The sequence below is a fragment of the Syngnathus acus genome, chromosome 2, assembly GCF_901709675.1.
Source record: "Syngnathus acus chromosome 2, fSynAcu1.2, whole genome shotgun sequence".
NCBI lineage: Eukaryota > Metazoa > Chordata > Actinopteri > Syngnathiformes > Syngnathidae > Syngnathus > Syngnathus acus.
This window is the reverse complement of record NC_051088.1, coordinates 24,392,403-24,519,730: the sequence shown is the minus strand read 5'-3', so window position 1 is coordinate 24,519,730 and position 127,328 is coordinate 24,392,403. Positions and strand designations below refer to the sequence as shown.

The 127,328-nt window shown below is 42.7% G+C and overlaps 8 protein-coding genes across 17 annotated transcripts; 3 read left to right on the top strand and 5 right to left on the bottom strand.

The window, feature by feature from the left end:
- Positions 1-8,498: 8,498 nt before the first annotated feature.
- On the bottom strand, positions 8,499-14,029 carry LOC119119466 (transcription factor PU.1). 2 transcript variants are annotated; one of them, XM_037245839.1, is made up of 5 exons: positions 13,904-14,029; positions 9,650-9,857; positions 9,480-9,592; positions 9,222-9,378; positions 8,499-9,115 (listed from the first exon to the last, which is right to left on the bottom strand). In XM_037245839.1, the coding sequence occupies exons 2-5, from the start codon at positions 9,855-9,857 to the stop codon at positions 8,808-8,810; spliced, it is 786 nt and encodes a 261-aa protein (XP_037101734.1). In that variant the 5' UTR covers positions 13,904-14,029; the 3' UTR covers positions 8,499-8,807. The 2 variants fall into 2 exon arrangements, with proteins under 2 accessions (XP_037101734.1, XP_037101735.1); XM_037245840.1 differs by lacking the exon at positions 13,904-14,029 and adding an exon at positions 10,644-10,744.
- A 3,397-nt stretch (positions 14,030-17,426) lies between these two features.
- On the top strand, positions 17,427-43,799 carry LOC119138416 (leucine-rich repeat-containing G-protein coupled receptor 6). The gene is made up of 18 exons (XM_037278428.1): positions 17,427-17,975; positions 27,631-27,702; positions 30,989-31,060; positions 32,526-32,597; positions 36,332-36,547; positions 36,988-37,059; positions 37,938-38,006; positions 38,456-38,527; positions 38,631-38,702; positions 39,049-39,117; positions 39,707-39,778; positions 39,888-39,953; positions 40,029-40,100; positions 40,421-40,492; positions 40,897-41,022; positions 41,143-41,282; positions 41,428-41,508; positions 41,602-43,799. The coding sequence occupies exons 1-18, from the start codon at positions 17,767-17,769 to the stop codon at positions 42,822-42,824; spliced, it is 2,847 nt and encodes a 948-aa protein (XP_037134323.1). The 5' UTR covers positions 17,427-17,766; the 3' UTR covers positions 42,825-43,799.
- Positions 43,800-43,845: 46 nt separating this feature from the next.
- On the bottom strand, positions 43,846-45,697 carry ube2t (ubiquitin-conjugating enzyme E2T (putative)). Its single transcript, XM_037278440.1, has 7 exons — positions 45,597-45,697; positions 45,249-45,358; positions 44,926-44,995; positions 44,748-44,853; positions 44,569-44,667; positions 44,306-44,386; positions 43,846-44,087 (listed from the first exon to the last, which is right to left on the bottom strand). Exons 2-7 carry the CDS (start codon positions 45,355-45,357, stop codon positions 43,974-43,976), a joined length of 579 nt encoding a protein of 192 aa, XP_037134335.1. The 5' UTR covers position 45,358; positions 45,597-45,697; the 3' UTR covers positions 43,846-43,973.
- Positions 45,698-46,219: 522 nt separating this feature from the next.
- On the bottom strand, positions 46,220-50,647 carry cdadc1 (cytidine and dCMP deaminase domain containing 1). Of its 4 annotated transcripts, none has more exons than XM_037277849.1 (12): positions 50,483-50,647; positions 49,778-50,034; positions 49,610-49,707; positions 49,365-49,542; positions 49,007-49,286; positions 48,716-48,922; positions 48,518-48,642; positions 47,990-48,039; positions 47,747-47,916; positions 47,491-47,680; positions 47,319-47,358; positions 46,220-47,248 (listed from the first exon to the last, which is right to left on the bottom strand). In XM_037277849.1, the coding sequence occupies exons 2-12, from the start codon at positions 49,869-49,871 to the stop codon at positions 47,154-47,156; spliced, it is 1,527 nt and encodes a 508-aa protein (XP_037133744.1). In that variant the 5' UTR covers positions 49,872-50,034; positions 50,483-50,647; the 3' UTR covers positions 46,220-47,153. The 4 variants fall into 4 exon arrangements, with proteins under 4 accessions (XP_037133744.1, XP_037133762.1, XP_037133754.1 ...); XM_037277867.1 differs by having other exon boundaries at positions 49,778-49,905; positions 50,483-50,645; XM_037277859.1 differs by having other exon boundaries at positions 50,461-50,641.
- Positions 50,648-51,855: 1,208 nt separating this feature from the next.
- On the bottom strand, positions 51,856-54,559 carry LOC119119415 (RCC1 and BTB domain-containing protein 1-like). The gene is made up of 8 exons (XM_037245742.1): positions 54,491-54,559; positions 53,795-53,945; positions 53,523-53,689; positions 53,295-53,453; positions 53,115-53,222; positions 52,901-53,043; positions 52,130-52,320; positions 51,856-52,055 (listed from the first exon to the last, which is right to left on the bottom strand). Exons 1-8 carry the CDS (start codon positions 54,557-54,559, stop codon positions 51,856-51,858), a joined length of 1,188 nt encoding a protein of 395 aa, XP_037101637.1.
- A 2,022-nt stretch (positions 54,560-56,581) lies between these two features.
- LOC119138115 (fibroblast growth factor 14-like) lies at positions 56,582-76,714 on the top strand. 2 transcript variants are annotated; one of them, XM_037277888.1, is made up of 5 exons: positions 56,582-57,425; positions 67,111-67,221; positions 68,574-68,677; positions 74,893-75,091; positions 75,853-76,714. In XM_037277888.1, exons 1-5 carry the CDS (start codon positions 56,756-56,758, stop codon positions 75,999-76,001), a joined length of 1,233 nt encoding a protein of 410 aa, XP_037133783.1. In that variant the 5' UTR covers positions 56,582-56,755; the 3' UTR covers positions 76,002-76,714. The 2 variants fall into 2 exon arrangements, with proteins under 2 accessions (XP_037133783.1, XP_037133791.1); XM_037277896.1 differs by lacking the exon at positions 56,582-57,425 and adding an exon at positions 63,458-64,306.
- An 8,311-nt stretch (positions 76,715-85,025) lies between these two features.
- On the bottom strand, positions 85,026-92,571 carry tubgcp3 (tubulin, gamma complex associated protein 3). The gene is made up of 22 exons (XM_037242317.1): positions 92,377-92,571; positions 91,739-91,846; positions 91,297-91,364; positions 91,151-91,228; positions 90,872-91,080; positions 90,379-90,548; positions 90,189-90,301; positions 89,693-89,818; positions 89,554-89,622; positions 89,350-89,473; positions 89,109-89,275; positions 88,924-89,034; positions 88,746-88,854; positions 87,685-87,874; positions 87,366-87,570; positions 87,166-87,301; positions 87,002-87,090; positions 86,773-86,904; positions 86,553-86,693; positions 86,367-86,483; positions 86,189-86,283; positions 85,026-86,032 (listed from the first exon to the last, which is right to left on the bottom strand). Exons 1-22 carry the CDS (start codon positions 92,450-92,452, stop codon positions 85,966-85,968), a joined length of 2,700 nt encoding a protein of 899 aa, XP_037098212.1. The 5' UTR covers positions 92,453-92,571; the 3' UTR covers positions 85,026-85,965.
- A 679-nt stretch (positions 92,572-93,250) lies between these two features.
- Positions 93,251-115,625, top strand: atp11a (ATPase phospholipid transporting 11A). Of its 5 annotated transcripts, none has more exons than XM_037279213.1 (32): positions 93,251-93,604; positions 101,770-101,892; positions 102,589-102,678; positions 103,212-103,292; positions 103,372-103,479; positions 103,547-103,675; positions 103,736-103,839; positions 104,280-104,327; positions 104,455-104,519; positions 104,601-104,682; positions 105,213-105,363; positions 105,436-105,633; positions 105,717-105,830; positions 105,964-106,023; positions 106,109-106,275; positions 106,359-106,430; positions 106,519-106,592; positions 106,664-106,767; positions 106,843-107,024; positions 108,057-108,305; positions 108,371-108,548; positions 108,617-108,719; positions 108,784-108,929; positions 109,008-109,067; positions 109,131-109,258; positions 109,419-109,554; positions 109,918-109,941; positions 111,424-111,489; positions 111,550-111,653; positions 111,746-111,911; positions 112,435-112,529; positions 113,660-113,784. In XM_037279213.1, exons 1-31 carry the CDS (start codon positions 93,560-93,562, stop codon positions 112,510-112,512), a joined length of 3,435 nt encoding a protein of 1,144 aa, XP_037135108.1. In that variant the 5' UTR covers positions 93,251-93,559; the 3' UTR covers positions 112,513-112,529; positions 113,660-113,784. The 5 variants fall into 5 exon arrangements, with proteins under 5 accessions (XP_037135108.1, XP_037135095.1, XP_037135106.1 ...); XM_037279211.1 differs by lacking the exon at positions 112,435-112,529 and adding an exon at positions 112,714-112,817 and having other exon boundaries at positions 93,252-93,604; positions 113,660-113,852; XM_037279200.1 differs by lacking the exon at positions 112,435-112,529 and having other exon boundaries at positions 113,660-115,625.
- Positions 115,626-127,328: the final 11,703 nt, after the last annotated feature.

Genomic DNA, 127,328 nt, shown 5'->3' with positions numbered 1-127,328 from the left:
CTAAGAGATGTTATGAATATGTCGGTCTAAAGGCATTCATGGAGATCAGGTTTTCAGAAAGGTTCGATTTTCCCTTTTTTGAGAAATTCGTTACATTATTTTTTTAGTGTCAAACGTGACTTTGTACGTCACTGTAATTTTCCACTCAAATCTGTCATGAATCAATGGTGAGGAAAAAGACTTTTGTTACAGGATTAAATTAGAGTCAATCATGTTCACTGTTGGGTTATTATGACGCCAAATCTATTATTACCAGCAGTGTTGTTTTCTTTCTCAAAATGGCATTTTTATGGCAAATAAAATTCATTTACAGTTGTGAACCGCGAAGGGTACATTTATTTTTACAAAAGGAAATCGAGTCCTTTCTTTCACATGTAAGCCAACACACAACGCCTCATTGTTGTTGAGTTGACATTTGCACATGTATGAAATGTCAACGCTGACTGTCTTCCGAGAGCAAGTCTTAAAACCAGTCCAGCTGTCACTTTAGCTGTCCTCCCTGGTCGGCCCGCTCGCCTTCTCTTTTCTTGCAGAGGGACAGAAGAGTCACAAGTTGGACAAGTGCCAAAAGAGGCCGGCTCGCCATGCAGCTGAAACTTTTACAAAGCCAGCAGGAAGAGACGCGAGGCGCTTGTCAAGAAAGAAAAGAGGGATTAAAAAAAAAAAAAGGCACATAGGAGTCTCTTCTCCCGCCTTTCGGCCTTTGCACTTCTGCCTTGTTCCCGCCATACTGTATGCGCCCTGCCTTCTTTGGCAGAGAGTAATTGTAGGACTGGCGGACAGGAGGGGAGGGGAGGAGCCGCTGGGTGGGTACTTTGGGTTCAGAGAGTTCAGCTGAGGAGAGAAATAAATTCATAAACAACAAAGGAGACGTGACGTCAGGTCGGAGGGGCTGTCCGAGCGCTCGGCTGAATGTGAGCCTCCATGGAACAACTGGATTGTGTTGGAGTACAGTACAGCACAGCTGTGTGTGTGTGTGTGTGTGTGTGTGTTTGTGTGTCCTGATCTGCAAGAAAAGACTCAAGTGGAGTTAAAGCTGACAAACTGGACCACTTTTTTTCTGTTATCTCCTGGGTGAGTGTTTCGAAGAAGCGGTGGAGGGCTTGGGTGGGGGGGGGGGTTGTAGTGCTGTCCTTCTAATCAAGTGCCTTCATCAGGTGCATGTGAAAAAAGAGTAAGTGGGAGGACAGACAAAAAGAGTTTTCGAGATTTTTTTTGAAATGATGTCAGCTCCGCCGTGAGCTCACATTGGTCGGGTGGTGCGCCTCGTGGCCCGTGATTGGTCACTTGAAGTCGTCGGCAGGCAGGGACTGAAATTGGGCATTTCTTTCAAATATCTGTCTGTCGTGAATAAGAAGGGATGAGCGCGAACGTCCATCTGTTTGTTGTTTCCCGCACAGAGCAGCATACGCATCTTGCAGTTAGCAAACATGGCGAGGGCGAGCAATATGGCGCCCGCCCGCCGGCTGGTTTCTCGCGCCATCTGCCGGTCGCCGCGGGGCGTTGGAAGGAGGCGAGCGGCGTGGCGCGGCGCTGCCGATGCGGCCCAGTTGCTACGTTTGTGTCACCGCGTCCGCTCACGACAATTCATGTGACTTGTGACTGGAAGGCTCTTTCTTTCCACGCTTCCCCTCGCCGACTCCTCCTCTGCGTTCGCCCTCTCTCGCGACAGACAGCATGTCCCTCCCTTCCTCTTTCTCTGTGTGTGTGTGTGCAGCCACCCTCCCTTCACTCTCTTTCCCTCTTGTCAGCGGTGCCAAAGTGGGCAGGCAGGCAGGCAGGCAGGCAGGCAGGCAGGCAGGCGGAGGCAAAAAACAGAGCAGGCCGAAGCAGAGGGCGAGCCAAAGGCTGGCAAATGGATCCCGCCGAGGTTTACAACTCGCGTCCGTCGCGCGGCCGTTTCCTTCGCCGCCGAGGCTTCGGAGTACGCCGGTGCTCATTTTCGGATGCGCTGTGTGTCACCCCGTGCGCGAACAGACGCACTCACGGCAGTAGGAGGGGATTGTGGGAAAAAAAAGGGGTGTCGCTCTCAGAGGGTGTGCTCTACTCCTCTCTCTTCCCTTCTTCCCTCCATCATGGCCCTCTTCTCCTCCGGTCCTCGGGCCCAGGCCGCCGCTCACGTACAGGCTGCAGGTATTTTTTCCTTTTGAAACACCTTTCGCCGTCTATTTCCCTGCCCCGTCACGTCGCTCTCCTACTTCCCGCGTCCTCGGGCTTGTAAACGCTTGGTTCGCCGTCGGCTGCCACGCCGCACGGCGCCATTTTGGCTCCATGGGCAAAGCAGGAGAAACTTTTGTGGTGCTCAGAGGGACTCCGGGACTCCCCGCAGTCCCTTCGCAACTCCCTCGGCTCTCCTCTCTCACGCCGGTCTTCCCCTCCCTCTGTGCTCTCGGACCGATTTTTCCGTGGTTTTCCGCAGGGAACAGGTGTCACGCCGTCTAATGGCGGGCGCAAGTAAGGGGTCCTCTCGGTTAACTTTTGAAAGCGTGGAGATTCTCGTCGCTTTAAGGTCCAGTTTACCTCGAACGTAAAAACGACAGAGGTGCTTGTTGGCTCTCTTATCAGTGAGAGCTGGCGTGATAAGTAACACAGCGTTTCTCATTCTGCTCATTGCAATATTTGCATTTTCTTCCCCCCCACGCTTCTGCTTTGTGCAATCGAGCCGCGTGACAAGTCTTTTGAAAAGAGCAAATGGAATGTTTGTCTTAACGTCCTCGTGTTGACGATTTGCATCATGCTGGAAGGCAGAAGAAGGAAAGTGTAGATGAGCAAAAGGGCCAATATTGAACAGCAAGTTTTCATAATGCGCATTTCTGAGACTTTGGGTCATATCTCGGTGACATTTGGTTCTAAGATGGCGCCGCGAGCGATGCCACGTGTTGAAGGGCGGCTGATAATGGGCAGGCGCCACGCTAGCTTGCTAGCTCGCTCGGCCTATTTGCTCCGATTGTCTCACATCAGCCCGACATGTTGGGTCGTGGGCATTGGGATGCAAATGAATCCATTTATCAGGCGGTCATTTTATCGCGTGAGAGTGATGAGAGAAAGATAGAGGAAAAGGAGAGACAACGCGGGGGCCTGAGATAGGAAGAGAGATGGGAGCGGCACAGCTCTCTCTCCCCGCCTCCCCGCATATCCTCAGATGAACTTTGTGTGCGTTTCGTCATGATGTTTCTCCTTGAGGCAAGTGGGCTGACTTCCTGCTCGAAGCTTATTGGCCCATATCTTGGCCGACCTGTCGCTGTTTGCAGCGAGGCGACGGGAAGTTTCTGGTGCCACACAGGAAGCTGCAGCTGTTTCTGACAAATCGTGCCAGATCTTTGTATCAAATTGCATATTTGTGAGCACAAACCCTGACCTGAATGTGCTCCGTGAGAAACATCACGTTTGTTGTTTTTGTTGTTATTTGCGATATATAATAATCGGTTTAAATTTTTTTTCAAATGTAAATGTTTGATTAGGTCACATTTTGGCAATGAAGAACTTGCGCCGGTTCCAAACCACCAGAATATTAAATTCATATTTTAAGATTAGCAGTGGTCGGAATAGCCGAATCTAGCGAGGCTATCTGCTATTTTCATCCACACTTTAAAAATACTCATGGGTTAAAAGTTGGAACAACTTCAACATATCATTTTGGAAATCGATCTCAACAATTAACACAAGTTGCTGAGTCGACATTTCATTGATTATGACCATGCGGCACGTGCAATATAAGTCCATCTCTCCTCTAAAAACTGGCCAGTCGGAAAACGAGATGACGCAAATCCGCGATTAACGGTCAATGTCGTTGACGGTCGTTCCAACCCCAATCAAACTTACGCTAAAGGAGCCTTTAGGAATACCAACCGGATATATATCTATGTTTGGAAAGACGGTGGAACAGTGCGATAAGAACACAATGCACGCTTTAAACGGGATTTCCATTCAATTAGCATGGAGTAAAAACAGGATCAGCTCAACTGACGCTTGGGGTGGACCGTGGGCTTGCATTTGTGTGCACTTGAATTCTTTTGTGTTGGACACTGGCTAATGAGGAGCTAAAAAACACGAAGTGCCGCGCGGGCATTAAGGGAGCTTGCTACCAGCAAACGGAAAAGATTGAGAGGAAGCAGAATACGTTGAGTGACTCTGACAAGATGAATCCTATTTTTTTTTTTGGGGTGATCTTAATTGTGGGAATTCTTCATTCACCCAATCATGTGGCTCTGCCAAGTCCGACCGGCCGCCTCCTTTGGCCCGTCATTGAAATTCTGCCAGGCACACAGACTTGGCGAGAAACTGCGAGACGCAAAGAGTGACAGAGACGCATTCTTTTGCAGTCGTCTGGTGACCGCTTTGTATTTGTGCCAAGCATTCTTCATGACTGGGGAGACTTGATTGGTATTTCCTTGACTCGACGTCCTTTGGGCAATGACTCCAAGCTGATTTACGAATTTTCGTGTTTGACTTCCAGTAAATGCGACACACCCAGAAGTGAAAACAATTGTTTGATTCATTGACTTTCGTCATCTTCTTGTATTTGATGTTGGCATGTTTACGACACCGTATTGGTTCTTCAATGATCTGAGGTGGTGAACCAGGCACCAGATTGTGGCTTCATGCATGAAGGTGGATGAGGTCAGGGCTCTCTCACCAAACTCATGATCTATAGATCTTGTTATGCCGAATAATTTAAATGACTACACAGTTGGAAGCATAGACCTCGAGTCATTCTAAATGACATATAAACTGTCATTGTCACTTCAATCTTATCAAAGAATGCTGAGCTGATTGGCGGAGTTATTGTTTTTTTTTTTTCAACTGTCCACAAGCTGTCATCTCAAAGCTTGCCAAGCTGGATTTACGAGAACATGCACTCATTCCCATGTTACTGAAAATGCGTGACAAGTCAATGTTACACTCAGAAGACCTCAAATGACTAGATTGATGGACTTTTGCTTCAAAACAGTTTGAAGTTGGGTCAATATCACTATGAAGTGCCTTTGGTGTCCTCAGTCATTATGAAACTGTAGCAGAATGAATAATAAGGAAATTTCGGTTTTATTATCAGCGGACAAACATTACCAGCATTTCCCCTTTTTTTTGCCATTTTTCTCATTGGATGCTATGTTAATGACATTATTATTATTATTATTATTATTATTATATGGCACTATAATATGGTTAGATGACAAAATATTTTTACATCATTTTATTATCTGCAACAAAGTATTTGATATATCAATTTAATCATGTATCATTCTATTTTCGTCATCATATTTGAAATTGTTGTTCACCCTGTCACTGTGAGTCTGGGACATTAGGAGAAGCATTTGATCATTTTTGTAAAATTGTGCGTCAAGCTGGATGTTATCAAGCATAATTGTCCATCTTGCTAACATGTTGCTAAGTGAGTATTTTAATGTTTGCAGGGATTTTATCAAGTGAGGTCAAATAAATGATGTGCATTTCCAACAGCAGAACATCTCCTTAATATAATATACTATATGAAGATTAAAGTGAAATGTAAATGTTCCGGCAGTGAAATAGGCCAAGTCTCGCAGGCAGCTTTTAGTGATATTGACTTAGTTGTTTGTGGGCTGTGATGGCCACATGCAGATGACCCAGAAGCGGAGCATTCAGCCATGTGACCTATATTTGCTCCTGTCACTGTGCCATTTCAATATTAGACAGTCCACTCTGTTTTCTTTCTGGCTAAACATAGCTTGGCACTAGTGCAGAGATGGGCATCATGCCAAGCACACACCCGCCCGATGCCGGCTTTTGGCCCGCAAATCAGACTAAAAGAGGATACGGGAGTTAATGATGGGCTGAGCTGGACCTGCATACTCATTTATGTGAGTCGTATACCTGCCAGACATTTGTTAAAATACTCATTAACACCGCCCCGCCACATTACGTTGTGTCGTCTGAATGAGTCGGCTTGGTGTCGCCGCTTGGCACAAGTTTGAGTCTCCGTCAGCATCGGGGAGGGGAAGCCACAATGCAATAAAGAAAACAAAAACAAAACGTTTGATAGGAGACCTTAAAATGGCCGGTCCGCATGTCGCCATTTTGTATTTCCTTGTTTTGTTTGGGAGGGCAGAATCGCAGCCCTGTCCTGTATCCAATCCGAGGCAGCTGGCGGCGGCGGCCATGTTTACAAGCGCGGCGGTGCGTGTGTGTGTGCGTGTACCTTTATTTGAGAAGCAGGACAGCGATAGCACGCTGGAATGAGTTCAGTTTTTGGCTAAACGAAACTCAGCTCCTGGCATCGAAGCGTTTCTTTTTTTCCCCTCCTCTTTCTTTCTTTCTTTCTTTCTTTCTTTCTTTCTTTCTTTCTTTCTTTCTCTTTCGATCACATGCTCCAGTCTCCGGAAGCCAGTGAGTGTGTACTTTTGTTTGCCTTCCAAATTCTCCTTCTGTGCATTTCTGTCTTTCAATTGAATCTCTCAATACTTCTCAGCACTTAACTCCAAGTCGTCATTTTGCCTCCTTTTTCTCGCTCTTATTCCCATTGGTCATTTGGAAAGAAGACATGTTCTGACCTGAATGCATTTAAGCGAAAATAACTCTCCCGTGTGTTTCCCTTCTAGCATCACAGGAGTGCGACCTTGACGGCGCCAGCGTGCAAGGCAACGTGAATGCTGCCCTTGGGCCTGAGGTAGTAGATTGAATAGTTGTGAGGGTTAGGTCGCCTCTTTTTCGAGATAACTATACAATCTACTGTCTTTCCCAAGAGACAGTTTACTCGCCCAGGTGACAACTGCACCGTCCGATCGGACCAAATGCAAACATCGAGCGTTGTGACCATTTCTGTGTTTGCTCCCGAGTGGTGTATTAGATGACTTGCCAGGTGGATGTGTGTTTGAACTGGGCTTTGTCAGGGTGAGGTAGTAGGTTGTATAGTTTGGTGGGTGGCTCGACACCCTTCTCAGGTGATAACTATACAGTCTATTGCCTTCCTTGAGAAGCTCACAAGCTGACGACCGACACCACTGTTTCCTGACCTGGGCCGCACATTTCACAGATGTTAATAATAATAATTCATTAAATTTGTATAGCGCTTTTCAAACACCCAAAGACGCTTAATATTTTGTCTCAATTTACTAAACCAACAAAGTTACTTGATGTGAAATCTGTGACTGTTGTTTAACACCAAGCTATTATTTTTGTTGTACTAATAGCAACATGTGGAACACAGGCCCTCTAGTGGCCGAGCACTCAATAGTTCTGCATGACACTACTTACTAGCAAAAAAGATGCCGGTACTTTATTCGTTGTAAATAAAAAATAATTTTCAGACCAATGTAGTGAAATTGGATCATTTCCAAAGACACACTGGTTGATCTCTCTCCGCATAGCAGATGACACTGGATTACATGTAATCCAGTATTGCACTATGTATGATTCAGTGTATCGTTGTAAGTATTAAGTGACTAGAATTCAGTTTGTATAGAAATGACAATAAAGTTGTTTCAAATGAGTCAACCTACCTTGCTTTCAACCTACCTTGCTTCTCTGTTAGTGTGGATATGCGGTATTTGCATACATATACATCATCATTAAATGGTACTTTCGGATTAATTTAAGTAAACGCAATACACTTATAGCACAAAGCTACAAAGTGCAGCAATGCATCTCACTCACACAAATCTCCTAATATTTTTGGGAATAGGCTCCAGGAAAAATTATTATAATTAATTGTCAATATTCAATCCGTGAAACAATGTAGCTGTGAAATGTGGGCTTGCTAAATAAATAGCGCTAAATAGCGCCAACATTTTCATTTAACTGATCTTCAGTAAACTTTTTGAGATTCAGTGATTTATCGATGAGACTACAAATAATGACAGCAATATTTGGAGAGGAGAAAAAGACTTACCTTCTGTCAGCTCTTTCACACAGCCCTTTCTTTTGTTAGGGGAACCTGCAAAGTATACGAACATTTAGGTAAACAACCAAAAACAATCAGACTTGTTACAAAATGAAACAGGAAAGTCAGTTTCATCAGAGCCTCGGAATGTTTGCCACAAAGTCAGCACATTCAATTACCAAAATGCCGCTGAACACAATTCCAAGTCATTATTCGGTTTTACCTGAGGAATGTGAACCTTGTGATATCTGGCTTGGAGGGGAAAGCTGCTAACAAGTGCGGCGGGCGGCGTCATCGACCGCTTCACTTTTCCACATCCAATATGGCGGCGACATCAACGTACGGTAAAGGTATCTATGTGATGTGGATGTGTCTGTGGTGGCTGGCGATTGTCCACTGAAGTCTTGGGCGCCCTCTGGCGGGGAAGCTGCGGAGGTCCCGTGGGGTCCAAGATAAAACTGTTGAGTGTATTTCTTTTGTCGATTTTTTAAGAACCTTGAGTTTGAAACACTTTCATAATTTTCTTAATGTAATTAAAGCGAATAACACCAGTAACCTTTCACAAATTAATGGATATAAATCAAGCATAGATACATTGCGAATTGACTAGTCTGATTTTGTTTTGAAATGCAGATTAGACCAGATTGATTAAATCGTGCCCAAGTTTAGAATCATGTGGCTGTTGAGTGTAAACATCTGCACAAATCAAAACACGTACAAGCAATTCCAAAAATATTTAATGTCATAAAAAGACAACACGCACAAATAAATGATTTTTTTTGGACATCTGTATTACAGAACCACAACAACCAAAACGTGTATTAGGTGATTAAGAGGTCCTACTTATAAAGTAGATATCTTGCAACAATCTATCAGATTATGTTTTACTGTGTTTTCCTTTTCTCTGCCTCTCAAATACTCAGTATTTGTATCTTGTCGACTTTTCCCTTCACACCATATCGGCATCTCCTTGGAGGCCTCTCAGCGTCTTCTCATCAAAGCGATATGTGAGTTTCCGCTTGACTTTTTGGATCTCGCCCGTGCGGGCATAATTCCTCAACGCCCGTGCCATTTTCTGGTACGTCATTGTCTTGCGGTTCCCTTTTCGGCGGCCCCATATCTCTGCCAGCCTCTCTTTATTTTGGGAAGAGAACTGAAATGTACCCGAAGAGGACTGGACCCACCAGATGCAGCTTCGCATCGACGGCGTTTGCAGCATCTCAAACAGGAACTGGAACAAGCGCTCCTTCCTCTTTCCTGTCAAAGAGGAAGAGGATGCTATTAAATCCCAAGTTTGAATCAATCAAAGCTTCTTATGAAAAAGGGGGCGGGGCATAGATTGACACAATGGGATCATTTGTACCTGAGAGTGGAGCAAGATGTAAAGGATCTTTGTTGGGTCTGCCTCCGCTATCGGAAGTCGGAGAAGGCGCATCGTGATATTCGTGGTACTGGGAGCAACTGGACTGAGAGTCTGAATCCATACAAACGATCGGTTTCTCTGAATATGCCACGTGATCCTAGAGCAAATGTGGACAATCATAAGTCACTGGTTGCTTTTCCTTCATCAGGAGATATTTGGCAGAATTCACTTTACTTTAAAGTTGTGAAAAGACCTCACCCATTGGTTCTGATGCGGACAGGGCCAGGCCGGAGGTGGTGCTTGCTCCTCGTATTCCTTATTGGGAGCACCGCAGTGCCACTCATAGGCATGCTGGCCTGACCAGTTATTCTCTGCGGAGAGGCAAGACCATGAAGCTCCACCGACACTTTGCTTGCTTTCTCACTCACCGATGATCCTGGCGCTGTGGTGAGAATGCACGTACTGCACCACATTGCTCAGAGGCGAAGCATGCGTGCAGGAAGGCTGGACCTCCAGCGAATGCTCCTGAAGATACTCCTCGATGACCTCCAGGTCCACCTCCGGGCAGGATGAGGGCGTGGCTCCGATCCAGGAACCCCGAGCCCCACCGAGCCTGAGCTCAGTCACGTAAGCCATCTGTCAAAAAAAAAAAAAGAACCAGAGGTGATGTTTTTCAAGGCGCTTTCTGGCAGCCATATTCGTTCCTATGCATTGTGCATCCTTAATATTCAATTTCAACTTCAATTTGAAGGCAGTGTGGAGCAACTTTAATGACTGTACTACACCAGCTACATGCAGTAAAGTACTGTAAAATAAAATAAAGTCAACAAATACTTTGTTACTGAGTTTGAGCCAGCTTGCTTTTTTCTCCAACTACCAGGTCTAGGAAAGTTTATGAGGGAGATATTTTCCCTGATTGTTCCTCGCGATGAAATGAAAAAGAAAAATATTTGTTGTACTTAATTAAGGAGTTGTACTTTTACTTGACAATACCCCCAACACACACACACACATATTTTTCTCACCTCAGTCCACATGCATTGAGCGTGCATCTCATCAACCTGGTTCAAAGTTTTGTTTGCTTAGTGGCTGCCATGTTGATTTTAATTTGACTATCAAATCCGCGTTTACGTATCGCCGCACCGACCAGGTAACATGAAGATAACTGTATTTGTAACTGACACTCTTAATACGCACATGCGAGTCAGTTACTGTACAGTCAATGAGATCATCACAACGGAGAACTTTTTTTTTTTCTCCTCGTCGTATCATAACTTGCCAAATTCACACATTAAAAAAAAATAACCCATCTATTACAGCCGACTAAATTCAAGGTGTGTCTGGGAAGAGGAAAAGGGAAGCGAAAACTGCTCCATGGATTTTGTGATGGCTCAACAGTGATATCGCATCAGGAAATCATACCTTTTGAAATGTCCTCCTCTGATGTGTTTTCCTCAAGCATAAAAAAAAAAAAGCCACCTGTTTGATGCGCCACCTGAGCAGCACCTATCTTATAGCCTTAGATCCTCCTTCACTTCACCCCACTGGCCAATCACATTTGGACAAAGGTGCACACACTAGGGGCGGCAGTGGTGGATTTGGGGCGGGGTCCACTAATTAAATTTCAATAAATTCACACTGAGGTCAAATGGTGTCTTATTTTCAACATTTTGTGTATAAACCCACGCCACTGAATCCAGTGGCTCTTTAATAATATGTCAATTAAATTAAAACCATTCTGTCAAAATAATGAACAATTAGTATTATGTTGGTAAAGATACATAGAATAGTATTATAATAAAATTATTTAAATTCATTAAATAAGATGGCTATTCTTAAAGGTGTTTTTTTTTTTTTAAAAACTAGTGGGCCCAATATTGATCCCAGTAATGTCGCATGTTAGCATCACTGTCGACAGGTCAACGTGATGCTTCATGTCTTGACGTGACAAATGAACAGTCCAGGGTATTTCCCGCTTCTTGCCCACATTGGAATGAAACCAATTTTTTAATATAGCATCCCCAGGCTCTCCAACCACACAAGTAAATAATCGAAATACTAATTGATAGTTACTCAGAGCTGTGAAAATAATGGAACCAAACTGACTAATGATAGACAATATCAAGTGAATTGGGATGGGCAGCTGATATTTACGCAGTGCTTTTTATACCCAGGCTATTCCCAAGCAATGAATGACATCACTAACTTTCCAATATGTTTATAGAAGTTTATAGAAGGTAAAGGGTATTACTGATCGTCTGGAAAAGCTTCAAAAAATACCGTGTGGGGAAACCCTGGGTGTTAAAGTGAATTGAATGACGGTTAGAGCTTCAATAGTTCAGATTGCACCTGGAAGTTTGAAAGAAGGAGATAAAGCCAAAGGTTATTGGACCTTTTGTTGCCTGAAATACACAAAGAAAAATAGATGTTGCATTCTTGTTTTTTTTTTTTTTCCCGAAAACAAACCAAACCAACAAAACAAACTCCCAGAAATTAAGGTATTCATTATTGTAGTAATCTAAATTAATAAACAAAAAATAATAATAAAAAAATATGCCAACAAAAATAATTATTTTTACATATTTCTCATGTCGCCGAGCATGCAATTTGATCAGTTCATCCAACATTTGCGACCCTTGGAGGTGAACGGCCTCTGTTTGCCAGGTGAAATGGACTCATATTATATTTTGTTGACCATTGGTGTGTCAGGTGTCGAGGCACCTGTACGGCTTGCGAGCGAGCGGGCGGGCTTATCAACATGAACATGAGTTGTCCAAGCACAAGTGGCTGTGTGTGTGTGTGTGTGTGTCCAGGTGTAGCGTGTTAACAGTTACACTCACACCCCCTAGATTAGTGAGCATAAGCAAATCACCTGTATGTGTGCAGCCCACTGGGAATTCCCCAGAAAGCCAGACAAAGCAGGGAGCTTACACATTGTTATTTGATGTTGTGTGTGCTTGTTTACATGTGTGCAAAGTGATAAAAGAGCAAATTGAGCCCCCTGTGGAGAAGCGGTCGCTAATATGCACGCGTGCGTGTGAGACATGCTGTGGAGTTTTTACTGTATCAGGGGGTGTATGCAAAACTTGAGGTTGGCGGCTGAATGTCAGCATCAGCTCTCTTGCCGCACGGTTCTTCGTCTCGTTTCATGGGCGCAAACCCCAAATAGACCACAGCAAACTACAACCACAGGGAATAAAATAGATCTTATTGTCATGATTGATTCAAGTGGCCTGATCTTTGCGGTGTGTAGAATTTAAGAGCAGTGGCGGACGTGATGTTGTACGGCAGGTCAGCAGACATAATTCATACGGGAAAGTTGGAGATAAGGAATGGGATTGGGAACTGGCGGGACTTTGCATTCCCACGGAAGATTGTTTGGGAGCATCAGTAGGCAGCTCTATAATCTGTGGTCTCAATAAACACTCATAAACTACACTGGCCCACACGCCTTATCGGAATAACACATAAATCATCGGTTTTCACAGTAAGATAAGAAAAAGATGGTCACTCGCAGCTTGGAAGTGACATCAAATTGAGCGAGAACACACTAGGTCAGTGTTTGCCAACCTTTGAGACCAGCCAGCGTTTTTCTATGGGAAAGTTACATCATTCGACTTCTCCGACTGCGACTAACAATAATAATTCCATTATTTTATAATAATAATAATAGTTCAGTTAATATTTAATAATAATCTTATACTAATAATAATAATTTTATATCATTATTAACATGAAATAATATAATTATATAATAAATCATATAATAATAGAAACATAATCATATATTATTATAAATAAAAAATGACAGTAATGATTTTATATGATTATTAACGATAATCATATCAAATTATTATTATTATTATGATTAGAAAAGGATCGTGACTTCTGGCCATCTTGTTCGGTGCTGCAGAAGTATTGCTAACAACACAAACGGTGATGAGCGATTTGTCGATGAACAGTCGATACATTATACGATGTACCTATTTTACAAATACCGTATTTATCACACATGAGAACACCGTGTGAGCCAAGCCGATTTAAACGATAGCTGCTAAATGCTGGAAAGTGACAACTCCATTTGATGTTCTTCTGCTCTTTTCCCATGACTTATTATTGGACTGCTTGGTTTGTACGTTGACAACAATCTCCGCTGTGCGTTTGACAGATAATGATGCTTTTCTGTATTTTGCCACAAGATGGCGACATTGTCATCTAATTCTAACCCAAACAAGCCGCTTCCAAGTTGATGTACGATTTGATTGTGATGAGGGGAATGTTGTCAGTCTCTTGTTCAGAGTCGCAAAACTGCTGCTGGGCATTAGTCAGATGATTGGAATTTTCTGTGGCTAATGTGAAGCCTTTGTGTTGCTTTTCCTTGAAGCACGTCTGCGTCCTGCATGGCTTGGATTGTAAGGAGACAAGACATTCCTCATCTGTCTTCCTCCATTCTGACATGGCTGATAGCATCACACTAAAGTGGGTCTGGCAACAAAAGCAGCGCACACGTTCTTTCCAAGCGTGCACAAACACACATGGACTTTGTGATAAGAACGAGCATGGTGCACGGATGATGCAGCCGCTCATCAGTCTACTCAATCTGGTTCAATCAAGGAGTTATACATCAGAATTACAGTTGGAGCATTCACAAACAACACAAAGAGTAAGAATGACATACATACCTAGAGCAAGGCCAAATTACACAGGACTTGACTGCGGTGCCGCTCCAAGAGCATCCAAGAGTGCAGAATCTCTTTGTTGTTTTGCAGACTTTTTCACCGGATTATAAAAGGAAAATATTGCTGTCTGTCACTACAGGGGGGGGGGAGAAAAAATAAAATCAACACAACAAACATTTCTGGGTACAGCTAATTGCTAAGGTACTTTCATCTTTGCATTGTATCGGCTAGTTGGAATCAAATCCTTCAAAAAGGTTTTCAACAATCCAGAAGGAAAACGGAAATAGAATTAATCATGGATGGACAACAATTAAATACACTTGTCATGGACTGTAGAAAAAAAAAAAAAAAAAAGTGAGTAGTAAACTCCAAATTTCAAGGCAATGAAGTTGGCACATTTAAATTTGGCACGTTCGGCAAAAGAAAATTGCGAAGTTGGAAATTGGCTTTTTCTCAATTTTAACAAAGAAATAAGAGTTTACGGAACTCATTTGACTTAGTATTGTCTTAAAGATAAATCAAAACAACTTGTTTGCTGTCATAAACGCCAATAATTGACATTTTGAAGTTGTTACAACTCAACTTATTGTTTCCATCCCAAAAACTACAAGTTGTGTTTCTCACGACAGTAGGTCGCTAATTAATAAACCTGCTCATCCGCTCAACATTACATTGAAATGTCAAATATGTGCCTGGACTGAATAAAGATTGCGAAACACACAAATGGGATGAAAGGCATATTGCGTAGATGCCCGCCGCTGACATTTACATAAGAAGTTGACAGCCGGCTGTACTGGAGTCATGGAAGAAATGACTTGAGCGTTCCAAAAGAAAGTCATTCAAATCCAAAAAGAATAATTCTGCTGTTTCACATCGCCAAACTTGACAGGCCTCCAGCTGAGGTGACGAGTTCAACACTTTGGCGTCTGATGGAGGGCTTGACTGAACTCCATGACTAATCACATCTCTGGAGGCCCACCATTGTCCCCCCCCCCCCCCGCCCCACTCTGTCCCCTTACCTCACCGCCACCTTTCTTTCATTCCTCCCTTCCCTTTTGTACTGTGAGATGCTGAGAGGAAGAGAAGATGGAGGTGGGGAGGAACCTTTTGTTGCCTTTCAAGGGCTTTCCCGTGAAAAGCCAAAGAACACACCTGACGCAGTGTCTCGCATTCCCCCCCCCCCCACACACAGTGACACAAACAAATCGATCGGGATATTTTAAATTACAAAGGAAATACGACAAGGGAGGCTTTCTGGGGTAGACGAAGGGTGAGGAGGTGAAGTGGCTCAGGCGGTGATTGAGTGGCAAGCTAGTGAATGGTGCGAGGAGCTCAGGTAGCAAGTCCACGGTGAGTGCTCTCAAGTTAGTGTCAGGTATCAGGTAGCTACTTGTCTGTGTCTTCAAGGCAGCCGCTGCTTGGATCATGTTTGCAGTGGAGACGAGAGAAGAGAGAGAAGAGAGAGAGAGCGCTGCCTTTGATGCAAAGCCGAATATTTGAGAGACAAGTTCAAAAATTGAAAAAAATCAGCACAAAGATGACATTTGTAATTTGGGGAACTATTTATAAATACAGTAAATTGCCTTTTTTTTTTAAACTACATATGCCCTGTGGACAAGCGCAAAAAAAAAAAAAAAAAGACATGATTGATGGATGAAGCAAACACTAATTATGCTTTCAATCAAACTTCGGAGTACCTTATTTTTCTTTGCTTATTGAAAACTTCATACAACTTCAAATGAAAGCATGGAACAACCTTGGAACAAGATGGAAGCTAATCTCATTTTAATCAATCTAGTTTGTGTTTGGTAAATTTAAGGTCAAGTTCTTCCCGCACCTACTTGATTTTAATTCTGGTCATTATCTTTCTTTTTTACTGTTGGACACTTGTAACTGGAGAGACAACTTTTATGGATCCGAGTCAGGTTTGAAAATTCTGGAAAAAAAAAAATGAGTGGCTAGCTGCTGCTTATCATACTAACGCTAACTCATATCACAGCATACATACACCCACTAAAATGTTGTCTGATGTCGCCTAACTTCTGATTTTTGATAACACTGTCATAAAAGATCACTGTCACACGACAAAGCATCACAGTAGACTTTATCACACCCGCAGCAAGTTTTGCTGCAGCTACGTTTTTTTTCAAGTTTGACCGAAACAACATCGACAAGTGGGAAAAGAAAGGAACAAAAATGAGACAGAAGCAAGACTTGAGACAGGTAGAAGACCAGACATGCCGGCTTTACAGTCTCTGTGTGTGTGTACAAGAAATCCCCTTGGGCCAGACAACTAAATAACATTTAAAAGATGACAGAGCTCCGCCAACAGGAAGGTGAAAGAAAGGTGGAGGGTGGATGCAGGTGGATGCAGTTGAAGTGTGTGTGTGCATGCCAGCCAGCGCTGTTTGCATGTGGATGCAAAGGCTCACTCCATCTCCTTTCAACTGTCGGAATATTTGTTCAAAGGGCTTGGCGGCAAAAAAAAAAAAAAAAAAAAAAAAAGCGCGTATAAAGCATGACTTGATAGCAACATATTTAAAATGACAATAGACACAAGGAGCGAAAACAGACATTCCATTGGAAAGTGGAAGAAAAGAGAGAGAGAGAGAGAGAGAGAGTGAGTGGGAGAGAGCGAGCATGAGAGAGAGACTATGTGAAGAGCAGCTCTGAAAGAGGTTTTGTGGGGCCATAACAAAGGCCCCTCAGAAAACACAGTGACATAGGAATGTTAATTAATTAATGAGAAACCATTGAGGCTCCGCAGAATGGGAGCGAAAGAAAGTGGTTGGAGGTATCCAAATACCAAGAACCGAATCTTTTTTACATTTGAGGTGCACTTAGTTCCTCTCTATAAATGTTTCTTTCAGTGAGTCTTACAGGTTAAAGTTCACTTTAATGGTGGGAAAAAAAAAAGAAAGTCCAGAACTGATATATCTTATCTCCTTTTTTCTTCAATACCACAAAAAAAACGTTTGTGGACCGTGTCGATTTTTTTCAAATGTATTTTTTAATCATCTCCTCTCTCCGCTCCACTGCTAATCTATTTTTTCTGTGTGTTTGCACACATGCTGTCACATGAGAGTCCAAAATCCCAAGCATCCAGCAGCAGAAACCTGAGAAGGTGCGACTTACGAGACCCCGCATTCTGATCTTTCTCGTGACGGAGGGACGCACAAGTGTGAGAATTGCAATTTCCTCCAATCAGATCCTTTTCATCTAACTTTTTGGCTGGCCAAAAAAACCCATCTTCATGCAAATGTTTTCTCCCTTTTCTTTTGCTATAAATGCTCTCTGGCTTCCATTCATAAGGTCCCCCTCGCCCCCCTTGCATGTCCCCTTCCCCAAACAGTCATTCTCTTCACATTGAGCCTCGAAGCGAAATAAAACAGGGCAAAGCAAGGGAGAAAGGGAGCGGAGAGGACTCAGCGGCCCCTCCCACCTCCTAGAGATGCTCCAGCCCATCCCTAAATTACGAGCCAATGAGAGGAGCTCACTCGCCGCTCGTGCGCTCCTTCTACAATAGGTAAGGAGTGGGAGGCAGAAAGCCTCGGATATATTTACAAGAGAGAAAAGGGGACGATAGTGTGCATTTTGTGGGGGGGGGATACATGATGAGAAACTAGAGGGCATATGGGAAGGACATCAAATTAGGACTTGAAGAGAAGAGATGTGACAGCGGCAAGTGCAGAGTTCCTGAAGAAATAAGTTTGTCTCAATCTTTGATTAGGATCCATCATTTAAAAAAAAAAAAAAAAAAAATTTGAGAAAGAGCAGGGAGCTGTTTTTTCTCCCCTCAGCTGCAACAAGAGACAAACCAGAAGAAAGTGAGACAGGTGTCGAGGCAGACAGGTGGACGCTCAGACATGCTGGCCGTGTTTTTTCTTCTCTGCGTGCTCGACGGGGTCGGGGCATCCGGGGCTAATGAGCGCGTTCAGGACAGGCAGGGAGCAGCCGCTTCGCAGTGCCCATTGGCATGCCAGTGCGAACAAGACACCATCTTCATCATGGTGGACTGCTCCGAGGCGGGACTATCGTCTGTGCCGAGCGACATCAGCCCTCTCACCACTTACTTGTGAGTAACAAGCGAGCAAGGAAAACGCTTCCTTTCCTGCTTCTGATATTGGCTGATATCGAATGGCTTGTTTTTTTTTAAGGCAACATGTTTGTTCACACTGGGGAAAAATGTCAGTGTGAGCAGGACAGCGACAATAGCAGTTTGTGGAGAAAAACGTTGAGTGTGTTTGTGTTGACCTCCTAGAAAGAATGAATGGACCACTTCATTTGGTTTCTGAGCACCAACTGGGGACTAGTTGAGAGGCAAGGTGTGTGTGTGATGGTTAATTTGCTGTGTATACGTTTATGATTATTGTGTATCTTATTTTGATGGTACTAAATAGTGAGAGTGTAAACCACAAGCTCGAGATGTGGCTCAGGAAGTTCAATTTCGTGAGCTGCACCTGAACCTTGGAAGCTATGAAGCGTTCTTTTTTGGGCTTTAGGTCATTTTTGGTACATGATCGAAATGTATTGTGGTTTATCATTTAGGGAGTAGAAAATCATGAGTTTTTTTTAAAAAGGTGTCAAATTCATTCGTTCAGACTAGAGGTGTTCCTCAAGGATTAACCTTGGGTACACTTCTTTTTTTACTAAGGACCTTCCCTGTCTTTTCTCACACTGTCCTGATCAATTATATATTGACGATAGAGTTATTTATTCTTCAAAGCCTTCTTTGTCACAAATTTAAGAATCTTTACAGCATGACTTTAACAATGTTGACCTTTGCTAAATTGGCTTGACCTTCAAATGAGTGCTTTCATGTCGAATATGAATGAGCTGCTGTCGTTATGAATACACAAAACTGTCTTTTGTTTCGTTCAAGAGATTATTGACTCATGAAGCAAAGTTTGTGGAAAAGTTCAGATTTAAAAAAAGAAATGCACGTTGCAACGGTCCAACATTTGTGGACATGATGTCTTCAGGCAAAGTAGCCGCTTCCCACCAGGAGTGTCAAAGTAAGAACAGAGACAATATACACAACGTGAACGACTTTCTGACAAAGCTGCCAAAACTTTCAAATGACTTTTCGACACGGGCCTCCGAGGACAGATTACAGGCATGTCTCGATAACTGATAGAGGTGACTGAAGTCAAATCCAGGAAACTGTGATGGAGCCGTTACTCACACATGTACAAGTTTTACAGTGGGATGGAATTCCAACGGGTCGGGAAAGATCAAAAGTTGATGTCATAAAAAAAAAGGCAGGATACAATGGATAACTCTCCATGAATGATGCCTGAGTCCACATCTGCGATACTCGCATCCAATTTCCACATTTCTTCTGTTCACCGGGAATCCTCAGGGTCACATCTATCCAAGAGTCTCTCGGTAAGGCACGCCCGCAAACGCAACGCACCAGCCATGACCTGGGACTCCTTCTGTGCACGACTCTTAATTTCCTTCCACGCCTGTAACAGATACACCCACCAACATTGGCTACAAACATGAGAGTAATTGTTCATTTCCCTTCATTACCTAACACTGGAACTGGAGCAATTAGTGAGTTTGAGGGGTGATTTAGAGCAAGAAAAAATAAACGCTGCGACCAACCGCACACGCCCACACACACAGTCGCACCAACGCACGAGGAGGAACGTGGGGACGGTTGTAGCGATACTAAAGTGATGACATCACACACCTACTTTGCCCCGAACTACAAAAGATGACATGAGCGACAAGTGAGCCGAGTGTAAAAGTGGAGTTGGGATCAGCCTTCCGGCACAGCGTGCAGGTTTGCAGAGATTTGCTTGGGAACAGTCCACATTACAAACCTGATCCACATGAGGTTGTGAAACTGCATGACATCATCCGGCCGTGTCATGAGAGAGCGCTTCGAACGTATTTAACGCTGGAGGCCAAGCCTTCTATTTCCTGCTGTTTATTTGCACACTCGGCCGAGCTCTGGGTAAACAGGTAGACGCACCATTTCATTGTAATCACTTCAGTATCCCTTTATGCAGGTCGAGGTATTTACTGTACCAAATTCATATCTGGGGGCCATGGATGAAATGAGCTGTCATGTGAGACGTGAAAAGATTCTTTGATATTAGATGAGAGGAGGGAGAGCGCTTTGGGCTCGGAGACAGCGTGTACTGTACAGTGTGCACATCAGACATTGGCTTCATGCTTAGATGAAAAAAGAAGCTCAAGATGTCACTTCGCTAAAAAATAGAATGTTTTCCCCATGAAGTGACCACGTCGGAGGCTGGAATCGAGCAGTGATTAGGTGATGCTTTTTTTTTTTTTACCGGTGGTGAACTTCTAATGGAAACTGCAGCTCGTACAGTACCAGACGGATGAAAACCATCGTGTGTGTGTGTGTGCGCGCACGCAAGACCACCCAGACTGCTGAGGGAGGGAATTATGCTTTCCAGCCAGCTGAAATGAAGCAGGACTATAAAATGAACAGGAGGATGAAGAGGAAAAACCTGAACATTTCAAAGCATCCAAAGAGTGGCACGCACTTATTTTAGACACAAACTCCCCCCTCCGTGTTGTGGCAGTAAATAAAACTGACGTGTGCGTGTCATTTCGTTATTATCTTGATGGAATGATTCCTATCATGAGTGACCGGGGTCACATGTCTGAGACAGAAGAAAAAAAAAAAGAGACAGGGCGGATCGCGCGACAGACAGACAGATGGAGACACCCAAGCCAATGGGGGTGAATTGTTTGAGGTAGAACACTTGAAAACCAAGAGCAGCCTTTGTGCGTGTGTTTTGGACGGACTTCTGTTTCACTATCAGCCCCTGCATCAGTAGACAATTGCGTTTGGTTGCCTTCATGCTTTTCTTGACAAGACGTATGGATGGACTTGAACAGATTAAAGTAGGTGTAAACATGTGGAGGGTTGCGTTTTTTTTATTTTTTTAGAGCAGTGCTTCTTAACCTGGGTTCCATCTCAGGGGTTCGGCACGAAAATGTCGTGATGACGCATATCTCGGCAGAAGTCGCACTGATTTGCTGGTATGTCATTGAGTTCATACATTGTGGTGATTTTGTTCTTTGACCAAGGTGATGTTCATGCACGGCTCATTTTGTGCACTAGTAAAAAACATTTATGTCTTGAATTTGAAAAAATGAATTTTATGATTCACTAGACGGGTTCGGTGAATGCGCCTATGAAACCTTCAACAAGAACCACTGTTTAAGAGTAAAAAAAAAAAAAAAATGCATGAACTCTTTGGGAATACTTGTCAATTTTAATAGTGCGCACAGAGGTTACATTGACAGCAAGCCTCCAATCCGATAAGAGAGGATAATGCACCTCTGATTTCAAAAGAAAACGCCATCACAAAGAAAAGGAAGTCATGTTATCTTCCCCTCTTGTTCCTTTTGTTTCTTCCTTCCTGTAAAAGCAGAAGAATCTGCCAAACGTGTTGAGAGTAATTCCTCATCCCTCTCCTCTAGAGAACATGACAAGCACTTCCGTCGGATAGAAAATTGATACTTGCGCCTGAGGGGTGTCGGAAAGGAGTGGGCAGTTAGTGTTCCGGCTTGTGCTTTCCTGACATCAACCTGGGAAGCTCTTAAATGTCTCTCGGGGACAGACGGCAGGTAGACGCACAATGGATACAATAATGTTTCTCCAGGGGGAAATGGAGAAGAGACAGTAGCCTCCCTCAGTGTGCTTTGTGGAAAAAACAAATCTCAATGGCAACATGGCATCAATGTAAATTGAACTTTAAAGGCATTAGTCATTGTATGTATTTCTTTTTTGAACAATCAGCCGGAACAGTTTTAAATGAGCTGCTATTCTTTTTCTTGACATGCTGCAGCTATACTTTAGGTCAGGGGAGTCAAACACAATTTTGTCGTCGTTTCCTTCAGAGGGCCATTAACCTAAATAAGTGTGTATATGCAGTATGGGCTACACAACAAACTGATGAATAACTAGTTTTGAAATCAGAGATTAGTCAAAACTGTTCAAAATCTTTAAAAAAAAAAATTGCTATCTCTATTTCCAATGGGAAGACAATTTGTAATTTTAGTCTTGACACAATCTGTCTTCACGGGCCACATAAAATGATGTGAGGGGCCGTATCTGGCCCCCAGACCTTGAGTCTGACTTGAAGTGGATGGATAAAAGTGTAGCCAGAGAGTGACTCCTCCTTGTATGTTTAGAGGCAATGTGGCGTGACGTAAGTATGATATGGAGGCTTGGAATGTGCTGCCTGGGACATGAGGATGAGGGGTGCCTCTGACTGAGTGAATTCAGAAGGCCGACATGGCCCAGATTCCAATTCTGCCCCTTTCATTCATGGGAATGTTTGCGCGTGTGAGTGCTGGCATGAATATCCTTGTCGCTTTTCCACTGACAGAGATGCCATTGTGCTTTGCAAAAAAAAAAAAAAAAATGTCCTGTACTGTATAAATGGAATAAATACACCTGCCAATTATTACTCTTGATGACTTTCACACTGGATAGCTCATCTAATGGCTTTTAAAGTCATTTTTAAGATTCTGCTTAATGAGGTAAAATAATCTCAAGAGTAAAAATCGGAGGCTGAGTTTAAAGACTATCGTAGAAATTCTACAAGCACGTGTGTTTTCCATCAGCTGGGAATTGTGCCACTGTGATGAGATTTACATGTCAAAAAAGAAGGAAGAAAAACTCCAATGGGTGTACTTTACATGCACGGCACAGGGCCAAAGTAAATGGCTTCAAAATGACAGCAGCCGCATGTCTTCATTAGCAGCCTTTGGCTTAAGATTTCCGTTCATTCTCGATGTTATCTGCGTGCGGCCACTGTTCCGTACGTTATATGGAGCAGAGAAGGCGATCTGGGAGGACAGTGCTAAATTATTTCAAACTAGATCCCGCGTCCTCCTGTTTCTGCCATTCAACCCAATGAAGCCATAAAGGCAAACCGACCCCGGGAATCTGCGTTTTGTATCATCTTCCGGGATCTTTGCACAATACAAACTGTCATCGCTAAATATTAGCTTTGAAAGCAAAAAAAAAATGTTTTTAAATTAAGGGGCATTTGTTAAAGGTATCACTTTTATTTATAAACACACAAAAAATAGGATAATAAACTACGAAGCATCTGCATTGTATCATGTTCCGGGATCTTTGGATCATAAAAACTATCATCGCTAAACATTAGCTTTAAAAGCAAAAAAAAAAAAATTTTTTAATTAAGGGCCATTTGTTAAAGAGCTTTACGAGGTATCACTTTTAAACACACAAAAAATCGGATAATAAACTACGAAGAATCTGAATTGTATCATCTTCCGGGATCTTTGCACAATAAAAACTGTCATTGCTAAATATTAGCTTTGAAAGCAAAAAAAATAAAAAATCAGGAGCATTTGTGAATGAGCTTTACGAGGTATGGCTTTTATTTATAAACACACCAAAAATGGGATAATAAACTACGAAGGCTCTTTTGGCCAGCTCACAACAGCTGCCTGTCAGTCCCCGTCCACATCTCGGAGGCAGTTGTATGTCACACTGTTCCAACACTTCCTGTTCCATTAGTGAAGTGCTTGACCTTTCACCCCTCTCCCCTCCGTCTTATGTGTGGGAGGACAAGAAGCGGACATAAAAGCGTGTATGTGCCCCGCGCGCACTATACCAGTCTATGAAGACTTCCCACAGGGCACAAACGGGTTTCCCATGACATGACCCCCAAAGTGAAGAGCCGCTTTCTCCACCCGGACATCCGGCTGTCACTCTCCCCAAAACGACAATCCCTCCTTTCTGCCTTATCTGGTCTTTTTCTCTTCCTCCCTATCCGTTTCCTGTGCTCTTTTGTATCCCAGTTGTCCCGGTGGACATTCTTGTCCAGGTGAAAAGATTTTCCTCACCCTTCTGCTCTTTGTGGCAGATGAATGAGAGACAGAAGAGAAGGCCCCCGATAAAGAGAGTTGCTTCTTACACAAAGCGCTCCCTCCCAGGAAGTCGAGAAAAGAAAGAATGAGAGGAGCCAAAGTAGTTTGTTTGTTTAAAAAAAAAAAAAGATAAAAAGCAAATAGAGACCTCACCTTAAAGCATTTAGGCCCCATTGAAGGCGGGATCAAAGATCCTCTTTCATTGAAAGCGCTAAGCGGACTAGCTGAACGTGACGGAAGACTTTACTGTCATAGTGACGGTAAAAAACAGCCCAGGCGTGGCCCAAACTATGGCAAATACACAAATCCTACCCTGGTTGTTGTTTTCCACCATGGCCAATGTTCTTTGCCTTTCAAAGGAACAAATCTCACGGGCGCTGTTTGCTGGGTGCGAGACTTTGCCTGAACACGGCGGGATAATGGATTTGCTGGGATGTTAGGATATAAAGAAGACAAATCTGACAGGGGGGTAATGGCTTTTGGAACAGGTTATACTGTCAAAACCATGGAGACAAGATCCTTCCCAAGGGCAATGTGCATATTTGTATAAATGCCAACGACATTGACATTGATGTCAAAGAAGAAGGTAATTCTTAACTGATTTTGCTGAGCTATAAATTTTGCAAGACTGGACCAACCACGGTGACTTGGTATTGGCTCGGAAATGAGGTAAACCCATTTTTTTAACCTACAGTGCCATCTAGAGGAGTCAAAAAAATACAACTGTTTCATGAAGCATACTTGAAGCTTCGTTTTTTCTGTCACGACTTTGAACCAATTCGATCATTCTATGCTCGCAGCGACTGGAGATCTACACAAAGATGAATCCTGTGATATCATCAAGTCAATTTCCTTCTGAATTCACTCACCAGGGTGGTCTGGAATTACGTCTTCCAAAATGCCACGGTGGTTCCCGATTGTAGTGAGTGACCTCACAGCGGCGCGGTTGTGTTTCGTAAGCTTGCGGCCGGTTGTTTTGTCGCGCTAAATCATCGCGCTTGTCAAGGTAGGCCACCAGCTCGAAATGATCCAGAAAAGACACATAGGGCACATTCACACTCGGGCCTTTGATCATAAAGCCGATAACATACTTGAGCGGTTGGTTGGGCTGACGGCAAAAAAAAAAAAAAAAAAAGGAAATATGATGAATCACACTATTGTAACAAGCGCTCGATGTAACTCCACGCTCCGGTTGAAATTTGAAGCAGAGATTGGAAGCTAGAGTGGCACAGGATAAAAGAACACAAGGCCCACGGCGATGAATAGAAATCTCAGCCCTTAAGAAAAACACCTTGACACGGTTACCCGATGAATCATTTCATCATCAGAAGAGATGGAGACATTCGATGGCAGCTTTTGCCACTCATTCAACAGTCTGTGTCTCGTTGGCTTGAGGGCATCAGTCGGCATTTGTTCCAGATCTCAAAGGCTGATATTTCCTGTGTGCCTCTGCAAGTTGAAAGACGTGTGGGAATACACTACCGTTCAAAAGTTTGGGGTCACAAAATTGTTTGGGTATATATTTATTTAGATAATTATTTATAGATTATATATATAATCTTCTGTGTAATAAATCTTATAATATATATGTATACTTATATTCATAGATTATATATAATCTTACACAAATATAAGATATAATTTATAATATTTAATTCATAATATTTTATTATAATAATATTTACACTACCGTTCAAAAGTTTGGGGTCACCCAAACAATTTTGTGACCCCAAACTTTTGAACGGTAGTGTATATAAGCAGCCCCCATAAGCAAGTTTCATAAATGGATCATTTTCTGATAAGGAAAGGAAATTGATCTGCCTCACAGTTCAAAGATCGCGGGTTCGATTCCGGCTCCTGTGTGGATTTTGCATGTTCGGTAAGGATAATGGATGAATGAATAAATTGTCGATTTCAAGTCAAAGATGCTGTCACACACACATCAAATTAGAAGAGAGAAACCTCAATTGCAAAAAGCTCTTGCTTTCTCATTTCATGTACCCGCGCTGAAAATATCCGCACGTCACAGCGCCAGCCGACACAATGCACATGTGGTAGTCATCAATCATAATTATCATGGTTTAAAAAAGCCACAGCTGTTATTTGATTTTAAAAACAAGCCATAGCGCCGTGCCTTCCAACCATACGTCAAGTTGTCAGCAGAGGCCTTGGCCTGCGCTGGAGAAATGTCTCGAGCCACACTCGCTCAACCTTTCCCCATGACTCACCGTTGTGTCTTTATCTTGAAACATTTTACCCATTGGAGCTTGTCTATTCCGTCGGGGGGGGGGGGAGCGAGGAGATAATGGCGTGTTATCGTCTTTTGGAGAAGCTGCGTGAAGTCTTTGGATTTTGTGCGTATCGCAAATATTACATCATCAGTGTTGTTGTTTTTTTTGCAAGGGCACCGGCCCAATATTAGCTGTCGAAAACAATCCGCGGCATGCTTCAAATAAACGAATCTAATTAAAAAATTGTTGATAAAACGACAGAAGGGAAGAAACACTTGCGGCGTGCGGTTTTTGGCCCAGATGGAGCTCAGCCGCCTCCAGCTGGGAGCCATTGAAACAATTTCAACTTTGTAGCCCAATTGAATTTGATCGCATTTTCTATACGGCTCATTTCACTTTGAACTGTTTTCATAATCAGTTAGTTTCAGGGCCTGTTGTTGACACGTGAAAGATGAAAAGCACTTGGGATGTAATTTGTAATCCACAATTGTTTTTTTTTTTGCTACCTTTTCTGGCTTGTGCTCTCAATGTCATTCCAAGATATACAAACTGTGTAGCGACTCATTAAAATATCAGAATGGAACACAAATAACAGGCAAGTTGTGTGGTATTTGTTCTAATTAGCGTAAATGGAAGATGAATGGCCTACCTTGTCATGTGACAACGTCATGAGAGGACTGGCTGACGCCACCCGATATAGATGCCCTCGACTGACACCTTGAGGAGCTCTGTTCTGCCCTTTGACCCCCTGCGGAGTTCATAAGGAATGTATTAAATGTCAGCAGAGCTATAAAAAGGCGATGTAATTACAAAAAAAGAAATGAATGTGGAACAAACTGATTCATATTTGCCCCTTTTTCCCTTGACAAGATGGCACGGAGCTGTCAGAACAGTTAAATATGAATACAAGTCAAATCGTTTTTTCCAAAGAGCATACCAGTGGATGAATTCTTTCAAGCCAACTTTGTCTGACTCAACAAACAAACAGCGAGCGTGGTCGTGAGTCAAAGCTCCCGACTTTTGACGGGCTTTTCGGGGGGGGGGGGGGGGGGGGGGGGGGGGGGGGGGGGCAGTTTACACTTGCTCGCCTGGTGGTCTGGCCTCATGAGCGATGGTTAGTATCACCGACACAAAGAAACACGTCTCAAGTGAGAGGCAAAAAGAATAGCGATGACCTCAGCGCATTCCGTATGGTGTTTGTCAAAAAGGGCCCGACGTGACCGAGGCACAAGGTTAGATGTGTTTTCCTCCGCGGGCTGACATGGATGTTGTCACTGTCCAATTTCAAACCATAGCGAGCAGAAAGGTGGAATGATACAATCTCCCAAGGGGAGGGGGGGGGGGGATGAGCGAGCGATCAGATCAGAGAAAAGTTCGAGTGAGACATCTGGAAAAGAGGAAAAGGTTGAAATTAGTTGCCCGACAAAGTTTCACTCAACATTTCCCTTTCCTCCTTCAACTCCCTCATATAGATGATTGATCACCGTATGAAATGCGGTTCGTCGCCATATAATTTACACGGGCTGACAATCTTCAAAGACCGTCGATAAGGTAGCTCGTTGGTTGATTGATACTTTTGTTCTGTTGTTTCTCTCTCCTCAGGGATCTAAGCATGAATAACATCAGCGAGATTGAGCCCAGAGCCTTCCACCGACTGCACCTGTTAACTGAACTGTAAGTACGGAATCCTTCGGCTCATGTTTAATAAGCTCCGCTCACAATTCATACATGACAAGGAAGTCAAAAGCCCGAGCGAGCTCGACTTGATCGATTGATGACTCCGGTCCGCCTCTTGGCAAGCCAGAAAGTGCTTGTGGCGAAAACTTTGCGGAATGAACCCGATATTCATTTCCAGTGATTATTTTGCGCCTTTAGCGGTAAGGAGGTTCGGTCCACGCCGTGAAAATGCACGAGACAAAAATGTTTTGCAATAGCTACTGAGAATGATATTTTACAATCAGATGAACATGGCAACATAAAAAAAGAAATTATTGCCTGAACACAAACACAATTTAATGAACTAAGCAAAATGCTGTCCTTCACTAACTGACAAATTTGGTTCATAAGACTTTTTTTTTTCCCCTTACATACTCCAAGGCGGAATGTAAAATGGCCAAGAAGCGGAAAGTCTCACTTTAAAAAAAAAAAAAACTCCTGTCATCATAATGGGTACAAGTTTTCTTGCTGGCTTTTTCCAAGCCAAGAATGAAGAAGTCACTTTAAGGACCCAATTGCAAAATTATATCATTTGTCGGACACCGCCATTTTTTTTTTTTTTAAATATTAGTTTCTTCAAAATAATCTTGATAGAAGGAAGTGGACAGATGGGTTATTATCATTATATACGGCAAAGAAAAAGCAGCTAATGTGTGTGCGTATTATTAGCGGCTAACACCAGAAAGGGGCGGGGCTAGACGTGCAGCAACAGGTAGCGTGATTAAATTGTTTGATGTTTGCCTTTACATCTTTAGGTTCCCACACCTCCATTCCAATTCAAGTTAAAGCACTTTACGATTATTCAATATAATTGCATGTTACTTTTTGAGATACTTTTTTTTTCATGCGTTTTGTGGGAGTGCAAATGAAAACATTTGAAGCCACATACAGCAGGCCTTCTTAAAAGTATGATATTGCTTTCTACCTTCGTTAATATCGTTCCCTCTTTTGAGCAGCTTCTTCTGATATTTAATGACATTTATAATGATGTAATAGTCGGTTCAAGCAAAAGCATGAGCATCTCTTTGATTCTCTGTCGTTTCAATGTTAGTGTTGGCTGGCCTAGAGCAAATTCTTTACAATTTCAAGTCTGACCCATCCCACATTCCTCTCATTAGGACATAATTCAAAGTTATTTTATGAAACAAATGAAGGAGCTTTTACTTCAAAGAGCTGTCAGTCAAATATTAGCATTAACTTCATCTACCAAAAAAAAAACATCTTCAAATGTAGTATATCACTTTATGATATGAGGTTAAATAAAGATTTTAATACGAACCAAAATAAAGGCTTTTGTTCATATCTTATCAAATTGAGATCATTTGAGTCAATGTGGTTTTATTGGTTACCAGTTTATCCATTATAGTAAAACCACTGTTGTCTCTTTTGTTTATTCCAAGAATCATTTCAGCAAAGTTGAACCACTCTGAAATTTTCAAGCCAATTTTTTATCTGTGCAGCTCCAGGGCCAACAAATGTCCAAACCATCCTGAAATCAAATTAAACACAAAGAAAAAAGCAAAAAAAAAAAGCTGGGGCAACGCTTTGACAAGCGCAAGACGCTTTTCATTAGAATGAAGTTGATTTAGCATGATTATGAAAGCCAAAGTGCGGAACTTATATATCCACGTATATACACAGGCTGATGTCATGGAAACTCCGTGTCAACACAGCTACGAGTGTTTTGCTGGATGTCTTTCAAGACATATTTTTACGATCCATCTTCACTTTTGATATGATAATCCATTTCACAAATAAAGTATCCAATGAAAACTTTGGAAAGTTGGAGGAAAGTCTGAGATAGTCGTACATCGTGCCGATAATGGCTACGGAGAGCCTTTTGTATATGTGCAATGCATCTGCGGTTGATCTTTTACTTCAACAGGAAGACGCCCGAGGGCCTATACGGAAAAGAGGCTTAGATCTAGTTTATGGGGCCTTAAGAAGGTCAATAGAAATGGTTTAGTCCTGTAAAAGTGGATATTTAAATTGTCCCTCATGGGCATCTTGAGCAATAGCAATAAATAAAAACAAAACTGAAACATCTGTTATGTTTTACTGCTTTTCTCTCGGCACGACTGACAGGCGACTTGGGGGGAGAAAAGAAAAAAAAAAATCCAGTTTCTACTCGGTGATTTGTGTCTCTATTTGTGTTGATAAACACACACTTGAAGAGTGTGAGATTTGGCAGGTTGCATGCGGGTTCGTCGGCCTGACACATATTTGACAGGAGTATCGGATGTCGGCGAGAGTCTGCACACAACCCATCTGGGTGATGCTCCTTTGGAAGAGCTGCCGTTTTGTTTGGTTTTTTTTCACCCAAAAACCGAAAAGCGCGCTCGCGAGGATGCCGCTGTGCAACATGTAACGTGTGCTCATATGTTTAACAAAAGTGGGTGGTCTCAAGCTGTGAAGCGCCAATCTGTGTTTAAACTGCGCTCGCAGTTTCTGACCTTGAGAGTTACACGACTGGACTCGGCCTTATTTATTTAGACATCTTATACACACTCACAAATGACCATTAGGTGGTGTGTTTGATAAACAAGTTGATTGGATTGCTTGTATGAATGCGTGTGGTTTTTCCTTCTTTTGCTATCCTCAAGGCTCCTTAGAAATGAGCCCAATTTAAATCAAGGACATGGAAAATAGCGCAAGCTGTCACTCGACACATGAAAAGGATACGCGCACTGCATGTGCGCGCGCACACACAAACATTTCGTTTCATCACTTACTAAGTTTGATTCAAATCAGACACATTTTTTTGTGGCTCGTAAAGGCAAATCGTGTGTGTCGGATTCTTCCAAATTCTCTTCATTTTTAGCAACACTGTCATATGATATGACTAGATTTTTGTTCCTAATTCAATTTAAAAATAGATGAACAAATAATTGATTGGATTTGGATTTCAAAGCTATTCGAGCCGATGTTTTGGGGGGTGTATTTGATCATATATTTATACAGGTTCTCACTTGGTAGTCATAACGGCCCTCCGCGACAAAAATGAGTTTTGACACCTTTGGCTTAAGATTTCAAGCGACCACATTGAAGCAAATCACAGATTTGCATACTGCCCCAACATTCACCCTAAAGTCTTGCGATGAAGTCATGGCAGCACTTGATCCCTCCAGCCAAAAGTAACCAACGTAGCAAACGGCAACATTTTCTTAAGAGACTCGTAAACTTTGATGTACTGTCTGTATACTCCTGTCCTTCAATTTTCTCTCATTTCTCTTTTGGCCTCTAGGCGAATCTCTGGCAATCGGCTGAGGTATATTTCAGTCCACGCTCTCCAGGGTCTGCACAACCTTAAAGTTTTGTGAGTAATTTCTTCCTTTCCACACCAGTTTTATGACTTCTGACTTCTTGCCATACAGCTTGGCTGCTGCATCAAGGATTTCGGGCATTTGCTTGACTGCTACACACAGATCATTAAACGCACCATCACGATGTCATGAATTCCTGATTTCTTTTTTAGAACTCACACACCTTCACAGGTGCACTGCAAAGAATCACGCCACCCACTGTGATTACGAGTGACAGCAAAGCGGCCACCAAACTATTTCTAAGTACTACAAGCGGTAAATTAGAAAAACGTGCACAGCAGCTATAAAAACATACAATAGAGCCAGAATTGGGAGGGCAAAAGATAATAAAAGGCGTTTTTTTTTTTTTTTTTTTAGTGGGTGTTGGACAAAGCGAATCTCTGGAAATCAGCTGAGGTATATGTCAGGCCACGTTCACCAGGGTGTTCACAACCTTCAAAGTTCGGAGTCATTTGACGGTTTCGGGCTTCTTGGTTGGTGAATGGTGGGCTTGTTCTGTTGGATAGTGTACTGTAAGCGCTACAGTGATGATTACATTTTAAATGTCACTTACATAGAGTTAAAGATGTACCACCCAGCGTGATTCCAACAAGTGACCGAGAAGTCAAACTATTTCTGTGCCCTCTTTTAATACGACAAGTCGTTAATTACAAAAACATGCACAGCTAGCTATTAAAAAAAATGTGTCAGGGAATAATGGCATCGATATCTCGATGTCGGAGCAAGAAAAATGTATTAAGGTGGGCTTCGTGTGTCTGGTCAGTATCAATGTACGGCTATTTGTTAGCTCGCAGCTAACGTGAGCCATGTTATGCACACTGTGATTCAAAATGACAATTTCAGCGAAATATGATCCTGCTCGTTGGAGATGATATTTAACATTTTACAACTGTTATGAGCTGCTTTTAAAAATGTAAAAATAAAAAATGTCAGCATCCCGGCCAGCGAAATATGATCCTGCTTGTTGGAGACTATATTTAACATTTTATTGCTGTTATGAGCTGCTTTTAAAAATGTAAAAATGCAAAAAATTGTGGTTTCGGACCAAAAGTGTGAAGAGGAATATTCCAGTCTAGGGCAGTGACATTTTTACTGGGTTTTTTCTTTTTTTTTTGGTTCTCGTTACATGTTTCATTTGGTATTGGAGGTGCCCCTTTGTGGTAGCTCAGATAATTAATAAATTTCGCAATACCACGGAAGTTTGGCTTTCAAGTCTGAGTAACCTATACCAAAAAGAGAAACAGAGAGCAGGAGAGGAAATAGAGTGTTCAATTGCTTGCCCCCCATTTCCTCTTTTCTTCGGAGAATGACATCAACAGCCCACCCAAGGAGCTTCTTCTCCTTTCCTCTACCTTCACTGACCGTGTTCCGATTTGGGTCAGATTCCAATCACGATGGAATTATTTGTGCCCTCATGTTTTGTTCGTTTAACCAATGTCTTTTTTTTTTTTTTTCCAGGATGCTACAGAACAACCACATTGAAAAACTTCCCGATGATGCTCCGTGGGACCTACCAAACTTGCTTTCACTGTGAGTCCAACACACACACACACACACACAGCTCATTCTGCAGTCTATAAAAAATGCTACAATCCCCACCCACGCATATCTCAGCTATATATTAGCAGAGACACGTTGCAGACTGTATTTTAATACGGGCTCAAGTGCCTCTGCATTGACTACAGAGCTGTCTGCATAAAGGCACTCGAAGGTAGCATCTGGAAACCATGAGGGGAAACAGCAGACACTGCAGGCCAGGGAGAACATCTCCAATGAGCTGTGAAACAAGCTCATTTTCCATTAATTCCCGCACTCTTCCTCTTCCACTCTTCTGGCACCACCCGCACTGGATCCCCCTGGCTAATGAGTGTTTGGTGACTTAATTGTCTCATCCGTACATATGTCAGCAAGGGGTGAGCGCATGTGGATCCCATCTGTAATTCTTCAACCTTACCTGTCCATCTTAATATCAAACCGCAGACAAACTCCACCTGCCCCGCTTTCCATATGCTGAGACCCAGAGAAAACAACGTTTTGGAATTTTCTTTTTACACTACAAAATTCTTAGGGGTGGAAAGAAAAACAGTTACCGTATTTTCCCGACTATAAGGCGCACCGGACTATAAGGCGCACCTTCAATGAATGGCCCATTTTAAAACTTTGTCCTTATATAAGGCGCACCGGACTATAAGGCGCACCATTAATGCATCATGTCAGATTTTTAATCCAAATCAAATCATTCTCCATTTGATCTTTTCTATTTCAACTTCAGACGCAACAAATTACTTTATAATCACAAAATAATGATTCATAGTCTTCAGCGGGCCACTTATGATTGATTTCATGACACAATGCTTCGGGCCAGTTTAAATTGAGGAATTTGGTCCATATATAAAGGCGCACCGGACTATAAGGCGCACTGTTGGCTTTTGAGAAAATGTTAGGTTTTTAGGTGCGCCTTGTAGTCCGGAAAATACGGTACATGGTTTTATTTTTATTTTTTACAATGCATCTTTTTGAGAGAAGATAGGGACTCGGTTATGGCAAATGTGAAAAAACTAGGACATAGGTATCAAACTCAAGGCTCGGGGGCCCAGATACGGCCCGCCACATTATTTTATGTGGCCCGCAACGACAAATTCTGCATTGATTTTATGTCATTAAAATTACAAATTTTAAAAAAATAGACATATTGCTTGCAATTTTAATTACCATTACATTTAAAATATTTGAACAATTTTTACTAGTCTCTGATTTCAAAACTAGTTATTCGTCAGTTTGTTTCATAGCCTATACTGTATATAGAAGATGTTGACAATCATGATGGCTCTCTGAGGGAAACTATGACTGCAATGCAGCCCACGACAAAAATGAGCTCGACACCCCTGGCCTACAACTAAAATACGGACCAAAAACATAAAAAAAAAAAAACTCCTCTACAGAGGACTAAAATGAGTTGCTGTTCAACATTCACCTGCTTATATGCTGTGGTCAAATACACTTTGCTTATTCCCAAAATGCTGTCATTGCCTTCAACGTGCAATACGAGGGCGTCGAAAGTCAATTCTGTGTGTGTGTGGTCTTTGAACTCCCCCTAAGAGTCCCAAAAACAGGCCTACACAATGAGCCCCTGCATGGAGACCCGCTACCTTGTCATTATAATAATGAGAAGGACAGCAAAGAAAGATGAAGGTGAAAGCAAAGCTTGCCGGCGCCTCTCGCTGACGAGAAACACGCGATTAAGTAGAAAGAAAAAAAAAAAATGGCATCACAGCACGGAACGCTTTCATCCAAAACAAATGATCATTTGATCTCCAACAAGAATTATCTTGTCTCCAGATAACTATCAACATTAGGAGAACCAAGTCCTCACATGTCAAAGGAAGTTGAAATTAAAAAAGGAAGATAATGACTAGATTGTGCTCATCAGTAGGCACCGCTGAATAGATTTGGTCTGGAGAATTCAGACAGATAAGTGGGCACAACTCCTGGATTGTGTAAGAGCATGTTCTCCTTCACTTTCCCATAACCATACTTCAGACTTTGATGTAATAGACAGGAAATAGCTGCTGCTTTATTGCTTGCTGTGAAACATTCCGAGTTCTGACTAGACCTTTTAGAGACCTGGCATGTCCACACCGAGGAACAATTATTTTGCCCTGGAGAGTAGTCCAGAAAGTTGGAAGGTCTTCCGCAGCTTTCATCTGGCGATTTGGGTCAAGGGCAAACGTGATGTCGAGGGACGATGTTAAGCACAAGAAATAGATATTAAAAATAACTTTCTTAGGAAGTAGACAATGAAAATGCCGTGATGTTGGTCTGCCGGGATATATATATATATATATCTATATACAGTTGGCCCCTGGGGAGCAAAGCCCAGAGTTCAGAGTTTGAGCTCAGATTTCACTTTGATCTTTACGTTTGTTTGGTGAAGCCTCGGACGGGTGACGATGCACAGAGAAAGAAGTTTAGAAAATAATCGAGTGTGATCTGTGAGCTGACTGGTGGTTAGGAGTTCTTGGATGTAGACATGTAACACGATGGGGGTTTCAAAAAAAAAGAGAGGGATTAGATTCAAAAACCAAGTGTGACTGGCTAAAAGTAGAATAGAAAGAGGACGTGGCCTTGGATTATTATCTCGGCCTAAAGTAGACCAGCGATCAGCCTGGACGGTGTGTATAGCATCCTGATTAATATTACGTTTGTGGAATGAGTTAAGCGGCAAAATTCATCTGTCGGTATCCATCTCAGGAGGCGACCATTTTGCCACTTGCCGTCGACTGGAAATGACATCACAGGTTACAACCAATCACGGCTCAGCTGCAGAAAACCGGTGAGCTGTGATTGGTTGTGACCTGAGCAACTGTGATGTCATTTTCAGTCGCGAGCAAGAGGCAAAATGGCCGCCCCCGGAGAAAGAGACAATGTTTACCTGTGGAATTTATATTCCACAAACGAAAGGTTGCTCAAAAATTTGTGATTGATCAAAAATTTGTGTTTGGACTAGTTCAGCTTCAGGGAACATTACGAAATTATTGGTGCTTCACTCCCCTCCCTGAAGGATATTTACACCTCCCATCTCACCCGCAAGGCGACCACGGTTGTGAGTGATGTGAGTCACCCCGCTCACTCTTTGTTTGATCTTCTGCCCTCTGGGAAGAGGTACAGGAGCCTGCGCTCCCGCACCACCAGACTCACCAACAGCTTCATTCTCCAGGCTGTTAGGATCCTGAACTCTCTCCCCCCTTCTGCGTAGCGTCCTGTACTTTTGCGCTCTATTCTGACTGTCTGCTGTATGCACACTTGCTCCATTTTTGCTCCTCTTATTTATTGTGTTATTTGTTTATTTATTATTTATTCATCACTCTTATTTATTCATTGTTTGTGCCTTCTTGTTTTTTTTGTATTGTTTGCTTGTATGTATATTGTGTACTATGTCTTGTCACCGTGGGATAGTGGGAACGTCATTTCGATTTCTTTGTGTGTCTTGGCATGTGAAGAAATTGACAATAAAGCTGACTTTGAAATCAAATTTGGGGGTTGACTTACCCTTTACTTGATTACCTGTGACAGAGGGGTTAATAATCAGCCAGTAGCATCTCTACAGGCCTGTACTGGTAAAGTGAAATATGGTTCATCGCAGAGGATTAACCATAATTGCTTGATATGTATATCATTATATGAAATATGTGTAATTACTTTCCTGGAAGGCCCAGTTTTGAATTCCACAACACATCTACAAGATTAATGTTCTAACCCTACAGGCGTCTGGACGCGAACCTTCTGTCTGAAGTTCCCGCTGGGGCATTTCGAGGAGTGCGCTCTCTAAGACACCTGTGGCTGGATGACAATTCCCTGTCAGAAATCCCAGTAACGGCCTTGGATGCTCTACCATCCCTTCAGGCCATGACCCTGGCCCTCAACCAGATCACGCATATTCCTGATGATGCATTTGCCAACCTCTCTGCACTTGTTGTTCTGTAAGTACAGAAAGAATTACAGTGATCCCTCGCTACTTCGCGTTTCGTTTATCGCGGCTTCACTACATCATGGATATTTTTTCCAAATTAAAAACAACATTTAAAAGTCAAAATAAAACTTCTAAATTGAGGAAACATGTGTCTAACCTTTAGGACAATGTAGTATTGCTCCAAATGTTCGTTCACATTCCTTTAGAAGTCGGTTTCCGTGTGTTAGCACGATCGCAAATTAGCATCTTTCCACTAACTTGTTAGCCTGCCCAGTACTTCTTGTTGGTGACCGTACTTCGCGGATTTCACTTATTGCGGGTGGTTTTTGGAACCAATTATCCGCGATAAACGAGGGATTACTGTAGTTCTGTTGGTTGACGTGGTTATAAGTGCAATTTGTAAAAGAGACCCAAAATCCTCTCTAACAACAATTTTGCCCATTGCCCTAGGCATCTCCATAACAACCGAATCCAGATGATGGGAATGAGATGTTTCCAAGGTTTACATAGTCTGGAGACTCTGTGAGTATCTTCATATATTCAAAGAGAAGACAAATGCTTGAACCTAAATGATATTTGGTGCAATAATTTATCCTAATGATGCATTCTCCAGTCTCAACACTCCTGTGCAGGTTTAAAATTTAGAATAATACAACTGTAATCCGGAGACCATGATAAACCGCTTTGGACGCTTCCCCAAACAATCCCATGATAATTACATATGAGCAGGTATCAAAACAAATCATTGTGTCTACAGCAATAAAAATGCTTTATAATGACCTCAGGAAAAAAATGATAAACTCTCTAAAGTATACCCTGAGATTCATTGACTCTAATTTCCTTGCGTGTCTTGTAATAATGTCTCATGAGGTACTTCTAGTAGGTTGTTGTTGGAATAAAGATGGCTATTTTGTTAGCTTAGAGATCAGTTGTGTCAACATTTTCCTCAATACAAATTAGAAGGCAGAACCAGATTGGGGGGGGGGGGGGGGGGGGGCAGGAAAGCATATTTAGAAGACTTCAATGTGGTATAATTATAGATACTGTCTGTACAGAATGCAGAGTACATTTTTGCACATTGTCATACAAGCAAGCCATTTACCCCCACCCTGCCTTCCTGCCACCTGCATGTGAGAAATGTCAGTGATAGCAACAGTTGTTATGGTTCAGTGTTTCCTGGGAAACTAATGAGAGTCAGACCCAAATAATAAAGTAAGTGCTGCAAAGGTCAAGGGTCAGACGCAAACTTCAAAACCCCTTTAGCCTTTCGGAGAACAAATGACATGTACTGTATAAGGCGCGATACATTCCCGTGCACTTCAATTTCAACTTCGAGTAAATGATGAGCTTTTAATCATTGATGTAACCGTGACAACATGATGTTTATCTGTCTTTCACAGGGATTTAAATTACAATGAACTCCAGGAGTTCCCCGTGGCCATCAGGACACTGAGTAAGCTTCAGGAGCTGTGCGTACACACACGTACACACACGTACACACACGCACAAAATAACACCTGCCCAACATGACTATCATGGCTGAGTTATCCCCACTAATCCTGTTAAGTGAATTTAATGTGGCATTCGGATACAATCTCTCTCGCCCAAAGCAGGTGCTGGCTGCAACCCCCCCCCCCCCCCCCACACACACACACACACTCACACTATGTCTTTACTGAAATTCAGCAGATGTTCCACAGCGCACACATGTGTCACAGACACATTCAGCATACGTGTTCATGTTCAAATATCTTGTAACCAAAAATGTTTTTCAGCTGTGCAACCATAAGGCAGGTGCTGCATGACTTGCTTCTCACACACAAACACACTGTCACCCCCCCCCCCCCCCCCCAAGACAAACCAGAGCCATATTAATAGACTGCCTAACTATAAATTGCACACTGACTTTCATTTGCAGGGGCTTCCATAACAACAATATCAAAGCCATCCCCGAGAGGGCCTTTGTGGGAAACCCTCACCTCCAAACCATGTGAGAGCTTCACGCTTTTGTGACACTAAAAACTAAAAGGCCGTTTTTATTCAACAGCTCCAACGACATTTCAAGGCCAATTTATCTGTATTTTTTTTTGCAGCCATTTTTACGAGAATCCTATCCAGTTTGTGGGAAAATCCGCTTTCCAGTTCTTACCAAAGCTGCACACACTGTAAGTATGCGGTCAGTCAAAAAAAGCGTTCCAGTGAGTTCACCCAAACGCTATTTAAATCATGGTGCGTCCCGAGCAGCAAGAGCGGACATGTGTAATGGCCTACTGAATGATGTTGTGTTAGCGTATTGCTGCGCTGTGTCCTGATGTGGTAAGAGAGTGTGTGTTGTAAGAACATGTTCAATGGTGTGACTGATGATGTCGAGCGTGGCAGCCAAAAAGTGCCTGTATTGATGTTGGATGAAAAGTGTGATCGTTGAAACGAGCTGTTAGACAGAGTCTGGTGGACAAACATATGTGTGCATGAGTGAGAGTGAGCACTTTTTCTTTTTCCCCTTCGCTGCAGTTCCCTGAATGGAGCCACCCTAATTCAAAACTTTCCTGACCTGAAAGGAACAACCAGCCTGGAGGTTTTGTGAGTGTCTCCCTTTGACAATTACTGTAGTCACAAAAACAGTCCGGGTTAAAAATGGGGCCGAGACAGGAAATTGGTCTGATTTTAAACCCAAATTATTTTATAATACAACTGATAACTAAATTGGCACAATCACTAAATTTGAAATATTAGCAACAGTATTTTCTGGTTTAGAAGATGACTTACGATAACAGAATTAGTCCATTTTTGATACCGAAGAAAATCGGTCCAGCCATTGGTCATGAACTTAGCAGCTTGTACTATTGGATTCAGGCTAAAGTTCAATTGTGATTATCAAATTGGGACGGAAGCCCCACTACAGACAAATAACTGAAAATAGCACCTAGTTGTGGAGAGCTTGACAAAAAATAATCGACAAAGTAATCGAAAATAATCGTTAGCTCTAAAATTGATTGTAACGTGCAACTAATCCATGTGATTGGTACAAGCGGTGATCTCACTCATAGCTGATTGATATTGGAATAATCAGCAAAAAATTCTGATAAGAACACTGACGAAAAAAAAAATCCTTTCTAAATTAGGCTCATTGTCATTTGTTTGTTTGAGAGGATTCTTTTTCTCACTCTAGGACACTGACTCAGGCGGGTCTCTCCACTCTCCCTTTGGATCTATGTGAACAGCTGCCTCGTCTCAGAGTGTTGTGAGTATACATACAAACAAAAGCGGGAGGGGCTTCACATGCATACACTAGTCAAGTCAAGTCAAGTCAAGTCAAGTCATGCATACACTAACATTATCGATTGCTGTAGGGAGCTGTCATCCAACCAAATAGAGCGCCTGCCAAGTTTTTACCACTGCTCTGCACTACAAGAAATGTGAGTGATCAACAGCGCAATGGATATTTACAAAAAGTCACACTTCACCTCAATGCTTTGCAATTCTCCCAACAGAGGGCTTCAGCATAACCAAATCACCAGGTTAGAGTCCAGTACCTTCCAGCAGCTTGCCTCGCTAAAAACACTGTAAGTATATCTATTTTTTTACAATTTCATATTAGGTTTCATTTTGAATTGGATCTTGCAGGATTGTCAACTGTCATTAGATGGCCACTAGGAGAGTAGACATTCTTGTGAAGCAGTTCTTTCAAATAATATTTACAACATTTAAAAAAGTGTTCTCGTTCGACAGGCAGACAACTAGATAGTGTAGATCCAGTCAGGGAATTGAAAGCTTCAAAGACTTTCAATGAGAAAACTACGTACTCATGTGCAGCTCTACTGACATCTATTGGTCACAGACATATTGAAAACATAATTACTCATGGGTTTTTTTTTTTTGTCAGGGATTTGAGCTGGAACAAGATCGACTGGATTCATGAAGATGCCTTCGCCTCTTTACATTCTTTAGTCAAATTGTAAGTGACTCCAATTTTATTTTTCCTTGTGTATATTTGATATTTGCTAGCATGCAGAGGCGTAGCCAAGCCGGGGCGAGCCGGGGCGGCGCCCCGGTTCGGACTCCCTGCGCCCCGGTTGAAAAAAAATCGAACTTTTTCGATTCTTCATTTTCATGCCGTTTTTTTCTTTCGGTCTTGCGCGAATGTGCTTGCGCTATTCTATGTGCGCGATGTTATCCATTCACCGTTTGCCTCCCGGACCCGGATGTTGTTTTAGCGATCAGCGAACGGCGTGGGTGATGTTCGATTTTTTTTCCTGTGGGCGTGTGCCCCTACTGGAAAAATTCCTGGCTACGCCTCTGCTAGCATGGTATTGACCTGACATCCAATCCCTTGTTTCTTGGTTTCTGTCCTCCTCCTAGGGACCTGAGTGAAAACAGACTTAGCTCAGTGCCGTCTACAGGACTGGCAGGTCTCACCCATCTTAAGCTCAGAGGAAACATCAAATTATACCATGCCTTCAGCCCTGATCACTTCCCTCGTATGAGGTAACATCTAAAATTTCTAAAAGTTTCTTATGGTCCAAACATACCGAGCGACCCTGAACACAATCGCGAATGAACTGTTGCGCTGATTCCGCGTCATTTTAACTTGGTTGTGTGTTCCAGGGTGATTGAGATGCCGTATGCCTACCAGTGCTGCGTCTACGGTTCTTGTGATGGCTACAAGACCATCAGCCAATGGGACACTGACGATGACCTTCACAAGAGAACCGCTGCAATTTATCCACACCAACCTGACACACAATGTAAGGAAGTAAATATTGAGCCCATACAAAACCTTTATAAATCATTCACCGCCAGCCCAGTTAAATGGGATCTTTGACGTCTATATCCGTCAATGGTAGTGAACGAGTTTTGAGAAATTCTAATTGTTGATCCCAATGATTCCAGATGACCCTGACCTAGAGGAATTCCAGCTAGAAATAGAAGAGTCCAAACTTCAGGCCAGTGTCCAGTGCACTCCCACACCAGGTCTGAATTTACATCAATTCGAGAACACCGTTAAACTCTGCCAGCTGTGATTGACAGATTTTGATCTAACGCTGATCATTTTTGCTGCGGCAGGTCCTTTCCGTCCCTGCGATTCTCTGACGGGAAGCTGGTTGGTTCGTGTCGGCTTATGGACCATCTCCCTGGTGTCTCTGCTGGGGAACTCACTGCTGCTCCTTTCGCTCTTCAACTCGCCCTGCTCCCTGTCGCCACTACGATTCACGGTGGCCTGCATGGGCGCCGCTAATCTTCTGACAGGTGTTTGTACGAGCACATTGGCTCTTGTAGACGCTTTAACAGTGGGAGACTTTAGTCAACACGGCGCCCCCTGGCAAGGAGGCCTCGGATGTCAGGTGACGGGATGGGCATGGGTGCTTGCTTCCGAGGCAAGCGTGTTGCTGCTGACGCTGGCGGCTGTGCAATGCGGCGCAAGCGTGACATGCGTCCGCAGCTACGGGAAAGCGCCGTCACTGAGAAGCGTGCGGATATTGGCACTTGTATGTCTGACTCTGTCACTCATCCTAGCTTGTTTCCCCTCGTTTGGAATCGGGGAGTACGGATCCTCACCTTTCTGTCTACCGACGCCTTTACCGCCTTCTGCCTCTCAGCAAGCATCGTCTTTAATCTTTCCCCTGGTGCTAATCATGATGAACACCCTGTGCCTACTCGTAGTAACTTGTTCATACATCCGACTTTACTGGGAATTACTTCGAGGAGAATGCGAAGGCCTGTGGGACTGCGCTATGATCAAACACGTGGCCTGGCTGATCTTCACAAACGGCCTCCTTTATGTGCCGGTAGCTTTCTTCTCCATCTGCTCGCTCCTGGGGCTCTTCTCTCTCGGAGAGGAGGCGCTCAAATCAATCATTTTGCTTCTTCAGCCTCTACCCGCCTGCCTAAATCCACTACTATTCCTCCTTTTCACCCGACACCACTCCCAGTATTTTTTTTGGTATCGCCCAAAAGCGCCTCTTCAACTTCGCCGCGACCGTACCGTAGACTCGCTGGTTTCCGTGGAAACGGAAAAGAGCTCCTGCTCCGAAACATCGACACAGCTTTCTCTCGCTGATATCGACAGCCTGTGCAGCGGGGACCCGATTCGATTGTCCCAGTGCTCCTCGACCTCCTCGGTTCCTCTGATCTCTTGCCAGACACCTACTGTCAGAGCTAAAGAGCGACTGAGAGAACAAGGCAGCCTTGACCACAAAGCATGTCTGAAGACTTTGAATCGAGATATACGCAACAACTGCCCGATGCATCGCTCAACCATAACGGACTCTGTTGCTCCGAATCCGTAAATGGGTCTGAGAAGTTGGGCATTACGGACATTCGGTGGTCATCATGAACAGTGGCAGTCAAACTAATCCTGGGCCCAAGTCGACAAAGAACCGCTCAATGATACCGCATGGAACAAATGAGTATTATTGAGAACCGGTCGAGTGCCTCTAAACAGGGAAAGTTCCCGCCGCAATAAGGAATCCAAATGCCATTATACAAACAAAAAGGACCATTTTAGAATCTATTCAGTGGACTGCATCAGTCACAGATTTCTTATCTTCAACAGAGATCATGTAAAAGCTGAAATCCATCCACTGAAAGTAAAACACCTTGGAGAACTTGGGGCTGGACTTTAAATACACCAAGAACAGAGTTTTATGTATAAATGTTATATCAAAATGTGATTTTTCACGTGTGGCTTCAAAGTTACACATTGCTTGGTTACGGTGAACTATTTGTGTCTATTCCTACTTTCTGTTGACTTGACAATGAAAGGATTCATTGTCAAGCTTGTCAGGTGATTAACCAGAATAAGCAAACAAATTCAAATGTGTGTAAGAAATTCTTCTTGTTCTGTCTTAAACATCAAATAGAAACTTTGATTGCGATTATCTGGAGACTTAAGGGTAGACCAACAGCGTGTACAGTTTATGTCATGTAACTACCTCCGAATTAGGATGTCATTGACTAGGAATGCAAAGATAGCAGTATTGGGTGACAGACATTCTGGTGCAGGAAAAATGATACGACTGTCCCAGGTCTTGCCTAATTTTTATTTGTACTTGGTCTGAAAAAAAAGTGCTATCAGTGCATTCCTAGTATCGACTAACTACCGCTTTTAAATGTTTCTTTTTTTCCTATGATAAAACACCAAATATATTATTCTATATTTTAAGAGTCCTGTTTGTTTAAAACAAAACATTGTTGCTATATAGGTTGTACATACTATTGTATACAAGTTAGGTCTGAATAAAATGATCCTTTTATTCTGTACAGCAATGACTCTTTTTTTCATTACTATTTAACACGCAATCGCCACAGTTAACGATTAGTCATCTTTATTAAAACACAAATATCATATAAATATGTATATACATCTCAAATGACAAAAGGAACAATTAAATCCATACAAATATTCCGAAAGGTGTGCAAAAGAAAAGTGGTTGAAACTATACGGCTGTTCTCTTTGCCATTTCGTCCTGCTCCGCGCCCGAAGACGCTCTTTTGCGTGATGGTGCATTCTGATTTGCTACGTTGTCTTTGTGGCTGCGCTCCAAAATTCCCTAAACACATACAGAGCTACATAAGCTACTTTCTAACTTCTTCTTACCAACTAAATATTCCAAATGTAACGTAGAAGTCTAATAAATGTATATATGGTGATATCTTTTTTAAGCACCGTGACTCTTACCTATTTCTTATGAGTGGCCTGAGAAAATATTCATTTTGATTCAGCATTTAAAAAAAATCAAGTTGAACTGAACTGGATTAAAAGACTTACCATCTTCTGAATAGCATGTTCCTCTGTCCATTTCCTGGCCTTCTGTATAAATAGTTGCTTGTTGTGTCGGAACTCCGATGCCTGCATTCCAACACACGTAAAGCCGTGCTCCATTGTGCGCTTTAACTATTAAACGACTCGATAATGCAATTTGAAGATTGAAAAATCCAAATGCTTGAAAGTAGATGAACGGACCAGAAATGTCAACATCAGAATATGTAAATGCGTAGCAGCAGAATGACACCACATGAAATACAACTCACTATGTCAGCCATAAGAGGGTCATCTGGATTTGGTTCAGACATCAGAAGTTGGATGGAGGTGAGAAGTGTGGAGAGATTTAAGGAAGGCCTCCAGGCTCCCTGATTAAACATAGTAAGACATATTCAAATCCACATAACCAGGAAGAAAGTGAATTAATAAAACACCAATTTGTTCAAACCTTTGGCGGGAGTTTGAGAGCGTCATAACAGATCCGTCCTGCAGTGTCAATGTTTGGGTGGTAGATGGGAGTCAAGAATCGCATTTTGGGGGGCTCAAATGGGTATCTACAAAAGAAATGAAGTTGTCAACAACAAAACTGTGGGAAGCAGTTGAAATGTTTAAATCTCCTTCGTTACCTCTCTGGGATTTTGATTTCCAGGGTAAAGACTCCACCTTCATACGGGGTTCCGGAGCCACCTACTATCTCTGTAAACCACAGCAGAGGGGAAAAGCACTTTAAACTTGAGGGATGCAAATGCTTCTCTCATATATAGGCGATTTTAATTCACAATAAAAACATACCACATTACTAAATAAGAAATGAATCCACTAGTGCTACTATATGAGTGATCACCCCAATTTGTTGTTCAGTCTCTTGACAGTCGTCAGCTGTTCAAAAAACGTGACTGATGGACTTTCTATTTTTTAAAAAGTGGATTCTTTCCAAATTGTGACTTACGTGCTTGCAAGTCGTCAATGCGTTCTTCAGTCTGCCAGCATGTGATCCCGGGAGGTGGCTCTTTGGTCAACATGTCAAGTTCTCTCTTCAAACGGGAAGCTCGCTGCATTCTGTTAGACAAATTGAATCTCAATTGACATGAAAGGTGTATCTTGTGTATGTCAAGGCTCTAAATGTACATTATGTCAAAGTGTATGACAACTTTTCTTCCACAAATTTATACGCAGCGTTGCATACTTTAGCTAGCGAAGCGCTGCTTGCTAATGACGTAACCGAAGTAACACTAATGTTATCCCGCCACAAATAACGAGATTGGGAATAAAACTCGATGCGACAATAAATTATTACTTTGATCTCTCCCTTTTCTTTGTCTTTTTTTTACGATGGTATGACGAGGACAAGCGCTGCTCTGTTTGTATTTCCCACAAAAACCCTCGTCATCGCGGTACTTCTTCGCTTTCTAATTGGGGGGAATGGTTGCCAAGTGGATGAACACCAGCGCCATCTTCTGGTCAAAGTCGTCTCCACCGTCGTTTAAAAAAGGGTTCGGGTTTTCAAATCAAGTTATGTAAGTCTTACCCCTCTGTCTCAACTGAGCAAAACAGTCTGCCGATGGACGGCCCATTTGGTCTGTTATCACATCCTGTACCACAAATACTCTAAAACTCTTTGTCCCCCCCTTTTGCCACTATTTTGGAAACATCTTTCTTTGGAAGAACAATTTTCAAACCTCAACAAATGGCCCGTCCACATCAACGCAACTTGGTCCTTGACCTATAATCCTTTTTTTCTTTTCTCATCTACTTTTGTCTGTCCCTAACTCTTTCTTGGGTCTCTCAAAGTCACACCTTAGCAATAAGTTTCACCTTGACCTCGCACAGGGGTCACTGGACAAATAAAAATCTGCAGGAAGTGGATCGACCTCACTCTAAATATTGAAAAGAATTATGAAAATATGCTGAACACAATAATTGTACTGGGTAAATTCTTTATTCATAAACGTGGATTTTTGAAGACAAAACCATCCTTCACTTCACAAAGAACTCTGCCTCTTCTCATCTATAAAGTTTAGGGACAAAAAACAAGTTGTTGTACTGTAAATATGATTAACGATTTTAACCTTCTAGAAAGCCCCTACTTTAGTTTATATATTATATTTTCTTTTATTTTAGCTGGTTTTCAACATAATACAATAAATATAAAATATTAAAATATTAAAATAATAAAAATAAAATAAAAACTTGAACACTTTTGTGTTTGTCTATTTTTATCTTGAGAAGCGAGGGTCCTTTTCATTTTTTTAAGTTCTCACTCGTGCTCTTTGCCAGGTGCTTTCAATGACCACTCACAGTTGGAAAACTCACCAACCCCCTCTACAATGTTTGCCCTTAGCAAAGTTAGGAGGTCAAGACATAAAGTGGCATTTAGTTTTTGTCATAAAGGTTTGAAAATGCTTGAATAAAAGTGTTATTTTGTTTTTCGGGATGTTTTACATGGAAGAATAGGGCAAAAAGCGTGACTTTTGGGATAGTCCGTCACGCATTATTTGCTTTCACATTGATTCCTATGGAAAATGTTGCTTCTCCTTACAAACCCGACCGCGGAAGCAATTAAGTTCGTAAGTAGAGGTATCACTGTAGTTGCTTTTTAAAAATGCTTTGTCTTTGATGGAACAAAACAATAAGAAATCCCAAATTGGTACCATGTGTTCCACAAGCGTTAAATAATTAACCACTTCCATAATAATCACAACAAACATTCGGGTTATCTTAAAAAATAATTGCACTGAACGCTGCTTCTTAACGATGGGCTTGATGTGGTCACTTTCATGTCTATGCTGACAAAACGGAATACGGTCTTTGCAAATCTTTGGAAGATTCAGTTCCTCTGTTCTGGGGTTGACCCTCAGCTGACGAAGGGCAAGTCGTTCGATCTAGTTGGACAAGGCTTTTTAATGTTGTGCATCTCCTGCGCCCCTTCCCTGCTGCGCTTGTGACCGTCTGGAAGCAAAGACAAGGTTGTTATGACATGAAGCAGATCAAGTGCAGATCTTTCCGAAATGGAGCTTACTGATGATGGTGACGGGTGACACTTTTGGGTCCCTTTGCCACTGTGGAAACAGACATGTCGCTTAGCTTCTGCATTTCATGATGTCAACCTGGAGCACATCAAATTCTTCCCAAAAAACACTGGTAAACATTAAATATGCATTTTAACAAATGGAACGCATCGGTTTGCTCACTATGAACTTTTGGATTCCCTTCAAGTTGCTGAATTGGAGGTAGGAAATGTCTCGTTTGTTCCTGTCGCGGTCCTGGTCGGTGGTGTAAATGTGCGTGATGCCGGCACCTCGAATCAGAGGGACGCACTCGTCACATGGACATTTGGTCACAAACAGCATGGCGGCTTCTTCTGGGTTGATATCGCGGGTCCTAGAAAACATCAGAGGCATCAAATTGCTGCCGTGCGGCGCAAGGTGACCACCGCGTGGTCCGTACCTGAAGGTGAGGGCATTCTGCTCGGCGTGGATAATGTAACGGTACTTGCGGCGCTTTCGGTCCTCCTGTTTGTCATCCAGGAGCGGGTACTCCGCGTACTGCGAACCCGCGGGGTAAGCGTTGTAGCCGCAACCCACCAGGGACAGACGGCCGGGTCTGTCAAGGCCAGCCTGGGACAAGAGAGTGACACTTTTTTTTTTGACAAAGTCCAACCGAGGTTAAAAAAATAGACAATGAACTTACCGACTGTCTGCTGGCCCAGATAACGGCGCCGACGCCCACTTTCGGATCCTCTGAAATGATAAGATGGTTAGAGGGTGCAAACTCTGATGCCTTGACTGCTTAAAACAATGTTGAATGGGGTCCGATTATGCAAAGTTGAATTGTCTGTGTGAAAATTAAATGTACCGTAATTTTCGGACTATAAGTCGCGGTTTTTTTCATAGTTTGGGTGGGGGGGGCGACTTATACTCAGGAGCGACTTATATACATATATGTTTTTTTTCACTTTTTTGGGCATTTTATGGCTGGTGCGACTTATACTCCGGTGCGACTTATAGTCCGAAAATTACGGTATGTGATGGTGTGAGTGTGAGACAAAGAAAGAAAGAAAGAAAGAAAGAAAGAAAGAAAGAAAGAAAGAAAGAAAGAAAGAAAGAAAGAAAGAAAGAAAGAAAGGACATTTCTCAAAGTATTCCCACCAAAAACATAATTGATGGTAATTGATGTTGACAGCGCTCAAAAACTAATCTGCAGCGACTCTGAGCAGACCTGTTCTGTAAGCGAGTAGTCTGGCTTGGATGATGCAATGACGGGCCACTTCCTGGGAAACTCCCTCATGCTGAGGGGGCGGCGATGAGCTGGCGAGTAATGCATTTGGGTCTGCGGGTTCCCGGCTGCTGCAGAGAAGACATCGCAATTTAAAAGAAAGACATTCATGAATAAAACAGCAGGGTGGGCGCTTCGAACCGGTGAAATCCAGAGTGTCGTCGTGGAACACCAGCCACCACAGCAGCCAGAACATGCACCACCTCCTTCATGTTGTCTCTGAGGTTGGAAAAGTAAGGCTCCACGCAGAAGTTCTCCAGGTGCATTTGGTTCAAAATCTCCCGATGCTGATGGGAGTCTTCAATCAGGAAGCGTTTGGAGAAATCCTCAAAGTGTTTCGCCTTTTCACTACAGAGAAGGCAAAATAGTTCTTTTCAGTCCGGTCGGTCTCTTTTAATCTGTATTCAACTGCAGCAAGTCACGTTCGAAAACCTGCGGAAGATTTCCTCGGTGTTCGAGCCGGGGTCATCGTCAGTCAGCGGTGCCATGAAATCACACTCTCTGGATGTCTCGCCCACAAAGTGCACCATGCCGGTTGCCAGAGGTTGCAGCAGCAAGCAGATGTGCGAGCGGCTGTTGGACTTGAGCTTCTCTGTAGCCACGGCGTCCAGCGCGGCCTCTTCGGGGATGGGGCCGGCAGGAGCGGGGGATCCCCATCTCAGCATGCTTACCTCGGGGTCTCCGGGCCAGAAGGAGATCTCACTCACTCCGGCTGCAAACGCAATTCACTGCATTGACGTCAACATTCAATACCCTGAAGAAACCGAAATGGCATGACAGCGTTGCACACCATTGATGATCATCTTCAAGCAGGTGGCACACGGTCGCCGAGAGAAATACAGCTGACAGTCGGCCAGGCGGGCAGCATGCTGGATGACGGCTGCCTGGCCTGCGTGGAGCTCATGTCCACTATAGTGGAGCCCAACCACCTTACTGTCCCGGACCACCACGAGGCCCACCCTGCGGATCTAGAAGATAGCAAGTCTGATGAATACTACTGAAATGTGAACGAGCAACTGCTATCTTGACACCAACCTGACAGTTGTCCTCCTCTGGTTGCTCCTGAGGGAACAGCTCCAACCACAAACTCAACAAGCTGAACAGGTTGATCTTTGACAACCTGGGGCCATGACCTGCACCACAAAAACAAACGTATTCACACTGCTGCTCGATTTACTTAGTTCTTCGGCAAACTGGCCAAACCTTGCACGACGCTGATGTTCTGTCTGCTGGAGTCTCTTGTGAGAGGCAAGGCCTGGCCCGATTCGGCTTGACTCTCTCTGCAGCTTTCTTCCATCCAATCAGCGTGCCAAAGAAGTCGCCCAGCGAACCTATCGCGACCAAGAAATAGGGCCTTGGCACGGACACCTCAGACGTCCCCACTCGGGTCTTTCGACCTCAACGGTTTATGGAAGGCGTCGCGATACCGTGTTCGTAGACCGTTATCGCGAGACGGTGAGCTGTCAAGTTTCATCCATACAACAGAGTAACTGTCAACTTTTGTCTTTAGTCCACAGGTGTCAAACCCAAGGCCCGGGCGCCAGATACAACCCACCGCATCATTTGATGTGGCCCGCGAAGACAAATTGTGCATCAAATTCGTGTGTCATTACTAGAATTGCAAATTCTCTCCACTTTTAATAATATCTATACCAGTTTTTACTCGTCTGATTTGAAAACGAGTTATTTGTCAGTTTGTTTTGTAGCATTTACTGTATATAATATACTTTTTTGGGGGTTGACAGTCATAATGGCCCTCCGAAAGAAGCTATGACTACAATGCGGCACGCGAAAAAATGACTTTGACACCCCTGTTGGCTAAGTCTTAGCAAAAGACAGTCGGACCCTTTGCTAGCTTAAAGTAGTAAATAGCGGACGAAACGTACGATGAACGTTTGGTGGGCTCACCGGCGTGTGCATCGGTCGACACGAGCAAGACGAGCGAGCGAGCGGGCGTCCTTCCAGAATGCTTTCCGTACGTGGTGTTAAGCACGGCGTAATGTCTTTGCTCCTCCTGCGTTTGCTCAACAGGATGCGTTTGTTGATCGGGTTACTTCCGCAAATAAGGAGTGACGTCATCACGCCAACGTGTGTCACAAAAAAATGTCCACTTTATCTCCCCTGTCGTATCTTTTTGCGAATGCTTAGCTATAACTGCCAAATCAAATAAAAATACACTGCGTGTGTGTACGTTTGTGCATTTTAAAATCCCTTGATAAGTCTCCCCCCCTATCAGTTCGCCATAGCCAGTCATTCTTCTACATACTTAGAAGTAACATATGTTACCATAAGGTATGATTTTGATTCAAATTAGGTTCATTAGTTTTCTCACCATGTGAATTATTAGAAGACAAGCCAGGAGGGATAGTATCATTTTGCACACTAGAGATTTAAAGCAAGCTCATAACATGCATCTTTATTTTGGTACAGAGAAACAGCATTTAAAATTCCACTCCAGTAGTCTTGTGTTCTGGGCCGAAATTTAAAAACATAGCCGAACCACCGAACCAAAACAGAAGTTCCGTTTGCAGACTGCAGTTAGTACAAAAGTCCTGAAGACGTCTCAGGTGCTGTGCCTCTGGCTCATCCAGCATTTTCTAAAGCATACTAAACGGAGAGAACTAGTACCTGAAGGCACCAAGATAGCTTGCTCTGATGATGAACCCTTTGAGCACGTTTCCGTCAACTTGACGGAAGGTTGGCGTCTGAGTCACCTGAGTGAGATGGCTGATACAAAATCGGAGGCAAAATTCCTCCAGGTCCTGCAAAAGAAAAAGTTGAGTTGTGAAGAAAGAAATTCCCTCTTTTGTCCACTAGGTGTCGCCTTCTGTGTTGGTCAAAATAGGACAGCGTATTTGCAAAAGTCGACTTTGGTAGCGTCATTATGAATGGGGATCAAATACAATAGAAGATGTATGTTGTACCTCGGCATCAAATTGTCTGGCAGATGAAAAGAGGGCAAAGGCGTTTTCGATGGTGATTCCTCTCTTGATGATCGGCTGACACAGATGCTTCAGGCGACTCTCACAGTAGGAGGTGGCCAGGTCCAGCAGGCCTGCAGAAGAAACACAACAACAATGCATACGCAGATCTACCGGCAGGCGGAGCAGACATTGCCAGTATAGAATAGATGACCGATAGCGTCCTCAGGTGGAAGGTCAACAGTGTCTGTGTAGAGGAACTGCAGGAAGGAGCGGTAGATGGTGTACGAGAATTGGCTGATCTCAATCACTTCCTGATGACTTTCCACCCACGGGGACCGGAACATTGAGCGGAAATGCTCACACCTTGAAAACATTTGCGCAGTGAGGAGTACCTTCATTTTTGTTTTGTTTTTTGTCTTTGCTCACACACCTGATCTTGAGCACAGCTTTGTGAACGTGGATGCATTTGCCTTCGACGATAAACTTGAGGTCTGCCGTTTCTGGACTGTCAAATTCTTTCTTCAGCCCCTCTGCGACTGTCAGGAAGTCGTCGTGCTCTAGAGCAGCGTAAAACGTGCGTCGATCGATTAGTGCATTGATCGGAAAGAGAAGATTCAAGTGTTTTGCTCACCCACTGACACCAGCCTCCACATGACCGGGGGGGACGCGTAACAGGCAAACACCTCATCCGTGTTGGTGAAGTAGGTGAGGCGCGGCATGACGACGGCTTGACCCCGACACTGACCCCACATATACACCCGGCCGCTCTGCGTCTTGGCCGCTGACGTGTTGGTGGAATGGCACGCGGCCACCTCGACAAACCTGGAGGATTAATAAATAAATGTGTGAACTAAATTCCCCCACTAACACCGGAATGCGTTTTTTTTTTGGTCATTTTTTCAAACTTTACAACAGAGTTTCAAGATTACAATCATTTTGTTCTATAATGGGCATTTTAGATGACGTAAAACACAGGTGTCAAAGTCAAGGCCCGGGGGCCAGATGCGGCCCGCCACATCATTTGATGTGGCCCGCGAAGACAAATAGCGCATCAAATTCGTGTGTCATTACTAGAATTACAAATTTAATATCTTTTTGTCCAGTTTTTACTTGTCTGTTTGTTTTGTAGCCTTTATATAATGAGGTGCTCATACATTTATTTGGGTTGACGGTCATAATGGCCCTCCGAAAGAAGCTATGACTACAATGCGGCCGGTGAAAAAAAACGACTTTGACACCCTTGACGTAAAAAATACAAAACACTATTTGCCCTGTGTTGGGTGTTTCTAGGCCACAGAAATTCTTCGATGAACAATGTATTTTATGGAAAGAGCCCTTCCCCCAATCAATCTGTTTGGTTCCACTGTATCCAGACAGACGTGCATTACAAGTGTCATCGTACCTCTCTTCATCAGCCATAACTTGCACTGGGCTAAAACAATTGTTCTTGTCACCAATTCCCAGCTGTCCAAAAGTGTTTGCGCCCCATGAATAAAGCAGTCCTTTATCTGTTACAGCGAGGGAGTGGTCATAGCCTGACACGACCTACACAGGAGAAAAATTGAAACACTGCTGCTACCGCAGCTGCCGTCTTTCCTCATCACAAAAAGTCTGACCTGCTTTATACAAGACTCCTGCAGAGCAGACAGGCGGCAAGGCATCAGCTCATGTCTGTTGTTACCAACACCCAGCTGCCCGTTGCTATTGTTGCCCCATCCGTGAATCTAGATGCAAAGAAAATAGCTGCAGAGCAATGTTGACTTTGTCCGATTTTACAATGACACCAAAGGCCTCACCTCTCCGTTATCCAGCAGAGCCATGGAAGAGGATTGTCCGCACGTGATGCCGATCACCGTTTTACCCTGCAACGAGCCGCCCACCTTTACGGGGAATGGCTGGACAGCCAGGGAACCTGAACGCGCCTGGCCGAAGTTATTAAAACCCCATGCAAAGACCTGTCGTTTTGTAAAACCATAAGAATCAAATCAAAAGACTCTCGCCGTGTCGTCGGGAACGCTAGCTACCTCTCCATCCTGCGTGAGGACCATGGAGTGATGAGCACCACATGCCACTTCTTTGACTTTCTTGTTCTGAACGTCGACAGTGACCAGCACCTTGGACAGCTCGTAGCGTGCCGTCCCGACCCCCAGTTGGTAGAAACCATTGTGCCCACAAGCAAATAGCTTCCCATCTAAGACAATACCAGATTGTGAGTACACTGCTTAGCTAAAGTCACACAGCACCATTACATCACCTCTCTCAGGAATGTCATGGTTTTTTTTTCTTAGTGACTTACCCTCTGTTGCCAGTAGGATGTGCGGCCCACTGCCATAACTCAAGCTAACCACCTTTTTCCCCTCCAGGCATCTCAGTTGCTTCGGCACAATGGTGCTTAAACCGTCTCCTGTTCCAAGGCAGCTACTGCAGTTCAAGCCAAACACAAATACCTGCGATGGATGTTACAATTCATAGCAAAAATGATATACGAACATAATAAGGAATTATTTTTAATGAGTTCGAATTGTTCAGAGGATTTGACAGTCTTTGACTAGGAATTATTTCAATAATTAATCTGTCAAATATCTTGTCTAATCATCAATACATCCCTTGTTTTAAAGACATGACATGAATTCAAAGTGACAAGGCAGAAAATGTGCCGAAATGTCCCTAAAATGTCAGAAAGTCAGTAAAAATGTTGAAGTGTGTTTTCCAAAGTCAAAGCAAATATATTTGAAGTCAACACAAAAATGACCAATGCCAATTTCATGGAGAAAAAAACAACGACAGAAATGAATAATACGTACTAGTGAGATGAAATTTGAAACGTTTGGACAAAGAAAACAATTGTGAGGTTATAATCCTTAAACATCAGGTCCGTGACCACAAACGATGGACCGACACAAATAAGAACGAAAATCGAACGGCGTGGGAGCACCTTGTTGTCGTTTGTGATGTAGATAGCTTCATTAGCAGATGCTCCAAAGACACACACCTGTTGGATGGTGGCAAGTTCCTCTGTGCTCAACAACAGGAGCAGAGGCCATTTGCTAAAGTTCAACATGACTTGCCAGCAAACTCTTGCTGAGGCAGACTTGAGGCTTCAGAGAGATGGGACAAATAAATGGCAACACATTTGAGCTAAGGCACAAAACGTTGGATTCTTTTGAAGAGTCCTGAGATCAATGGAAACATCTGTGGGAAGATTTGAAATAAGCAGTATGGAGAATTGAATAGAATAGAATAGATCTTTATTTGTCATTGTCACATGTACAACGAAATTTAAAATATGCAATATCAATATAATGCAATATCATTTTTTCTTTTTTTTTATGTTCTATTGTACTATGGAGTTATCATTTTCTGTATTTTTTTACTTTTTTCTTGTATTTCCTTTAATGTTCGAAATAAAAAAAGCACCAAAATAAATTGCCACTCTTTCAACCCAAAAATAAAGGCGACTGTTTGATTGCTGTGACAAAGTTGCATCATTTGTGTCCGGTCAGACCATTTTTTTTCAAAAAATTGTGCGAGACTAATTGCCTTAGTTTCTTCTTTTCTTTCTTTCTTTAAATGAGGATTCTTTTCTATTGAACAAACGAATCCCACGAGTTTTGTCCACATGTTGGACCCCGACAATTTCTTACCTACAACATCGGAGCTGGGAAGGCGTCATGAAGTTGCTGTTTGTTCGGCGATGAAGCGGGCCACAACATAACAAATTGTCCACTTCCTCGTGTATCAAAAAGAATCTTTAAATGTGAGCGTTCAAATAAAGACCTCGACCCTCACCAAACGCCCGTCATACGTATTATGTATTCATGTTTTTCTTTCATTGTTATGAAGCGGCGCTTTGAGCTGCATTTCTTGTATGAAAGGTGCTATACAAATAAAGTTTATTATTATTATTATTATTATTATTATTATTATTATACAACGGTCGTCATACGAACGCCAGACTGGCAAAATCCAAGTCAGGTGCTCGCTCAGACGGGTCTTTTCCGCGATCTCGGTTGCTTTCCAAGCTTATAGTCCTGACAACTCATTTGGGAAGGCGTAGTGAGCTGTAATTTACCCAGTTATTAACCCAATTATGTCAAGTATAACCTGACCTGGTTCGAAGTGTTGCTCGGACGAGAGAAGCAAAAAAGGCGCGGATTGGGAATTATGCGATGCAGATCGATACAAGGACCGATTAAATCGATATTGCTGCAACTATTGCTACCAATAAACCGGTATCGACCCTTTCCATTTATTTCTATGATTTCAGTTATTTTCGAAGAATCATTGTGCACAGTGATGGACATTTTGTAAGAGTGCGCTTTGTTTGAACTTTATCTACCAGCTGACTGTAGCACAACATCAAAAAATAATAACTACAAGTAAACAACCTGCAAGCAGGGTGCACAATTTTTCCTCTTGTGTTCTCTCTGATTGGCAGAGGAAACCCAACCAATGGTAAATCGGGTTGCAGTGATGAAATTATTGAACCAATTATATCAAAACAAGCTTGGAGAAGGTGTCTGTCTGGAGTCTGGACCAAGGGAATTTCAGAGAGGCAGGGACTAAGAATATATTCACGTCACAGCCGCTCAGCAACCCTGTGGAATGTTTGCGCGTCAAATCTTTTATTATGAAGGTTGCGCACCGGATATCATGAAGTGGTTGCTCGCTTCCACCCCTTGACTGCTTGCTTAAAACATCTCGGTGCACTTCTCCTTCGGTTGTCTCAGCTGAGGGCGCCCACGAGCTCCCTTTCGAGCCACTTTATCGCAACGGGAAGAGAGAGAGCAGGCGGCAGGAGCAAAACCTCTGCGCTTCGAGACTTGATGGATTATTGAGAAGTGGAGGCCGGAGGACGGATCAAATATTCACAAGGATTTTTCCGGGGGGTTGGGGTGGGGGGCAGCAGCCGGGGGGGGGGGGGGGGGGGGGGGGGTGGGGGTTTCAGCGCAGCGGGACAGTGCAGAGATTCCCTGCAGTGATTCCTCTCCGTGGGAGAGAAGGACCAGTGGTGCTGGAGGGAGGATTGTGCATCCAGCGTGTGCGGTCGCTCGTGTACGCGCTGCGTGCGTGCGTGCGTGTGTATGCATGCCTTTGGCAAGCACCTCCCTGCTGCAGTTGTTGCCTGCTCTACTGATACAAAGATGCCACCGACTTGCTGACGGACACCCGGGATCCGCATCCCGCCCACCCTCTCTCCTCCACGCGCCCCCCCACCCCCGGACGCACGGAGCCCTGCCATCCCTCCGTCACTAATATGCAATGTTTTTTTGTGCAGAAGCCGACAGCTGCCGCGTACCACCGACTTCCCACTAGCGCCGCCACATGCCTGTCGGCTCCTCTCCCCGCGCCACGCGGCACACGACGACGCCATTTGAAGAGGAGCGCTCGGAGGCTCTTAACGCCGCGGCGGGAGCGCGGCAGCAGGAGGAGGAGCAGCAGCGACCGCTCCTCCACCTTCTTCGCCACCTCCTCCCCATCCTCCTCCTCGGCTGCTAGGCACCACCAGCAGCCTCTCCAGCAGCCCGAAGCGGAGCTCGTTCTATTCCAAGCGCGCAGGAAGGACGGCAAGGAGAAGTACGTTGAAGCGGGCGAGAAACCGGGCGACGGCCCGGGCTTGCTTCTTCTACTCCTTTCTATGGTGCAGATTGGCGGAGCCAAGCACAGTCAAACTGAGCCCAACAGCTGGCCCTTTCCTCTGGCATGCAAACAGGGGGGCGGGTCGGCCCCCATGCGGTGGCAGAAATTTAGGCTGCCGCATCCGGTGCGCCTCTCGTCTCCCACCTCCTGTTCTCCTTCCTACTCCTACTCCTCCCCCTTGTCGGCCAAATCCATGCGGTTTATTTGGAACAACATTTTCAGCAAAGGATCGCATATGCTGCAGTGTCTTTGTGGCAGGAGCCTCAAGAAAAACAAGAACCCAACTGGTGAGTTGGAATGTGAGCGTGCGGAGAGACTTTACGTTGCGTGCCCGACTATTCTACTGCTTGCTGCTGCTGCTGCTGCTGTTTTCTCTGCAGTTGTGCAGCAAGTACAAAGGAGGGAGAACGGTGTGCGTGCGGGCGTGTGTGTGTGGACGGGGGGGGGGGGGGGGGGGGGGGGATAACCTAATATAGTGGCAGTGGGTGCACAAAAAGTGCGTGTGGCAGTGATGTTGCAGAAAAGCAAGTCTTATGCAGTATTCGGTCATTCGGGCCCCACTCACCTGTCTATAAGCGGAGCAGCTTTATTCCCACGCTCACTGTCAGTTTGAATGTGTTTGTGCTTGTGTCTGTCTGGAGTGTGCGACTCCATCTCCCCGCCCCGCCCCCCGGGAGACACAGTGCCGATGCTGCGCTCATCAGAGCTTGTCAGGCTCAAGCTGCTGACTTCACAAAATCGAACACTGTTGCTGTCAACTTTCTCTTCTTCCGGCCATGCAGCAATTCTGCCTCCTTTGCGCTGATTTAAGATAGATGCTGCAGCGATGATTATATTCACCTTAAAGTTGGTGACATTTGAAGTACGCGTGCAGCATAGAATAAATAGTTGGTTGTGAGGGCAGGACAGAGACGTTATTGCCGTCTTCACATGTTACCAGTGGTGTAGCATGCAAGAAAGTAGTTAGTGCTTGGACCAAAATGTACAGGACTGTCTCGGAAAATTAGAATATTGTGATAAAGTTCTTTATTTTCTGCAATGCAATTAAAAAACAAAAATGAAGTTAATAAAAGGCTTGCAATATTTCAGTTGATTTGTCATGAATCCAGGATGTATGACTTTTTTTTTTAATTGCATTACAGAAAACTTTATCACAATATTCTAATTTTCTGAGAAAGTCCTGTATATGTTCTCAGTAATCCTAAGTAAAAGTTTAACTAAACTAATAATATATACTTAAATTATGCTGACGCAGCTGCGGCATGTACAGTTCAAACAAATCCAACTTATGCAACTGAAAATCCATATTTACTGTATGGAGGATACACTTATTTCACAACTGTGTTAAGTTACAGCATTACTTCAGAATGTTTAATATACTAAAAAAAAAAAAGCAATGCTGTCTGAACTTGGCAAATAAGTTACAGAGCTGTACAATGTGTGCGAAGCCAGAAATGAAAACCAAGTATAACACAAGTCAATCATCTTGGCAGATTGATCATTTTATAAGTATTGTTGAAAAGTACGATTCAAAAGTCACATCTTTAGAATGCTAGGATGGTAACTGCTATTTGTTCAGTCATTGTTGGCAGGTAGGCGAGATGAGAGGGTGAAAAAAAACGACAAAGTAACATATGACACTCACTGCTGTCTCGCTTTCTTTCCTCTTTTTTGGTCTTTAATTTTTAACTCCTGGTCATTTTGTCACCGATGTGTGACTGCTGCCTCGGTTATCATGTTTGCTTAGGGTGCATTCGGAAATTCATTCAGTGCGTTGCTTGCTTTTGCCGTTCTGATCGGCGGCCAGTGATCGGCGCTTTGACTTTAGACACGTCTGGAAGCATGAGATGGGAACACAACACAACACAACACAACATAACACACTAATGCGTTCGGAAAGTCGTGCACAGTGGTTAGTGCGAATTTCCAAACGTACCCCTCGAAGAAAGTGCAGCCTGCAGTCTCAGCTTAAATTGAAGCCTTCAACTTGAGGTTTAAGATGTTCACCTCAGCTTCCTTCAACTTTATTGATAGAGCACTTTAAAAAAAACACAACGCAATTAAAACAAAGTGCTATGCATAAATCAAAATCGAACATAAAGCATCTCATACTGACTTCACTTCATTTCGAGAGCACTTTGAAAAATGCCACAGTTGAATTAAAGTGCTGTACATAAATAACATCAAACATAAAACAATGAAAACAATCATAAATGGGGCACAGCGATGAGCCTCACACTTTTCAGGATGTTTCAATCCTTCCTATGTGGAGTTTCCTTGTTCTCCACATGCTTGCACGGGGTTGGTAGTGATGGGGAAATGAAGCTTCATGAACCAGTTGTTGTATTCTTTGGCTCCTCTAGATGGCAATGTTGGTTTAAAGTGAGGGTTTTACGAAATGGCAAGTCGGTGGGCCATCTAGAGGTCGAAGTAAACACAACAACGGGTTCATGAATCATCTTGAAGCTTCATTTGCCCATCATGACCATCATCCTGGCCAACCAGCAATGGTACCATTCATTGTGAAAGGTACCATCTAAGTGAGTGTCGTGCATCCCACGTGGTGCGACCTAGATTGAAGATGAGCCCTTTTATAGCCCCGCGGTGGTATCTGTGCACATGCTGGCTTGCCTTCTATGGAGAGTTGCCATCAAGGCGACGTGTTTTCATATTTTATTCAAACGCCCACGCATTTAGCAATGGGCTTGGTGCCAGCTTTGGCTCTTGCAAGCAAAAAGATCCCCCTCCCTCCCTCCCTCCCTCCCTCCCTCCCTCCGTGTTTGCTTTGCATGCTGACAAATATCAGATTGGATTGCAAACATTGCCTGCAGCTTTGCTAACTTTGCTCAGGCTGCTGCGGTGATGAGTTGACACATGAGTGGCAACCCTGGTGCAAGCAGCCTGACTGCAGAAAAAACAGCATGACTTTGCTGTGTTGTACTTGCTCTGTACATCCTACACACACACGGTCGAGGTCATCTCATATACGTAATTAGACCACCATAAGCACATCTCTAAGTTTATAATGAACTCCAGAGGTTCTTCGGCATGGCTCCTGTTTTCTTGCCTAATTGCACCTCGCGAGAGAAGTTCAACATTTTTAAAGACAGAATTCACCTTGGGGATTTTGCGAGTGCAGTCTATGAGAAGGAGTGGATGCTATCATCTTACGTGTGTGTGACAGGTTTGTGTCAGAGCAGGAGAGAGTGCTGAGTGTTATGTTCCCCAGGGCGGCGAGCCATCAAAGGCTCCACAAGGAGGTGTTTTCACTGACGTGGTGATAAGAAGCTGGGAAACATGCCGGCACTTTCACATCCTCCATCTTCTCCGTTTAAATCCCTGTCAATGCCTCACCACCACGGGGGAGCTTTTTGCCCCTTAATAAAACACGTTGGATTATTACTTAGTATTATAAAACACTCTGCAGTGTCAACTTGCTGAGACAAAAGTGTTGACAATGCTTAAGATGGCGTCAAGGTGTGGGGAGGGAGGGGGCTTGCTTTGTCCAGGGTGTCACTCACAACTTGAACTTGTCCTTTGTTCACCTTTTGCCCGATGACAACCCTGTATGACATCACCGCGTGTTTGTGTGAGGCCTTAAGAGGGACTTTTTCAAAGTATGTTGCGGTCAGTCGGTGTTTGCGGCAGCCATGGACTTTGAGTTTATCCTCAAAGTTGCAGAGAGGCGCATACGGGCTGCTTTAAATCAAACGGAGCCAGGTAAGGGATTGTTTTTTTCCTGCGGGGCAACAGATGAATACGGGATCGCTACGACACAAATTTCTCTTGCTTGATCATTGATTCGATCATTAGTGAAAGCTTACACTTTCCAAAATGTCCAAAAAGTTTGTGTTAATATTTGTGTGCATTATGTCTGGAGAGTAATCTGGCTGCATCAACAAAACACGACGAATCTCTCAGAATGTCGACGTGAAGAATGATCATAATCCTACAAAAATCTGACCAGCTCATTCAGAGGCATTTGAGTTGTGCTGCTGCTGCTGCTGAGGTTGGGTATTCCTTGAATCAGAATGCTTCTGGTTTCAATTGAGGCTCCTCAATTTCAGAAGAAATCAAATACAAGAATGCAACACGTACTTGTCCGGGTCCTGTCCTCAAGGACTGAGCACAGGTCTTAAGTTTGTGACTTAACTTTCCCTCAATAAAATAGGATCTGATTTTTGGATTTGAGATCTGCCCATGTGTGAGTTGATCCCACCTCTGCTTGTTTGTAAAGTTTTTATCTGGGCGTTGTGAGAAATGCAAAGAATAAGGGGAAGAGACTGAAGAAGAAACAGAAGGGGAAAAAAATGAGATGAATAATTGAATGTCTCTTCCTGCTTACTGGCCTGGTAATGTTGTGAGAGAAGGCAGAGGAGCAGGATAGGATACAAGGAAAGGAGAGAAGGAAAGGAAACAGCAGAGGAGACACGCGGGACAGAGAAAAGATCCATGCGTTTTTTGCGTCTCAGCCTTCAGCGAGTGCGATCGATCTTCCGTCACCCACAGAGCCACCTGCGTCACTTGTCACCGGGGCAACGGTGGACTTCCCCCGGTGCTTGTGTGAAGCTGCGCGCGCGTGTGGGCGGATGTCTGCGAATGATGACTCACCCTACTCACGTCACAGTGGCGATCCTCACACTCCTCCCGTGTGGGGGAACACCCATGCACGAGCTGTCTCTTCCCTGTGTGCACCATTCTGAGAAATATTCGATAGGGGGCGCCATTCTACCGGTGCAGCCGGAGAGGATGATGAGAAGGAAGAGCGGTGTGGGAGCGTATTTGTTCGCTGGCGTCTAGAATGGAAGATGGGACAATGTCATTGAATAGTAATGAAAGCTGAGTGTGTCTCGTGTGTGTGTGTGTTTCTAGTCTGTTTTAGTGTGCAATTGTTTTTTGCATGAGATGTGTCTGCATGAAAGAGGACATAGCTTATTATTGTCATCAAGCAGATAAAGTCGAGTTCTGAAAGTGGATAAACATAATGAGGACAGGATATTGCTGGGTTGAATAATGAACCGTTAATTGGAGGATAAAATAATATCATGCAAATCATCGACATTGACGGATTTTATTAGTTAAGAAAGCAAGCAGTTAACCGGCTTGCATTCCAGCCGTTGCCAAGCCATCGTGTTTATATGTACTCTGGCGCCCTCAAGTGGTCTTCCAAGTAATTGTGTTGTTGGCTCTCCATGGTGCTGAAGCGGGGTTTTTTTCGCGCTAGACGTGTTTGATGAGCAGCCGGAAAGATGTAGAAGACGTTTGTGGTTCTTATTGAGAGATTCTTATGACCTAACCATGGCCGCCACGTGTGAGGAAATAATGTATGAGAGGAGTCCAGTTGTGTCCCAGATAAGATTAGACTCTTTGAAAGGGTACAAGCAGCTCTTCGCCTGCATTTTTAAACTGCTTTTAGGCGAGGCTCACAAGCTGCATTCACGAGTGGTGGAACTGTTTCCTTTGTTTTGAAGTTGGGGGGGAAAAAAGAGCAAGAATGCGGACTGACACATGCACATTAATAGAGCATGCCAGTTTACAATTTCATTTGAGATTTATAGTTGCTAATATGAATATAGAGAGCGATCAAAATTCATTTTGGAATTACAATAAATAAAAATAAAGAAAATTCAAGCTTGGAAATTAAACCATTTTTAACATCTTAACTGATTTTTGAAGCGTGAGATAAGAGAAAATATAGAAGTATATAGAAGAGATTTAAAAAAAGTAAATATAGAAGAGAGAAAATGTATACGAATGATAAAATATCCATTGGTTGATTTGGGATTTTGTTTTCTGATGACCAGCTGTTGCTGGGCGCATGGCTTCAGCAACACTCTTGAGAGTCCACAGCTCAACAAGCAGCGTCCAAGCGGACCTTAGATAATCACTGTAGCATCCGTTTTATTGCTTTCAAAATAAAACGTTTGACAGTATCCCCGTCAGGCATTTACATCGTGTGTTCCTGGTAAATCCGTGGAGCTCTTGTGTAAAATAGTCGCCTTCTTTAATTTGATATACTTCTTATCTGCACTATAAGGTCGCAAATGGGCTGTGGAGCCTTTGCCTGATTTTTTTGACAAGAGATGGGGTATGGTACGGATTGGTCATCAGCTAATTGCACGGCACACTTAGACAAACAAGAGCCAATTCAGAATCACACCTAAGGACAACTTAGAGTTTTTCCATCGAGACGACAAAACCTGTTTTTGGAATTTTGGCAAGATGAGGAAGCCAAGCCTGCATTTTAATCTGCAGCATAAGAACTGTCACGTTAATGTGCTCATGGTTTTTAGCACAAATTGACCCTTGAGTAATAAATCATTTCGGTTTAGTAGGTGCCAAAGACTAATAGTAAAAAAAGGGGCAATGAGAAGTGGGAAATGGAACGTTTTAATATGAATGTACCCCCGCGTACCTTTTATTTCAAGCCCGTGTGTGTGTGATGTACTTTCTCATCGACCTGTTTAATTTTGAAAGTCCAAATACTCCACTTCCGGCGAGACTGTGTGTGCCTCCCGTTTGTTTGACACACCTGGAGCGGCTCGCGGCTGCACGCGCGCCTCGCGCCCCTCTCAGCGCAACACACACGGACGTTTTGTAGCCCAAGTGGTCTCGGGATTGCGTCGCTTTTGCTTCGGGTGTCGGCCATGGGGAGGTGCAGCAGCGGCAAGGCAGCTCAATGAAGCGCAGGTGGCATTCATAGAGCGCTGCTGACAGGCGGGGCGGGGCGGGGCGGGGCGGGGCAGCGGGACGTGACGGACAGGTAAACCGCTGTGCGTTTTTGAAGCCAATGGCCCGTGGCCGTGACGCGACGCGACGCGCAACGACTCTGAAGTGATGGGGCCGTTGTAGCCGGCAGAGCCGCCGCGACTGTCGTTTGCGATCCGATACGGAGAAGGCAGGCGATCGTGACGAGACCGCCGGGGACGCGGGCGGAGACGGCTCTGCTTTTGTGTCGGCTGTCTCGGCGGGGACATGGCAGCGGCCATCGCCAGCGGTTTGATCCGCCAGAAGCGGCAGGCGAGAGAGCAACACGCCCACCGCCCGACCACTCACCGGCGACGGAAGAGCCCCGGCAAGAAGCAGGGCTTGTGCAACGGGAACCTCGTCGACATCTTCTCCAAAGTCCGGATATTTGGCTTAAAGAAGAGAAGGCTACGGAGACAAGGTGCGCGTGGACACGCATTGATTCACCCAGACACGTACATGTAGTTACACGTGCACGCGGCTCGACAGACAGACGCGCAGAAATGCGCGTTTACCTGCACACATGTGGACACATGCGCGCACACCCTCGTTTTTTTCTTTTCTTTTTTTTTTTTTTTGCATGAAGCCAGACTGACAGATTGGGCTCATTTCTCTCTGTCGCGAACACACAAGCGCGCGCGCTCGCTCGCGCGCACACGCACTGTCGTGTCTTGTAGCGCCCTATATGGTTCACTAGTTTCCGAACACATCCATTATTGAAGCCACACATTGCTCTCTGTCTCGCCTCTCTCTTTTCTCTCCTACTCATTAAATGCCTGTACAAATTTGCTTTTATTTGGAGATGATATTTTTGGGGTTGAGTGTTTGGCTTGGTTTACGCAGAGGTCAAAGGACGTTAAGTGTGTGGTCCGACTGTCAGCAGGTGAACTCACGGGCAGATATAAAGAAAGAGCAGGCAGGGGCTGCTTCGGTGTCATGTTAATGGGGCCAGTTTGGACTCAAGAGAAGCAAGGGATTTGTTTTCTCTGTTGTCACAGCGTCACATCTTTTTTTGCGTGCTGCATATTATTAAGATTCTAATTGATCTTAGTGATTTCACGTGAATTTTATTCAAACGTACCTTCTCATCCTTTGATTTGTACACCCCCACCTCCTGCCTCCATTTGGTGTCCCGCTAATCCTCCCTCCGCCTCAGATCGCTCCATCACTCCCTCCAGCCAACACCCCCAACACACACACACACAGACACACACACAAAGCTTGGCAGTGTTTGTGTGCAACTTGACAACAGCCTTCCAGAGGTTTTCTGAAATCTCATATTAGAAGGGCGAGTCTGCCGCTGTTTGTTCTATTGTGCGACTTGAGTGAAATCTTCATTTCAGATCATTCAACTAACAATAAAAGTCAGGGCTTTCCCAAGTTTATTTGGAGCATGCAAAATAAAGCACAATTTGCAAATTGATATTGTCGTATTATATAGTGGAGGCCAGTTCCATCACCTTTATTTTTTCTCTAAATGTCCTCCCTCTGATGGACAGGCTTTCCATCCACTGTTTCCCCGACTTGAAATCGATGCGTGATAACATGCAGGTATGGCAAATCGATGGCGGACTGAAGCGCTCGCCACCGCCTTGCGTTATTGTCAAGTGTGCCAAGTGTGCTTGCGAGACTTGAAGTCAAAGATGGTTCAGACATTTGATGTTCCTGGTTCTCTCATTTGTGATGGTGGAATAACCATGCTGAAGTCATGTGTCACCATACAAAATGCAGTCTGTGTGTGTGTGTGTGTGTGTGTGTGTGTGTGTGTGTGTGTGTGTGTGTGTGTGTGTGTGTGTGTATACAACGCTGTATCGAGGCTCAAATGAACAATGACAGTGTGACGTGTCCAACAAGAGCTCAACGGATTAGCGCACCACATTGTGTGCATGTTGTGCACGTGCGTATGTATGTGAATGTGTGTATGGGGGAATACCCCTCTACTGGAACACTCTGGAATCACGAGACTGTTGTCATGGAAACGCGAGGATGGGAATTTCCCTAGTAACAGACTGGGTATGGGGATGCTGGGAAGAAAAGGGAATATCACCTTGGCGACCGGTAGAAAGAATGACGGTCAACGTGAAGGATTTTTTTTTATTTTTTAAAAAGTGGATGTTGAAATTTGATGCTGTTCCCCTCGCTGTATTGATTTTGATCAATTATGCAGCAAGCATCACCCATCCATCACCAAAGTGTGGTTATGATTCAAATCTAAACCGAGTTAGCCCGTTTAGCTCTCTCACGCTTCCACTACGATGACACAAGTGGGCCGAGGGGGGCCTGCCGGTCAGACGTTCAATGAAACGTCCCAAATTGAAGCGGTGCGCAAAGCGTGACCTTGACAGCAGTGCAAGGTTGCATATCGTCCTCCGCTTTGAAAGTCCCATTTTTTGTCGTTATGTACGTACATGCTGTCATCATCATCCAAGCAATCAAAGGGAGCCTTTTGTGTTGATATGGTTTGAATGCCCGCATTCATTTCCAAGCGCGCCGACTTTGTTGTCAAGCGACACACCTCATCTTCCCTCCACAAAATGGAGCCCTCACAAAGATGGAACCCCCCCTTGCCCTCTCTCCCGAACTGGGTCAGCTTGAGTTTTTGTCTCCGTGCCTCACCCTTACGCTCTCAAAGGGGATTCCCAGTATGTTTTGGAAAAGTGGGTGCGGCCGTATGCATTTATCCATTTGGAGTCTCTGATTGAAAACATTGCATTCATTGGATCCTGACCAAAGTTTTTCAAGCGGAACAATTACCAGTGAAGGAAGGATTACTCGGAGAAGCCTGTGATGGATTTGATTTGCTTGACTGGTCCTCTCTCCAGGAAGTCCCTCAGGATGGGGCGTCGAGACTGTCGCTTTGCTCAGGTAGAATCTCAAACGGGCCTTCGACAAAACTTGGAACTGGTCATAACCAATAAGAGTAATAATTTTTTTTACCGAACATATTAGTAGAGATCTGCAGATGAGCAAAAATTCCAACTGATGCGGCAAAAGAGGTTGAATCACATTAGTGTTTTTTTTTTTTCCCCTATATGAGCTTTTTGATTGGCTAGCAACCAATCCGGGAGGGGAGGGGGGGAGGAATCCAACTCACCTGCAAACGTAACGCAATAAATAAGCACATTTCAAAGATATTCTCATTCATATAGCTCTTGTATTGGATTGTGTTTATCTCCAGTATATCCATTTTTCCAAGCGGCCTCCTTTGTTTGTTTTTCTCCTTAGAACCGCAGCTGAAGGGCATAGTGACCAGGTTGTTCTGCAGGCAAGGCTTCTATCTCCAGATGGGCCAGGATGGAGGTCTGGATGGGACCAAAGACGACAGCACCAACTCCTGTAAGTTTGCAAACAACAACATGCTGCTCCTTATTTCGCTAAATTATTTTTGCTTTCAGAGACCCTTGGCATGTTTTTGAGATTGCTATATCATATATGTATTTATAGGGGCATGACGTCAAACTGTCCTAGTTGCGTCCTTCCCTGAAAGGTACGAAAAAATGAGACAAAATGAGGTGCACGTCCAACATCATAGGACGCATGAAAAATTCTCAAGAATAAAAAGAAAATGGCCATTTTGGTTTGAAGCAGCCATTTGTGCCAATTACAGGGCGTGTACCTTACAAACAAAATGATCATGTTGAGAATTTTGCCTTAAGAGATGCGTTCATCACTTGTAGCTTTAATTTTCTCTTCTAATCAACTGGAAGCATTTTTGCTACGGATGATCACCTTTGCCCATTTCACGCATTTATTTCTTGCGCTCAATGTTGTGTGCGTTGGCCTCGGAGCGATTTAAAAAGCACTTGGAAGCAGTCTTGATTAATGAGGACTCTGCCTTCCCTTCCGTAATCAAGCCTTGATTGGAAGGACGACGTACTGCAAAAAGAGTCATCTGCTGTCAAGCCTTCCATCATAGCTTCTACTTGTGATTGTATGCACACATGTATCATTCACGGCACAACAGAGAGCGACTTTCATGAAAGATACACTCTGGAGATAGAAGCGTTAAGACGAATGGCAAGCGAACATGGGAGAAAATGGACTTCCCTTGTCGCTCTTCTGGAAAGACGTTCGACAAGGTTGCAAAATGTACTCATTGAGCAAAATAATTGCAAGGTGACTGATGTTCTACTTTCAGGGTGTTTGATGGGGTTGAGGTCAAGATTGATTGAGATTCATTGGTATCGATGTTGAAGAAACATACAAATGTGCAATTGAAGAGATGGCTTCTCTAAAGAGGGCTGGAAAAATGTGTAAAAGAGAACCAGATGTAGGATTTCATCAAAATAATATTAATTTAATTTAATTTAATTTAATTTAATTTAATTTAATTTAATTTAATTTAATTTAATTTAATTTAATTTAAGGATTTATTTATTTTCAAAACCCCATCCTACACAATGGCAACAAGCGACAGTTGTTGGGCATCATTTTAGATTGTCTGTTTTGCGTGTGTAGTGACCGCAAATTCTACTCGGGTGCAACCAACAACAACCACAACACTCGTTGCTATATTATCAACAAATGTTTGCGACGTTGAGATCAGTATTTGCTGAGTCCACCACTTGAATTCTTTTTGCAAATGGCTTTGGTTGGTGCTTTTCTCTTACGCCTGACTCAATCTGGAACCATGGACCAAAATCCCCAAACTCTACTAACACACGCTAACCCTTTTTTTTCCTCTCCAGCTCTGTTCAACTTAATTCCAGTGGGACTCAGAGTGGTGGCCATCCAATCAGTAAAGACCGGTCTCTATATCGCCATGAACGGAGAGGGTCATCTCTACTCCTCGGTAAGCATGCCACAAATATGATGTATATATTTCGATTTGGAACAACTCCCAGGTGTCTTACGAAAATGAATGTCTGTGACTTTGTCAAAATACACAAAGGACGAAAAATAAGTGCACATTTTACATGAGTGTTTCATGCAATCGCTGAGTATAGATGGATTTTGTTACCATGGCAAAGCAAGTGTCCATTCAGTGTACCTAATTTATTGACTATCACTGCTGTTCGGATCCCTCTGGGCATTTTTTTTAAATGATGCACAAAAAAATCTCCATATCAGGAAATGTTCACCCCCCCCTTGCATCCAGACTGACCAGGATAAATAATATTCAGTTCGAGTAACATTATTTTCTGTATCACTGGTCTCTAAAATGATAAGGTAAACACTTCATTCATAACAGAGTCACTTATTTTGGAAACGAACGTGGAGCCTAGGCTGCATGAAGTGGATTTGTGGGATTAGAATCATTGTTGTCTAAACAAAATTACAGAGCGTAAGCTACACAGCCAACACACAATGCCATTAAATGGAGACAAGAGACTGTTGGTAAGAAATCGATATAATATTTCACTTTTAAATTCTGCTCATGGCTTTGAAGGCATTTGTGCCAGTTATCTGAAGATAGTATTTGGAAGTATACTCATCTGCGCTGACACTATAGTTGTTTCAGCTTGAACCTGATAGTGCTTCTGTATAGTACACCCGACCCTCAATCTGCAAAGTCATGGCTTGAGAAACTGTGGAGCTTGCGTTTTTTTTTCAAAGTCTGCTGCACATCATTAACAAATTGTAAGAAGAAGCTAAAGAATCTTGTGGAGGAGCCACAAATGGGGAATTAAAAGTCAAAGAACTTTAATGTGTGGTCTTTGTTGCTTCGCTGGTCTTCAAAAAACACTCGGTGGACGATGGCTGGCCCAGAGAAGGAACACTCCAGAGACACACGGCTGATTGGGAAAAGGTTTTATTCAACCGATGTCAGAGTGATGTCTCTCCAAAAATTCGAGTGGCCCCAAAAGCAAAGATGTTAGCAGCCCCTCCTTTTTCCTTCTCCTCTCTCCTCTCTGTCAGGCCCCACATCTTTTGTACCTCGTAAGACAATAGCTGCGGTTCGAGTCTCAGTCTACTGGTTGCTTTCGATGCCCCTAAAAGGGCATGAACTAGGGTCTTCCTGGTCACGAACAAATGGCCCTTCCATATTCTAAGTACCTACACATTACTGAAACTAAAGCATCTCTGGCCAGCAAAAATAGCTTATGGTATTCTCACTGTTGCTAGGTCGCCATCTAAGGTGACATACAGGGACGCGTAGAATCCAAATTTGACTGCAAATGCAATATGGAATGCAATCTCATTGGAGCCACAGACAAGCCTGAGACAAGAGAAAAACAAAAATTAGTATCAATTATTTAATGGTTAAAGAGGAGATGATGAGAAAATTGTTTATTTATGTATACGTGTGCGTGTGCGCGTGCGTGTGTGACCAACAGATGACTTAGTGTGCAATGAGTTGCAGCCTGATAATTATGGACCATGTCGCAAAGTGCGAACGAGTTTGACACATGAGCGAGACAAGGAGTAAAAATAAGTACCGTATTTTCCGGACTATAAGGCGCACCGGACTATAAGGCGCACCTTCAATGAATGGCCCATTTGAAAACTTTGGCCATATATAAGGCGCACCGGACTATAAGGCGCACCATTAATGCATCATGTCAGATTTTTCATCCAAATCAAATCATTCTCCAGTTTATCTTTTTTATTTCAACTTCAGATCCAACAAACTACTTTATAATCACAAAATAATGATCCATAGTCTTTTTGATTCATGATTCATAGTCTTCAGCGGGCCACTTATGATTGATTTCATGACACAATGCTTCGGGCCAGTTTAAATTTAGGAATTTGGTCCATATATAAGGCGCACCGGACTATAAGGCGCACTGTCGGCTTTTGAGAAAATTTTAGGTTTTTAGGTGCGCCTTATAGTCCGGAAAATACGGTATTTTTTTTTTTTTTTTTGTTATTCGAATGACACATCATCTCAGCAATTCATAGATTGTACCACAATTGAATAGAAACAGATCATGTGTTACACTGACTGGATATATTGCAAAGGCCCTGTTTTTGTAACTTTACCTTATTTTTCTGCATTTCTGCTGAGCCAAAGAATATTTTCTTTCGATTTATGTACAAAATGGAGCAAGTGTGCAGGTGATTCCATTCAAAGCAATGTCATTGCAACACTTTGAAATCGCTCTTTTTGCAGAAAGAGGATGACAAGAGGTTTTTGTCTGACCCTGTATTTATCCCCCAACCGGGTCAAGTACCGACTGACAGAAAACACGCCCGGCCCGTTTGCGTGTGTAATTCGAGTCTGAAATATCCCCGACGTGCCTGTCGCTTGTCTCGTGCGCGTTCGCCATGTTTTTTTTTTTTTTTTTTCGGGAGAGATTGACTTGACTTTGCTTCAAGCGGAAAAGGGGAGTAGAACTTCTCAGTCAAAAAGGTTTACACATGGCCAGGCAATGTGGTGACTGACAGTGGCTAAATGCTACTTTGGTTGACAGTTGTAAACGATTCCGTCCATTCACCGGATGTGTGTAACTACTAAAAGAGGTTTTTCCATTCGGTCTCACGTGGGTATGTTCACACTGAATGTGAATGTCAAAAAGAGAATAAAAGTTAGTTTCTTAAGGCAGTAGGAGACTCAAGTGAAGTGATGGGATTTTTTAAAAACTCATATTCATGATACGTTTTTGCTTTTATTAGATGCTTTTATTTTGGTATCATTTCCTGTAACTTACCTGCCACTTCCTGCTTTTGTTGTCAATTACGTCCTGCCTTTTTTCTATGTGTTCAAAAAGAGTTTCAACAAACTCATTTCTGACCGTGAGGGATGCTAGAAGCAAAGTCGTAAGTAAAGTTTGTTCTTAAATTGAATCATTGTTGGATTAAGTTGGGCTTAATGTTGGAAGAGAAGGTAATCAAGCATTTAAAAAGTGTGTTTTTATTTACATGCTATTTGCTCAAATGAAATGCACTCCATCATTTTAATCCAATTGGGCTTCTCATCTGTTGACAATGGACGGGGATAATTATTTTTATGAAGAAGTACGGACCAGCGAAATATCGTCAAGAGCCTGTTGACTTGAATGTGATTTTTGTTTTTTTTATGTCATCTTCGAAAATACCCACCTAACACAACTTTAAACCAAACGGTAATTTTACTAATAGCAAGAGTGCGCAATTCACAAATTCTGTTCTATTTTTACCCACGCCAAGGAGGCTGTGCTTGCAACCAGTTTATTTGTCAGCAGAATGACACCAAAACAGTCTTCACTCCTCCACACTCTTCATTGCACTCACTGGCTCCTTTTTCCGTGGAACAATTTGTTTAGCCCCAATCCCCCTGGGTAATTAGTGTTGTGATAATAACACACCCGCAAACTGAGCAGTGCATGCAAATACTTCGACACGTGTGTTTGCCCACACATTGGGCTGGAAAAAACAACTTTCATGACCTGAAAACAGGAAAGCCGCGTTTTGAAATAAGGTCGGAATGATAACTACGTTTGAAATTTTCACCAGTCTTGTATACAGAGATTTTTATGCCTCACGTAAAATCCATCACGTCACAAGACAATACAGCAATGAAACAAATAAAAGTCAATGGTTCATTTATCTTTTTTTTTTTTTAGGACCAAAACATTTCTTTATAATAAATCTGCCATTGACCTTTCCATTGCATATTAATTTATTATTTGCGTTTCTAAATACATTGGAAGGTGACCTTGAAAAAAAAATGCTCATGTTAGATGCAATATTGAGGGTGAAAAAAATGAAATCATTTTCCAAAATCATTTAGCCTTGCTTGATTGTCTGATTTACAAGCCACAGAAGCAGCTAGTGTAACAAAGGAGGAAGCAACACGGAGTTTGTGGATTCCCGTCTTCCGCTCCGCTCGAAAACATAAAATAATTTTTTCAGACGACTGTAAAGCCCGCCGGTTGGAGATTCCTGCTCTAATACCTCACGAGCAGGAATCTGGCCACAGTGTGTCTTCAGCCTATTTACTCCCGCAGTCACATCTCTCAGGAATAGGACAACTTGTGACCTTTGCGTCATTCACGGCTTGCTCGGATTGACGTCGCCACACGCATCATCACCGTTTCTTTTTTGGATGCCACCCACCCTTGCCGCAAACAAGAAACATCAGTTCAGGCTCGTTTTTATCATTTTATTTAGCGGTGTTCACAAAGCAAATACAAAATCACTTCAGGCAAAACATTTTGTATGGGAGAGACCGCTTCGGGTGATTAATGCATCCCTCGCTATGAAAGCCTGGAGTATTTATGAAGGTGAAATAATCCTAATTAGGATTGTTTGGCCTTGGTAGAGGTATACATTACTCATTGCCATTCTATTGTGCTCTGTTTCGGAACTATTAATTAAATTCAAATGGGCGGTTCAAAAAGCTACGGTATTGAACAAAAAATTACATTTTTTTACAAAATCGTTCAACCCTTGTTTTTAGGAGACGGTATAGATTCATTTAAAATATTGGTGTGCACGCACGCACACACAACTCACTTATCACATGTTGTCCTTTACGTGTCCTGTCTGAGAAGACAATGGCACCTTGTCAGAAGATGAGCGGCAATAAACCATTTTGCACGACCCAAAGTAAAAAAAAAATAAAAAAAAACATTACATTAGTACAAAACGTACTGAAAGTCAAAGATATAGCACAGAGCACGACCATGTGGGGGCAAAAAAAGAAAAACACGCAAGATAGCGAATATAAGATAAGCAAATGAGAAAGAATCACCCACTGTCTTTCCAACCAGAGGGCTTCTGTTGTCATGCTGCTTTTGTCATTCATTTTCCTCTTTTTCTTTCACTCTGCTTTGTGTGTTCTTTCATTCATTTCTTTTTTGTCCTTCTGCTATTTAGAAACGATGACAGGACCTAACCCGCTAAAATGACTCACCTGGCTTCAGCTTGAGCGTCAAACTGCTTTTATTCTAAAAGCAGCTTTGAATGATGCATGGCCTCCCGGACCGGCTCAAACTTGAGCCGGGCACCGCTCGCATCACAAAAGATCATCTTCTTCAATAATGAATCTTGGCCCGAGGTCGAGACTAAATATGTAGTACAACCTATTCAATCCCCTAAAGATCCTGTGACTGTTTTGAATCGGAGCAGTCACCCACGCATGCTGGTGAGATCATTCAATCTTCATCACCTGCCTCGTTTTGTCACCAACCAATTATTTAGTCACATAGCTGAACAAATGCTCCTGAGTCTCCCTCCGTTCGTCCCCTGGAGCCACAAGTGTGTGTGCGTACATCAAATATGTGACGGCTTCCCACGGTAACGTTCTAGAAAAACAATCTTGTGTGGAAAAGCATATGTCAAATTACTGAGTGCTTGTCGTTTACATTTTTTTTGGATCTCTCGCTTGCACCACTTCACACATACGCACACTTACCCCTCCCTCCCTCCCTCCCTCCCTCCCTCCCTCCCTCCCTCCCTCCCTCCCTCCCTCCCTCTCAGCGCTGGTTGGTTGCCAGGGTTACATTGTCGCCTCTCTTCCTCATGTTGCTATGAGACTCGGACCGGCAGACCTGAGCTGAATGACAATGTGTCTGTGGTTCTGGCAAGAGGACCACAACAGCCAATAAGAGGAAGCCCAGACAAACATAGCTTATCTGGCCACTTCATTCACACGTTTGTTCATCATCAGTTCATTTATGGAAAAAGATGATTCGTACGTCCTTATTGCTGCCACTTCTTTGTTGTTTGAGCAGGATTAGAAGCGTTTTAATGACAACTTTGTCGGATGGAATCCAGTTGAGTCCGTTAGAATGGGATTAGCAATGGTCTGGCAACCTTGTCGCCGGCCTACTGCACCTCTGAACTGTGAGACTGACGTGCATTGAACGTTGGGCCAACAAATTTGATATAACTTCACAGCAGCCAGATTACGTCTTTGTGTCCGGGACAAAAGATTCAATGTGAACGTCTCACTTTGAACACTTGACGAGTTGATGAAATAGCTCATCAAAACCAGCAACAGATGAACATGTTGGTGAGAGGTTCTCAACTATGTGACATTTCTTCTTTTTCAAGAATCTCAAGGGTCCATGACATTATGAATGACAGCTGCAGTGCTTCCATAATATGATGTCTTTCTTTTCATGGTTGTCTCCACAGGAAATGTTCACCCCCGAGTGCAAATTCAAGGAGTCTGTGTTTGAGAACTACTACGTGATCTACAGCTCCATGCTCTACAGGCAAAAGGAGTCGGGCCGGGCCTGGTTCCTGGGCCTCAACAAGGAAGGGCAGGCCATGAAGGGCAACAGAGTGAAAAAAACCAAACCAGCTGCTCATTTCCTGCCGAAACCTATCGAAGGTAACTCACCTTCATCTTGTCTTTAGTCATAATAATAATAATAATAAATGTAATTCGTCATTTTGCATATATATACACTACCGTTCAAAAGTTTGGGGTCACAAAATTGTTTGGGTGACCCCAAACCTTTGAACGGTAGTGTATATATTTATTTAGATAATTATTTATAGATTATATATATATAATCTTCTGTGTAAAAAATCTTATAATATATATGTATACTTATATTCATAGATTATATATAATCTTATACAAATATAAGATATAATTTATAATATTTAATTCATAATATGTTATTATAATAATATTTACACTACCGTTCAAAAGTTTGGGGTCACAAAATTGTTTGGGTGACACCAAACTTTTGAACGTATGAGTGTATATATATATATATATATATATGTGTATATGTATATATACTGATTTTAGTAGTACTAGATTTTAATGAATTACAATATTTAGTTTTAATTTTGATTAATTTTCAATTTTAGTAGTACGAGATGTTAATGAATTATAATATTTAACGTTTTTCCAGGGATATATATCAGATTTTAGTTGTACTACATTTTAGTAGTACTAGATTTGAATGAATTATAATATTTAGCATTTTTCCAGGAAAGCAGCATCACTGATTTTAGGAGTACTAGATGTGAATGAATTATAATATTTCACATTTTCCCTTTTCTCTTTCCTTCACTGTTCCCCCTTATTGTTACTTTGATGTCATCCATCCTCTCGTCATCCCCCCCCCTCCCCTCTAGTTGCAATGTACCGAGAGCCTTCCCTGCATGACGTAGGGGAGGCGGCGCCTAAGATCGCCGGGGGCCCGCCTTCCAAAAGCACAACCAGCGAGCCAGTGGTTATGAACGGTGGAAAGCCTGTCAACAAAGCAAACAAGGAGGAGACATAACCCATCCCTCCCTTCCCCCCACCACTTCCCCTTTCCATCCACAAGCAAACAGAGGCTAGGAAAAGTCTGCAACAAATGGCGACGAAAGCCAGCGCGCACCTGGCACCCCATTGCTCTCGAGAAGATAGAACTGGTTTCGGTGGGCGAAGGCCAAACAGGAAGAAAATGAAGTGGCAGCATTGTGGCAGAAAGGCTATTGTTCAAATGACACAAACAACGATACAAAATGTGTCATCTCCTCTGGTGTTTTCATGTGACGGTCTGGAAGAGGCCTGCTTGTTCTTCTCCGCTCATGCTCGGTTACCTGGTATGCTTGCCTTACACACAATACATTTGAAAACATCCAGACAAAGAAATATGCCGGAGCGTTGAAGATGCATCCCATCTGGCACCGTTCTGTATCTGTACCTGAGCTCACTTGTTTTTTGTTTTTTTTGGGGGTTTAAGGGCACAAAACACGAATGAACCCCCAAGCTGCATGGTTGTGCAGATACAGAAGAGATTTCAGTTGCTACCTCCCTGCCAAGCACCTAAAGAATGCTACCACCTCATCCCTTATGTAGCCCTTCAAGAATTCCAGCAGCAGTTTGCTTGCATGGCCACGTAGCAAGAACAGAAGAGCTTTCACCTTTGGAGTCCTAAGCAAAAACAAGGTGGGACCAAATTTGTGTTTACATGGAACGGTGGAGGACACGTCGAATGTAGCTGAAGGGAACAAATGCAAAGGTACCCTTAATGCACTTCACTGGTAAAAGGTAACATCATGCAGCACATACAGTGATTGTACCTTGAGAGACAACTGAACTCCCATTTCTGACAGTGTGTCATAACTTGCTGCCTTCCCATGAACTTGAATTTAAAGGTAGGAGGGTGAAAGTGAACAGGGTAACTCAATCAAGCCACAATGTGACGATGCGGGTATTTTGGAACATGGTGGCTTGAAGTAGCCAGCGAGGGTTTTTCCCCCTTGAATATGGTGCAGAAAGCCTCAATACGAATACTTGCATTATCATCTTGTGCGGTCGATGAAAGCAAACCAAATAGATTCCTCACTGTGACCAGCAACATGGCTCCAATCTGTTCAGGAATCAGACCAGGCTTTTTTGCTCGGACACCAGTGAACCGAGCTGGTAGTTGCTTCGAAACTAGAAGGTTTCAATACTGTGATCCGTGAAGGAGATGCTACAAGTTGCGCCTTGTGTGCTATTACAGCAGGGGTGGGCATTTCACAGATGAACATCCATCAGTATGGACATGTTGATCATAAAAATTGTCAGTATGAGTCATTGTGGTTGGAAGAAGCCAAATATGCTGGATTCCAGGGCTTGTATATATAAAAAAAGGTGCCAAGTTGCAGTATTGTATGATGGGAAAAAAAATGAGTGCTGCTGGAGTGATGAAAGAGGTAGAAGTGGAAGTTCATTAATCATCTTGTTTGCTATGGTGATGGACAGATTGACTGATGATGTTTGCAGATGATCTGTGGGGAGCTGGTGTTAAAGAACCTAAAGAAAGACAGAACACATGAATAGGAGGAAATGATGTTTTTTTTTTTAAAGTCATATGTGACCCTTAAGCATCGACGTTTGCCCACCCCTGCATGATCGGTAGTGATGGGGAAAACGAAGCTTCATGAACCAGTTGTTGTATTCTTTGGCTCCTCTACTAGATGGCAATGTTGGTTTAAAGTGAGGGTTTTAAGAAATCAGCTCTTTCAGAGAGCGCCATCTAGAGGTTTAAGTAAACACAACAACGGGTTCATGAATCATCTTGAAGCTTCATTTGCCCATCATTAATTCTAGGTCCACAATCTTGGAGTGGTTGATCCCTCCAAACTGGAACAAGCACTCTGTGAAGATTGCCCCCCCCCCCCCCCCCCAAAGACAAAAACAAGGCCGTGTGACTTCTCAGACGAGCTGTATCACCTCAGCAACGGGTCGTCGGGACCACGGGCCAAAGCCGAAACATCTGAGCAGCGGTGTGCAATGCGTTCCCTCACTTGTCATATGGTTCAATTGTTTGCGCTCTAACGACGACAAAATCACAACGAGCTTAGTATGGGTATCACAAAAAGTGTCATCTCGCAATGTGTCAAGTGTATTTCTGCTGTCGTCTCGATGGGAAGTTGTTGTAGATCGTCTGATTCGATGCCATTTGCTTTCTACAGTGGAACCTCCAAAGCCAAACAGCTGGTTGAAATCTTCGAAGTTCCACTGTGGAACAAATGTTGCCATTACTCCGGTCCAGTGTGCCTCACACGATGTTCTCAAAGTGACGTTCCACTGTGAGGGCCATCCCTTGATGAGTTTTTCGCCCAGTGTTGTGCTTGTCTTTTGTAGAAAAAAAAATGTGGATCTTTTCCGTGTATTGTAGCACTCGTGTCGCGCTAGGAAAAGATCAGAAAAGCAGCCCTGACAATCATGTCTGTTGTCATTTTGTTGTCAGTTCGAGGGGGGGGGGGGGATAAACTGGATTTAAAGCTGGCTGTCCCCCACCACAGAGCTCACACACATTTTGTGTTCTTTCCAGTGTACCTGAGCTCTCAACACGGGCCAAAAAGTGTCTCCTTTTCACTTGTAAGGTTTTTCATTTCATAGGATTTAATTCACACCTTCATTTGACCGACCATATCATATTTAAATATAGTATAGATGTATATAAATATACTAACATTTAAAAGTTTGGGGTCCCTCAGAAATGTCCTTTTTTTTATAACTATAATCACTTTTACTTTGTAGAGAATAGCATGAAACTAATCTATAAATTGTTAATGTGGTAAACGATAGTGATGAGAAAATGAAGCTTCATGAACCAGTTGTTGTATTCTTTGGCTCCTCTAGTTGGTTTAAAGTGAGGATTTTAAGAAATGGCAAGTCAGCGCTTTGGTGAACAGAGAGTGCCATCTAGAGGACTAAAACAAAAGAACGGGTTCATGAATCATCTTGAAGCTTCATTTACCCATCATCAATAAATTCCAATTCTAGCTGAATTTGTTTTGTTTTTTTAATGCAATATCGACATAGGCCCTTTTCTAATGGTCCATTGTGTTTGCTAATTGGGTTAGAAGGCTAATGGAATACTTAAAATTGTTCTGGATGATCCCAAACTTTTGAACGGTAGTCCATATATACATCTAAAATTGGGGTACATTGTGGTCATCAAGCAGTACTTGGGAAAGAATGTTCTTCACTGCGCGCGTTAGCATTGAATTGTCAATCGTTAGCTTGTTGGGTAGCAGCTGGATGAATACTGCTTTTGAAAATCTTTCATGTGTTCAAGAAGAATTAGTCTGGAGCACAGAGCGAAGAAGCAGATATCACAGGGTTTTCCAGGTTGTGCTCATCACATATCCCAATTAAGGTGAGCGTCTTCTTCTTGGTGGAGCACCAAAGCTACTTCCTTCACAAAGGGCAACTGCTTGAATTTTCATTTTCATTCACGCGTGCCGCTGCCAGGGACATGTGTTTTAGCGTGGACATGCAGCCATAGCTAGTCAGCAGTGCGGGCACGTTTTAGTGACACGAGACGCTTCGAACTGTGCTCATGATGTAGCCTGTCTCCTTCAGGTTGACTCTGTTCATCCAACAGAAGAATGCCTTACTACATGCATACAAGCATCATTTGGGTAAAAGCTGGAGCGCTTCTCCCCACCCACCTCCTCTCACTGCTTGGACTTTTTTTCACTTGTTGCACGTGTTGTAAAAAAGGTCCAGTGACATGGGGCGGTAGGGGCTAATGCATGTGCTCATGTAGGAAATAGGATGAAGCTTATAGCCAAGGGGTGGGCACCAGCAAGAGACAAATTTGTTGCAATCATTTGATTCCCATCTGAATTCAACTGCTGTTTATTCATATTTATGTCCTTTTTTTTAATTTACATCACATGCAAAAATTGTAACTGTTCATTTTAAAAGTCATGCTGGATGTGGTCCCCAAGAATTGGCTCTAATTTTGCCCACCCCTGCTAAAGTCCATTTCTGCTACTGATTTTCACCGGTCGAGATGCTTTACAGTCTGTTGGATGGTGCGTGTCTGGTTTTTGTTTTTAGGTTCAGGTAAATATTAACAGCAGTTATTAAAGCAAGATGATGTCCAGCATCTCACCGGTGTTAATTCTGTACAGCGACAGTAAATTGGTAGCAAAATGTGACAAGTGCTGACTGTCTTTCAAATAAGATTCAGTTTCTATAACATTCATAATATGCAAATATTGTACAGTTTGTGTCCAACTTATTGTATACACACAGATCAAATAAAAGATTTATAGGAAAAAAAAAAAACATGACTTGCTTGATGTTTTTATTTTGCAATACTCTGTTCAATACTGTTCATTTATAAATCACAGCACTTGGTTAAAGAAAAAAAAAATCAATTGTCAATTACACAAACACAGCCAATCACGATGCACTTCGACTTTGAGCACACATGAGCTAATGAATTGTGCTCACGTGTCAATTATGTTATCTAGTCATTTGTTTTTGCAGAGCAGAACAAAAACAACCCGACATGATTAAGGCCTAATCTCTCTTCATTTGAAAAGCACAGCTGCAAATTGTTCTCTTTGCTTCCACGAAAGAGTCCAGCCATTTGGAATGGATTGATCATCCGTGGCCAACCCTGCTGCCCCTGACATTCCCACTTCTTTGTTCTCCCGCTAATCACTTCAAAGCTCCCCGACCACAAGTTCTCCCTTTGCACTTGGTGTCTGCTCGTCCCATGGCTGTGTGGTGTTTTGCTGAAGCATCATCACAGTGTGAGTTTCTCCATCCTGCCATGTGTGGATTACGGAGCATTACATGTCCTGGCCTGCTGATTGATTCTTCTCAGGCTCTTTATCTGGATTTGGAATTGAACTGCATCACCAATTCTCACTGTCTGCTTCATTATCATCAAAGAAAACAGACACACTTCCATGTTCTTCTACACACACACACACACACACGCCATTTTCACTTTCACGTCTGTCACGTCCCTTTCGGCTGCGTGGAAACATAAAGGTATCTTAGCTCAGCAGATTTTTATGTTTATGTTATGTTATGTTATGTTATGTTACGTTACGTTACGTTACGTTACGTTACGTTCCACATTGCATGTGGAAAATAACTGCACAGCAACAGGATTATTTCTCATACATATAAATCACCTCACTGCAATCCCCGGTGGTTTTATTGGGAAACAATATTTTGTGGCTGAACATGTGGTTGCTGTATTTTTATGATCGATTTTATGATTTTTATGATTCAAACATGCCGCCATTGCCAAGGAAGAAACAGTTGACCCTGCTGCTAAAGCTTAAGACTTTGGGCCGATAAAACAAGAATCTTCCTATTTTTCACAAGGTGAAGTTGGTAAGTATGTATGATTCTGATTTATGAAATAACTAATCAATGTATAAGGCATGTCTCTTTGAGATTAGACAATAGCTACACTGCAAATGACTGTTGACACCATTGTGAGTCTCCATAAAACTACAATTAGCCAAAGTGACTCAGCAAAAAGTCTCGGCATTATATGTTGACTCGTTTGCAGGTCAATAATTCTACGGGAAATCCTTTTTTTCTCTTTTTCATATCCACAAAAGCAAAAACATCTGTCTCGTTCAGATCATTTGGTTTCATGGATGTGTTACGTGACGATGGTAATGTGCCGCTTTGTGGTCACGCCATGTCTGCCATTAAAGGCCTGGCCCTGCACAGTCCTGACCAAGACACGGAAGTTCAATCATATTACCCCACTTTGAAGATTTTCTTACTTCTCCATAAAACATAACATGGTTTAGCATCTTGCCATTTTATGCGACACAGTCTATCCTAAAACCTTTCTTTGCAACAAGCTTTGGTGGTCCCAAGAGCTGAAAAGAAATCTGACTGATGAAGAAAGAGAAATGTGGAGAAGGGAGGTGAGAAAGCAATCATTTATCTCTCCGGTAAAAAGTGACATTTAGTGTATGTGCACACACACACACGCACACACACACACACACGTACCTGCGCTGGTTCAGCCTTGTGTCGCCCAGCAAACACAGTCTGAATACTGATTAACCAATCAGGGCCTGCTTCTGCCCGGCGCCAGAGATGCTTGTTGGATACCATGGCAACTATTAAAGCCTCAGCCAAATCTCTCTCTCACTGAGGATGGATGTGAGCATATTCCTCCAGCTTAGACCGTGGAAAAGAACTTTTTATCTGGATAATCCATCCATTTTCGGAACCGCTTCATCCTCGCGAGGGTCGCGGACGGGCTGGAGCAGTCTTTGGGCGGGGCAAACCCTAAACTGGTCTAGAGCCAATCGCAGATGATCATAATTATAATAACAATTCTGAACAGCAAAGTACAATGTTAAACATGAACTTGTGCACTCATGAAGGTGCATCTAAAACACTGCAATAAACTTGATTAATGAATAGTACTGCATCTCAGAAATCAAATTAAAACAGAGCAAGATAGTACGTATTGTATATCCCGCCTTTAAGATGTCATTTATTCTAGCGTGTTGTTGTGAAAGCACATCAGGATATAAAAGGGTTTCATGAATTGGAAGGAAAAAAGCGTGGAAATCAAGCCTATATTGTATTTCTTTTCAGCCCTGCACAAAACGACTGGAGACCAGCCCAGCGTGTTGTTTCGTTCATAAAAAGGCAGTATCGAGCGCCTTCCTCCCTCTCTGTTGGAAGTATCTTTGAAGCCACTGTGCTATATGAAGAAACAGGAGAGACATTTCTTTCTAAATTGGTTTGCTTTATTTCTGTAGGCCCATTTTTTCAGGCATGGAAACAGGAAATGGACTGAATTCAGCCAGACAAAGTGATCAATGCCGACACTCCAAATAATGTTCAGGCTTGGTGACCTTGGTAAAAATGAAGGATACGTCCTTGTCAAAGGCTGTTTATTCAGTTTCTTAACAAAAGCAGATCACAGACTTAAAGTCATTTTAAATATCAACTTTAAGAAACATTAAAAGATGTCAACGAGTGCCTTATCAGTACAAATTACAATTTAGATTGCACAATGACTGAATTCTGTGGAAGAAAAATATACAATCACCCTATAAATTTCCATTGCTTAAATCAGGCGTGTCAAACTCATTTTTTTTGCAGGCCGCATTGTAGTCATAGCTTCTTTCGGAGGGCCATTATGACTGTCAACCCAAATAAAAGTATGAGCACCTTATATTATTTACAGTAAAAGCGACAAAACAAACTGACAAATGACTCATTTTCAAATCAGACGAGTAAAAACTGGTCAAATATTTAGAAAAAAAGATATCATTAAAAATGAAGAGAATTTGCAATTCTAGTAATGACACACGAATTTGATGCACAATTTGTCTTCGCGGGCCACATCAAATGATGTGGCGGGCCGTATCTGGCCCCCGGCCGGGCCTTGACTTTGACACCAGTGGCCTAAATGAACACCTGCATCAGACTACCGCTCGTTAGTTTGCATTTAAATAGGAGTGGGCAAACTTTGGAGAGCTGCCGGAGCAATCGTGAATCATGGTGCCAACATGAGAGATGTTCATTGAAACAAAGGAGAGGATGATCGAACTTCTGAAACAAGGTCAAATCATCAAAGATGGTCACACTCGCTCGGCTGTGTCTAAATTACAAGGTTGTAAAAGGCAAGACCAAGGAAGAAATCAAAGCATCATGACAGAAAACAGAGCATCTGCAACAAAACAAATTAGGAATAAATAGGATTGATGAAGAGTGACGTTGCTCTCAAGTCCATGCCTCTGAGACTACAAGTGGTGAGCTAAAGTGTTTGTTTCTTGTTTTGTTTTGTTTCATTCGTGTTATTTCCCTCATGTTTCATCTTTGCTTGGTCTGGAAACTTAATTGCTACTGACTAACACGTTTGTCATGTTTCATATGTGTATGTTTTATGACTTGAATTCAGTGCATATTTATTAATAGGTCACACTGATGTTTATTTTATTTTTTCACGTCTCCTTCTAAATAAATTCTAACCCATAAAACATGGCATTTTCAACAGTAGTACGTAGAACTCCACTGCACTGCTTGAGTAAGCTCACCCGAAAGAGCAATATGGCCTGTTTGCTAAGATGATCAGACACACGTCTGCTAGCATCTGGAAATGCCACTAAATGTCAGATGCTGACTTGATGGCACAGTTTATTTTCAGGTGGACCTAATAATTTTGCTCCAAGCTCATCTGGGGGCTGCGAAGCCTGCTAAAAATAGAATTTGAAACACCCAAAAGCACTTTATAAGTTATTGCTAGTGATGGGGAAAATGAAGCTTCATGAACCAGTTGTATTTTTTGGCTCCTCGAGATGGCAATGTTGGTTTAAAGTGAGGGTTTTAAGAAATGGTGGGCTTTCAGCTCTTTGGTGAACAGAGAGTGCCATCTAGAGGTCTAAGTAAACACAACAACGGGTTCATGAATCATCTTGAAGCTTCATTTGCCCATCATTAGTTATTGTCACACATAGTACCGTCCTTCCATTTCCTCCGAGCAATGCCAGAAGTCGGCCAACAGGTTATTATTGTTCAGCAGTGTGTTCTCGCGTGAGGTGGTTAGAAGAAACCACAGCTCCCTCTGGTGGCGTTTTGAGTGCAGCGTAAGCATGAGGTTTCTTCCATGCAAGCCATTTTATATCAGTTGTGATCAAGTCAAGTCAAATGTATTTACTATATGGCCCTTAATCGTAAACATGTCTCAAAGGGCTTCACCTCCAGGAGGGCAAGGAAAAACACACAAAATCTCAACTAGGGAAAAATTAGTTGTGATGCAAAAGAGCATTTAGACTTAATTGGTGTTCAATTTTGTACTATGGTGACAGCAAATATGAATTGAGTTCCGAGAATAATTTAAAAAAAAAACATTACTTTATTGAACGCACATTGCGTTGCTTCGGTTCTCTTGTTTTGCAGTTAACGTGACATGATGTGCAATGTAAAGGACAACAGGGTTCAGCGCCACATCACTTCTTTACACGTGCAGCACCAATCCGTTTCAAAATAACAAATAGCAGAAAGAAAACAATTTCAGTCATTCAAATAATGATCAAGCAGAAGTTTATGGCAGTTGATTTTTTTTTTTTCTCATCTGAGGTAAAGTTAATTAGCTGACTTTTGCTTCATGTTGTCCCTAAGAACACAAATTCATTATGGAATTAAAAAAAAAAGAATCACACAAGGGCAAACATGAGTCTTTCATCTTTGTGCATACAAAATGAAACCATTTCACATTCAATCTGAGATCAAATGCAGTTGCACTGATTGCCAGAATTGGGCAATTTCGCAAATTCTGCCCATTCGTCTTTTGTCTGCAACCTGGCCACCCCACCATTGTTGTCAGCCCATCTTTATTCATAATATACAGTATATTAATATAATATACCGTCTATTCGTCCCCGTTATTTAAAAAGGGCCTCCGCCCTCACTTTCACTACTGTCATTTTTTTTTTAACTTTCTCTTCCCTCATCTGCAAAAAAAATTGTGGAGACGGATTAGCGGACCATTCCGTCTGTCGCTGGGACGGAATTCCCACCTCTGCTGATTGCATTGCTTCGAATCAGTCTGTGTGACTCCTGTAGCTCCAGCAAGATTCCGAGAGCCTGTGTCCTGATTACTGAAGTGTTACTAAGTAAGCTCTGACCCACACACTGCTACTCATGATCACAGTGACATCCCTGGTGTGTCGAAATACATAACTGTAATGAAATGGATTGAATTTCTGCTCCTATAACATAACTACGAAACAAAGAATGAATGTCACGTACATGCATATTTACAGTACTCGTGTGTTGGGCCATAAAAAGCCATCAGTAAGGCTTGTTTGATAGTTTTTTCTGGAGCAGACTTCCACTGAGTTGTCACTAGGTGGCTCCCATTGATATCAGATTGTTGAGAGCTCCACCGAGGCAGCCATTATTTTGGAATGACTTGCTGGTTGTCTGGTCTGTGTTGTCATACGAAATGTTCCAACAAGGAGGTGTCAGATATTGGACATCCGGCGCCCCCGTGTGGCTCCTAGTGATGCTCGCAGCCTCGGTTCTCTGGCCCTGAAAACAAAATAGGTAAGAGGGGTATTGATCCCTCAGCGGGAGGAGTATCGGTGGGCACGTCACTCTGTCCATCATTATTTGGCTGACGACTCGGGTGGACTAGGCAGGCCTGAAATGGCGAGTGACGTGCCCACCGCCGAAGCTCGGCCATACCTATAGTGCTCATTGAAGTCGAGTCTGAAGCTGAGGAAACGAAGACTTTCATCTGAGCTGGTGGTCAGCAGCACCAGAAACTGCTGGACAATACTCTGAGGAGAGCAAAACACGGAGAACGTGACGAAGGGGAAGGACAAGCAGGTGGTGGCAATATGTGTGGGGGAAAGCTTGCAACCTGGTAAAAGTGTGTGAGAATGCGGAGTTGGGAGCACATCTTTGGTATAGTTTCCTGAAACTCCCGAATCCTCCTCTTCTCCTCAGCTTCCTGTTCAGCGGTCACACCCCACTGACCCTAAAATGCACAGACCCGTGTTCAGCACAGTTGAGTTTATTTGTGGCTACTCTCTCTTGGCTGTCTCACCTCCTCCTGGTTCTGCTGCTTCTTCTCCTCAAACTGCAACTGGAGGGCCAGTTCCTCCAGTGCAGCGCGGTACAGGGAGTCCTGAGCATTCTGGAACTCGATAATTTGGTCAAAGATGGCCCTCAGTTGGTTCAAAAGAGACTTTAGAAGGTGGGTGAGAATCAAGTGTGAGTCATTTTAGCAATGTCATTTTCCACTGACAGATGTACTATTATATTACCCTGCTGCTATTGTCCAGCAAGCATCGCGAGATGATGGTGTCGAGGAAGACTTCATGGGCTGCAATGATGTGATCGAGGTCTTGTGCTTGCTGTACTTTATTCCATAGCTCATCCCAGGAACACTCCAGGACCTATAAAGACACAAAAGTAGGGCCCATAGTTGGACTAATCTGAACTTAAAATGCGCTTTTAATGACGTGACTGCAATAGTCTCACGAATGGCCTGACCTCAAAGGTGATGTAGTATTGCATTTGATGGATGAAGTGGACCATCTCAGACGCCAGGATGTGGCACTGATGCAGCACGCCGGACAGTTCTGTTTGGGTAGGCGAGCACCAAAAGTTCAACTTTGTAAAGGAGGCTAGTAAGCATTTTGTGTGTGTTTACAAACCAGGCATAGTTTTGAGCAGCTTGGCATTACACATCTGTCCTTTCCAGATGTCAGTTAGTATGTACTCCATTCTCTTGGCCCTCCACAGGAAGTTAAAAACACGCAGGTAGTGGCCCATACATTCCCTGGTAAACACCTGTCACACATAGCTTGATGAACACAAAAGGCGAAAACACAGACAAGTGTCTGCGAGCGGTTACCGTAGCAATTGGTCCGTCAACATGGTAGTCCAGACTGAACACATCCCAGCCGGTATCGCCAGGAGAAACCTCGAGTAGTCGCACATCAAGCCGTTTGAGGATCTCCACGTTGTCATACTGGGCGTTGGTTGCTCTGACGGCTGTTTCTAAGATACCCGTCAGGTTGTGTTGGTACAAAGTGGTGGCAGGTCTCGCCAGTTCTGGTCTACATCAAAAGAGTTGGAACTTGAAAAAAACAAAAACCCCCGCTGCTGTCTAATTTACTTTTCTACTTTATTATTCAGGAGCGGCGATGAGACAAGAAGAATGTGCTGCTTACTTGAGCAGATCCATAAGGTGTCTGATGAAGTCTCCCTGGCCCAACAGCAAGTATCTCCTCATGGCCTGCAGGTGCTCCAACAGCAAGTAGTTCCGGTTGAGGACATCCAGCAGGTATTTACTGGTGTCAAAGTAGGCGGCGTCAATCTTCTCCTGAAACGCCCCCTCCAGGTCCGACAGCAGTTCGGCTGCTACAAGATACAGGCCAGCGTTGGTGAACTTTGGGAAATGTTACTTTTAACACCGTGGTAGTGTGGTAGCAAACAGACACTTTAATTAGTGATGGAGAAAATGAAGCTTCATGAACTAGTTGGTGTGTTCTTTGGCTCCTCTAGATGGCAGTGTTGGTTTAACGTGAGGGTTTTAAGAAATGGCAAGTCGGTGGGCCATCTAGAGGTCTAAGTAAACACAACAACAGGTTCATGAATCATCTTGAAGCTTCATTTGCCCATCATTAAAAGGTGTTGGATTAACACTAGTAGATTTGGAGTGTACTCAGGTTACAATATTACTATTTGTTAGTATAGCTCCTTTAGCATTCTAATTACATAGCTCAGTACCTACAGCACAAACTGAACACAGACATTTAGTGTTATGTTTGAATAATCAATATAAGTTGCTGCTGGGCAACAAAAAAAAAAAACCTGCTCAGTCATATTTTCCAATGCAACTATTCTATTTCTGAAATATAATTGAAAGACTTGTCAGAATGATGCAGTTTACAGCTAAATAAAACCAGAATATTCAACAATAATATTCTTGTGCATCTGTCCTACAGTCAAAATTGGATGTCATAGGATGTCCACGGGCCACAGAAAAAGCCGCCGGCAGCTGATAAAGATGTGATTCTATTTTTAACAGTGTGGTCTTGGTAAAGGTTTGCTCTAGTCGTTGAGGGACAAAGTTACGCCCTTCAACACAGAAAGTAAAAGCTGCAAATCTGACAGACTGGGGTCATTAGCTAAGTGTCCTTCACTGGTAGAGAAGCCAAGGACAGTGAGCGGGAAGAGCATTGATCATTTACAGCGCCGGAATGTTTCAATATCTCCAAATAATTCCTACCATCTTTGGGTGTGTCTGTAGAGTTGGAGGCTGGTGTGATTTTGCCTGGTGGCGTTCGGTCATGACAAACCTGGTGCAGGAAGTTGATGGATTTACCAATGAGCAGAACCTGCAGAAAGGGGCTGATGAGAACAGGATGAAACTTCTTCTCAGTGGGATTAGAAACACGTGAGCATACCTTACGAGCTTGGTCCATCGTGATGAACGAAGGGATCATTGACTTCCTCAGCGAGTACTTGTCGTGCCATAAGCGATCGGTTTTCACGTTTGGATCTGATGCCACGAAGAACTACAAACAAGTATAAAGCTTGGTGAAGTCACGCACAATTGAATCGGCTTTTCAATTGGTGCGTGTCAATTCACCTCGTGGTAAGTGTCTTCGAGCTCTCCGTCGTAGATCCACCGATACAAGAAATTAAGGATGGGGTGTGACACCAGACTGAGGATGTGTTGCACCAACGCCCTCATCTGCGGGTCTCCCGTTTTCCCATAGGCGTGAACAGCCGAGGCGAGCTCCCCACCTTTCCGGCCTGACGCCGACACAATGCCAATTAACCTACCGGGAATCCCAAATAAGGCAGCGCAATTCACACGCCGAGGTTACCTTGACAGAAGTCGACTAGGGCGGCGAGCGTTTTAAGCCGTACTTTGGGGTCATACATCCAGACCAGGAGCCTTCTGAGAGTCAGATTGCTGTCTGTACACATCTGGTCATCTTCCACCTGCATCTACAATGGACATGCATGTCAGCAAAGCAAATGATGTTAGCTAACAGCAAAGAAATATGTGGAGGAATCAGCTCTGATACCTGAGAGTGGAGGACAGACAGGAGTCTGTAGTATTCCTTCAGCTCTTGGTGGAGCGATGCGCAGAAGCTCTGGGCCGGAGGAGCAAAAACATTAGACAAATTGCACGAGTGGACTTCAAGTAAACTATTAGCAACGCACCTGTCCAACTAGTCCAAAAGCCCGGTCAAGGCTCCTGGCATCTGTGTACTTGCGGACCTTATTGTGGAGCCAGCCAAGCTCAGACAGTCTGCTGCTGGTGTCCCTCAGGGATTTGCTCACCATCACCTGGAGAAGCACAAGGGCATGACACGAGATCCAGAAAAGAATGATCTTGTACAAAATGGCCACACTTGAACAGTACGAGATTGAGCACAGGGATAGACGGGCCAAGGACAATGTGGTTTTCTGCCAAAGAGCTCCCTATTGATCTGTTGAAGCTTTACCATCAACCCAGATTGTCTGGATATCAAATCATCTGCTGGACGGTGTGGCTATTAATCGTTGCAGACTGTCGACGCGCTCCAAAATTTGCTCGACAGGATTTGAAGAGTGGAAAACCAAAAGAATTCAAATCATCAAAACATTTTGCAGGAAAAGCCTCAGCTATGCATGACACTGGCATTTATGGTATTGTGTTCATCCTCGTTGAAGGTACCTTGGTGTCTATTTGGTAACAATTATCTTGGGTGCTCATCTTGATGAACTTGCCATCAATCCCCTGGAACACATAGAGGATGTCCCGCACCAGTGCCGCCTCGTTCACCTCACCTACACATGAGCAAATAAAAGCAATGAGCGCAAAGGATTTACATTTGTGTCAGCTTGAGATGAAAAGTCAGACCCACCTGATGCATCGCCATCCTGCCTGAGGCGGACTGCTCTGGTGCTGGCTTGCGAAGGTCCAAGGGTTGGCCGAATGGCGGCCGGGCCCAGAGCCGAGGCGCTTGCGGGAAGAGTCCAGGCGAGTCGAGACACCCCAGGTGGAGCGACTCCTGCCGCAGACTGTGGGGCTTGACTGAAAAATCCAGATATCATTCATTTTGTTTTTTGAAAACGCTGTGGGGAGACTATGGACTTTGTAGAAATTGTTCTTATGATTCCATCTTATCCCATCTTTACACGTGTTTGATAGTCTTCAACACCCAAGCAGAAAAACGTAAAAATATAGATGCGAATTTGAAAGGGCCACAAAAACCTCTTCATGGGTTTGTGCGCAGTTGACCAGTGTAAAAATAATCGGAGTTGAGTATGACGATAAAAGCGTTTTAATGTGTGCTTATGAAAGAAAAAGAAAAAAATCTGTCATAGGTTTGATGGATTTGTGTACACAAGTCTCACCCTGCCAACAGTGACTGCGGTGTTGGTGTGGGTCCATTGAGTGTGTACACTCCTAAACTTGAGATACCACTGGTGGCCATGCTAGTTGAAAAGCCGCTGCCCCTCTCCGCATAGCCCAGAGTCAGACTCTGGGGCCGGGCGCAGTAGAACGGGGTGGAGTGGGCATCTCGAGGGAGAGCCTGAGCAAACAGAACCCCATAGTTTCCAACCTGGAAAAGCAGACAATATTGTTATACTTGGACTGTAAACGAGCAAACACAGAAAGTAAACATGTCGCACCCTACTGGAGGGCTTGCGGGGATCTTCAGAAAGTCTGAGAAGCAAGTAGAGAACAGACCAGCAATGCTTCAGAACTCCCTGTCAAACATGAGAGCAACATTGACATATTTTGGCCCCCTGGAGATGTGACAGTAAGCAGTACCAACCTGTGTCTGTAGTTTTCTATGCAGCTCGGAGAAGAGAGCGGCATCTGCCTCTCGTCGCTGCTTCAGCACTGTAAGTAAAAAATCTCAAGGCGTAATTATAAAGTGCCAGTGACGACATGCAATCCAACATCACCTCCAAGGCCGCCAGACAATCTGTACTCAATAAACATGTCACACTGTAAATGGAGTGCTATTTTTACATGAGAGCTTTGATTGATTGTTTTCCAACTAATGGTACAACTCAGGCAACTTTGATGGGTCGACTGGGAATTTACTCAGTGTTTCAGCCGTTTCAGTAGAGTGCAACATAAAAAGCTTTAGTACACTAAGAAGCAGGTCTAAAAAAATCACTTGACAACAGTATAGACTGGATATTGACGCTAAAAGGAGTAACGCTGCTGTGTTGTTATTGGCAGACGGTTTTAGCAAAACGTCGACTTACATTCTTTCTTGATCTTCTCCGTCACCAGGAATTCATCTTGTTCAATAGTGGGAGCGTAGTTACTGCCAATGACTCGCACTGCATACTGGAACTGTTGGGCAACTTCAGCTGATAAGCAGTGATGAATAAGGGACAGAAAACAGAAAATGATTAGCTTTTGAATACATATTGCTACTATAAATTGGTATTTTATTCTCATTTTTAGTTGTTGATTTGCTCAAATAACGCCAATTTTCCACTTGCCTGTTCATAATGCATGCAATGACCTGCGGCTGGCTACATTTAAGAGGAACCGGCATCTTTACATGTACTGATGCACCGGACATAGCACAGCTCACGGGCTAAAAACCTCGATTGCACAAGGTTGGTTTGTGTGTAGTTGTTTTATTGCAAACCTTTTTTTTTTAAACACTGATAGGGAATCACCCGTTTTATTTATAGTGATGATTCCATCATTAGACACTGTGGGGATATGCAGTGGGAAATATTGCTAGAAATTGTGACGTCTTACGAAAAAGCGAAAACACCGAATGTTGACAAAGATGACAAACAGACATTTACAATAAGTGACAATATGATTGATGCTGTGACAATCCATGAATTTCAATGAGGCTCGAATCCGAGTTATGCTAATGTACCTTCGCTTTTCCCCGTAATTCTGCAGCAGAGACTCTGAAGAAGCACGTTGGGTGATTTCTGATCTTGGGTCGCCATTCTAGCCGAGGCTGACGTTTTGGGTGGTTTAAATGGCGAATAAATGACACTATGGAACTCAGAAATGCGTTCAACCACCCATTGCTAGCAGCGCCATTTTGCTACGTTTAGTCAAGTCCACGTCAACAAGGGACAAAAGAGCAAAGTCTTCAAAATAAGATATTTTAAGTATGTACTTTATAAGACGAATCATATTTATCAATGAAATAATAACAAAATCGAAAAGATTATTACTATACAAAAATATTAACGTCCCAAAAATTCACTAGCAAGTTCATAACTGCCACGTTAACTGTTATGAAGTTTTATCTTGAAATGCGTCACCGGATATTGATGCACTTGCCAAATAATTTTAAAGTTGCCATTCAGCGTAACCCGCCGAAAAGCGTCTCCAGGAAACGCAAGCGGGACAAACAAAATTTCGGTTACACTAAACATAACACTGCGAATCATTGTATTTATAGCTTTGTATTATTAATTATAATTATTATTCTACTTGTTCAAAAAAACATATCAATATAGTGGCTCACACAATTGACTGAAAATAATACATTATAAACACCAGTCACCAAATTCAGACGGGCGGTGATGGAGAGAGAGAGAGAGCGAGCGAGAGAGAGAGAGAGAGAGAGAGAGAGAGAGAGAGAGAGAGAGAAATTTATTATTCCACTAGTTGAGAAATGAGTGGGGGGAAAGTTACTTGTGAGTTTCTTTGTAGTTCTTTTTTTAAAATAACTTCCAATTAGTTGGTGGAAGTCAATTTCGCAGCAACAGCACGCAAAGGCGCATGCGCCAACACCTGGCTGCGCGTGACGCCCACGAGAGGAAAGCTCCTTTGTAGGGCGCGCGAGGAAAGGAGATTAGAAAAGTCCAGTGCGACGGTGACTTGGATGTTAAAACGCTATTTGTCTCCGTCCACTCAGGGGGATACAGTTCACCATCTCTCCAGGTGAGCGCCACTCAGTATTTATTTATTTTTTTAGAAAGAGAAGGGCGTAAAGTAAAGTAATGGACCGGGAAGGAGAATTAAAAATAAGATAGCGCCGTTCGTGTGGAGCGCGAGACGGGAAGAAGAGAAGAATTTGCCGGGACGGACAGAGGGACAGGATGGGGCTAGATCTCAGCACACTCCGGACCCTCATCAGCAGATATGTAAGTTCCGTATAACTCATGGCATCGGTGTCTTGCCGTTTTTTCCCCACACAAACCACGCGGACATCATGTAGAGCACCACTGATGCTTTCTACCACTCATCCGGATTACGTTTCACTCGAGAAATGAAGACACAAGAATGTAAAGAATTGAAGCCGAACTCATTTTGAATGCTGTCATTTGGAATGATTCACTTTGGTTTAGTAGAATTAAAGTTAAAGATCAACTCGTAGTTGTCATGACCTATGCGCCCATTGCCCAATTCCGATTGAATGACTATAAATCCGGTCTATATCTGTGCAATGTAGACCTACCCGTATCAAATATGTACCAACCGTAAAGCCAGGGTTTGTGTTATCACCTCAGAAATGAGCAATTGCAGCCTATGTGGAAACAAGTTGGAACTTGCACAGAAAAGCAGCCAGCCAGCCAGCCACAAAATGCAGATTATCACAATAAATGTAATACTATAATCATACTTGCAAATCCACTCATTTAATTAAGTTAATGAGTTACTTTTGTATATGTACCCCAAAACTAATTCTTATTTCATCGATGCAAACCAGTCTAAAACATTTTGTGACAGCTCCCATTTGAGAAGGACTACAAATGGAAAGGTCCCATGAATTATGTAATCCACTTGTTTTTCCCCCTGCTAGTCAAATCGATGGGCTGCAATTGAGCCACCATCCTGTTTGGGTCTTGCATTAGACTCCACACTAATGTGTTGCACGAGCGCTGCTCACATGAGTCAGAAAGCTTCTTGCTCAGCTGAGGCTTAGGTCCGACCTCCCAACTGTTGCTAATGGGCAATAAAATGAAATCCCTGCTGCATGGGAGCTGAAATGGAGTCGGACGCAGGCTGAGACACGACTGCGACTCATTGGTTGCGGGATGCTGATGAGGTCTGCTCGTGTAATTGATCTGGATAACAGCTCAAGACAAATGACTTTAGGCTAAATTGATTGTGATGACAGTGTATGCACTGTGAATTGTGAATATTTTCGATTAGGGTTTGCTTTCATAAACGGGACGCTGCAAAATAATGAAGATTGACCCACCACATTTATATGAGAAGAAATAAATATATCTTCATTTGGTCATCTGAGGGGAAAGGAGATTTTCTTTTAATGAGGACAGTTTGTAATGAAGTTGTTTAGCGAGACATTCACTTACAAATACATCTAGAGTCACCCCAATGGCCGCCGTCTCTCAGTAGATCAAAAGAGCAGAGGATGGTTATGTAAGATCACTTCTCAAGTGTAATATACACTCGTGCAGAATGACAATGAAATGTGACATGAATGAACTCACTTGCTCGCTTCGCCCATTTCTCCCATCCTCCCCTGCAATGGTTTTAACAAGACCATTTGGGAAGGCTTTAAATGTAAAGTCAAGAGTATTGAAAGCCTGTTGCTGCTTCCTGATGATGTAATAATCCTTTCTGAATTTTGCGAATCATTTTTTGTCTCGTTCCATCCACTTCAAATATAAATCAAATATTTCCGAGTGAAGCAAGCTCAAATAATGATGCAGGATTGCAACACTGTCGTGTACTTTAGTGTGTCAAATGCCGCCCCGCCTCCACGTCGAGGTGTGCATCTGCAGCCAAACAGCATTCCACCGCGTCTGACTAATCGCCATTCCTGGACAGGAAGCTAAATCTCCTTCTGCTTGGGGATTAAAGGGTTACTGGTGTTCACTACCTTCACGCATTTAATCTGCTCCACCAATCCAAGCCAATCAATCACTGGCCTTCTGCTTTGCTGCTTGTATTCTACCTGTTGCACCTTACACAGTTTATGCCATGAAAAGCTGCAGTTGTTTCGGAGTTTCAGTGACGCCATGCGCGCCGGGGCAGGGAATAGACTTGTAGCTAGGTGAGGTGGAGGCCAGTGGCTCACATGCACTTCTTGGCGCTGTCTGCCTATCAATAATTCATAAGCAGACACGATGATAGTGCTTGTGCAGTCTTCTATTCTTTTAACGAGTGTGTGTGGTGGTGGGGGGGTGAAAGGGTGTTTAGGGACAAGCTGGAGTGCTTTAGCCCCCTTCTCTTGGGTCACCAGCCACATCAAGAGCAGGTAAATGTCCCGGCATGACTGGAAAGTCGATATAATGCAGCCTTGATGCCCTATTTTCAAAGATCTGCGCGCTAAAGGTGTTTTCCATCACACGCATAAAGTGGACCTGAATTTAGACCAGCTAAAAGCAGGTCTAAGTTGTGGCATGTTCAAACGTTTGGGGTCAGTTAGAAATGTCCTTATTTAAAAATAAGAATAATTCAATGAGGATGACATTAAACGAATCAAGAATACGCTCTATACCAGGGGTCTCAAACTCAATTTAAAATCAATTTTAAATATCCTCAATTTGTAAACTTTTGAGCTATTTCTAGGCAGAGCATAATATCTCCAGTTATTTTAGGTATAAGTTGACTTATTTTGGAATAATATCATACTCAGTCTGCTTCGAGTCATAATAAGTTAAAAAAAAAAATGGTTTTGTCTGTTCAAAAAAGGTAAGACACGTGCACTAAATATCAACGACCACACTTTGAGACTTCATGTTGTGGTGCAGAGCTTGTGTCAGAACCGCTGCAGTTGCATTCGCAGCCCATAGAACAAGGATACCGAGATGGGCGAGATAGCCCAGGGTTAATGACTCGTGGACTCCCCTATTCCAAGAAAGAGATATGTTTGAACTTGGCTTGTCATGTCACCGTTGCTCTCTGCAACCTTAATGTTCTCCTTGACACTGGGAGTGATAGTGGCGCAACTCACTGGAACAAAGTATTCCCAGTTCCAGTCCCAGACAGTAAATAAAAGCCCAGTGATAATATAAAGCCCATCTTTCCAAATGCTGACTATGCACCTGACCAATACCCTGACTCTCTTGGATGCTCCAAAGCTTTCACACTACGGATTATTCTGACCTTGGATAGATCTGGTAGCCGTGTGAATGTATGTGCCCTGAAGTAACCCCCCTATGAACAACTTTGGGCGCAAATCAGCACTGATTGTTGTATTTTTCGCACTATAAGGCGCACTGGATTATAAGGCGCACCCTAATTAGTTGAAATTTGAAGTTTTTAAGTGCGCCTAATAGTGTGGAAAATACGGTAATATAATTGAGACAATGTCTGTGACCTTTGCTGACCTCCGACATAACACGGCAACAGCATCCCATCATTTACGGGCATCTTCACGGACACCACTTTCTTACACATTGAACAATTTATCGTTTTATGATCGGAATTGAGATTCCAAACAACGCAAGCACTTGGCAGCGGTGGAAACTTGCCTACACGGGTTGCGGGAACTGGGCCGTACGAAAAAGACTATGATGTATCAATCATGAAACAAAGTGCAGCGTTACTCAGCGTAAATCCAAGTTATTGTTTAACAGCACTGCATTAAACATTTTAAGCATGAATAAATAATCACCACATTAATGTTTGATTGGGATTTCTACAAAGAAAGCAGCCACTGCTGAATTTGCAATGACTTCATTTCAATCATGAATTTGGGCTTACAACGCCTTGAAATAAATCTCCTATTTGGTTCATGATCTGCTAAGCGCTATTGTTTGCTCTTAAGTGATTTGGTTCTGAGAAGGTATTTTTATTAAATAGTTCCTGCAAATGTAATTATTTAACCTTAACAACTGGGTGTCCCGGAATGCTCTTCCACATAAGTTAGGGCTTGTAAGATCCATTCCAACTGCGCTACTCAGCCTAGGTCATGTGCCTAGCCTCATGCTGGCCACATGGTATCATGCTCTTGTTGCTCCTCTTTGATATTATCAGTCTTTTACACTCTGATGAAATCATTGACTTTGTTAAGTTCCAGTGGTTGAGTAGAAAAAAAATTCGGAATATATTGAATCAACAACAAAATAAGATGCATGCGAGGGAATATTTAGACGAGGTTATTCATCCTTATTTATTTATTTATTGTAGTGGCAAAAACACCCTCCGTGGTCTCAGAATACTTTTTAAGAAATTTAAAGCAAAGAATATTTCCTTTGTTTTAATACAAAACAAGGAAAATCTTTGCTTTTATAAAACTTTCAGAGCAGCCTCTGATTTTCGAAAAGCATGCAACCAGTACTGCGTGGTGTTGGTAGACTCGATATTATATTAAGCTGTGTAACAGTTGCAAACGGAAAGTCATTTGCGTGAAACTGCACGAATGCTTAACTTAGCATCGCTTGAGACTCGTTCTCAAGCAAGTCCTCATTCCACTAGAGCTGCTGTTAATGGCAAAGAGAGGCACTTGTGAACAACAGACCCTCCAAAATCAATAGTGAAATTAAATGATATTTGAAATTGCTATGGTGTTCAAATGTCATCTTTGGCAAACTCAACTTTTTCCCAATAAAAATATCAACAAAAAAGGAGAGGGGGGGGGGGGTGAATGGAATAATCGCCATGGTAATCGAGTCGAAAACAAATTGTTTGTGACAACCCTAATGTAAACATAGTCAATCAAGATTAGGAAACATTGATCGAATCTACTGGAGATAAAAGCTTAGATAATCTCCTGGTCTTCTTGGAGCTGATTGTTGATGGGGCATTGAGCAGAAACAAAGCAAGATTTTAGGATTTGACCAAAGCTTTTCAGTCCATCATCATGTTAGCAATAGAGTCTCTGAAGTCAGAACCGTTAAGAGCCAAAAGTCAAGCAGACTTTATGTTGACTTTTTCCATTGCAGCTTTGTTTGTATTTGGTTTAATGGCAATATAATATAATGGAAACCATTACACAAAAGTCTCCCCCACAGGACAAAAATCAGGGATGAGCGAGAAGCGCTAATGTGCCAAGTGGCAAAACACACACATTGGTGGGCGATAAAAGAAGAAAAGCATTTTGGTTCTTTTCCTCAGACTCCTGTGAGACATCGAAGGTATTGAGTTACAGCAGGAAGTTGAGACAGAAACAGATGGACGGGACTGTCGCTGAATTCACCAGCATACTTCATGCTTTCACTTTTGATCAGAATTCTTTCATAATTTGGGTACTACAAAACGTGTAGGAGCAAAAATGCAGCTGCAGTGGCCTTCAAGCCAAACATGTATCCCACGTGACTTGAACTCAGAAGGTTGAGACGGGGGGGGGGGGGAGATCATGTGACTCTCAGCAGTTCTTTCTCTTTCGCTGTGCACAATGAGTCACGTATAAGGACTATTTGGAAAGAATGACCATGCTTATTCTCCGGGAAGTTCTGCTTGTGGTTAATTCAAATTCCATTCAATTTAATAGTTAATTCAAATTGAATTAAATCAAATTGAATTTAATTTAATTTAAAATTAAAATGTAATTTTAATTTAATAAAAAAATTAATTAGATGTGTTGATTTGATTGAAGAGTTTGTCCTTAATGACATCAGGCCGTGAATGGCTTCGATGGTCGTCTTGCATTTATTTCCGCTATAGTGGTTTTGACCTCTTCAGAGACAAATCTACCAATGCTTTAGTTACAATGCAGAGATACTGCTTTATCTCATGTGGTTCGGGGAAGTGTCAGTAGAATTTTTTTAACGGGTTATTCACAGCTGTTAACACACATGTTGCCACACATGACAAAAATGTTGGTAGCCCTCTATTCAAGAAAGAAAAGTTACAAGAGTCACTACCATGCTCACACCACATTTCAATGGTTTAGCCAAGGGTTTCTCAAAATTGATAGAATCTGGCTTATTTCGAAATTTGCTATAAATAACATCGCCGAGCCTGACAATATAACTGTTTAAAAGCCTTTACTTGACAAGAAGATGTGCAGATGTGTGCATATTTATAGGCTATATATAAGCAACGTTTGTGCTGATAATGCTTCTCCAGCAAAATATACATTTACGATAGTGTTAATGTGTCCAGTAGAGAAGCATTACTTATTTATATCAAACTCTAAAATCACAAATATGCCGACTAAGGCTATTCACAAAAAGCGTTTCGTCCTATAGCGAAAGTGCTTAGTTAGGTACCTGTCATGAATATTATGGCATTTCCACTCAATATTGCTGGTCTGAACATTTTGGAAATCACAAAAACATTCCATTTGAATTCTTAATAGTATGGACTTGTCCTTACCCCAAGAGTTGAGTGCTAGTTTCTGCTAATGTGAAATCAGTAAAACACAATGTGAAACACACAATCAACACTCACGTGCTTATCTCTCGAGAGTAGCTTGCTCTTTGTCGTCTTTTTAAGGACATGTTAACGTGTTTTTTTTTTTTTATCAGGGCCTCTCTGCTGGCATAAACATCATCAAAAGCACTGACGTATATTTCCAGTCTAGCCATTCTCCAATCCCAGCTGACTTTGGTTGAGAAGTCAGCTTGACCTGATCACCAGTCAGCGCCGACTAAAAGCAAACTTGATTTTTTCAAGACATACAACAAACCCTGAGCTGGCATGTCTGATTCATTCAGTTGTCTGGTTATATCACAGAGAACAGGCCACCATCATTTGCCTGTGTTGACTTTGTCTGTCACAGCCTGTTGACAAGGGGTTGTCTGTGACAACAATGAATCAACCTTAAAAGCCGCATTGAAACAATGGTCGTTTGTTTCACTCATCGGTTATCTTTACACTCCAGATATCGCACAGATGTAATGTCTACACCTCCAAATAAACTACATGGGACAACAGATTCGGGTACTGGGCTTTTACAGACACAGGAAGTGCTCACTTTTACAGCTACAATGACATTTCTGGGACGACTTTTTAGGGGCTATTAGTAGTGATGGGAAAATGAAGCTTCATGAACCAGTTGTTGTATTCTTTGGCTCCTCTAGATGGCAATGTTGGTTTAAAGAGAGGGTTTTAAGAAATGGCAAGTCAGCTCTTTGGTGAACAGAGAGTGCCATCTAGAGGTCTAAGTGAACACAACAATGGGTTCATGAATCATCTTGAAGCTTCATTTGCATCATTACCTATTAGTCATCCTGGACAAGGCTCTACCACAACAAGCACGCCTTTATCAAATTTGAGCATTCCGGTCATAGTCATAAAGGACCAAAAAGGGTCTTACCAAAAACTTTGCCCAACATGTTCCCATGTTAAAAGGATTGTTCAGAAGGTCAGTGCGTAGTATGTTGATGGTGAGGTGTTGGAGTTTTTCGGAAATGTGTCCTCACTGTGATGGGTGGGCCCGTGTCCTGCTGGAAGTGCTACCCATAACACATTTGAGGAAACTCAATTGTAAAGAACAATAGGAGAGGTGGAGTTTGTTTGCTCATCTAGATATATATATCACGAGTGAGACAATATTTGTGTGGCATTGAGTGTAACTCGGACTCCATTGAGGCAGACAGATAGAAAATCTGCAGGCTTCCATCTCGCATCCATCCTGACCACAAACGCTTCCCCTCAAACTATAAATAAACTTCTGAAAGCCATCATGTCCTGAAACATAAAACGCCGCTCGAAGAGATTACCAGGGTTCAGAATAGCCTAATGTCTCCAGTTACAAACAAAGGCTGAATATACCAGCTCTTTCATGGAGTTTTATTTGGTAAGGACCTCGTCTGATTCGATTAAACTCAGACAGGCTTTTCTGCAAAAAGCTTGAACGTGGGTGGAAGTTGAAGTCAATCGATAGCAGGGCGGCGATGAAGACTTCTAGGAAGAGTGGCCAATGAGCTGGAACCCAAATAAACCAGTAGAAATGGACAATCAATTACTCTCAAAGGGTACAATACTCTAAATGTCACCCAGAAATGCAAAATTGCAGTTTTTTTCTTCTTTGTTTTGCATTTTATAGCTGGTGAGACTTGTACTCTGGAGCGACTTATAGTCTGGAAAATACGGTAATTGATTCAAACGTAAACTTTTCTCAACATTTGACCTCCAGAACGAGAGAAAGAGTCTCATTTAAAGGGCCTGTAAACTATGGACTTTCGGAATAGAGCAAGCCACGAGTCGCCTGGCGCGTCTGTTCAGTGGTGAGTGGGAGTGCCAATGTATGCTTAAGAAATATCAAAATAAAGTAGAATAATTAGATTTGCACCCTCGGTCGCGCTGATGAAAATGGAAGGGAACTTCGAATGGTTTGCTATCCTGTTTGTGAATTGCTTAGGGGGAACATTGGTGTCACATGACATGCTGCTGCTGTTGAAATAATGTGTGATGTCTGGATGATTTATGATGAATTTCCCGGCAGTGTGTGGGTGAGGAGAACTGGGTGGACAGCAGGACAATCTACATTGGACACAAGGAGCCTCCTCCAGGGGCCGAAGCCTTCATTCAACAAAGATTCCCAGACAACCGCATAGTGTCCTCAAAGGTCAGCGAAAGCATAATAAATAAATTAAATTAAATACATATAAATAAATAAATAAACAAATAAATAACAATCAGCTGAAGCGCTCCAATTAAATGAAATTAAATACATATAAATAAATAAATAAATAACAATCAGCTGAAGCGCTCCGACTAAGATGGGGCAGACGAAAATGGGGGGCGCCAAGCAGTGCATCTGTCGTCGCATGAAGGCAGAAGCCTGTTTGTGACGCTCGTCAGCCAGTTATACCGTTCTCAAATAAATAAATAAAAAATAAATGTATGCATGCATATATTCGATTACGCTGCACACATTTGAGGCGGCATACAGGGGGGAAAAAAAGCTACCAGACTATAAAATGCACCAGAATATGTATAAGCCATATTTGGGTAATTACCTGCATTACCCAAACAAATTATTTGACACTATGATAAAAATCATGAAGAATCCATAGATAAGCCGCATTGGACTATAAACCGTGGGATTCGAAGCTTGTACAAAAAGTAGCGATTTATAGTCTGGAGATTATTGTACATGCATTAATAAATAAAATATGTTCGAAATAAAGATATATTAATCAATAAATGCTAAAAACTATAAATATCTGGCCTTGACTTCTCTTTGAATTGAATTTCTGCCAGTCACGGTGATTGTCTCAGATACATACAAAAGCTGATATGACTTCTTTGTGTTTCTCAGTACACATTTTGGAACTTCATCCCCAAGAACATGTTTGAGCAGTTCAGGAGAGTTGCCAACTTCTATTTTCTCATCATATTTTTGGTTCAGGTAAAGTGCCCCATTAAAGCTAACGGTATGTTGTTATATTTTTATTCAAGATTATTTCACCATGGTCCAGTTATTGATAGTAAACCTAAATAGTGAGAATTCACCTATTGCATGTAAGGCTGCACAATATCAATTGTGTTTTTAAGATGGAGAGAAGCCACAATTGAAATCGGGATTACCATTGAAAAGCAAACGCTGGATAACAACCAAAATCATCCAATTTTTTTTTCTTCTTGCCGTGTGGCTGCTATTGCATGAGAAGTCAAAATAAAATGTACCTTTTGTGTTCATCCCATTCCATTCCCATCATAACACAAAGCAATGAACCAAACTAATCGGCCAGTCTATCTAGCGCCATCATTTTGGCCCATTAAGCACTCTTGGGTTCTATAAAGACATATTGATTCGCATTAGTATTTATTTTTGCATTCTTTGAATTTGAGAATAACATCTTCTGTGTGAAACTAAATGGCTAATGTCATTGTGTCTTTTTTGAACGCTGGAAAATGTCTTTCCATTGTTTTTTTTTCCAGTTGATCATTGACACACCCACCAGTCCAATCACGAGTGGACTGCCGCTTTTTTTTGTCATCACCGTGACGGCAATCAAACAGGTGAGAGAGCCTAAAGGTCAGGTGGCGTCACGCCACGTACCCTGTCACCACCCACTATGGAACGCTTTCTTCTTCTCAGGGTTACGAGGACTGGCTGAGACACAAAGCCGACAACTCCGTCAACCAGTGTTCCGTCCACGTGCTGCAAAACGGCAAAGTGATCCGCAAGCAGAGTCGCAAACTACGGGTGTGTTTTGAAACATTTGTGTGTCCAACTCCGTTACTGAGATACCTCACCATTCAATATGCCTCAGGTGGGAGACGTAGTCTTTGTGAAAGAAGATGAATCATTTCCCTGCGATCTCATCCTCTTGTCTACGTCCCGGGATGACGGAACCTGCTTTGTCACCACGGCGAGTCTTGATGGCGAGAGCAGTCACAAGGTGCGGAATGCTGGACATTTTGTCTGTCGCCTGTTGTTTGAATGCCTGAATGTTTTGTAGACATACTATGCAGTGCAGGACACCAAAGCTTACAATGCTGAGAAGGAGGTGGACTCAATCCACGCTACCATCGAATGTGAACAACCACAGCCAGATCTGTACAAGTTAGTGAAAGCTTCATTTTTGCATACTGTATTTTCCGCACTATAAGGCGCACCGGATTATAAAGCGCACCTTCAATGAAGGGCCCTTTTTAAAACTGTGTCCATATATAAGGCGCACCGAATATATAACTCAACGTTGCTCAAACGTTAATGCAATCACAATATAGTAACACTCGAAATAGTGAAAACAATAACAATATATCAATAACTCAACGTTGCGCAAACGTTAATATCACACAACACACAAAATAAACCCGTTCCTTTAATAAGTTAGTCCTCATCCACGAATCCATATTGGTCCATATATAAGGCGCACCGGATTATAAAGCACACTATCGGCTTTTGAGAAAATTGGAGGTTTTTAGGTGCCCCTTGTAGTGCGGAAAATACGGTACATTAGTTCTTCCTGATTCTCTTTGACTTTTTTTTTCTCCAAATAGGTTTGTCGGTCGCATCAACATTTATATGCACAATGAGCCAGTGGCGAGGTAAAGTTATCACGGGTCCCCTTCAAATACAGAATAGATTGGGTGATTGTCAGTGATTTTATATACTGTGAGATTTTTCCTCATGGGTCCGAAAAAGACGATTTATTCGGATTGTTGTTGTTCACAGGCCACTAGGATCCGAGAACCTGCTTCTCAGAGGAGCCACACTGAAGAACACTGAGTACATTTATGGTAAACATATTGGTTATACAATTTGTCAAGTCTCCATAAAGAGGAGATTGTCATGGCTTTTCTGTCACCCTCTTATTGTAGCAGTTGTCATCTACACCGGGATGGAAACAAAGATGGCTCTCAACTACCAGTCCAAGTCTCAGAAACGCTCTGCAGTAGAAAAGTAAGCTTTTCTGTACATTGTCATCCAAAAACTGGAGCCTCAATTTTCCCACCCTTTTGTATGCTTTTTAGCAGAATGTTTTGCTTTCCATCCTTCCATCTCTATTTCCCAACCGTTACATTTACCGTATTTTCCGGGGTATAAGGCGCACCTAAAAACCTAAAATTTTCTCAAAAGCCGACAATGCGCCTTATAGTAGAATCAATCATAAGTGGCCCGCTGAAGACTATGAATCATGAATCAAAAAGACTATGGATCATTATTTTGTGATTATAAAGTAATTTGTTGCGTCTGAAGTTGAAATAAAAAAGATAAAATGGAGAATGATTTGATTTGGATTCAAAATCTGACATGATGCATGAATGGTGCGCTTTATAAGTCCGGTGCGCCTTATATAAGGACAAAGTTTTAAAATGGGCCATTCGTTGAAGGTGCGCCTTATAGTCCAGTGCGCCTTATAGTCCGGAAAATACGGTACATATCCAGACACAATTTGTGCAGAGGATATTTAACAGCTTTGGTCTTGGCAGGTCATTGAACGCCTATTTGGTGGTCTACTTATGCATTCTCATCATCAAGGCCATTATCAACACGGTGCTCAAATACGCGTGGCAGGCTGACCCGATCAGAGACGAGCCCTGGTACGATCAAAGAACTGAGGTCGAGAGGCAGAGGAATATTGTGAGTCGATCGTGTCACACTGCTGGTTATTCTTTTTATTTTTTCTTGTTGAGCTTCTTCTTGCCTCCACAGGTGATAAGAGCCTTCACAGACTTCCTGGCTTTCATGGTCCTATTCAACTACATCATCCCTGTTTCCATGTACGTCACTGTGGAGATGCAGAAGTTCCTGGGCTCCTATTTCATTATGTGGGATGATGAGATGTTTGACCAGGAGCTCGGGGAGAGAGCAGTAGTCAACACATCAGACCTGAATGAAGAGCTGGGACAGGTTCCCCCAATGTCTTCTTTTGTTTGTGAAGAATTTCTCCAGGTGGCATTTCCGTAGATTTAGCCTTTCGATCTTCTCACCAGGTGGAGTACGTGTTTACTGATAAGACAGGGACGCTGACGGAAAACAACATGGAGTTCATCGAGTGCTGTGTGGATGGACACGTTTATGTCGCCCAAGCTATTTGCAATGGACAGGTTCGCCCTTTTTGAGGATCCTCATGCTGCAAACCGATTCTATAACAATTCTTTATCAATGGCGGCATCTACGAATCTTCTGATTGGTTTGTTTCTGAATCCCTCGCTTCCTCCATCTCTATCCTTTCATTAGGTGATGCCCGGTGCAGATAGCATGGACATGATTGACACATCACCAGGTCCTGAGGCCAGGGTGAGTGCAGGCCACAATATTGAGCGTCTTTTATTTCCACGACTTGTATTTTTTGGGAGTACTAAGTTGGCTCTCAAAACGACAGGAGCGCGAGGAGTTGTTTTTCCGTGCGCTGTGCTTATGCCACACTGTGCAAGTGAAAGAGGAGGAGACGGTAGACGGCATCAAGCAGGGCATCCATCACGGCAAGTCCACTTCCTTCTACATCTCATCATCCCCGGATGAGGTGGCGCTTGTGGAGGGCATGAAGAGGTGTCTTAATACACACATAATATGACGCAACTACGCACAGAGACTCTTATTGTACCATTTGTAATGTTTTTGTCTCGCTGAAGGCTCGGCTTCACGTATCTGAGACTCAAAGACAGTCACATGGAGATCTTGAACAGAGAGGAGGAGATTGAGAGGTTAGTGTTTCTCCTTTTTTGAATGGATTGATCCTCTTGCTTCAGAGAACTATGAAATGTTGAAGTGGATTCAACCTCCCTCCATCAGGTTTGAACTCCTGGAAGTTCTGACCTTTGACTCGGTCAGACGGAGGATGAGCGTCATTGTCAAGGCCAGCACCGGTAATATGGATGTTCTGCTTGGGTCTGATTTCTCTATGATACATTCCTTCTTCTTTTGTTTCTGTGCAAAGGTGAGCTGTACCTGTTCTGCAAAGGAGCAGACTCGTCTATCTTCCCAAGGGTCGTATCAGGCAAGGTGGATCAAGTCAAAGCTCGGGTGGAGCACAATGCGGTGGTGAGTGCATACTCACGCCACTCCACGGTATTTCCCTTTTTGCATTCATCATGCGCCAACCGGATCTCCCCCAAGGAGGGTCTTAGGACACTCTGTGTGGCATATCGGCCTCTCAGTCCAGCGCAGTACCAGGAGGTGTGCCAACTGCTGAGTCGAGCCAAGTTGGCACTACAGGACAGGGACAAACGGCTGGCGGAGGCCTACGACATTATTGAGAAAGACCTCATCCTGCTAGGAGCCACCGCTGTGGAAGACAGGTAGACACAATCCGCCATGCAAGGTTCAGTTGAGAACCATGTACAGTAATCCCTCGTTTATGGCGGATAATTGGTTCTAAGACCACCCGCGATATGTGAAAATCGTGTCACCATTCTTTGTGTATATTAAACCCTATACGTAAGTGCATATGTTATCATTAGAACATTAAATAATAGTTTCAAACATGTAAATGCTATATTAATACGTAGTATAAATGACGTACAGAAAATACTGTATAAATAATATCAATATAAATATGATACGTGTGTGTAACATGTAGACATCACTAAAGTATACATACTGCAACAACTTTTTTTATAACAAGTGTACATACTGTAAATATGTTTTTAGAACTCTTTTATTATTATATATTTTTTATAACAAGGTACAATACTGTAAATGTGTTTTTAGAACTCTTGTTATTATAACAACTTTTTTACAAAAAGTGTACTTACTGTAATTGTGTGGACACTCCCTGCCGTCTGCTTTCCTGCCATAATTCCTCAATTTAGAAGTTTTATTTTGAATTTGTGATTATTTTTTTTTTAATTTGGAAAAAAATCCGCGATGGATTGAAGCCGCGATAAACGAACCGCGATGTAGCGAGGGATTACTGTATCTGAGTGTGAATGGCTTTCTGGCGACCTGTTTCTAATTGGCTTGGCTGGAATAGGATTCAGCTTGTTTGGAACTAAATTGGACAGACAGTGGAAAATGGATGCATGGGTGGTATTCTTGTCTAGGAAGGCTGTCTCCCTTCATCCCACCACATCGGTTCTCGATTTCATGCATGCTACTGCCTTAACGACTCGCTGAATGATTCAATTGTTATTTCATGCCAAGACATTGTTAGCGAGGAGGGAATTGGACATCATCTTGGACTTTTGCAAAGTGAGTTAGACAGAAAGTTGGCCTTGCGTTTCACCCTTGGCTCGTTTCTTCTTTAGTTGCAACTTTGGTTATACGGCAAATGGAAGGTTCAAACCTCACCATGCCTTCGAACAATTTCCTTGATCCTTCCTCCGTTTTAGACTGCAAGAAAAAGCGGCGGACACCATCGAGTCTCTGCACAAGGCTGGTATGAAGGTGTGGGTGCTGACGGGTGACAAGATGGAGACGGCAGCCGCCACTTGCTACGCCAGCAAGCTTTTCCACCGCAACACGCAGATCCTGGAGCTGACCACCAAGCGCACAGAGGAGCAAAGTCTTCACGATGTCCTCTTTGATCTGAGCAGAACTGTCCTCAGGCAGCACGGTGGCATGAGCAGGGACATTTCTGGGTGTGTTTGTCAGCAGATGATTTGGGAGAGAAATTCAAACGTCATTTTACACATCTGCGCTTCAGTTTATCAGGTGACTGCATGGACTACGGCCTCATCATCGACGGAGCCACCCTCTCGACAGTGATGAAGCCAGGCCAGGAGGACTCCAACTCGGGGAACTACAAAGAAATCTTCCTGGAAATTTGCCGCAACTGCAGTGCCGTACTCTGCTGTCGGATGGCACCGCTCCAGAAAGCACAGGTGCAAAACGGAGCTCTTCCTCCCAATGTGAGGATTTCATGCTTTTCCCTTCTCTGATACTTTTTAAGATTGTGAAGCTGATCAAGACCTCCAAGGAGCATCCAATCACACTTGCTGTCGGAGATGGAGCCAATGATGTCAGCATGATCCTTGAAGCTCATGTTGGCATAGGTGAGAACACTGTCAAGCCTTAAAAGTTGAGGAGCATTTCATGGGACAAAATGGCCGCCTTCAGGTATCATGGGTAAAGAGGGACGTCAGGCAGTGAGGAACAGCGACTATGCCATCCCCAAATTCAAACACCTGAAGAAGATTCTGCTGGTCCATGGACACTATTACTACATCCGCATCTCTGAACTTGTACAGTACTTCTTTTACAAGGTACCAGCGTGTGGATTGTGTATTTGTTTTCATGCAAAGTGCAGCATAGCCCAACCATCTTTGTTTCCCTTCCGCCAGAATGTCTGCTTCATCTTTCCGCAGTTCCTGTACCAGTTCTTCTGTGGTTTCTCACAACAGGTAGGGATGCGCAACGCAGAAATACATCTGGAAACGTATCATTGTGTCTCTTCTCATCCTCAGCCACTGTATGACACCGCCTACTTGACTCTGTACAACATTAGCTTCACTTCGCTGCCCATTCTGGTCTACAGTCTCGTCGAGCAGCACATCAACATGCACATCCTGAAGAAGGACCCATCTCTGTACAGGTTGGAGCTAACCATAGTTGTCACCTTATATTTTTTCTGTCCAGATTAGTGTCACTCGAGGCTGACGCCAGCATTTTTGGAGCTCGTCTGAAACGAGACAGTAAAGTGTCGATTAGCAAATGCTAATGCTCACCGTCACGGTTCATCCTTACCTCCACAGAGACATTGCCAAGAACTCGTTACTGCGGTGGCCCATCTTCATCTACTGGACTGTCTTAGGTGTATATGACGCCATTGTGATGTTCTTTGGTGCTTACTTCCTGTTTGACAACACCACCTTTACCAGCAATGGACAGGTAGCGCCAACAACACTCTATTTGAAATCACATTTGAGGTTACGTCAACAATTCACAGAAAAACGACAGGAAATAATAACAACGTTGTTGAACTCGTTTCATCTTCAGTGTCCAGGTGCAGTTCTGCAAAAGAGAGCATTTAGATTGTCTGCTCAAATGTCACTGCCTTTTTTCACTCTTGGCCGGTGTTACTGTCCTAAAACGTTGTCAGCTCCTTGATTATTTTTCGTTGCATCCATTGATTTTTTTTTTTTTCTCCAAACTGTTTTTCAGTTGTTATGTTTTTCATTTTCTGGCTTTTGTTTTCCTCTCCTCTTACCTTTGTGTTGCCTTTTCTTTATGCTTCTCTTTTCCTCCTCCTAGCTAATGACAACCAACACACAGATGGTAAGCCTGCCCACGTTTCAATGTCGCCCCCACCGAGATTCCCCACTTTGACCTTTGGCACTGACTCATACGGAAGCAACCATTTTTCCCAATCTCATCTCATGTCCCTCCCTCTCTTGATGCTTGTTGTAGAAACACCAGCAGTAGGCTCGTAGCATATTCACTCATACCCATGTGTACGCTTGCTGCACTTTTGATTCCACCGACAACAGTTCACGTGACCAAAAAAAAAAGTGTGTACTTTTCGATAGTGATGGGGAAAATGAAGCCTCATGAACCAGTTGTTGTATTCTTGGGCTCCTCTAGATGGCAATGTTGGTTTAAATTGAGAGTTTTAAGAAATGGCAAGTCAGCTCTTTGGTGAACAGAGAGTGCCATCTAGAGGTCTAAGTAAACACAACAACGGGTTCATGAACCATCTTGAAGCTTCATTTGCCCATCATTACTTTTCGGCCCGGCCCGTCTTTGGTTTCCCAGGACCCACTCCGGCATGCAATACTGAACATTTTTCAGGTCATTAATCATTCTGGTTTTAGTATGCTTATGTTACCCAGAGATCATTGAATGTTTGTCTTAACTGTCACCCAAAAATGAAGTCTCACATTGTTAACATGCAACCGTGGCTGTGCAAAACATTACACTCCCTATTATATACCTATACATTTTATTTGTGCCGATAAAGAGAACAAATATGTACCCTAAGGTACTCAATGGATGTTTGCCTACAGATGGTATCATTTTTAAAGGTACCAATACAAAAGGTACAATTGATCTAAGCTAGAAGGTCCTGCCCAGTGACAAACCATTGGAACCTGAATGGTATAGAGTTAGCACCGATTTTTTAATTTTTTTTTCCGACAGTATATGTCTGATAGACAGAAGACAGCAAATACATATGATTTAGCATTAGGCCTTTAGTAGGAGGCATTTATCTGTTCCAATTTGAAGATGGTGTTTGTCTGTGTCCATTAATGAAGGCGTGGACAAGCTACTTTGCGTAAATACTGTGGGAGGATTTTGTTGTTGTTGTTGTTGACACGAGGAAAGTGAAGTGTTTGAAAGGTTACTTGGCGCCGTGTGAATTTCTTGTTTATGTTGTCATCCACCCACTAATGGCTATTAGCTATTATGATGCCAGAATTGAAATGGATTCAACTTGCAAAAAGTACTTTGGATGTTTTCTTAACTTGGGCAGAAGAAAACAATAATATCCAAGGTCCAGGCAGGTCTTTATTTGTTGTGGCCTATTTAATGAGCCAACATTGCGTGAAGTGCATACTCAAGTATCATTATTAACACCTCCCTCCCTCCGCTTCATGTTGTTCACCATCTGTTTGATTGATTGACTCATGTTGATCTTGTGCACACATATAGAATATTTGCTTGTGAACGACTCCACCATATTTGTTTTGTCGAATTAAAATGATTGGTTGATGGGACACGAAACAGGAGCAACATTTTTTTTTTTTTTTACCCCTGCAGATGTTTGGAAACTGGACCTTTGGGACACTGGTGTTTACAGTGCTGGTCTTCACTGTTACATTCAAGGTACATCATACACACCCCCAAGTTCACGCACACACATTGACATGGCTCTTCTGCCCCCAGTTGGCCCTGGATACACATTACTGGACCTGGATCAACCACTTTGTAATATGGGGCTCGCTTATCTTCTTTGTGGTCTTCTCTCTGCTGTGGGGAGGAATCCTCTGGTAGGCCTTTTGCACGCTCCCATTTGGCTCTGGAATGTTGAGCTGTTTCTTTCTGATGACCTAGTTGTCACGACATGTCTGGTGTCCCGCAGGCCTTTCCTCAACTACCAAAGGATGTACTATGTATTCATGCAGATGTTGTCTAGCGGCCCCGCCTGGCTTAGCATAGTACTGCTAATTACAGCCAGTCTTCTACCGGATGTGCTTAAGAAGGTCATTTGGAGGTCACTATGGCCCACCACAACTGAACGTATACAGGTAAGTTGTTCCGTAGTCGTTAACAACGTCCTTTTGTCCAGCTCAGCATTAATGGTGTCATTTTAAGTTTGGTAAGACTGTGGCAGTGTCTGAAGGTCAGCAGATACATGCAGGACTGCCCTTGTGGATGTCAGTCAGTCAGCGTCTGTGTGTATGCTCCTTTAATTGATTTCAGAATTTGTGTTTGCACTGAGGGAGGTCTGACTCAACTGAACTTGTTTTCTCAATATGGTCCCAATCCTTTTAGGTTAAGTGCATTCATTGTCCAGGTACAAATGTTGTCTGACTCACTGCGGCAGTGAGCTTCTTCCGTATGACCTTCTCATCTCCCTCGACTTGTCCAAAGCTAATAAACTGATTCTAAAAATGTTCTTCTCACTCTGACCTTTAGTTTTAGTCACTGTATCTTTTTATGATACATCTGACTGCTTCTCCTGAACTTTAAATTCTGCCCTTTCCTTCTTTTCCCTCCCCATCTTCTGACTTCCTGTTTTCTCCTTCCGCAATTCTGCTCCCCTGGTAGATGAAACGTCGGTGCCTAGCCTCTCAGCCTTCCACCATATTTATGCTGTCTCAGACCTCCAGCAGAATCAGTTTCTAACCCCTGCCTACCCTGAGGTGACCCATCCGCTTCCTTTCCTTTCAGTCCAACCTACTCGAACACTTCCTCTTTCCTACCGCGTTGCTTTTTCCATTCGTTCGTTTTGCATGAAACTGAAGTCGCATCTGGATTCAACTATGAAGAGACTATGTTTGTGTATATATATGTGTGTGTGTGTGTGGTGTGTGTTTGTGTACGCAGCATGTAACAGATAATAGCGCTTATGAGGAGGCCGAAGCCTGCCTGAGTTCTGACTCCTTGCTAGGTGGGCTAGCTGTCACACAAGCCTAGAAGGCTTCAGCATGGTAAAGCTTACTTTGTGCGTGTGTGTGTGTGTGTGTTTCTTATTCTAATAAAGGTTTTTATTCCTACATCAATGAAATTTGAGCCTGACTATCAGGTGGTTGTGCATGTGTGTCGGCTGCTTGGGTGGTTTGATCTGTTTGGATCTCTGGGGCCCTCTGGTGACCGAGTGCATCCTTTCGACCGAAACAGCCTTGGTGCCCAACGTTCCGCTCATGGTTCTATTTGCATGGTTTGATTCTTAATAGGGAAGCTATAAAAGTGGACACAACATCCCAGTTGACCAATCAGAGAAAAAGAAAAAACTACTACCGTATTTTTCGGACTATAAGGCGCACCTAAAAACCAAAAAGTTTCTCAAAAGCCGACAGTGCGCATTATAGTCCGGTGCTCCTTTATATATGGACCAAATTCCTAAATTTAAACTGACCCAAAGCATTGTGTCATGAAATCAATCATAAGTGGCCTGCTGAAGACTATGAATCATGAATCAAAAAGACTATGGATCATTATTTTGTGATTAGAAAGTAATTTGTTGCGTCTGAAATTGAAATAGAAAAGATAAAATGGAGAATGATTTGATTTGGATTCAAAATCTGACATGATGCGTTCATGGTGCGCCTTATATAAGGAGGACAAAGTTTTAAAATGGGCCATTCATTGAAGGTGCGCCTTATAGTCCGGAAAATACGGTAATTTAAGCATAGTTGGAAGGATACTTCCAAATCTGAAGGAATGCCTTTTTAAACTCTGAACCCAACTGGGATGTTAGTGTAGCTCATTTGCAACCTTCCAGAATTTATATCAAGATTTATTTTTGTTCTCCCTTCTGAAATTCACACAGAATGCTGATAAACTATACAAGGGACAGCTTTCGGAGTTCACCCCCCTGTCGTCTATCCATGCCGCTCCCAATGCTGACAGGCGCGGTCAAAGTTCTGGCAGCCACAGGAACATGCCTCACCCTACAAGGTCTGAACCTTTCACCAAGAAAGCCATGTTGACGCGCTGGCACAGACCACCAGATTATTGCACCTTCACGCCCCTGCTGGGCTACACTGATGTCAACCGCTCCTCAAAGCTGGGCCACACCTTCAATGGGGCTGGTCCGGAGACCTCGGTCTAATTTATCAGTCAGCAGAGCTAATGGATTTCTCTTCAAATGGACCATAAGCTTCAAAGTTAAGCCAATTTATCGCTGGAATAAAAGAACATGAATAGCAGATATGCTTAACCCAAGTGCAAAGGGTGAAAGTGACCTTCATGACTCAAATCAGGAGCCAAGCATGACACAAAGTGTTGCGGGATGGCTCTGAAGAGGACTACTACATTCCGACAAGGGCTCAAGATTAATATCACTGCGTAGTAGCTCTTTAATCCTGAAGTGCAATTGGATTGTCGGGATGTTTTTGTATTCTGACCATTGTCATCTATGCAGAGTGAAATTGTACCTCTATGGACTGAGCAAACATCTCCTTTTCCTTTCCTTTCCTTTCTCACAGGACAAACTGGTCCTGCCTGCGTGCAAACACGTTGTCCACGTTGTAGGACACACTGCAACAGTGTAAGAAAGGTGTCTCAAGAGGGCAGAGGCCTACGTGTTGACACTCGTAGGCTTCTCCGTGTTCCTAGTCTAGCTAGCGTCTAGCATATAGACATTAGAGTATGTCTTGTGTTTTGCCCCATGTACAATCTATTGTATCATACTAGCATGTCAGCACTTGACCTGGCTGTCACCCTTTAGTTGTGCCCCCTTTTTCCGATGCAATCTCCCGCTAGCAGTGGTAGTTGCGCGACTCTATGCTAGCTGCTTGGTTGCTTACGAATCGCAGTATTGCTCATATTAACCGTAGGTGACATTGTGGAGGCTGTCAATATATTCCTGTGATGGTGAAAGAGAAAAGTCCTTTTCAGACAGCTAACCGTAAACTAGCGATGGGGAAAATGAAGCTTCATGTTGTATTCTTTGGCTCCTCTAGATGGCAATGTTGGTTTAAAGTGAGGGTTTTAAGAAATGGCAAGTTCAGCTCTTTGGTGAACAGTGAGTGCCATCTAGAGGTCTAAGTAAACACAACAGCGGATTCATGAATCATCTTGAAGCTTCATTTGCCCATCATTACCGTAAAGCCCGTGTATAAAAGATCCCTATGTATTCAATTGCCACGCGCCGGTCTCAACTCTTCTCTTCCTTCCTTCACACTCTCCTCCAGTCGTTGTCTCTGGCAATGACGCTGAAGGCCACCTGACCACCAGCTTGACTTTGCCCAGTTGTCATCTTCACGCGTCGCTGCCGCTCCAGGACGCCAATAGAAAGTAGTAGGAGAAATGTTGCTCGCAATTGGGTGTCTCTGAAACAAAGCCTTGTCGCTGCTTGGGATCTGTGTAGCTGCTTCCTGTTAGGTGCCTTGTGTAGCTGAGTGTGTGGCCAGCAGATGAATGTAAACGCATTTCACTCCCAACATCAATCCAAAAAAAGACTGCACAAAACGTTTGACCACTTGTTTATGATTACATTATTTGTAGGTTGTTGTTTTTTTATGTTTTATACGCTGCACATGCAGGAAGACCAATGTTATTTAAATGCAGTCGACCAATGTTACAAACTGTGACTTTCTTTGGAACTCATCTTACATGAGCATCGCTATTTGGACTTGTGTTGCTGTTAGCTTCTGACATAAACACCTCATCTACATTTGCATTTTCTCATGTACCTCGAGTTAGGCTGTGGTGGTACTTCAAACTGTTTTACTATCTGACGACAGTATTGATTTGACACAAATAAAGCCAATTGGGATGGATAAACCACTTGACAGAGCGTGCGTGTGGAATGTTTTTCTTTGTTTCAGCCATCATTTAAGGTCAGAATTTCCGGGAACTCTGCTGTCCTGAATTCCATTGAAGTATTTTTGTGAGCATCATTATGCTATCAAGCTGTGCTCCAACTTAGGCTGATGAAGCCTTGCCCAGGGGATCTGTTTAAGCTTACTCCAGGACCCCATAGTCTAGGAGCAACTAATACAAATTTCAAATAAATCTAAATTTATGACCTAGCTTTACTAGTCTGATTTTGGCCTATACTCCTGGCTTGATGTAAACCTTGTCTGAAAAACTGGGTCATCATGTTTTTGGTGTGCAATATGGGGGTCTTTTGTATGCTATTTCTAAAATTAATATCACAATTTCCTTTATATTAAAAAGAACCACGTTGGTATATAGAGAAAGGAACAGTTAAGACAACTTAACTCAGATGTCAAAGTTATTTTTCTTTCAGGGAAACACTGGTAAAGGGCCATGAGTCAACCCAAAACTAAATGAATGAACCTTTCTTTCCTCATGCTATTATGCAAATGAATTCTGCTGCAATTCACCTCATCTCCACTAAGGGGCAGCACAGTAGTACTGTTAAGTCAAAAGGTTTCACCCAGACGTTTGAAGAAAGACGAGAAGTGATGCACAACTGTTCTCATTCATCATAACGAACTAAACTAAACAAAGTGTAAAAAGAGACTTGAATATGCTTACTGTTCACCCTACAGAATTGTAATAGTAATCTGTAAAAAATTAAATCCCAGTAAGCCTTTAAAGAATACCGTGGCATTGTTGACTACCAATTTAATGCTCAGTAGCCGACCAATTAAAAAAAAAAAAAAAAGCAGAAGGTAAGGAGGACGTGGCTGACAAATAAATAATGAACACACACATTGACACACATTAAATTGAAGTAGTGTGGCGAGGTCCTCTATCCACGCGTTTTAAAAAATCTATGAACGAGCTGCCAATTTGTGTCAATTTTCCATGAATATTTTGACTCTTGTTTTTTTTCATAGCCATCATCCTCTTGACCTTGCTTAGAAAATGATGAGTTGAAGCTTGCCATAGTATGCAAGTGCCACCAGGAAAAAAAAAAAAATCCGCTGGTTCCTTTCAAAGTTTGTCTTTTTGGTTGATCTTCAACAAGAAGAAAACGTCTCCTTTATTGTTCGTCAGGATCCTCGGCCTTGACAGCTCCTCTCAAACAAGGGAAATTGTGCAGAAATGTTTTTTTTTTTCTTCTTCTTCTTCTCTCTGTCTGTTCAAGATTGCCACGTCTTCACTGTCTTGACACACAATGGACTCAGATACCATAGCAGACAATCTGAGTCTTTTCATTTGAAAGCTGAGGGAGCTGCTCAGTGAGAACAATCTATACCAGGCCTGGCCAGCTCTTTTACGTTCATATCAACATTTGTGATTTATTATTATTATTATTATTATTTTGTGCGTGTTCGCTTCGTTTCAGTTCAATATGATATTTTCGTCAAACGCGCATGCGCATGAGGTAAAACTCCTCAAAGCAGGACGGGGCAAACCCAATCGATTAAACAATTAGTGTCAATTTCGTGTCAAAAAATGCACAGCTAAACGAAAATATGAAGATGAACCCAGGACGTTTTTTTTTGGGAAAGTTTATTTTTTTTTTTTGTTGAACGTAATGGCAAGCCATTCTGCCTGATATGTCAGACGTCATTAGCACATTTCAAAGCTTCAAATCTTCAGCGCCATGCACTCCAAGCTAATAACATCGATAAGGACTTTCTTGAATTTCGCAAGCGCAAGTTGGCACTTTGAAAAGTCAAGCAGAAAAACAGGTCCAGTTTGAACGAAAAATGACCAAGCACTCAGAGACTGTCACGCTTGCATCGTATCAACTGGCTTGGAACATTGCACGGGCTAAAAAGCCATACAATGAAGGGGAGCTCATTAGAAAAAAGAAAAAAAAAAAAGCCCAGTGACGTTGTTGAAATCTTGTCTCCTGAAAACAACAAACTGAAACGAATTCTATCAGACATCCAACAAAAAGAATTGCTTTGAGTAGCAACAACGGAATACAAGCCAGATTTGAAGAGGATTGTTCAAGGCAAGGAATGCCACAAGTCGCACTAAGCAACATGCATAGTAAGTAAAAAAAAAAAAAACGCTATTGTGAATTTGTGGACTTTGTTGAACTGGCAGTGAGATAGTGCACATGATAATGTCACACAATACATTTGGCTGAGCAGAGGTGTGTAGGGATGGGATGATGGTCACATGTGCCCATGTGTATGCAATGAATTCTCACATGCAAGCTGCAAAGGATTTCATAGGGTACATGTTATGAGAACATTGGTCAAGTTTTTTCACTTAGATCCGGCTATTATAACATCTAGATTTTGGTCTCGTACAATCCTGACTTTTGTTTGTTTACAAAATAAAGGAATCTGCTTGGTAAGATGATCAACAACAGAAAATCACATTTAACATAAAAAAAAAAAACCATCACATTCATATTTTAGTCATTTATTAAAATAGGTCAAGAGAATGTTCACTACAGTTCTAATCGGAAACGCAAGTAACTTTACTAGATGGTTTTTTTTTTTGCATTGTTTCAGAATCTGCCTTTGTTTTGTTTCAGTGGAATGAGATAGTATTTAATTTAGCATTTATGAATTAAAGGTTACGTTCTGCTAGGGTTGGAATTTCTTCTAAAACATAATAGCTATATAAATTACAACGCATGGTAAAATCCGTAGTACTGCACAGGCATTTGGAGGTATGGACATTTTTAAATTTGTGCTAATTAAAAGTAAACAAGTTGAACAATGTGGTCTTTGGATTACATTACGAACAATACATTTAAAGTAAATAAAAGTAACCCGGATTTTGGCCTCATCATTGTGTGTAGGTTGTAGATGTTTTGAGACACATTGATGTGCAACTTGGGAGGATGTTGCTGGACTATAATCAGACATGAACCTTTTCACGCTAGATTGGTGGCTTGGTAATGATGGATTTGGTTCCTTGGCTGCAAGCACGTTCTCATCAAGCGGCAAAAAGGTCAGGTTGAAGCATTTCTCTTGTACAATGGCCAAGTTGATCAATAGTTTGTCTTCTTTGTGCAAATTCCTAGTTTGACTGTGAATGTGAGCAGAATTTCTTTGTGAATTCGTATGCCAGATCAACTTGAATAATGGCGTAGAGGGGCAAGGACACAAGCACAATAAATGAAGAACGTTGTCGGTCTCGTTTTTTTTTGCCACCTTGGCAAGCAAGCCACGTGCCTCACTTGCAATTGTTTTGCCTTTTCACTGATTGATCTTCATAAATTCAGCTGTTTGCATATTTTTCTGTAACTTCTTCTCAGCTATTTGTGCTCATTTTCTATTTTCTGCTCTTTTTCCAGAAGACAGGCTCAAAGAAAAGTAGTTCATTTAGTTAGTTAATTAGTATCTGATCCAACAATGGAATTATAATGTTGCATTATGATCCTACTCTGAGTGATTACAGGTATAGTTCAATGTTCTGGAAATATTGTCTGCACTTTTGTGGTCCCAGGTTATGTTGCAATGTTGCAAGGCCATGTTGGCCGTGTTCAACAGATGACAAGTCATTGTCTTTGTGTTCACACTCAAGGCCGTCCGTGGTGGAGTGAATACCGCAAAGAAATTCTGGCGAAAGAAAGAAAGAGAGGGAGGAAGGGAGCAAGAAAGAAAGAAAGAAAGAAAGGAAAGATGGAAGGATGAAAGAAAGAAAGAAAGAAAGAAAGAAAGAAAGAAAGAAAGAAAGAAAGAAAGGAAAGATGGAAGGATGGAAGAAAGAAAGAAAGAAAGAAAGAAAGAAAGAAAGAAAGAAAGAAAGGAAGGAAGGAAGAAAGGAAGAAAGGAAGAAAGGAAGGAAGGAAGGAAGGAAGGAAGGAAGGAAGGAAGAAAGAAAGAAAGAAAGAAAGAAAGAAAGAAAGAAAGAAAGAAAGAAAGAAAGGAAGGAAGGAAGGAAGGAAGGAAGGAAGGAAGGAAGGAAGGAAGGGTACAGCATGCTGTCCGACCGACCAGGTCAAAGACGATGCTTCTGTGGTGACTCACTTCCATAATGTGTTCCCGTGGCGAAGGAAAGAGAGAGAGAGAAAGAAAGAGAGGAAAAGGAGCGAGCGAGCGAGCACTTTCGTGGCCTCCTATTGTCACGCACCCTGCAAGAGCTTTTAGTCTTCGCCTCTAACTTATCGGCCCGGCGGCCGCATGGGGAGGACAGTGGAGAAGTGTGTATGGGTGGGGGTGATGGGCAAGTGGTCCTGTCAAGTGTAAGCTGGCGCTGTTGTCTGAGAGGTCAAAGCTTCAGTCGATCAAACCACCTCGAAGCCTTGTCTGTTCTTTTCATGGCTGTGACCACTTCTCATCTGCACCATTGATCTGCATCAGACGATAGCTACTGTTCAAATCTTTACTGGTCAAGTGTGTGTTTAAAGTCACACACAGACAATCAATGAAGCACCATTTCCTCCCAGAAAACCAGCAATTTAACCTAAAGGAGTTAAATAGAAAGAAAACATCAATATTTCAATCATTCATTTATTAGAAGGATGCCACAAACAGTTATTTTCTCAAATCTACAATAGTGACAGATGACTCTTTGAAGATACAAATGACACGAGGAAATTCCGCAGCCATGATTTAAGAAAATCATAAGAGGACAAACAGAAGATGTAGTTAAAACAATTTCAAGTACCGTTTTTTTCCATGTATAATGCGCAAAATTTAACTAATTTATTGTCCTAAAATCTGGGGTGCGCATTATACATGGGTACATTTTTTTTTTTTTTGAAGAAGAAGAAAATCTCCCTCGAAATAAAACTTGAAATCACCTTTCTTCTTGTTTGTTGTCAATCGCGCATCACATTCAGCCATCCTGCCCAACACACTTAGTCAGTAAAATTCATAATTGACGACACATCGTTTGATGCGATGATGCAATCCTTGATGGTGTGTTATTGTCAAATATTGTTTGTTTTTTAATCTCCATCGCAAACCGGATATCATACGGAGGCCGCCATTACAGATGCGCAGAACGGATGCGCAAGACACATCAGCTATATAAAGAGCGAGAGTTCAGTTCTCTACCTAAATGCGTATTACAGGTAATATTTTATTTCACAACACTTTGCCTTGTTCCTTTCTTCTCTGCTGTTCACTTCAAACACGCTCCATACGAACACAATGCTCTCGTATCAGACGCTTGCTCGATCACCTGCTCGTTTGCTGTCACAATGTACCCTACGCAAATCCGAAACATTTCTTCGCTATCGAGTTTGCTAGCGCATGCGCAGTGATACTGACCGGCAGAATAACATCCGGTTGTTCCCAAAGATGATCTTTTTTCTGAAATAATTTTACGTTTACGGACTTAAGTAGGAGTCAAAATTTGGGTGCGTATTATACATGGGTACAGGCTTTTTTCCAGCATCGACATGCCATTTTTAGGGTGCGTATTATACATGGGGGCGCATTATACATGAAAAAAAACGGTACTCTGAAGTTACATTGTTTTAAAGTATAGACGACAAATTAAAAACAATATAAAGTCATGATATGGATGGGGCTTTTTTTTTTTTATAGTCCTCTCTGCCAATGAACGGTTGGTAAAAACATATAAGAACCTGTCCGTGACACTGGTAGAATTGATCTGGATGTATATTAGGCTGATTGACAGCTGACCAAAATAAACAGGGTTAATACCAAAGACGTGTAGAAATGAGTCATCGGCATCGGATGCCACGGCTGCCATGGCGCAGCTCTGAAGGCTTTCCAAGCTTCACAGTGGCAAGGTGACGTCCTGGACACTTTCTTCATTTTTTCCACGCTTGATTATGTGGCTTATTCTCTCCATCTCGCCATGGGTGAAGATGCTGATGCAACCATCTGCAAGCTTCTTCTGCATCTCACCCGCCTCCTCTTTCTCCTCCCCCTCATCCCTTTCCTCACCTATGCCCCTCATTTGTCATGGTCTCATCCTTCTCTTGTCCTACTCATGGCCTTGATGCCCTCTGCTGTTTTATTTATTTATTTATTTATTTTTTATGTTTTCATTCCAACTTCCTGTTTGTCTGACACGTTCTCTTTGTACCTTTTAATCAGTCATGGAATGCGCGATGAGCCTCTAGCTAATCCCATGCCTAAAGCACCTTAGCAACGCTCACTAAAAGAATTTGGTGGGAGCCAAGCACACACGCACACACACACACACAGGAAAGAAACATGCACAACAGCCCCCTATTGGCAGAAAGTGGTTTCTGGGATGCACTAATACATCTTCAAATGTGTTTTTTAAAGCGTTTTGAGTGTCTCTGTGGTGGGATGATAACACCCCGGCAGTTAAAGGACGGATGCTTCCATTGTGTTTGGGCACGGCTAGCCTCTTCCTACCGTGCCGCATCACTCGCCGTCTCCATCGTTTTCTTTTCTGCTTAAAAAGTTGGCGTTGCAACAACTAGCTGCACGACTAGCGGAAAGTTGCAATTCCTCATCGAATAGAAGATGTTTCCTCACAGTTGTGATCTGTTTGTCTACATTACACTTAGCCATATTATTTACTCTTGTGCCTTTTCGCGTTTTGCTCATTTTGTTTCCACGTGTTCTTATCGTCCCAGTTTTGGAGGCTACTTGATGATTATTTGCTTTGCTACATTCTTTTTGGCACTGCCCATTGCCCACCCTGACACTATCAAATTGCCAAGTGCCTTCAAATGCAGATATACAGTCAGTACGTTTTGGTCACATGATCGGTATTTGTCCACCATTTTGAAATGTTTGAGATTTGTAGGCTTAGCTCAGCTTGAAAGTAGACAGTGCTGTCCACTTTGACGCTCATTGCAATTGTATCGCCGTGATTAATAAACCTCAACTGCTTGAGAATGGAAACCCTTTGGATGCATTGGCAAAATTGCGATATGATGACAAAGTGGCCATCAAAAACCATCCCGACCGACACAATTCAACGATTTTGGGCAGTGAGGGCCTGCAAGGACTTCTCTGCTGCCTCTCAGAGGCAGTGACATATATTTAATTCATTAAAAAAAAATGTATTAGTTGATTCCATCGGATAGGTGGTTTGCGGGCATAGAATAGAATTGGAATGATGCCTGTGCCCCTTTATAAGAACAGAGAGGATGTGCAGAGTTATGGGAACTCCTATATAGAGGAATAAAGTTGATTAGCCACACAACAAACATAGTAGTGGAGGCTTTTTGTCGCGGGCCACATTGTAGTCATAGTTTTCTTTGGAGGGCAATCATGACTGTCAACGCCTTATATACAATATAGGCTACAAAAAAATAGAACAACCGATGAATACGTAGTTTTGAAATCAGAGACTCTAGTGAAAAAAAATCTGATATTGAATGGCACATAAAATAATGTATATTTAACATAATAATAAAATATCTGGCCCCTGGGCCTTGGGTTTGACACCTATCATTTACGATATCTGGCTCAAACATTATTTTTGTGTCTGGGTGAGGGATGTCAGAAGGGCAGAGATTGGCCTTAGGGAAATACTCTGAGGTCAGACACAATTGTATCATGCTGTCATTGTGTGTGTGTGTGTTTGAGTACTGTTTGGGTAAAACAATATGCTAATCTCTGGCATGGAGTAGAGGGATTTGATGTATAAAAAGGAGCGAGAGACTGGCATGCTTGTTAGTGATAGCTTGGCTGAAGATTCCCACACACACACACACACACCCACCTCACTGATCCACTTATGGACAGTGAGTCTATTTTGTCGTGAATGTGGATGCTGCATGCTAAATTGTAAAATCTCCTCTGACCAGGTGACTCCGCCCCACTATACACACACACACACAAAGTTCCATCCTTTGTACGCAACCTGGTCACCCATTGATTATAATGACGGTGTGCATAAGTACACTATACGGTAAAGGTTGACATTTGTAACCTTAAACCACCAAAAGCTTAAAAGGCCAAATAATAGATCATCTCATGTTCTCCACCCAATAATCAACCTTCAGTTGCAAGTCAGTTGACACTTTTTGTTGAACTACTTTTCAACAGAGAACATGTAACATACACAAATGCACCCCCCCCCCCCTCACAAACACGCACACACATTGCATGTCAAACAGCACCTAATTCTCGTGCACTCAGCGGTGATTGGCACTAATTGAGCTGTGTTTATGACGGCCACGGCGATGGGAGGTCGCAGAGACGTGAATGGCTTGTCACCTGCAGTCTGTAAGTGACACACTGTGATGGTTCACTGGCCTTGGGGCTGGCAGGGGACCTTTTAACTCCAGTGATTAGCCTGAGCCTGAGTTGCTGTGATAATTATGCCAGATTTCTTGTTTCTCTTTACTCTGGCGCTCTTTTCCCCTCGTGCTTCTCGCTGAGCTGCCTTAAGCCATCAGGGAAATGTTGTTGCAGGTAATTGCTCCTGCACTTACAAGTGGCTTTGAGCTCGCCCGTCACCGCAATATAAAAAATTTTTTGAAGTAGCTACGCTTGTTTACAACTTTACTATAGCTAATTTCTACTTTGAGTATTGTAGTTTTTCATTAACGACGGCCATTCGAGAACATAATGCATACTAAGTGGCATGCATTTGCAGCACAGGCAATTTATCTACTCCGGTAAAGAACTGTCATATATAGATAAAGATATCTATCTATCTATATCATGGGGCAAAATGGCCGCCCCCTGTGATGAAAAAAACAAAAAAACACGGGTGAATTTTCTATCCTAGTCTTCAATGAATTTTGAGGTATCTTACAATAAATAGTGGGTCAACTCAAATGTAAGTCACCAGCTCACATTTGAGCACAGTTTGCATTTTTTAAAATAAAAACCAAACGAAATGGATTTTTTAATTTAAAATTCAGTCAATTTCATGCCTAAATAAATGGTGAGCTTTTTCATTTTAAAGCCAGTGCAACTTAACGTCAGTGACTGCAAGCACCCCGCTGAGGGATAACAATTCATTTTATGGCAAGACCTTATTTCTCCATTTGCATCTTGCTGACAAATAGTTAAAATGATAATTATTGTTAAATGTATTGAAAGAAATGAAATGTGCCAACTAAAACCACAACAATGAGACCGTCACCTGAGCAATTTAAGGAAACGAAATAACGCGTTAAAATGGGACAAATCGAAGCCGCACAATTTGTTACTCCCCATTCAAAATGTATAGATCTATAAATAGAACAAAAGGTAACCAATATTATGTTGAGGTGAGTCACACTCTACTCATCATCAAATGAACAACTAAGATAATACGGTTGCACAAGTGTGCACACCCTCTCAGAACTGGGGCATATGGCTCTGTTCAAACTTACCCAGTCACTTGATTGTTCATGTGTCCATTACTTCTGCTTTCAGTCATTCATTTGTCATTTACATCCACACTCAATGTGGTATTAATAATTATTTTGCAATTCATCATGGTTTTGGCCCATCAGTAACTCCCCAGTGCCCATGTAAGCAGATGGTGCAAGATGATTATAGGTCCCCTGGGGAGATTTGGGGGGGGGGGGCGCTCCCTAATTGAATGTCATGACAGGCTCTAATTGAATAAAACAACGTGTTGGAACAACACTCGCTGCACTCCATTTGATGTTTAGTGACTTGGTTAAACCCCGTCAAGGCGGCTGCAACTACCCGGTTTAGCGAGTTTGAAACCAATTGAGACTGGGAGCCTCTCTGATGGTGCATTCTGATGGTGACTCGATGCCGTGAAGGTCTCATGTTGAAAATGTTCATGCTGTTTCGAAAGACAACAGAGACTGAGGCAACTGTGTAATGGAGGGAGTCAGGCAGCGAGCAGCTCCAATAGTTAGAAGCAGGTTGAGGGATGAGGAGGGGGTTCTTGGATTAGGAGGCTGGAAAATGGTTAAAACGTGTAATTGCACGATAAGGCCCCCTCATGAAGAATTTGTCTGCCCCGTTGCTATTTTCAATGGCGGCCCCGCTAATCTCCCCGCGCCACATTCGGTCTTGTGCAATCGGCCCCCCGTAATCTCCCGTGACAGGACGGCGTCCAACGTCGGAGTTGAAGCCTTTTATAGGAGGAGAAGGGGGGGGAATATGCATAGGAGTGATAAACTGATTACCATGATCCATGTTTAGGACAGGAAGAACATGCAGGCATGCATGGTCCATATGTGAATCCTACGCTGAGTGGGAAGGGATGCCTGACGTCAGCAGACAAAGACACCATTTGATGACATCACTGAAAATTTAGGAGGAAGCTGGTAAACATTTTACTCATGTTTGTCATGAGACAAGTTTAGGGCCATAGGTGCTACTTCAACCTTGAGTAAGTCTTTTAAGGAAAGCACAATATTGTGGTATACAGTAATCCCTTGCTACATCGCGGTTCGTTTATCGCGGCTTCAGTCCATCGCGGAATTTTTTCCAAATTAAAAAGAAGAAATAAAAAATTCAAAATAAATATATAAAAGTTGTTATAATAATAAAAGAGTTCTAAAAGAGTTTTGCTGCATATACAATACATATGTCACACACACACACGTATCATATTATATTCTTTATACATTATTTTCTGTCTACGTATTAATATAGTATTTACATGTTTGAAGCTATTATTTAATATTCTAATGTTAACATAATGCACTTATATGGTTTAATATACACATTGATACACAAAAAAATGAGAGAGTGACACTACTTTGCGTATTTTCACATATCTTGGAACCAATTATCCGCGATAAACGAGGGATTACTGTATACTTCATATTTTAAAACTTTAATCACCAAATAGGCCGTCAATAAAGTTGCCCAACTTGATTTTATTTGTCAACTCAAAGTTCAACCATGCAAGTTGGAACACGTTTAATTTAAGTGCAGCAATATATAAATGGATTTCTTGTTTTTGGCTTTCGGCTCCCACAGAGCGGTAATGGTACAGTAAGTGTGTGTGTGTGGGGGGGCAGTGCAAACAAGGGCATTATTCCAGAAGTTTAGGCAGAAAGAAGAGAACTGATAGCCTGACTTACTTGCAAGAGTAACTCATTAAACTGCTATAAAATTAGATGATGATTGTGCGCAGCAAAGAAATCACAGAGCAGGGAGGGAAACATCTGCAAAGTAGCTGAGCCTTGGAACGTACCATGTGATCACCAAACGCATTGATAAAAGCCAAATGATTTGTTCCAGATCAAGCGCCATCATTTTGAGCAGAATAATCTTTTAGCCTGTTTTGAACTGACCTGCAATTTTCAAAGCCTTGATTTAGACATGACATTTTGCAATTCTTTCTCAGTTATTGCATTTATTTTCTCATTTCAATTTTTGGGGAGCAACCGGATTTGCTGTGCTGAAACTGAAAGTTTTGTGCCACGTGTAGTATTAATTGCTATGGCGTTATCTCAACACAGACAGTAAAACTTCCTCACTTTCATCTGGTGACGGAGCTGTTCAGTTGTTTTTTTTGAATGAAGGTGCAACACTGCCACACTTTAAGAAAACACTCAGCCAATCATTTTAAAATGATCATGCCTCCCTAATTATTTTATGTACAGCCTTGTGCTATTTGCTGATTTCTAATGAAACAATTCTAAATAATTAATTATTAAATAAGTACCCATTTTTTTCAATTGATTGAGAACAAATAATAAATCGTCAAATTTGCTATGAATCTTTAAATGGCAAGTAATAATCAATGAAACTGTGCAGTGCGAATGTTTTCCTTGA

Coding starts and splice junctions, on each gene's coding strand:
- cdadc1 (XM_037277849.1), bottom strand. CDS start 49,871: ATGGAAGAAAGCTGCAGAGAGAGTCAAGCCGAATCGGGCCAGGCCTTG. Junction 49,708..49,777: donor GAACATCAGCGTCGTGCAAG/GTTTGGCCAGTT, acceptor TTTGTGGTGCAG/GTCATGGCCCCAGGTTGTCA. Junction 47,249..47,318: donor GTCACCCGTCACCATCATCA/GTAAGCTCCATT, acceptor CTTTGCTTCCAG/ACGGTCACAAGCGCAGCAGG.
- LOC119119415 (XM_037245742.1), bottom strand. CDS start 54,559: ATGTTGAACTTTAGCAAATGGCCTCTGCTCCTGTTGTTGAGCACAGAG. Junction 53,690..53,794: donor CATCCTACTGGCAACAGAGG/GTAAGTCACTAA, acceptor GTATTGTCTTAG/ATGGGAAGCTATTTGCTTGT. Junction 53,454..53,522: donor TCCTCACGCAGGATGGAGAG/GTAGCTAGCGTT, acceptor ACAAAACGACAG/GTCTTTGCATGGGGTTTTAA.
- LOC119119466 (XM_037245839.1), bottom strand. CDS start 9,857: ATGGCTTACGTGACTGAGCTCAGGCTCGGTGGGGCTCGGGGTTCCTGG. Junction 9,593..9,649: donor CCACAGCGCCAGGATCATCG/GTGAGTGAGAAA, acceptor GCCTCTCCGCAG/AGAATAACTGGTCAGGCCAG. Junction 9,116..9,221: donor ACATCTTGCTCCACTCTCAG/GTACAAATGATC, acceptor CCTCTTTGACAG/GAAAGAGGAAGGAGCGCTTG.
- ube2t (XM_037278440.1), bottom strand. CDS start 45,357: ATGCAGCGAGCTTCCCGTTTGAAGAGAGAACTTGACATGTTGACCAAA. Junction 44,668..44,747: donor CTCTCAAACTCCCGCCAAAG/GTTTGAACAAAT, acceptor ATGTTTAATCAG/GGAGCCTGGAGGCCTTCCTT. Junction 44,088..44,305: donor AACATGCTATTCAGAAGATG/GTAAGTCTTTTA, acceptor GTATGTGTTTAG/GGAATTTTGGAGCGCAGCCA.
- atp11a (XM_037279200.1), top strand. CDS start 93,560: ATGGGGCTAGATCTCAGCACACTCCGGACCCTCATCAGCAGATAT. Junction 93,605..101,769: donor GGACCCTCATCAGCAGATAT/GTAAGTTCCGTA, acceptor ATTTCCCGGCAG/TGTGTGGGTGAGGAGAACTG. Junction 109,259..109,418: donor AAGGACCCATCTCTGTACAG/GTTGGAGCTAAC, acceptor TTACCTCCACAG/AGACATTGCCAAGAACTCGT.
- LOC119138115 (XM_037277888.1), top strand. CDS start 56,756: ATGCAATGTTTTTTTGTGCAGAAGCCGACAGCTGCCGCGTACCACCGA. Junction 57,426..67,110: donor GAAAAACAAGAACCCAACTG/GTGAGTTGGAAT, acceptor TTTTCTCCTTAG/AACCGCAGCTGAAGGGCATA. Junction 68,678..74,892: donor AGGGTCATCTCTACTCCTCG/GTAAGCATGCCA, acceptor TTGTCTCCACAG/GAAATGTTCACCCCCGAGTG.
- tubgcp3 (XM_037242317.1), bottom strand. CDS start 92,452: ATGGCGACCCAAGATCAGAAATCACCCAACGTGCTTCTTCAGAGTCTC. Junction 91,365..91,738: donor GGAGAAGATCAAGAAAGAAT/GTAAGTCGACGT, acceptor TTTTACTTACAG/TGCTGAAGCAGCGACGAGAG. Junction 86,484..86,552: donor AGCAGCAGAACCAGGAGGAG/GTGAGACAGCCA, acceptor TGTGCATTTTAG/GGTCAGTGGGGTGTGACCGC.
- LOC119138416 (XM_037278428.1), top strand. CDS start 17,767: ATGCTGGCCGTGTTTTTTCTTCTCTGCGTGCTCGACGGGGTCGGGGCA. Junction 39,779..39,887: donor CTGCCTCGTCTCAGAGTGTT/GTGAGTATACAT, acceptor CGATTGCTGTAG/GGAGCTGTCATCCAACCAAA. Junction 39,954..40,028: donor TGCTCTGCACTACAAGAAAT/GTGAGTGATCAA, acceptor TTCTCCCAACAG/AGGGCTTCAGCATAACCAAA.